The 144,179-nt window shown below is 35.1% G+C and overlaps 10 protein-coding genes, 1 long non-coding RNA gene and 1 pseudogene across 19 annotated transcripts; 9 read left to right on the forward strand and 3 right to left on the reverse strand.

Moving 5' to 3' along the window:
• The first annotated feature begins 11,389 nt into the window (after positions 1-11,389).
• On the forward strand, positions 11,390-14,900 carry LOC111915228 (DNA glycosylase/AP lyase ROS1-like; annotated as a pseudogene).
• Positions 14,901-26,770: 11,870 nt separating this feature from the next.
• On the reverse strand, positions 26,771-27,747 carry LOC111915203 (lipid phosphate phosphatase gamma). The gene has a single exon (XM_023910874.3). The coding sequence runs from the start codon at positions 27,651-27,653 to the stop codon at positions 26,952-26,954; it is 702 nt and encodes a 233-aa protein (XP_023766642.1). The 5' UTR covers positions 27,654-27,747; the 3' UTR covers positions 26,771-26,951.
• Positions 27,748-43,485: 15,738 nt separating this feature from the next.
• LOC111915202 (importin subunit alpha-9) lies at positions 43,486-46,929 on the forward strand. The gene is made up of 11 exons (XM_023910873.2): positions 43,486-43,666; positions 44,082-44,304; positions 44,379-44,532; positions 44,630-44,732; positions 44,835-45,019; positions 45,134-45,213; positions 45,302-45,452; positions 45,816-45,897; positions 46,000-46,058; positions 46,183-46,488; positions 46,580-46,929. The coding sequence occupies exons 1-11, from the start codon at positions 43,615-43,617 to the stop codon at positions 46,742-46,744; spliced, it is 1,560 nt and encodes a 519-aa protein (XP_023766641.1). The 5' UTR covers positions 43,486-43,614; the 3' UTR covers positions 46,745-46,929.
• Positions 46,930-48,416: 1,487 nt separating this feature from the next.
• On the forward strand, positions 48,417-51,299 carry LOC111915201 (DEAD-box ATP-dependent RNA helicase 57). Its single transcript, XM_023910872.2, has 12 exons — positions 48,417-48,607; positions 48,759-48,876; positions 48,991-49,106; positions 49,206-49,297; positions 49,379-49,475; positions 49,566-49,646; positions 49,738-49,970; positions 50,065-50,259; positions 50,339-50,429; positions 50,513-50,635; positions 50,702-50,852; positions 50,939-51,299. The coding sequence occupies exons 1-12, from the start codon at positions 48,524-48,526 to the stop codon at positions 51,154-51,156; spliced, it is 1,599 nt and encodes a 532-aa protein (XP_023766640.1). The 5' UTR covers positions 48,417-48,523; the 3' UTR covers positions 51,157-51,299.
• Positions 51,035-53,747, reverse strand: LOC111915200 (pentatricopeptide repeat-containing protein At3g53360, mitochondrial). Its single transcript, XM_023910871.3, has one exon. The coding sequence runs from the start codon at positions 53,568-53,570 to the stop codon at positions 51,273-51,275; it is 2,298 nt and encodes a 765-aa protein (XP_023766639.1). The 5' UTR covers positions 53,571-53,747; the 3' UTR covers positions 51,035-51,272.
• Positions 53,748-69,701: 15,954 nt separating this feature from the next.
• LOC111915199 (elongation factor 1-alpha 1) lies at positions 69,702-72,069 on the forward strand. Its single transcript, XM_023910869.3, has 2 exons — positions 69,702-69,860; positions 70,498-72,069. The coding sequence occupies exon 2, from the start codon at positions 70,508-70,510 to the stop codon at positions 71,849-71,851; it is 1,344 nt and encodes a 447-aa protein (XP_023766637.1). The 5' UTR covers positions 69,702-69,860; positions 70,498-70,507; the 3' UTR covers positions 71,852-72,069.
• Positions 72,070-74,396: 2,327 nt separating this feature from the next.
• LOC111915198 (beta-1,4-xylosyltransferase IRX9) lies at positions 74,397-76,398 on the forward strand. The gene is made up of 3 exons (XM_023910868.3): positions 74,397-75,325; positions 75,539-75,773; positions 76,120-76,398. Exons 1-3 carry the CDS (start codon positions 74,622-74,624, stop codon positions 76,237-76,239), a joined length of 1,059 nt encoding a protein of 352 aa, XP_023766636.1. The 5' UTR covers positions 74,397-74,621; the 3' UTR covers positions 76,240-76,398.
• Positions 76,399-93,272: 16,874 nt separating this feature from the next.
• LOC111915196 (uncharacterized) lies at positions 93,273-95,998 on the forward strand. 7 transcript variants are annotated; one of them, XR_006190762.2, is made up of 5 exons: positions 93,275-93,863; positions 94,024-94,195; positions 94,413-94,812; positions 94,961-95,102; positions 95,692-95,998. It is a non-coding gene; the product is annotated as an uncharacterized LOC111915196 (long non-coding RNA). The 7 variants fall into 7 exon arrangements; XR_002858090.3 differs by having other exon boundaries at positions 93,276-93,863; positions 94,402-94,812; XR_006190764.2 differs by having other exon boundaries at positions 93,277-93,863; positions 94,024-94,483; positions 94,703-94,812.
• A 4,237-nt stretch (positions 95,999-100,235) lies between these two features.
• LOC111915195 (protein IQ-DOMAIN 2) lies at positions 100,236-102,826 on the forward strand. The gene is made up of 6 exons (XM_023910866.3): positions 100,236-100,397; positions 100,886-100,962; positions 101,045-101,278; positions 101,374-101,595; positions 101,795-101,914; positions 102,015-102,826. The coding sequence occupies exons 2-6, from the start codon at positions 100,888-100,890 to the stop codon at positions 102,606-102,608; spliced, it is 1,245 nt and encodes a 414-aa protein (XP_023766634.1). The 5' UTR covers positions 100,236-100,397; positions 100,886-100,887; the 3' UTR covers positions 102,609-102,826.
• Positions 102,827-111,373: 8,547 nt separating this feature from the next.
• LOC111915194 (40S ribosomal protein S23) lies at positions 111,374-112,728 on the forward strand. The gene is made up of 4 exons (XM_023910865.3): positions 111,374-111,508; positions 111,858-112,013; positions 112,108-112,234; positions 112,419-112,728. Exons 1-4 carry the CDS (start codon positions 111,504-111,506, stop codon positions 112,557-112,559), a joined length of 429 nt encoding a protein of 142 aa, XP_023766633.1. The 5' UTR covers positions 111,374-111,503; the 3' UTR covers positions 112,560-112,728.
• Positions 112,729-116,689: 3,961 nt separating this feature from the next.
• LOC111915193 (uncharacterized) lies at positions 116,690-119,875 on the forward strand. The gene is made up of 6 exons (XM_023910864.3): positions 116,690-116,951; positions 117,580-118,035; positions 118,118-118,428; positions 118,518-118,668; positions 118,740-119,275; positions 119,370-119,875. Exons 1-6 carry the CDS (start codon positions 116,819-116,821, stop codon positions 119,745-119,747), a joined length of 1,965 nt encoding a protein of 654 aa, XP_023766632.1. The 5' UTR covers positions 116,690-116,818; the 3' UTR covers positions 119,748-119,875.
• An 8,641-nt stretch (positions 119,876-128,516) lies between these two features.
• Positions 128,517-135,099, reverse strand: LOC111915192 (E3 ubiquitin-protein ligase UPL4). 3 transcript variants are annotated; one of them, XM_023910863.3, is made up of 15 exons: positions 135,021-135,099; positions 133,689-134,334; positions 133,494-133,604; positions 133,295-133,411; positions 133,069-133,227; positions 132,667-132,981; positions 132,450-132,571; positions 131,370-132,363; positions 130,305-131,276; positions 130,007-130,222; positions 129,567-129,752; positions 129,436-129,504; positions 129,218-129,346; positions 129,058-129,141; positions 128,517-128,926 (listed from the first exon to the last, which is right to left on the reverse strand). In XM_023910863.3, exons 2-15 carry the CDS (start codon positions 134,325-134,327, stop codon positions 128,861-128,863), a joined length of 4,179 nt encoding a protein of 1,392 aa, XP_023766631.2. In that variant the 5' UTR covers positions 134,328-134,334; positions 135,021-135,099; the 3' UTR covers positions 128,517-128,860. The 3 variants fall into 3 exon arrangements, with proteins under 3 accessions (XP_023766631.2, XP_052626697.1, XP_052626698.1); XM_052770737.1 differs by having other exon boundaries at positions 134,918-135,099; XM_052770738.1 differs by lacking the exon at positions 135,021-135,099 and adding an exon at positions 134,448-134,638.
• Positions 135,100-144,179: the final 9,080 nt, after the last annotated feature.

Below are 144,179 nucleotides of genomic sequence, written 5' to 3' on the forward strand. Positions count from 1 at the left end.
CGAATATATTTGATGTTAGAGTTTAAGGCATGGTCCGATTTACTAGAGTTTTGCTTCTTGGGTGCGATCACAGAACATGAACTCTCCTTTAGGTTCTCTAGTTCAATCTACTGGCTCGTCAAAAGAAGAAACCTACTAACAAATCAAATGTATGTTTTTCTATCTATTGAGTTCTAATATGTTGCATAGATTAGTTGTGTTTAAATCAATATATTTCGAGTTTAGATCAAATTTTTTATTCTTTCCGCTGCCTTTTGTTTGATTTATTGAGGCTTGAAATCCATCAGTCGGTCATGGTGATGATTTTTGAATAAATTAAAAAGTTAGGTGACCTTTTAAAATTTAAAACTAGTTAAGCGACTAAATGAACATAAATACAAAAACTAAATGATCAAATATTATCTTGACTTGACATGATAAGTCAATAACTCTATATGAATTCATGTCCTCCTTCCTAACCGGATAATGCAAAAACAGACCCATCAAAATGGACCAAATCAAAGTCTAGCCAACTTTGATACCCCTACTTGGGTTACAAGCAAGCACTACAAAGTCCAATTTAGGGTTCAAGGTTACGAAATAGTTCCTCATTACAAAGGGGTGCACCAAGGTGAACCTTTATCCCCATTGTTATTCATAATATAAATGGAGGGTCTAAATATTGCATCACAAAACTGTGTATGAGAAATCTTTATATCATGAAATATTTATACCTCACTCAAATACATCTATATCATAGCTATTCTATGTAATGACACACTTTGTGGGGGAATGGAACATAAGCAACTTAAAAAATATGGCTAAAATACTTCGATGCTTCCATATGTCTTTTTTGTTTAAAGGTAATCTCCGCAAATAAAATTATATGGTATTGATGTGAATGATAGAGATATATCTAGAATTGCTAAACTTTTTGGGTGTGATGCATGGGATTTTCCTTTCACATATGTTGGAGTCTTAGTTAGGGCCAACATGTATCTTTGGAAAAATTGGAAACCAATAATATGTTGGATAAGGTATCTAAGTCCGTAACTATATTTGATATGTACTTGACCCGACCCGGCATGGTCCATTTGGGTTGCACTTCTCCGAAACAATGTGTATGGATAATCTTTTAAGAATAGTATATTTATGATTTATTAATATATTAATATTAAATAATATTGTTTACTTAGTATTGATCAAGAATTAATTTGGAATTAATTTTGTGATCAAAAGGAACTAATTAAATATGGACTCTTATGTATATAGAATGGGCCAAAGTTCATTTAAGATGGGCTAAGCTTGCATGGATAGTCCATGGAGTTTTTAACCCATGGATCCTGTGGAAATGAAAGGTCATGGGTATTAGGGTTTACATGGATGTAACCCTAATCCACCAAACTATATAAAGAGGTCTTTGGCACATGAAATGGCACTAGTGTGTGTGAGAACTAGGGTGGGCCGATTTCTAGAGTGCTTCATATTCTCTCAAAGTCTTCCAAGTTGTTTTGGTGATTTGTGATTCCACTTGAGGCATTCACATTATTGGTGCTAGGTTCTTGAAGCTCCAAGCAATCAACCACAAGAAATGTTAAGTCATTCTACTAGTTTTTATATTACAAGTAACCCATGATATGCTAGTTAGGATGAGAACCTTGGATAAATCAAATTTTCATGTATAATAGAGAAAACATAGATCCAAGGTTTCTAGGATTGCATGTACACCATAGGAGTGTTAGAATGCTCAAAACCCTTCAGCGGTATCAGAGTCTAGGCTTGTTTTCATTATACTTGATGCAAATTGCTAGAAAAAGTAGAAATTGTGTTCACTGTTCAGTGGACTCGCCAAGTCCATGGGGGGAATCGATGATTCCAAGTGAAACTTCATCCTACTCGTCGAGTAGGTTCTTGCACTCGGTGAGTAAGAGGCCCAGAGAACTGATTTTTGAGTTTTGTTACTGGAAATGGACTAGAATCATTACCCTAAACTGTTTTGGACTTATATATTCTGTTTTTTGATGTGGTAATGATTATGATAATCCATTTTCAAATGTTATTATCAAAGTTTCAAGTTTTATATATGTTTATGTGATTATTGAAAATTGTTGATATGAATGTTCATGGTTATGAGTTTTGGTAGATCATAGTAATTATTTGCAAATTGTTTGTTAGTGTAATTCTTGATCTAAATGTCAATTAATGGACTCCATAACTTGTCCTCAAGTTATGGAATTCCAAAAGTCTTTTCTTTAAAACCATTAAGACTCATAAGTTATAGAAATGAAAAGTTTTTGAATAGTTTCAAAACTTTCCCTCAAGTTTTGGAATTTGTAAAGTCTCACACACATTTTAATTCCAAACCCTAGAGTTTTAAAAGTTACTTTATAATATTATAAGTCAATAATATATATATATATATATATATATATATATATATATATATATATATATATAAGAGAAAGTTAGTCTTACCGTTAGTATGCCTCATTCACGAAGCCAGTCTATAAGGGGGTATAAGCTTGTTGCCTATAAAATGGCAGCTTAATGGGTGTCCACTCTCACCCACCGCTTCCTTGACTGGTGAAGGGTCGTTAGCCGAACGGGTAGGACAAGGACTATAATTCTCATTAAAATTATAATGAAGAATATAAAGTAACTAAACCTTTTATAAATTCCCAATCTTAGTTACTTTAGGAAAATGTGAATTTGGGGCTAACCCATGAAATTACACTTTATACCTTACCAAGTTGTTGGTGGAGTGTGTGTGGTTAACCGACACACTAACATGGAATAGTAAGAGTGGCAAAGGGTAACTTAATGTTTATCATAGATCGGTGGAGCGTGTGTAGTTAACCGGCACATCGATTAGGTGATAAAAATTTAGGGTACCAAGTTATTTGCATGGTTATTCACGCCTAGTTTGTGATCATCGGCATCCCAGTCACAAACTTGAGAGGGCACAATCGAGATTTAAACATGCCATTGAAAAGTTCAATGAATCTCAAAAGATCTAGGAGTTTCAATCCAATTAAAACCTAATACCTATTTCGTTTTTAATGGTGGAAATTAGTGAATCGTCATTCGCCTACCTTCAAATATTTCATAGCTTGGATTATGACATCCCTCTTCCAAGTTATGAAGAATTGTGTTGGGTCCTAGCCTTAATATTACATTTGGGTGTCTTATTAAGGATTATTTATCTAATCTAAACTTGTCTTCTTCTTTTCAGATGTCTTCCACCAACGCTTTTGGCTCAAACCCTACTGGCTCCTTCTCTCTCATGAACCTTTCTAGGAGAGTCATATTTGATGGTTCCAACTTTAATGATTGGATCAGGAACATTAGGATGGTCACTCGTTACGAGGATAAGGAATATGTCCTTGACAAGGAGTTGAAGGAAATTGATGAGTCTTCTGCTACTCCTCGGGAGATCGCTGACTTTAGGACTCATGAGAGAGATGCCACCAAGGTGGCATGTATCATGTTGGCCACAATGACAGCTGAACTCCAGAAGTCCTATGAGGACTTTTACCCTTTTGAGATGCACATGGACCTTATGGAAAGATACCATCATAGTTCTCGTCAAGAGAGGTATGAAATCATATCTTCCATGTTAACAACCCGAATGAATGATGGTGAACCCATCACGGGCCACATGCAAAAAATGCAAAGGTTTGTGGACCGTTTGCTGAAGTTGAATGTGAACTTCCCTGCGGAGTTGGCTATTGACATCATACTGCACTCCTTACCTCCATGTTATGATCAGTTCCAAATAACCTATCATATGAACAAGGAGGAGGTCACACTCCGCAAGTTTCAAGGACTTTTAAAGACGGCCAAAAATGGTCTTAAAGGTAAATCGCTTGTTACCACTCCTACTCCTAACACCGCCCCTATTCTAGCAGTCGGGCAATGTAAAGGAAAAAAAGAGGAAGGCCCCGTCGAAGGGTACCAAGGGAAAGAGTCTTGATGGCTCCTCTTCGAGTGGAACCAAAAGTGGTCCTGTCACTCCCTCTTCCAACCCAAGAGAAGCTGAATGCTTCTACTGTCATGATAAGGGGCACTTGAAACGAAACTGCCCCAAGTACCTGCAAGATGTTAAGGATGAGAAGGTTAAACCTACCCATACAGGTATTTACACTATATTGTCTAATAACTCACCGCATATTTGTGACATCCCCAAATTTCTCGACATGAAAAGACCGATTTGTTTATGCTTTGTTTTAAAATCAGAGTAATCTTTTACAGAAAACTGTGGCGGAATTTGTTCCTAGAAAACATGATAAATACTTTATCCAAGCATCTCCGAAGAGATGTATTTTATTCGTTTTAAAACATTTGGGATGTCCTCGTCAATACAGACACAAAAGCATAAACCGAACTTACATTCATCTACACTAATGATATACATCTCTTTAATCTCTCAGTGTAATGTGTCTTTGTATCGATACTTGTGATACAAAAATATTGAGTGGGTCAGGTTTGGAAAACCTAGTGAGTACATAGGGATTTCAATCCCACAATGTTATAACATATATAATTTAGAATTCACACAATATAAAAATTTTCTCTCTCTCTCTCTCTCTCTATATATATATATATATATATATATATATATATATATATATATATATATATATATATATATATATATATATAACCAAATCTTACCCCATAACCGTCAATCCTCTCAACGAGACTAAAAACTAACCTCACGACCTGATCCATACTCCCGAATCTAAAACTAACCTCTCGACCTGATCCATACTCCCGGTTCTAAAACTAACCTCTTGACCAGATCCATATTCCCGGATCTAATACCAAATAACTATGTCATGTCCATACTACCGGACTAAGGACAACTGACTATGTCTTAATCCATACTCTCGGATAAATGACAGATTATATGTCCTATCCATACTCCCAGACTAAGGACAACTGACTATGTCTTAATCCATCCTCCCGAATTAATGACAACTGACTAAGTCTTAATCCATACTCCCAGATTAATGGCAATTAACTAAGTCCAATCCATACTCTCGGACTAGGGACGAATAACCATGTCTAATCCATGCTTCCGGATCAATGACACATTTCAAAGTTCTATTCTTCCTATATATCTCACTCGTACTCATAAGGAGATACTACCTCATAACCATTATAACAAACCTTAAGTTTACTCTTTAACTTGATATTATCATAAACAATCAAGTATGTTCTTTAACACATAATTCAGACATCATCAAATAACTCACACAAAAACGTATATTTAATACATTCAAACAATAATTGTATTAAAACCATGTTCATGAAAGGGACCATGCACTCACCTGATAATACGATGATCGGCGAAACCGAGAGGCTTCCTTGAAAACCGAGACTCTCGCGGGCAGAGTTTCGGCTCAGAAACTTTACTTCTCGGGATCTTCGGGGTTTCGGGACTTGCTTCGGGTGTTGGGATTGATACCGGGGCTTCGGGGGTACAACTTGCCAAGAAAAAGGAAGAATAAGGGAGTGAAAGGAAAGAAATGAGCAACCAATTCGGCTGGACTCGCATCCTATTTATAGGATGGGTCTGGCCTCCGAACGCAGGGTGTTCCCTAAATGAACGCAGCGCGTTCCTTGGAAGAACGCAACATGTTCTGTCGTGCGTCATGGATTACGAACTTAGGACTTGACATGCGACGGGACAGGCTCTGGGCTCCGAACGCGGGGCGTTCCCCCTTTGGCAAACGTGCCTCGAACTTCAGAAATTCATATATTTTGCATATGAGCTCCGTTTTCGATGTTCTTTATATCCACGCGAAGTTGAGATTATGCTCTACAACTCTCGTTTAGACTCCGTCGGCTAATTTTGAATTTATTTTCTATTATATTATTTTTAGTAGGCCGGGATAGGAAAACTCCGTTAGAAATTCATAACTTCTTCATCTGAACTCCGTTTTCGTCTGTCTTTCTTCCGTTGCACTACTATCGACGAGATCTTCGATTATCGTCTAGATTGTTTCGGCTAGAAACCACTCGATCTCATATTCGAACTTTGGGCTGCATATCGCTAAGCTAAAACTTAGAAAAATCATAACTTCCTCATACGAAGTCAGATTTGGACGTTCTTTTTATGCACGCTCTCGGTTTAACGTATTCTACAACTTTTGTTTAGATCGCTAAGGCCAACTATCGCTCTATCGTAAATTAACTATTTACATTGCGCTGTGTTGTGCCGGTTCTGTCGCGAAATTTTGACAGGTCATAAAATTCTTCGTTATAACTCAGATTTCGGCATTCTTTATATATATTTGGAATCATTGTCACAACTACTACAACTTAGTTAAGATTACTCCTTCTTAATAATCTTCCATCAGAAAGTCATTTTCAACGCTTATCGTCTCTAAATTGACTAGACCAGATCTGTGTCTAATCTTGGGTCCTTGATACAGGTTGTGGTATTCATATATGTTCTGATTTGCAGGGCCTAAGAAGAAGTGAGGATGCGGAGCACGGAAAGATAAACTTGATCAGGGGGAATAGGAAAGCTCCACCTGTCACCAAGATTGGAGTTTATTCTTTGTTGTTGAGTAGTGGGTTAATATTAGATTTGAATAAGTGTTGTTACTTATTTGAAATGACGAGAAATATTATTTCTTTTCATGGTTTGTACAAACAAGGATTTACTTTTTCATTTGATAATGAATGTGGTGGTATTAATTCTTTTTCTGATAACATTCTTTATTTTAAAGCATTATCTTGTGATGGTGTATATGAAACTGTGTCGGTTGTAGACAACTTAGAAAATAATGCATTGCATATCGATTCTTCCACTATTTTGGATAAGGAATCCTTGTGGCATTGTCGTCTTGGACATGTCAACAAGAAGCGCACAGGCCAAATCCAAAAGGTTGGAGTCTTGGATTCATTTGACTTAAGGTCAGATGATACTTACGAATCTTGTTTACTTGGAAAAATGACTAAACCACTCTTCACTAGTACTTGTGCTAGGGGTGAAGGTTTGTTGGACCTCATACACACACATGTGTGTGGACCCTTCAGAACCGCCACAAGGGATGCTAACCGCTTCTATATGACTTTTACTGATGATTACAGTAGATATGGTTATGTCTAATTAATCAAGCATGGTCAAGAAACCTTTGAAATTTTCAAAGAGTTTAAATAGGAAGTTGAGAATCAGGTGGGCAGGAACATTAAGATGCTTTAATCCGATCGAGGTGGAGAGTATCTTAGTACAAATTTCCTTGACTATCTTAAGGAATGTGGAATTGTTTCACAATTGACACCTCCTAGGACACCACAGCTTAATGGTGTGGCGGAGAGGCGCAATCAAACCTTGTTGGACATGGTTCGTTCCATGATGAGTCGAGCTTCGTTACCAATCACATTCTGGGGGTATGCCTTAGAGACTGCCGCCCATATCCTTAATCTAGTCCCTACCAAGAAGGTTGCCAAAACACCTCATGAGATGTGGACTGGGAAAGTTCCCAATTTAGACCACATAGAGATTTGGGGTTACGAGGCTTTCGTGAGGTGCGAGACTCACGACAAGCTCGAACCTCTGAAGTGAGCAATGTATTTTCATCGGCTACCCACAGAAATCCTTTGGTTACCTCTTCTACAGACCCAGTGAAAATATGGTCTTTATGGCAAGGAGAGGGGTCTTTCGCGAGAGAAAATTTATAAGCCAAGGAAACAGTGGGAGGCAAATTGACCTTCAAGAGCTTCAGGAGTCAAGTGGTGAAGAAACCTCAAACCCTAGCAATAAACTTGAGAAGGAAACTCATGTTGAACCAACTGACGAGTCTATACCTCCGAGGCGTTCCATTAGAATTAGGAATCCACCTAAGCATTACTATGGTTTCCATATGATTGCGGAAGGTGATACATTTATCAGTAATAGTACACTGGTAAATTGGATGAACCTACAGCTATAGGGAGGCCATGGCAGGCCCTGAGTCTGCTAAATGGAAAGAGGTTATGGACGGCGAGATTCATTCCATGTATGAAAATCAACTTTGGAACTTGGCTGCAAATGTATCGGGTCGTAAGATGGTCGGGTGAAAATGGATCTTCAAGAAGAAGACTGACATGGATGGGAAAGTGCACACTTATAAGGCGCTATTGGTTGCGAAGGGCTTCACGCAAACTCAGGGAGTTGACTATGATGAAACCTTCTCACCAGTAGCGAAAATTAAGTCTATTAGAGTTATGCTAGCCATTACGGCATTTCATGATTATGAAATATGGAAAATGGATGTCAAAACCGCTTTCCTTAATGGAAAGTTGGTTGAGGATGTTTACATGAGTTAGCCAGAGGGTTTTGTTAATGCAAAGTACCCTGATAGAGTGTGTAAGCTTGAGAAATCCATTTATGCATTGAAACAAGCATCTCGCAGCTGGAATATTTGTTTTGATGAGAAAGTCAAAGAGTTTGGTTTTTCGAGAAGCGAAGATGAGTCATGTGTATATGTCAGAGCTAGTGGGAGTATAGTTAGCTTTTTGGTACTGTATGTGGATGGCATACTACTCATAGGAAATGACATTCCAACTTTTCAGGAGATTATGTCCTGGATTGGGAAGTGTTTCGCTATGAAGGACCTTAGAGAGGCTTCCTATATCCTAGGGACAAGGATATTGAGAGATACGCGTAATAGACTAATTGGACTTAGTCAGAGTACCTACTTGGACAAGGTGTTGAAAAGGTTCAACATGCAGAATTCCAAGAAAGGTGATTTACAGATCCAAAGCAATGCCAAACTGAGTAAGGCTAAGATCCCGAGTACAGAGGTTGAGATAGCTGAGATGATTCGATTACCATATGTTTCCACTGTTGGCTCGATCATGTATGTTATGACTTGTACCCGCCATGATGTGGCCTTTGCTTTGAGCATGGTCAGCAGATATTAGGGGAACCCTAGTAAGGCTCATCGGAATGCGGTGAAGAACATTCTTAAGTACCTGCCGAGGACTAAGGATTGGGTCCTTACCCTTGGTGGGAGTGATGAACTAAGAGTAGTGAGGTATAGTGACACTAGCTTTCAGACTGATATGGATAATTTACGCTCTCATCCGGGCTGGGTCTTTACCATGAATGGAGGAGCAATTATTTGGAAAAGTTCCAAGCAGGAGACAGTAGCTGATTTGACGTGTGAATCAGAGTACATAGCAGTGAGTGAAGTGGTGAAGGAGGCGATATGGCCGAAGAACTTTATCAGAGACCTTGGAGTTGTACCAACTATAAAGGAGCCTATGGAGATTTTATGTGACAGCAATAGTGCGGTTGCCTTAGCCAAGGAACCGAGGGATCATGGCAGGTCCAGATACATTGACATAAAATATCACTTCATAAGACACAAGATAGAAGAAGGACTCCTCGTGGCTAAGAGGGTATCGTTAGAAGAGAACCCAACAGATCCCCTCACGAAGGGACCGCCAAGGGTTAGGCATTTGCAGCATGCGAGGAGCATCGGGCTGAAGGACGATATTAGTTTTACAGATTAGATGGCTTTGAAAACTTGTAAAATGTAATTGACATTTGATGATTAAATAAAAGTTGTTGTTTATTGATAAGTAAGGTGTTGCTATTTTGTTTCAATCGTTTACTATTGTTTCAACTTTGCATATTTTGACTTCCAGAATAATTACTTTATTCAAACTCTCCACATTCAGTCATATGTTGGAAGTAGGTATGAATCAAGACTGTCATGAATTGGGCTTGTAGATGTCTAAGGTGTTAGACATAGCAAAAGTTGCTACAACATTCATGAGTGCTCATAATTTTTGAGTATTAGATTAAACCCACGCTCACTTGTATCACTTCATGGAATTTATCTTGAGTGATCGTGAGACGGTAATATCATATAAGTCTTCAAACCTAGAGGTATGAGTTGTTGACTATGAGTTGGTTGTGCATTGATTGTACGAAAACGCATCGGTAACTTGATGTTATAAAATGTGCCTTTATGTATGATTCAACAAGTAGTACAACAAGCATATGAGTCGAAGTTTATATGTTTCTTTTAGTCCTTGGAGGATTAAAAGCGATATCTAGGCCCCTCGATGATTTTGTTTTGACCTATGTGTCCGGCCCGGTCAGAACCAAATTGATGTGTTCAGTTTAGTTCTATGTCAAACAAATCGGAAATCGGGAAACAAACTGCTGGAAAATAAGTATGACGTTGTTCCATGTATTTATCCGACTGATATCTAGAACAGAGGATTATATGATCACTTATCTAAAATGGCACTTCATAGTTCAACAAAGTTTTAAGAGCTACGATTGTTGGTTAGTTCCTGAAGTCATACTTGCAACTATAGTTATCAAACTTATCCAAGTGGGAGACTGTTGGATAAGGTGTTTAAGTCCGTAACTATATTTGATATCACTACTAGAAAAACAGCCTTTTACGACTCGCAATGCGTGTCATAAAACGCTCAGACGAAGCATAAATGCATGTCAAGGAAGGCCCTGTCATAACGAGAGACGACACACTTTTGCGCGTCGTCTGTTTACGACGTGCATTTACGACATGCATTTACGACGCGCAATTATGACACGCAATGCGTATCAAGGAAGGCCCTGTCATAAAGGAAGATGACACACATTTGCGTGTCGTAACCTTACGACGCGCGTGTTTATGACACACAATGCATATCAAGGAAACCCCTGTCATAAATGAAGATGACTGCATTTGCGTGTCATAAACTTCTTTACAATATGCATTTACAATGCATCTTTACAATACTCATTTACACATAATACAAAAATATGTAAACAACATATACCAAAACAATCAATTTCATAAAATAACATTATGTCAAAAAAATTGTAATACATTGATATTAAGGGGATCTAATTGTACATTGTTATTAAGAGGTTTTCCCTAACTATATAACCTAATACTACATTGCTATTAAGGGAATCCTTCTACAATGTGCCAAACAAACTAAAAAGATATACACAAATATGATAAACATCAAATTCTAACTAAACAGAGTTGCATCTTGCCTTTCATAATTCTTTAAGACTAATGAACCCCTGCTCCGATAATTCTTGTGACCTGATCAAAGAAAAGTCATAAAATTAATATGCTAATATGATTACTAGAAGAATCAAACATGGAATGTTAGTTGTAAAAGACAAAATTACCCTTTTCTCCATCCAAAGAATATGGGACCGCACTTGAGATACGAAATTTGATCCATATGGTGTTCCGGGTTCCATTAAAACCTGCTCTGCATTGAAAATATTTGCATAAGTGTGTGTCGATAGCAGATAACTTTGTAATATTCAACCATTAAATGTAACAAAGTTAATGTTTTTTACTATACTATATAGCTCGTTATATAAACAAGTATAGAAAAAAGTATAGAAAACATGAGAATTTAATCATAACAGATGGCAAACGATCCCAAACAAGGCGAGCATCATTTGGTTTGAGGTGATAATAAGAGGATCCAAAAGAAACAACAACCACACCAATGTAAAATCATGTCCATCATGTCAGTCTATGGTTTAATTAGCCATCGTACATATTAACATCAGTATTTAGAAATGTCCAAAATACACATAGCCAAAAAAAGGAAAATGACAGAAATTTAATGACCTGTTCAGATAAGTTTATCCGAACAACAGAATGTCCGGAGAATTTTAAACACAATAAATTAAAATTCAAAAAGATACAATGCATAATAAGATACAGACAAGTAAGAACATTCATATTCAAACATTTTGGCATAAATGCTTTGAACTAGGTTGACACAAATGTGGGGCGTATAGCTGTAAGACTCGGATGGGTACCCCTAAAACCACTTCCCGAGTCTCTTAAGTTACATCTTTTAGAATTGTAAGCACTAACTAAACCTTTTGTAAAACTGTTAATTAAAATTCAAAAAACTTTCTCATCTTGTTTAAAAAAAACTAATATTTAAATTTCTACACAAGTATCCAGTTTTGGAGACGATTCAGCAGTACCTATGGCCACGACTTTGCAAGCTTGACCAAAGAACTTTGTATGCCAACTGTTTTCATGCATTAATATTTAATAACTAATACTATGCCTATAAACATTAAAAAATTAATTAATTAATACTCTCTATTTATTCATAGGTATGAGTTACATTACCAGATGATTACATTTGGAAAGGGCATTTATGTCTTTTCCTCCACAGCCAAAGTTTTAATTATAATATTTAACTATAGTGCAAGGCTAGGGTTACCAGAACCAGAGGGGAGTGTAGCAAGTATAACAGAAAACAAAACTGATCAAAAACTAATTGGAATGTCAGATCAACCTAATGAACAACAACAACTACCTGAAGTCCAAAATTGCAACCCTATTATTGATCAGCCTAATGAAAAATGAGTATTGTGAGAATAGTTTGTTAGAATGTAAGGGTAAAATGGTCATTTAGTCTCATTCAGATGGTTTATTCAATTTAGAAAAGAAACAGACGTCATTATTCATTCAACCACTTTACACATACATGACTTAATGGGGGGAAAAACAGGAACCACTAAGTGTCGCAAGCAAGAAGATTTAGAAAGTGGCAGAGGAATCAGATAGATACAAACACAGAGATTTATTGCATATATAACATTTTATTAAAGTTGAAAGCCAATATAGAAATAATATAACATACCCCTTGCCTAAATGCAATGCAAACTTCTCTTTCCATTTGTTTTTCATTTGGAGTAAGAAGCACCGGATACCTGACCTAACATTCCCAAAAAAAATAAAAAATAAAAACATTAAAAAGAAGCAAAGAATATGACTGTGGTCCATGTCCATCTATCACTTACTTCTTTGCCATATGCATTTCTCATAACTACACCATCAACAACAAGAGACTTCCTTGCCTCAGCATGTGCATATTCTAGACCAACAATATACACCTGTACCACAAATACAATCCATATGTCCTGAACAATTACACAGGTAAATAAAATAAAATAAATTTTCAATCAAGAATTTAATCAACCGTAACATCTGTTCCACCAGTTGGCATACATTCCTCATATATATATAAGAGCCCTCACGTCTCACTCTTCTGACCTCTGGATGAAACTCACTTGATCCGTTGCCAACCTGAAAGACACCTCTTAACAGTTTAGTTCATAGTAATTATAAATTAAATACTTAATACACATAACAATTATAAAAACTCACTTTTTCTAAACAATTCTTTCATACCACCCCCTGTTGCACTTGGGTAATATATCATTATGCTGTGATGATCACCTTTAAACAAGGAAAAACGGAAAATAAATAAATAAATTCAAATTCCAACCATACTTAGTTATGGACAATAAACGCACATTACTAGCAAACAGGGAAAGTTGGAGAAGGTGTATGAAAAGGATTGTGAGATATGCATACCATGAACAGGCTTCTCTACAAAAGGCTTCCAAAATCGCTGCCCATGAATTTCAACAAAATCTTCTTCCTCAATAAAATACTCTAAATCTTGATATGGTTTGTCCTTATTTACTAATGCATATCTTGGAACTGGAATTCCATACATTTCCAGGCACTTGATGATGTTTAAAATGAAAACAGAAAAGAGAGAGAGAATCACCATTAGTAATTGGGTGTCGTGGTAGCAGGTGAACCTGTTAAAGAAGAAAAATAATTAGAGATGGATAAATTCCAATTAACTAGATCAAAAGCACAAAGAAAAAAAACATTTTAATTTAAGCATATTGGTCTTCAACAAACTCTAACTTAAACCCTTACAGAAATAATTACTAGTTACAAAACATTTTAGCTTAAACAGAAATTAAAAATGAACCCTAGCAACAAAACATATGAAATTTAGCTCTGTATACATTGCATAATTGTAATGAAGCTTTTCAAAAACTGTGAAGCTTTAAAAAAGGAAATACCTACTTAACCTTGAATTCTTTTAGTCAAGACTTAAATCTATTTCAGAAAAACAGAGTGTTGCAAAGGTTTAACATCAATTTGTGAAAAGATTTTTCAAGCTTTTGATAATCTGGAGGTGAAGAAACTGGAGAAACAGGAGCTAAAAAAGATTGGACACCTTCACCAATATTAAATTGTTCACCATAATAAATTGACTCCATTCTTTTTTTCTTTTCTGTAAGATACATTTCAGCCATATCTCCACCATCATCCATTAATTGCTCTATTTCATCTCTTACTTTTTGGACTCTTCAAGTTAATGCAACAAGTCTGCTTTTTAATCTTCTAACACGTTCCAAGTTTACTGTGCTGATTGTTGATGTGAGTTCATCTAACAATGGGTATGCTTCAGTTTCTAATTTTGCTGCCTGATGAAGGAGTTAAATGAAATTGATAACTAAAGAAAAAAAAATGTTATTTTACAAAAGGTGTATTGAATATTGATCAAACCTGTGTTTCTAGAAATGTGCAAGCAGCTTCAAAGGCAATTTCTAGAGCTTTAAACTCAAAGGGTAAATAATCTACTTCAGAAGCTACAACAATCCCTGTACCTAAACTTAAAAATGTCAGCCAACTAAGAACAGAACACCAAGTGTAAGAAAATATGAAAAGATGATGTTATTTTTAGTAGTTGTGTGATTTGTGAATTCTAATTGCCTTTTTTATATCGATTTTGAAGATTTGAGCTTCCAGATTCACATCCTCTTTTGGTAGGGGTAAGTGTAGTAATGTAGTAGTATATTATACCTTATGAAGAATATGAAATGCTCTTGATTTGATTTCTAATTCTTAACAAATGTGTCATAAAGTACAGATGGACACGCAAGAGCCTGATGATCCTTGCTCATACCTTCTTGCAATTTGGACACTTGGTGAGTGGATGAAATGAAAAATGAGGGAATTAAATAAATGCTTTTGTGAAAGTAAAATGCTGATGAAATGAAGATGGATTGTACATCTGCAGGAGATTTATCAATGTCCTAAAAAACAACCCAAAGTCCATTAATGATAGCCTATAATTAGCCACAAAAACATCCATATTAGAGTTACACTACAGATAACTAATTAAGTATAAAAAACATGGTGGATCAGTCAACACTAAAGACACAGCATTAATTGTGAATATTATTGACTAGAACGGATATCATTCTCTCAACTGTAAAACTAATGCTTCCTGTTTTCTGACTTGATGTTTGTGGAAATCAGTGAACCACTTTCGTTGAAGGTGAGCAAACTCTACATATTCTTTTCCTTCTTCAATCTAATGAAGTTGTAGAACAAGAGGACGCCGAGTGACAATTCCTGCAAATAGATGTTAATCATATTTTATATCCAAAAAATTGAATCAGAAAACTTTGAAGATATAACAATTACCAGAACCACGAGGCAAAAAATCCTTTCCAACTACACTCTCCAACACAGATGATTTTCCAGAGCTCTAAAACCAATTTATGGAAAGTGATTAGAGTGAACTGTGAAGTACATTTGCATGAATAAAAACTACTTACACAAATAGTTTTACACTTTCATCTAAATCAAAAAGTTAAATTTAGTTGTGTCAATAGATATGAACAGCCATTATCAGGGGTTAGAATTACTGATCACCGTGTTGAAATATGAAATAAAGATCAAATACACACAAACACCATAAACTAAAATTAAGAACCTAAATGCTTTCATGAAGATTAAGTGAATTAAGTCATTGATCGGATGAAAGAACGCTGAAAATAAAAGAAATTACGATTGCCGATTAATATCGGCATATTTATACCTGACCACCGATGACTACAATTGTAGGCAAGGCATCCTAGAGAGTAGGAAGAGAGGATGCTTCACTGAAGTCGCCTAGGGTTGTGTATGCTTTCTGTAGTTTGTTGACGGGATTAATTAGAGTGTCTATTAACAATTACAATCAATAAGATATGAGAGATTAATCAAATACGATTAGGTGATTAGGGATTTCAGAAATTGCAGATGTAGAGAAAGGCGAGTCTCTTTCTGAATTTGGTTTGTAAGGTGTACCTTTCTTCTTTAGTAGTCTTTTGGGTAAGTTACTCAACATAGCTTTGGCTTCATTCGCATCACCATTTGAAGCCCAATCGGTTTCCGTTACTATAACCTCCATTTTCTCAAATCCATCTTTTTCCAAAGTAGCGTAAGTGGCATCGATTTGTGCTTCGAACATGTTATCATAATGTAATTTCATTTTCGCATATTCTATTCCTGCATTATTTTTGAATTTTGCGTAATTGATGTGTTCGGGATCACTGATGTATGTGAGAAATGGATACGTGTTTATGTAGAAATGGCACTTGATTTGGGAGAAAAACTCGAGGAGAGGTTTCATGTAAGGAGCTAGGGTTTCCTTAAACGCGCCGGCTGACGGAGGGAACGAACGAGCGAACGCACGGGCGGAATGTGGGCTTGAAACCTCAACATCGTCGGCTAGGTGGAAGGGGTTGAGAGCGGTGTGGATGTTTTTCACCGATGGTAACAGGACCTCCCAGAGTTCATGATTGCCACCGCCTAGAACCTCGTTTCTAACTACAATTCCACGAATACGGGTCCCTGTGCTTATATCTCTCAGGAATTTGTTTCCTAGCCCGATAATGATCTCGATTCCTAATCCTTTGAATGCTTTGAGAACTTCATGATCGGCATCGTAGATTCTTGTTGTGCGAGAAAAGAGGAGCGGTGATGATGTTTGGGTGTTTTGGTATTGATCAGAGAGAAGAAGGATGGAAATCAAATGGCGGCCTTTCAAATTTTGGGATTTTCATTTCCCCCAAGCTGATTGGTGTCGTACATCCCTACAGGACACTCATTTTAACATAGGCGCCCTCCGCGTTTTTAGTTTTTTTTATTGGACACTAATTTTAGGGCACGCAAAAACGCGTGTCTTCTATCCTTCATTTTTTTTAAACGGACATTATTTTTAGGACACACAAAAAATGCGTATCGTAAATCACTGCATGTTATTGTTTGCGCGTCGTAAAAGGCTATTTTTCTAGTAGTGGTACTTGATCCGACCTGACATGGTCCATTTGGGTTGCACTTCACCGAAACAATTTGTATGGATAATCTTTTGTTTATGATTTATTAATATATTATAAGTTATAATATATTAATATGAAATTATATTATTTAATTAGTATTGATCAAGAATTAATTTGGAATTAATTTAGTGATCAAAAGAAACTAATTAAATATAGACTCTTATGTATATAGAATGAGCCAAAGTTTATTTAGGATGGGCTAAACTTGAATGGATAGTCCATGGAGTTTTTAACCCATGGTTCCTATGGAAATGAAAGGTCATGGGTATTAGGATTTACATGGATGTAACCCTGATCCACCATACTATATAAAGAGGTCCTTGGCACATGAAATGGCACTAGTGTGTGTGAGAACAAGGGTGGGCGATTTCTAGTGTGTTTCATATTCTCTCAAAGTCTTCCAAGTTGTTTTGGTGATTTGTGATTCCACTTGAGGCATTCACATTATTGGTGCTAAGCTCTTGAAGCTCCAAGCAATCAACCACAAGCAAAGGTAAGTCATTCTTCTAGTTTTTATATTATGAGTACCCTATGATATGCTAGTTAGGATGAGAACCTTGGAAAAATCAAATTTGATATAATAGATAAAACATAGATCCAGGGTTTCTAGGGTTGCATGTATACCATAGGATTGTTAGAATGCTCAAAACCCTTCATAATATACAAAGTTCAAGTAAAACTATCCACTTGGCAAGCAAACATGGTCGAAGGCACCAATGCTGGCCCTTTTGGATTGTTATCCTGGTTATCACATGATGATATGCTTAGTGACCTATTAGATCTGTATCCTGGTATATAGAATGATGTTATGTTTAGAGACCAGTTAGGTTGGTATCTTTGTATATATGATGATGCTATGATTAGTGATCTGTTAGATCGGTCTGACTGTTTGTACATGTTAGCATTTGTTATCTATGTGTTGATTGTATGCTTAGGGGTGGGTTGAGGCGGTCCTGCTTTTTGTTGTAGGACAACATACCCAGGGCGGATCGGATAGACTGAAGGCCCACGGGGGCGTACCAGTCAGGTTGAAGGCCTGGAGAACGGTCCAGACAGGCTGAAGGCCCGATAGGGCAGACGAGACATGCTGAAGGTTCTGAGAGTGGGCCAGAAAAACTGAAGGTTCGGTGAGGGCGGTCCAGTCATACTGCAGACACTATATTCATGATGTTTGTTATGATATGGTTATGGCTTGTATGACGTTGGTATTTTGGAGGAACTCACTAAGCTTCAGGCTTACAGTTTTGGATTTTGTTTCAGGTACTTCGGATGATCGCGAGAAGGCGAAGGCTTGATCGTGCACCTCCTCACATTTTATGATTTTGATTTCCGGGATACTCTTATATGAAAATATTTTGAAAACATTTTGTGATAAATAATGGTTTTTGGATGCATGAAAAAGTTTTAAATTTTCATGAATTTTATGGATGTTACAATCTATCTCTTTTGGTGGTAGGCTTACATTGGCTAGATTGATTCTAGGAAGCCTTCCACTCCTTTATTTTTTGATCTTTAAAGCTCCTATTTGCGTAGTTGATTTGCTTGAAAAAGACTTGCATAAGATTTTTGTGGGGTTCCAGTGAAGAGAAGAATAAAATCCACTGGGTGACTTAGGATAAATTGATTGCCTTTAAGGAAGATAGTGGATTGGGTGTCGATTCACTTAGGGAACTTAATATGGCTTTATTACCGAAATTGATATGGAGGTTTAAAATGAAACAAAAACAACAACTTATGATGATGTGTTATTAGAGGTATTCACAACCTATATAGGAGACCCACCTCCAACCTAGCTAAAAAAATCTCTGGGTGGGGCCTAGAGAGATTATCAAATCCAAAAGCGATATCACTAACCGTGGTGTGGATGTTGGCTCCTTTTTTCTTGCAGGATCGGTAAAGAGGAAGATACTCTATTTTGGGAAGAAGACTAGACAAGTAATGGATCTCTGGAAGGGAAATTTATGTCCCTATATACGCTAGATAAACATAAGAGATGTTGGGTTTCAGATAGAATCAAAGCCAATGGATCATTGTGGGATTGGAAAAGACAGCTGCACATCACAATGGAAAATTCAGAATTCCTTTAATTGCAACACATTTTTTGTTTTGTCCAAGTGAAAGATTGTGTTGATCGTTAGTGTCTTAAGATCTCTTCTAATGGCTCTTATCACGAGAATATCCTAAGACAAGTTTTAGACATGAATCATTCCAACCCCTCATCTGTAATTTGATATGGTTCAGTATCCATCTCATAAAGATCATTTGTTTCATGTGGAGATCACTTAGTGTTGAATTGCAAGTTCGCTTTGGATGTTTGGGTATGTATCTTGAACCGGTGCATATTTAATTCTTGGAATTTCACAAGGATTCAGGAGTAAACTGATTTTGTTGCAGAATGGGGTAATCGCCTGGAAAATATATATATATTCCTTAACCATTGTTTACAGGGCAATCTGGTGCATTTGGAAATCACAAAACGAAAAGGTGTTCAACACGATTCCGTCTACTCCCTCAAAGACGATGGATAATGTTATTACATAATTTTTGATTGGATAAGATATAAGAGTAGTTTTAGAAAGTGTAATTGGGCAAGCTGGAATTATTGCCCTTTTAATATTTTGTAATTCTTTTTTTCCTGTTGTTTCCCTGAGCCTTGCTTGGTTTGGGCTTATTTCTCTGCACCAATTTTTTGTCACCTCATATGTTATGTCACTCTCCATATACACCATTTTAGCCAAGAAATTGTCACCATATCAAAATAATTTTCATGTCCTTTTTTTCAAGTTATGATTTTCTATTTCGTTTTTTATTTGTTTTTGTTAATTTTAAAAATAAATTACATAATTTATAAAAAAAATTATAAAACATAATATGAAAATAAATTACATAATCTTTTTTTTTTCTAAATACACTGCTCGTCATCATCGTTAGCATCATAGATATGATCCGTCAAGTATTGTCGAAGTTGCTCGGGCTTTTGTGCGTCTTGAATATCAACGACTCTATACAAAGATTTTGCTGAACATGGTACAAACTGCATGTATCGGGGATCCGTTGACATATATTGCGCAATATTTCGTCATTTGTCTTCCACTACCATATTATGCATTATGATACATGTATACATAATATATCGTAGAGTTTTCATCTCATATGGACTTGTTGTATGTTCTACGATGTGCCACTTCGAACTCAAAAAGCATGTTCTACATCCTTACATGTTGCTTCATGTCTTCTCCTGAATTGTTTTTCTCTTCATTTCAGTGGCGGAGCCAGGGTCAAACTTAAGGGGTATCCCAATTTTTTTTTTGTGTAATATACAATAAGGAAAAAAACCGCAATTTCATTAGATATAAAGTTCAATTTCCATAACAAAATTACATTTTAAAGTTCACCTCTTCGATCTTTCATTTTACGAAAGCGAGTAATTACATTTTCAGTCTTAACATTCTCTAGTGCTTCTTTTTCTACACTACAAATCAAAGCACCGTTCATAAAATCGTCATCTATTCTATTACGCAAATCGGTCTTCAAGAACTTCATTGCAAAAAAACACCGTTCAACGGTTGCGGTTGCGACGGGCAAACCCAAAGCTAGTTTTAATAATCTATAAACCAAAGGAAAAGAGAGGTGCTTCCCGGTTTCCACCAACAAACGAGAGAGGTCTGCAACTCCCTTCAAGTTGAAAAATCTCTCATCATGGAGCAAAAAGTGATAATAGATATCAAGTTATCCATTAAGTTGCGCCCTTTCTGAATCGTAAAAATCGTTTTTGTATATCTCGCTTAGCTTTAACAAATTTGTTTGATCAAAACTAGAAATGAGTCACAAGGACTCAATGCTGCCATGTTATCCATCAACTCTGTGCCAACTTCACTAAATCTATCCCCAAATTCTTGAATTTGCATATCTAAAATTGTGTTAAAAATCACAACTTCAAAATGATGTTGATTAGTCTTATTGGTCCTGTGCTTGCATGGGGTAACATAATATCCCGACATGTCCACAATTCCAATACTATGTTTTTCACAAAAAGCACATACCTTCTTCCAAATTTGTGGAAACCCATTATTTCTAAAAACTAGCAATGCTTTCTTTGTCCCTTTTACTAACGAATCTGCTTCCAAAATATTTTGATCTTTTTTTTAAGATGCTTTGACAAGGTATCCGTGAGACATAGAATTTCCAACATCAAGTGTAAAAGAAACACGAAATCAAGTGTCTTGAAATATGACAAAATACTCTTTGCTTGATTACGGTTAGATAAAGTAGACCCCTCCTCTTTTACATATTTAAGTATCGCAACAACTTCTGCAAACAAATTCATCAAACTTACAATTGTTCTAAAATGTGAACCCCATCTAGTATCTCCAGCTCGAACAAGATAAATCTCTTGATTCAACCCTTTTCCTGTTTCTATTTCACCAATACCAATTTCAACTGCCACTCTTTCTTTTTGCATCTCTCGTATCATATTTTTTTCTCTTACAAGAACCACAAACGACAGTAACCACCAAAGCTAGTTGTTTAAAGAATTCATCAACATCATCATGTTTCTTTGCAACCGCCACAACCACTAATTGAAGTTGGTGTGCAAAACAATGTATATAATGTGTGGAACTGTTTTCATTTAAAATCAAAGATTTCAAACCGTTGAATGCACCACTCATATTACTTTCTCCATCATAACTTTGTCCCCTCACCTATATATTTAAAAAAATTAATAAAAAAACTATAAGAAATAAAAATAAACTAATATCGTATTAAAATTTAAAGGAATAAATATTTTATGATTTCTCACGTGAGTCATACTCAAGTTATTGTTGGAAAATACGGTATCAATGGCGGTTTTAAGAGTCAAAGAAGATGTATCCAACACGTGAACAATTCCAATCAATCTTTCCTTTACAATCCCTAGTCTATCAACATATCTCAAAACTATAGCCATTTGTTCTTTTTTGGAAACATCATTAGACTTATCAACTAAAATAGAAAACACATCTTTACCAATTTCATCACAAATAGACTTGATTATCTCTTTTGAAAAACAATCGACAATATCTTTTTGAATCGTGAGAGAAGTCAATTTTTCATTTTTTGGAGCATTTTCTAGTGTAACTTTAAAAATCTTCTCATTATCTTCTCTAATCAAAGATAATACTTCAATGAAAAGTCCTTTATTATTAGGCTTTTCCGTCTCATCATGTCCACGAAATGGTAATGCATTTTTCAATAAAAATCTCCAACTACGGATTGTAGCACGTAATCGAATTTCATAATTACTTTTCTCAAGTTCTGTTTGCTTATGCAAGACTTCACCAATAGATTGGTTTTTTTCTCAATAGCAAATCACACTTTTCTTGGGCCTTATGATGATAACTTTGAATATTACCCATATGTTTCCGAAATGAGCCTTTTTTACTCCAATTGTCAAAGCCTTCGGTTATAAATGCATCACTTCCACCTTGTTCCCCTACCATATCTCCAAACAAATAGCAACAAAAACAATATGCCTTCTTATTTTTTATGCTATACTCTAACCATGGAAAATCAGTAAACCATTGCGCAATAAAACATCTTGGCTTATTACTAAATAATGTATATTCAAAACAATGTCCCTTTGGTTGACAAGGTCCTTTAATCAAATATGTCCTCCTTATTTCATCCCTTTGATTAGGATTATAAGATGTAATCTTTGGCCTGTCCCCCGGGTTCGAAGGAAGATCATTCAACTCAAAAGATTGTGTCGCTTTTGGTTTGGGCATTGGTTGATTAGTTTGTGGAACTTGAGTAGGTTCATTAGATTGTGTTTCTTGTGGTTTTGGTATTGGTTGATTAGTTTGTGGAACTTGATTTTTTTCATTAGCCTTATTTTTTTGGAAGTTCCTTCACCATTGTTGTCTCCAACATCTAAATGTTTTTTGAAAAAACTTTTAATAGCAACCTACAATAAAAATATATCAACTATAACTTGATTTCAAGTTTCAACAACAAATAAGCATTAAGTATTAACCCTAGTCCCTAATTTAACAAAGTTATTGTTAATTTCTAATTTTTCAAACATAATAACAAAAAATTTTAATTTTATTAACCTAAAAACATAATAGGGATGAGTATTTTGGTTATACTAACTTGTTTCATTGTGATGGAATATCCGAGGAGCGGAAGAGGTGCCCGGAATTTTGCAATTGAGATTTGAGAATTGAGAATGCTCGTTGCCTCGTTCACGTCTCCACCACTATCGCATCAAGACAGAAAACAATTGATGAAGTCGGCAATTGAGAATTCACGATCGGAATATCTGATTAATCGAGATTACGTATACTTTTTTTTAATTGGACTATTGGGCTTAAATCTTAATACCTCTTTGTTTCAATAAATCAATTGGTGTGGGCTTAAAATTTTTGGACAATTTGGGCTAGTTTGTATTTTGGTCCATTTAGAAATAACCTTAAATTTTTTAGGGTAGCCCAACTTTTTTTCCGATATAAAACCGCAATATAAGACGAATTTTTCCGAAAAAATTCACTATTAAATTTTTTTTGAGGGGTATCCCGGGATACAATGTGAATCCGCCTGTGCTTCGTTTCACTTGGTTTCAGAATACCTTCATGAATGTGTAATACAGAGGATATATATTTCATTCATAAGGTAATACCCAAACTTATAGTAGTTTCCATTCATTGTGAAAGGAAAATCTAAGACCTTTCCTGACAAAATATGGTTGAATATTGATGATTGATCAAGAACGTTGATGTCATTGTTGGAACCCGCAACCCAAAAAATAAGCATGTAAAACCCATAAATCTTGGGAAACAATAGCCTCGAATGTTTCACATGATGACTACTTGCAAACTCCCCTCTCTACCCCTCGGGACAATTTATCCAATCCCAATGTGTGCAATCAATGCTTCCATTCATATCGGAAAAACTATGTCTCTCTTTATGTGCCAAATACAGGTGTTGCATATCATTCATACTCAAATGAAACCTTCAATTGAAATCCTTTGAATTTTATATACCATCATCTGCAAAGCAAGCTAGTAAAAAACACTCAACGTTAGCTAGTACGTGAACTGAGGTAAAGAGATTAATCAGCTATGTGGGGATTTAATCGGATACCATTAACTATTAAGAAAAATATTCAAAAATAATAAATCTAACTTTAATCCTAAGAGTATAAGTAAATAAATCATTAATAAAATAATACTTCATTCCTATGTACACTCTGATAAATAAACTAGTTAGTATATCAGATTACTTGAGAACTCATTTGTTGAACGATTAATATACTTATAATAAACTCACCAATAACGCATAACAAAATAATCATATAAACCTACCTTAATATCTTCAATTTGTTCTAACGGTAAGAATAAGCTAATAACTTCAAACTTGGTTTTATTTCCTTGATTCGAACAATATGTATTATACATATTCGTAACTTTGAACAACTATAGCCCAATAAAAGCCTACTATGCATTGTAAAGTACATAATCAACAAGGTGTTCATACTTTAGAGCGACAAATAAGCCAACTCCTCATCTAACACAAGATTGAAGGTAGTATATTTCTTCATTCTATCCCCAAATACAGAATATCTCTTCTTCTGTCTAAACTCCAACTATCAAGCCAACTGCATATGTTGCACTAAGTGTTGTCTGTTGGTCTCATCATCAGGCTACCCAATAAATCCACCTGCAATTTCGCTTCAGTACACTATCTAACACCAATTCCTAACAACATTAGTAAATCAAGAACATGTGAACATAAACGAACATGAATTTGCATAAGAATATTATTGACAATAGCCCCTCCATCTACCCTAAGCAACAAACCTGAATCGTTTCACATTGTTCACCGGTTAATAAACAACTTAACACTTAATCAACATATCCAAAGAATAACCAGTAATCATGTTAATCATGGAACTCAAATTCTTCTCCCGAAGACAGTAGGTCGCAAGCGGTGGTCGTTGTGAAGGCCACAAGCATTAAAGGAATCGACGAACGTTGTTGTGGCGGTGGTCGATGTCAAGCAAGGATTGTTTGATCGAGAAAGAAAGGGTTGAATTGTTCGATAATATAATTACAAGCAAGAAAGCATTTTGGTTGGAGTTGGTGACCTAAAAGTTGCGATCGATCAAAGAAAGAAAAGTAGGGAAGATTGAGATGCAAAGAAGATATATGAAACTATTAAAAGTTCATCTCACATCGCTAGTGAGAGTATTCTTTAAAGGCAAATGCATTTTATAAAATGGAACTTGTATCTCTTGGAAAACCAAACCCAACTACGTTTTGGGCAAGCCGACTTCTTTGAGCTGGCAGGTCCCATAGAGTTAGATGGACCAACTTGGTCCGATTTGGAGTCCGACTTTGTCTGATTTAGTATGGTTTTGATTGATTTTGACCGATATTGACCAGGGCCGACTAGCCAACCATCTAACCCCTATTCGTAGGTGGTTGGAGACTGCCTAACGTCTAGGCGCCGATTAATCAGGCACCTAGACCGATTTTTACAACAATGCTGCAAAGTAATCGTTATATAGACTTTCGTTTGCTTCCGTACGATTTCTATTTAACCTCACTTTTCTTGTTTGTAAAGTGGCTTCATTTTCTTTTTCTAACTCGTTAATGTAATACTCGTACATCATAGTGAAGAACATATCATCAATCATCATCATCAAAGGACGAATCAAACGAATTCATAAAAAAATTTGTTGGAAATTTGTATAAAAAGATAAAAAAAAAAAAAACGAGAATTGTGTGTAAAAAAATCAAATGGGTATTATATTTAAATGATTTTTTTAACAAAATTGACCGTTGGAGTGTTTTTCTTCGCATTGAGCAACGTCGCATTCTCCACGAGATGTAATTGGGCATATAGTCGGGACGATGTTAGTATTGCCTAAACGAGGTTGAGGCTGTCCACATCATGGCCCATCCAAAACAACTCAATCATAAAATGCCCAAAAACTTTAACGGGGAACAAATTAAGGTGAAATGGAAACAAATGGACATTCCGACAACTTATAGTTGAAGCATCAAATTCCAATTTCCCACACCTCAAGAAATTGTTCAAATGTCAACTCTTGAAACAACAAGATTTACTATTTTATTAAGTTGTAGAGATATTTATATGTTGGTTGTATATATTTTTTCTGAATATTGATAAACAATGTGTGTACTTTGTATATCAACTTCAAAATATTATTTTCTTCGATCTATGTGGTTTCAAATAAGCATATGTAGATTTTATATATTATTAATTCAGTTTAAAACTATTTGATTACACATCCATTTTGTTGCCTCTAGAGTAAAGTATTATATATATCCTAAAACAAAGTCTATAGTTCACCTTTTAGTGTCAAATGAGTTATTTTCCATATCAACATAGAATAGATTTGTATTATTTGTTATTTTGAAACTACTTCCGCCATTCAATAAAAAAATTGCAATGTTTTGACCATTTTGGTTGATTGGAACTCACTATTCTAGAGGTTGATTGGAACTCACACCATTTTGGTGTTTGTGGTTGGAGAAGCTCTAAGTTTGTATAGAGTTTATAAATGAAGCATTAGTCAAATTTCCAAGATATTCTTTCAACAACACAGAATGGAAATAATCTTGTTAGCAATAAGTAAGAATTTTCATAATTTGTAGTCAACATACTGTAGATGCTTGTAAATGTTAGTATAATTCATATTTTATGACTTGTGTCAACAAAAAGGTTAAAAACCAATCAACAAGAATTATGGCTGTATACTTTTGTAGATGATTTGTTATAAACATCAATCAAAAGAAAAACATAAGATCAAATATGCAATTGAAGTACCAAAAATATTACATTGTATCCTCAAGATTTAAAGAAAAAGGAGTTAAAGTTTAGGCCAAATTTCTCTTCAAAAATTCCCCCAAAATAACTTTGGAGAGAAAGGTAGAAACAAAAGCATACCTGTGAACTACTATTAGATCAGTCATCAGTCTGAGCGTTTGTACGATGGATGCCTTCTTGCACCTCTTGCATTTTCATACTCAAACTCCAAAATATTGGGAATATGTGAAGTATCTTTGAGATAAAGCAACCTCCCAATCGAACTTTCTTCAATCGCCGGAAAACACCGTCTAATCTTACAATAAACCACCCAAAACCACACCCCACCAAGAAAAAGCCCAAGAGAAGCACCGGCAAACACCTGACCGACGGTATGGTACCCCAAATATACCCTAGAATACATCGTAAGCACTGCCAATGGCCAAACGACAAAACCCACGATCCACATTTGCTTTCTAAACAAAATCTCCAGTTTGTAATAAGTCAATAGAGTGAAATAGGTGGCGAAGAAGAACATGTAATTAGAATGGCTGGATGGCCAGCCATGTGAATCGCACATTTCGAGCAGGACGCAGGTTTCAGGTCGGGCTTGTTTGACGACTAGTTTGATCGAATCGCTGATGAATTGGGCAATTAATAAGCCTATAGCGAAGAACATACCTTGGAGCTCACGACGAAACATGAAATGGGAGATGAAACCACCGAGGCTAATGAAGACGGGAACTAATGAAATCCATGCTAAGAAATGGCCTAATTGATCTCCTCTTCGGTAACGGACATGGGTTAGGGTTACAGCTCTTAGTTGATTCGACATTGATGGAGTGAATTGATCAGAATTGGGTGTCATGTTTTAGGAGGTGATTGATTGATCAAATCTGGATTTAGGTTTTGATTAGTAGTCGCCTTGGCTGCCCAACCACCTTTCATCCACACAATAACTAACTACTCATGAGTGGCCCTTTTTTTCCTGAAATTTTTTGTATATTTGTTTAAAATATAATCATAATCAACTTCAAAACAAAAATTATAAATTTTGATAAAATTGACATCCAAGCATTTTACCATTCACTTTTAACTATAACAGCACGTTTCTTATTAGAAAACCCTTGAATAAATTTACAGGAAATAATATACAAATTTATAGTTGTTTTGTTAACATTTAACAACTCATCATAAAATAATAATAATAATAATAATAATAATTAACCACTTGAAAATATTAAAAATACTTATAACAATGTTGGGCATTGAAGCTAGGTGATTTGATCATGACTATAAAGCTAAAAGGAATAGGTGGAGGATTTTTACACATAAAAAGATGATCATATGAGTCAATATCAACTTATGTTTCACTAGTATGTTGCTAGTAATGGGGTGAAGGATATATATATATATATATATATATATATATATATATATATATATATATATATATATATATATATATATATATAGAGAGAGAGAGAGAGAGAGAGAGAGAGAGAGAGAGATGAATGAGAGAGATTGTGAGCAAGCATAGACTCACTCACGGATGGTCACAAGTCAGGGTGTAGCACCTGGTTCCTGGTATGTATTCTTGGTTATTAACCCTCCTTATATATTGCATTTTAACCTTGGACTCGGCGAGTTGAAGGACTAACTCGCCGAGTAGAAGCGAGACTAGACGCGGGATCTACTCTGTCTACTCGGCGAGTAGGCTCGTGGGACTCGGCGAGTAGACCCTGTCTCGACTTAAACCCTAACCCGGGTGTTTGCACCCTATTTAAACGATCTAACCCCGCCTCCATTTCCCCTAGCACTCCCAGAGATCTGTAGAACGAAACCCTAGCCCCCTTTGTGTCCTTGTGGGTGATTTTTAGCATTGTGAAGGTGGTTTGGAGCTTGGGAGAAGAAGGAGAAGGTTGAAGAGTGCAAGAAGGGAAGAAGATCCGGAATCTACTCTATGAAGGGCTTCTATTCAGGTAGTAAAGTTCTTACCTTGACCTTTAGTTCATTGAATCCCCCTTTTGTCCCTAAAAAGTGGTTTTAAGCCCTAAGAACCTAATCTCTATGTGTTTATGGTTAATGTTCCGCAAGGACTTCGGATTTGGACCTTTAGGACATCCTTGTAGCTTAAAGTCTCTGTGGTTGCGGTGATTGAGGTCCCTATTGAGTGTAGAACCTCTTAAGAGCTTGGAATTGCATGTTTGAGCTCATAGGGCCATTCATGCACGTAAAGTTTGCAACTTTATGTGGTAAACGTGCCCTAGGACCATAGATCTGTGGTTTTGAAGCGTTGCATGTCTCAGATCTGGCCTACTCGGGAAATGGGTCGAGGGACTCGGCGAGTCCCAAAGTGGAACTCGGCGAGTTCTATGAAGATGGTCCTAGACTCAACGAGTTGGATGAACAAACTCGGCGAGTCCTATGAAGATTGCCTGGAGCTCGCCGAGTTGTTCTTCAAACTCGGCGAGTCATATGAACTTTCACAGAGCAAGAGGGGTTTTAGCGTTGAAGGTCCAACCCTTCGTACCTGCACGCGGAATTGACCGTGTATCGTAGTCCCAAAACCCCAAACCCTCGTATGGGGTGTTCTGGTGTGGATTGGAATCGAGTAGGGGATCCGCTCGAGGAACTCGGCGAGTTGCTCGCAGACTCGGCGAGTCGGGACTCGAGTCGGCCCCATAGTCCCAAGTGGTGAGTCAAGGGTGACTTAGTGAGTGGGGAAAGGGACTTGGAGAATAGGACCAGATTAGTAAGGGAAGGACTCGGCGAGTTGCTCGCGGACTCGGCGAGTCCAGTCAACTGGAAGTTGACTTTGACTTGGATTTCGAATTTGTCAAGGGTAAAAGGGTCATTTTACCCTAAGTACATCTAGCAGAGTTTGACTGATCGTTTTGTGGGAATTATAGTCGGAGGACGTCCGGAGCAGCAGCAGCAGCAGTAGACAGTCAGTTCCCGATCAGATCAGCAGCTACTTTGAGGTGAGTTACCTTCCAGTAGCGGTGGGTCTACGGCCACAATGTCGGCCCACCAATAGGAGTTGTACGTTAGATGAATGTCTTTGTGATATCATCTAGGTTTGCTGCTATACTATATGTTATATGCTAGCATGATGTGTTATATGTGATAGGAGTAGAGTTCGGTTGTTAGGACCGAAGGGTAGTTCAGACACCCCAGATATGTCTGATAATTTGTTATGTTATGATATATGTGTAAGTAGCAGTAGGGGGTGAAATAGTCTCCGAGGATCGGTTGTCAGGACCGACGGGTAGTCGGCACCCCAGAATAGCTTCACACGGGTAGATGGCACCCCAGAATGGCCGCACGGGTAGTCGGCACCCCATAATGGCCGTACCGGGTAGTCATGCACCCCAGAATAGCCTGGCAGTATGTACGATATGTGTTGGTATGGTATGTGGTACGATGTGGGAACTCACTAAGCTTTGTGCTTACGTTTTTCAGTTGTTGTTTCAGGTACCTCTTCAGCTAGGGAGAAGGAGCCGGCGCGGTAGCGGCATATCACACACACTCTTGTTTCCGCAGTTATGAGTTTATTCTGGGATTGATACTCTGATATTTTGGTTGTTTAAATGTTGTGGATTTCAATTTGGTTTTCGATGTGAAATGGTTGAATTAAACAATGTTTTAATTATTAATGTTTTTTAAGTTATGTTTTATAAACAAAATTTTTGGACGTGAAAAAAATTGGGTCGTTACAAATTGGTATCAGAGCCCTGGTTTGAGGGATTCGGACACACCTTCGGGGGTGTCTGAACTCAAATCGAGGGATTAAAAGATTTTCTAAAAGAAAATGTTTTCTAAAAACTGAGAAAAGAGTTTTGAGAAAGAACGAAGTGTGTGATGTGCGCGACTGGCCGAGCTCAAGTAAGTATTCCTCAAAGTACCCATACAAGTTTATATTATGTTTATCAGCTTTTGTAGAACAGCATGCTAGAATAGGACTAAGGATCTAGGATTGATGTCTTATGTGCCTGCTTTATGTATTTCAGCTGTATGAGAATTGCATGCTAGTATTGAGTAAACAACAAGTAGGATAGCCTGATTAGGTTATGCCTGATGGTATGAGCTTAGCATTGTATGCTAGTACATTTCCTGTAAGCAGATAGAGTTGACTGAGATTGTTACCCTTGTTTGAATGTTGCTTGCTTCGTGCTTGTGGGACTCTGAATAATGGGAGTTAGCCATTAGGTGAATACGTCACGTCCCATGTGATCAGGTTTGAATAATCTTAGAGTGCTGGATTTGATCGTACTGCGTAGCTCTTGTTTGAGTCCAACCGTTGTAGGGACGAGTCTGTTACTCGAAGGATTATCTGAGCCTCATCACATGTGATGGTATTCGGGTAATGGCTAATTGGCAGTACAAGGAGGCCTGCAGCAGCTGAGGACTGGGTAGAGTAGAGTCAGAGATTTCCCTAGGGCAAGCCTAGGATGAGTATAGCAGTGAACAACAATAGTGAAAGGGGTCCGGTGGAGTCAAGGCAGTCCTTGAAGAAGGTACGGATAGATGTGGAAGGTAGTATGGGCCCGTACTACTGAAAGAAGAGGATCCGTACCCGAACTAAGGAAGGCTGAGATGAGACCGGGGAACTTGTAGTAGTTGTGATCCCTCAAGAAGTAGCAGTATCACTAATAATTGTTATTTATGTATTACAGAATGGTGGTACTTCGATCGAGGCTGATAGATGGCGGTTCAGGAGAGGGGTCAGGTTCGGGATCAGGTTCCGAGTCGGTAGATGAGGGACTACGCGAGTTCATCGCGTCAGAGATCACCAGGGGTATCCTTGAGTCGACCCCCATCATCTTCGGGTCAATCAAGGAAGGGATAGTTGAGCTGATGGAGGATCGCCTCAGGGCGTTCAGGAGTGACATGGCATCTGGCCAGTCGGGATCTCGCACGTTGTCCTTTAAGGACTTTAGGGGCAATGGTGCGCCGGATTTCCACGGGGTGAAAGACCCCATTGCCGCCAGGCGATGGATTGCAGACATCGAGTCTGCACAGTTGACTAGCTTCTACCCCGAGGGGTCGAAGGTGAGGTATGCAGCAGGGTGTTTACGAGACCGAGATCGAGATTGGTGGGAGTCAGTGGGTGACTCGTTGGGAGCCTCATCTATCGAGGCTATGACCTGGTCGGACTTTGTGACCAGGTTCAGGGCGAAGTTTGCGCCGGCTATCGAGCTTCAGCAGCTGGCCAAGGAGTTTTTGGATATGAGACAGACGACGGAGACTGTGGCGGAGATCACCGCCAAGTTCCGGGAGAGGGCACTGCAGGTGCCCCAGTATGCGGGCGATGAGGACATGAGGAGGACCCGCTATCATGACATGCTCCGGGCTGATATCCGGGAGCACATTAGTTTTTCAGCTTGCCCCACCTTGGACTCCATGATTTCCAGGGCAAGGGAGAGGGAGATAGATTTGGAGCACATCCGGAAACGGAAGGCAGAAGAGGGTCAGTCGGGAGGGGCTTCGGGGAAGAAGCCCAAGGGATCAGATGTGGGGCCGAAAGGCCAACAGGGACGGGGACGCTGCAGGAAATGCGGCAGGCCTCATGAGGGGGCATGTAGACTGGGATCGTCAGGCTGCTATAAGTGCGGCAAGACGGGGCATTTTAGCAGGGATTGTACCGCCCCTGTACCTGTGTAACAGATATCAGAGTTGCTGTGTTTCCACTGCAACCAGAGAGGCCACAAGAAGGCCAATTGTCCCCAGTTGACAGCTATAGCGTCAGTGAAGGTTCCAGCATCAGCGACCCTGCGGATTACTGATGGCCGACAGGGCAAGGCAGAGGCTCCAGTGGTGAGGAGTCGAACATTTCAGCTGACTACCGAGGAGGCACGCGCCGCACCCGATGTGGTGACGGGTATGATTTTTTCCTTCTATTTTATTTTTATGATGTTATGATATTGATATGTGCTATGTGTGTATATGTATGCATTAGGATCGTTCCATGTGAACGGCATCCCAGTTCAGGTGTTGTTCGACTCGGGTGCCTCCCGATCATTTGTTTCCCTTGCGCTTAGCAAGAAGTTTCCTGAGTCTTCGGGCGTGTTAAATTGCCCTTTAGAGGTAGAAATTGCTGATGATCGATCAATGCGAGCATCGACGGTGTTTCGGGATTACGTAGTGCATTTGTTTGAGGAACGCTACCTGGTAGACTTGATTCCCATTTCGTTACTTGGGAACAAGGTGATTATAGGCATGGATTGGTTGAGCCCTAATGGGGCGGTGATAGATTGCGCGCAGCAGCTAGTGCGAGTCGGGACCCCAGGTGGGGGAGAGTTAGTGATTCATGGCGAGAGGCCACAGTGCGGACCCACAGTCTGTTCGGCAGCGAGGGCTAGACGATACCTTCAGCAGGGATGCGCAGGATATGTCGCGTACGTGATGGATACCCGGGAGGCGGGTAAGGCGACGGTGAGCAAGGTTCCGGTGGTGCGAGATTTCACAGATGTTTTTCCATATGAGCTTCCTGGGATACCTCCGGAGCGACAGGTGGAGTTCAGGATTGACCTCGTTCCTGGTGCGGCTCCGATACCCAAGGCCCCGTATCGGTTGGCTCCTCCTGAGATGCAGGAGTTGTCTACACAGCTGCAGGAGCTGTTAGACAAGGGATTCATTCGACCGAGCAGTTCACCCTGGGGAGCCCCGACTCTGTTCGTGAAAAAGAAGGACGGGTCGCATCGGATGTGTATAGATTACCGGGAGCTGAACAAGGTAACGGTGAAGAACCGTTACCCACTCCCGAGGATTGATGATCTCTTTGACCAGCTTCAAGGAGCGTCTTGGTTTTCCAAGATCGATTTGCGTTCGGGTTATCATCAGATGAGGGTAGAGAGGAGGATGCGCAGAAGAACACGTTTCGGACGCGCTATGGCCACTACGAGTTCGTGGTGATGCCGTCTGGGCTCACCAATGCTCCTGCCGCATTCATGGACCTCATGAACTGCGTATGCAGACCAATGCTGGATCGGTCTATGATAGTTTTCATTGACGACATCTTGGTTTATTCCAAGACACAGGAGGAGCATGAGGAACATTTGAGAGAGGTATTAGAGACCCTGAGGAGGGAGAGCTTGTATGCCAAGTTCTCCAAGTGTGAGTTTTGGTTGCGCGAGGTGCAATTTCTCGGACACCTTGTCAACTAGAACGTGATTCTGGTCGATCCGGCCAAGGTCGAGGCCGTGATGAGGTGTGAGGTTCCGAAGTCTCCATCTGAGATTCGGAGTTTCCTAGGATTGGCAGGCTACTATCGGAGATTCATTCAGGATTTCTCCAAGATAGTCGTACCCCTGACGCGACTGACGAAGAAAGTCGTGGTCTTTCGGTGGGGACCCGAGCAGCAGGCTGCGTTTGAGACACTGAGACAGAGATTGTGCGAGGCGCCAATCTTAGCCCTGCCAGAAGGCGTAGAGGATTTTGTGGTTTATTGTGACGCGTCCATTTCAGGGTTGGGCGCGGTACTGATGCAGAGGGGGCATGTCATTGCCTACGCTTCGAGGCAGCTCAAGCCTCACGAGGCGAACTACCCGACGCATGATTTGGAGTTGGGGGCGGTGGTTTTTGCCCTCAAGATTTGGCAGCATTACCTCTACGGGGTTCGATGTACCATCTACACGGATCACAAGAGTTTGAGGTACCTCATGGATCAGCCGAATCTGAACATGAGGCAGCGTCGGTGGTTGGACGTGGTGAAGGATTATGATTGCGAGATCCTCTACCACCCGGGGAAGGCCAACGTGGTGGCCGATGCGCTTAGCCGGAAGGCGACGCCGATCAAGGATATTTGCATGAGAATGACTGTAGTGACTCCCCTGATGGAGCAAATTCGGGAGGCTCAACAGGAGGCTATCAAGGAGGAGCATCGGAAGAGCGAGCGTGTGGTGGGTCAGGTTTTCTCCTTCGATTATGATAGCCGAAGACTATTGACACTACACCGTAGGGTATGGGTGCCGTATCACGGAGGCGTGCGCCAGATCTTGATGGAGGAGGCGCATAAATCTCGATTCTCTATTCATCCAGGGGCGACGAAGATGTATAAGGATCTTCGTCTAGATTATTGGTGGCCCTACATGAAGCGGGACGTGGCTTGGTACGTCGAGCAGTGCTTGACCTGCAGGAAGGTCAAGGCCGAACATCAGAGACCGCATGGCAAGATGCAGCTGTTGGACATCCCATTGTGGAAATGGGAAGATATCACGATGGATTTTATCACGAAGCTTCCCAGGACCGCGCGTGGAGTAGATTCGATTTGGGTCATCGTGGATCGATTGACCAAGAGTACTGTAATGCCCGGGTTTCAGGGCTAAGCATTTTTGTCAATTTAATAGTCTAGGTCAACTCTTGTAACTCTTTTTGAAGTAATAAAGATGAAATATTTGAGTATTATGTGAATTATATGTGTTTATTATTTAATTATAAATGTATAATTAATAAAGAATAAAAATGAGCGTCAAAATTAAAGTGTGAGATAATCCCGATATCTCTACATAAAGTTGTAGAATATGTCTCAAGGTTTCCGTGCATATAAGGAACGCCGAAATCCGAGTTATAGCGAAGAAGTTATGACCCGTCGAAGTTTCACGACAGAACCGGCACGATACCGGGAAGCGTGAATAGTGAATTTACGATAGAGCGAGATTTAGCCTTAGTGATCTAAACGAAAGTCGTAGAATATGTTAAACTAAGAACATCGATAAAAAGAACGCCCAAATCTGACTTCGTATGAAGAAGTTATGAGATTTTAAACAGACCAATCCTGTCCCGGCTTGTTAAAAATATAACTTTAAAAATAAAGTCAAAATTTGCCGACGGAGTCTAAACGAAAATTGTAGAGTACGTCTTCACCTACGCGTGGATATAAAGAACGTCAAAAACAGAGTTCGTATGAACGAGTTACAAATTATAATAGCATATTTACGTATTAAAATAAAGTATAAATCATGTATACGTACACATCTATACATATGTATATATCATTAGAAAGGTATCGACGATGCGGTCATTATAAGACCAATGTTGAGTTCTTTCAACATTAGTTTAGTACAAATATCATTAAATCCATTTATAATAGTATTATAGAGGGGTGTTTAGTTGTTTATATAACTAAAAGGTCATTAAGTAATTATGGAGGGTAGTTTTTGAAAATTCAATTAGTATAAATAAGAGCCTTGGGCTCTCATATTTCTTGCACCATTCTCTTGATTCAAGAGTCTTTCTCTCCTTATCCCCCAAGCATTTCGGTCCCTCGTGATTCGACTTCTCTTTCTGTAGCTTAGTATAGTAAGGTGAGCGCTGAAGCGCTGCACGAATCTTTCTTAGAAAGATTCAGCGACGAAGTTCTGCCCCTACAGAGCCCGACTCCTAGTTAAAACCCCCTTGTAAGTAAGTTATGTTTACCTTATTTTAATATAGCTTATATTTAAAATTAGTATTTTTATTATGAACTTATAATAAATATTTGAGCTATTATTATAACTTATATAAGTGCCGTTATAATATTTTTTTTTACTACTCGCGGTACGGGGAATCTGGTTTAAAGGGCCGCATAGGGTTGTTGGATTTCAGAAGTGCTATATGCCAAAATGGTCCTGCCCTCCGGTGTTTTATGTCTGGCCCCTGTCTGTACATAGTGGTTGGAAAATATTGTTTAACGCTTATATAATAATAATAATAATAAGACTAATAGTTGGTCACGGTAAATATTAGACTAAAATTTAGCGATAATAATGCTAGGTTTCGTCAAAGGAAAATAGAATCGTTAGAAGCAAGCGCTGCCCGATTTTGGAATCATCACCTTAACAAGTGAGTGCATAGTTACTTTCAACTTACAGATAGATATGAAGTATTTTATATAAATTACGTGCTATGTGTGCATATTATCTGAATACTTGCTATCTATGCTAGATGAACGTTGTTATACATGTTTTCAATGATTTAAACTGTATATGTATTTTATATCTACGAAAATGTTGGGGTAAAACATGGGTAGATGCAATAGGTGATGTGTGATAAAATGATGAGAGGCCTTGATGTTGATGTTGTTGATTCTGTCATCTAGCGGAGTATGGATGACGACCACGGACTCTTCTAGACAGTCCAGTGGAACACTAGCAGGCTCGCAACCTGTAGGTGTTTGTAAACGATATGTTCACCGGTGTACTCCATCCCCCACATGGTTGTCTTTAAGACATTTATTGCTGAGGAATCCCCTTAGCAGTAGTGTCCGTCCCGATGATGATCCTTAGGCTAGGTCCCTTATGATAGGTGTTTAGGGACGTAAAGTGAGGATAACGGGAACGGGTAATCGGGTTATTGTTGATCGATGAAATTAATAAACTTATTTATTGTGGGTTGAAAACCCTATGTGCTCACCAGGCTCCCAAGCCTGACCCACTCAGTTTTATGTATTACAGGTAGTGGCGCATGAGCATAGGTGTGATGTTTTGGACGAGGGATTACGAATATAGGCCTGTAGATATGAAATAATGTAGTAAGGCTTATATTGTACTGTTTATGCTTTTGATCTGTACGAACATGACATCCCGAGTCTTTTAATGAAATACATTTCTATGGAAATGCTTTTGATAAATCTTTATCATATTTTTGTTTTGGGACAAATTCCGCAACACTTTCATTTAAAATGTAACTCTGATTTTTAAACAAAGCATAAACAAACCGGTCTTTTCTGGCCGTGATTTTGGGGATGTCACAAGTACTCATTTTATTCCGATTCAGGAGAGCATATCGGCCGAGAAATTGGCCGACATCTATATTAGGGAAATTGTGGCGAGGCACGGGGTGCCGGTATCGGTTATCTCGGACAGGGATGTGTGTTTTACTTCCAGTTTTTGGAAAAGGTTTCATGACGAGTTGGGCACGCATTTGCATTTTAGCACCGCCTTTCACCCGCAGACAGATGGTCAGAGCGAGCGGACCATCCAGACTCTGGAGGATATGTTGCGGGCGTGGGTGCTAGACTTCGGTAGTAGTTGGGATACTTATCTTCCCTTGGTTGAGTTCTCGTACAATAACAGCTACCACGCGAGTATCGACCACCTTCCTTTCGAGATGTTGTACGGACGGAGGTGCAGGACGCCGATATGCTGGGGAGAGGTTGGTCAGAGGGTCATGGGGAGCACCGAAGTGGTGCTCAAGACTACTGAGAGGATTCAGCAGGTTCGGAGGAGCCTTCAGACCGTGCAGACTCGGCAGAAAAGTTACGCCGACAAGCGTCAATCTGACCTGGAGTTCCAGGTTGGGGATATGGTTCTCCTGAAGGTGTCGCCTTGGAAGGGCGTCATTCGATTCAGGAAGCGGGGCAAGTTGGGGCCGAGGTATATTGGGCCGTTCAGGGTTGTAGCCCGGGTGGGCAAGGTGGCGTATAGGCTGGAATTGCCAGCCGAACTCAGTCAGATACACAACACTTTCCATGTTTATCAGCTGCAGAAGTGCCTGGTAGACGACTCCGCAGTGGTTCCGTTAGAGGACATTCAGGTCGATGGCGGCCTGAATTATGTTGAGAGACCGGTAGCAATCATCGACCGGAAGTCGAAGGATTTGAGGAACAAGCGAGTGGAACTCGTGAAGGTGCAATGGTGTAACACCCAGATTTCCAAAAATAAAATTTTCATTTAATTAATCAATTTAATATTAAAAACACTTGTTTAAAATCTTATTCACATTCAAATTACAAAACGTAGTTTCATTTTCGTTATAAAAGAAGACCAGGATCCTCCAAAACTCAACTCTTTCTTCGGTGTGTACAATCGAACCGTTGCCATCCCGCGTTACTGTAAGAACCTGTAACAACGTAACATAAACAACGTAAGCACGAAGCTTAGTGAGTTCCCCAATATACCTTACGCACATACGCCATCCGGCCCGGACCGTTCGGTCCACATAACATTGCCTTCCGGCCCGGATCTTTCGATCCACATGATATCGCCTTCCGGCCCGGATCTTTCGATCCACATAATATCGCCTTCCGGCCCGGATCTTTCGATCCACATGATAATCGCCTTCCGGCCCGTACACATATATAACACATAATACAAATACTCTAACACATAAAGCACATATATCACATATCATACCTGACCTTTCTGTCACATAATACCTTGCCTTCCGGCCCATATATAAGCATGTATATCACACGTAGCAGCTAACTTTCCATTCATAGCATATAAACATAACACACAACATACTTGACCTTCCGGTCACACAATCAAACCCTTCCGGGTGAAGTATAGTGAGAAGACTCACCTCGCGGACACTGGAAGATAGCAACTCCTAAAATCCCTTGCACTTGATCCTCCGAGCTACAAGCTCCCTGAATAACACCATATATCCCTTATTTAATACTTCTATCTTCCACGCTAACTGACCCTAAGAATCACACCAGTCAACTCTGGTCAACAGTCCAATGTCAGCTCAACTGGACTCGGCGAGTTCCCTGGCGACTCGGCGAGTCTGGTCGTCCTTTAGTCCTCTAAGAGTCCCCTTCTACTCGTCGAGTATCCTCTTTGACTCGACGAGTCACCCCTGAAAGAATCGCGGGGCCACCCCGACTCCACTCGCCGAGTCTGAAGAACAACTCGGCGAGTCCCAGTGAATCTTCAAGCTACTCGCCGAGTCTGATCATCCGACTCGGCGAGTCCATGCCATGCAGTCGATCCAACTGCTTCCTGAGATACGTTTTTCCCGAGATACACACTCATGGGACTTCTGGACCTCTAATCATCCTATTACTAGGGTATAAACTTTTGTATAACAACATAATAATCCATCAATCACCAAATGGGTTTCATAAACCCTAATTCCATAACACATCAACATAGCAGAGGATAATTCGAAATATTACCTGAATAACACCCTCTCTTTGTCTCCAAACCTCAGAACTCGATCCTCTTGATATTCCTTTGGCCAAAACTCTTCTTCTTCTTGCTTAACAAATTCTTCAAGGTTCTAAAAGCTCCCTCTCCTGCCCTAGACGTCCACAACGATTAAGGGTCCTTCTCAGTCGGCCAAAAGGCGAACAATGGAGGCATAAGATCCCTTAAATACTTCCCAAACCGAACGGCTAGGGTTTTCCACTGAACAGCGTCGACTCGCCGAGTCCATACCTGGACTCGTCGAGTCCAGTCGCGAACCCGCGACCAACTCTGCGACCCTACTCGGCGAGTCTGGCTCCAACTCGCCGAGTCTCCCCTTTAAAACACCCCAAAATGCAATTTAACAATACTTGAGATTTTGGGCTGTTACAAATGGCAGCACCGGAAGGGATCAGAGTGGACTTGGGAGTCGGTGGAAGAGATGATGGAGCATTACCCCCGAGCTATTTTTGGAGCAAGCAACAGACTTCGAGGACGAAGTCTAAAATAAGTGGGGGAGATTTGTAGCACCTGGTTCCTGGTATGTATTCTTGGTTATTAACCCTCCTTATATATTGCATTTTAACATTGGACTCGGCGAGTTGAAGGACTAACTCGCCGAGTAGAAGGGGGACTAGACGCGGGATCTACTCTGTCTACTCGGCGAGTAGGCTCGTGGGAATCGGCGAGTAGACCCTATCTGGACTTAAACCCTAACCCGGGTGTTTGCACCCTATTTAAACGATCTAACCCAACCTCCATTTCCCCTAGCACTCCCAGAGATCTGTAGAACGAAACTCTAGCCCCCTTTGTGTCCTTGTGGGTGATTTTTAGCATTGTGAAGGTGATTTGGAGCTTGGGAGAAGAAGGCGAAGGTTGAAGAGTGCAAGAAGGGAAGAAGATCCGGAATCTACTCTGTGAAGGGCTTCTATTCAGGTAGTAAAGTTTTTACCTTGACCTTTAGTTCATTGAATCCCCCTTTTGTCCCTAAAAAGTGGTTTTAAGCCCTAAGAACCTAATCTCTATGTGTTTATGGTTAATGTTCCGCAAGGACTTCGGATTTGGACCTTTAGGACATCCTTGTAGCTTAAAGTCTCTGTGGTTGCGGTGATTGAGGTCCCTATTGAGTGTAGAACCTCTTAAGAGCTTGGAATTGCATGTTTGAGCTCATAGGGCCATGCATGCACGTAAAGTTTGCAACTTTACGTGGTAAACGTGCCCTAGGACCATAGATCTGTGGTTTTGAAGCGTTGCATGTCTCAGATCTGGCCTACTCGGGAAATGGGTCGAGGGACTCGGCGAGTCCCAAAGTGGAACTCGGCGAGTTCTATGAAGATGGTCCTAGACTCAGCGAGTTGGATGAACAAACTCGGCGAGTCCTATGAAGATTGCCTGGAGCTCGCCGAGTTGTTCTTCAAACTCGGCGAGTCATATGAACTTTCACAGAGCAAGAGGGGTTTTAGCGTTGAAGGTCCAACCCTTCGTACCTGCACGCGGAATTGACCGTGTATCGTAGTCCCAAAACCCCAAACCCTCGTATGGGGTGTTCTGGTGTGGATTGGAATCGAGTAGGGGATCCGCTCGAGGAACTCGGCGAGTTGCTCGCAGACTCGGCGAGTCGGGACTCGAGTCGGCCCCATAGTCCCAAGTGGTGAGTCAAGGGTGACTTAGTGAGTGGGGAAAGGGACTTGGAGAATAGGAACAGATTAGTAAGGGAAGGACTCGGCGAGTTGCTCGCGGACTCGGCGAGTCCAGTCAACTGGAAGTTGACTTTGACTTGGATTTCGAATTTGTCAAGGGTAAAAGGGTCATTTTACCCTAAGTACATCTAGCAGAGTTTGACTGATCGTTTTGTGGGAATTATAGTCGGAGGACGTCCGGAGCAGCAGCAGCAGCAGTAGACAGTCAGTTCCCGATCAGATCAGCAGCTACTTTGAGGTGAGTTACCTTCCAGTAGCGGTGGGTCTACGGCCACAATGCCGGCCCACCAGTAGGAGTTGTACGTTAGATGAATGTCTTTGTGATATCATCTAGGTTTGCTGCTACGCTATATGTTATATGCTAGCATGATGTGTTATATGTGATAGAAGTAGAGTTCGTTTGTTAGGACCGAAGGGTAGTTCAAACACCCCAGATATGTCTGATTATTTGTTATGTTATGATATATGTGTAAGCAGCAGTAGGGGGTGAAATAGTCTCCGAGGATCGGTTGTTAGGACCGACGGGTAGTCGGCACCCCAGAATAGCTTGACACGGGTAGACGGCACCCCAGAATGGCCGCACGGGTAGTCGGCACCCCAGAATGGCCGTACCAGGTAGTCAGGCACCCCAGAATAGCCTGGCAGTATGTACGATATGTGTTGGTATGGTATGTGGTACGATGGGGGAACTCACTAAGCTTCGTGCTTACGTTTTTCAGTTGTTGTTTTAGGTACCTCTTCAGCTAGGGGGAAGGAGCCGGCGCGGTAGCGGCATATCACACACACTTTTGTTTCCGCAGTTATGAGTTTATTCTGGGATTGATACTCTGATATTTTGGTTGTTTAAATTTTGTGGATTTCAATTTGGTTTTCGATGTGAAATGGTTGAATTAAACAATGTTTTAATTATCAATGTTTTTTAAGTAATGTTTTAAAAACGAAATTTTTGGACGTGAAAAAAATTGGGTCGTTACATAGGGATGGTGTCCCCCCCCCCCCCCCCCCCCCCAACTCACGCGTCAATTTAAGTTCCATGTCATCTTACGCATAACAAAATGCTACCATAGAGTTTAGCCTAAGGCTACGTGGTGTGCATCTAACCTTCATACATTATGTTTAGGTGACATATATTATAACATGTGTCATATGGGTTATACTGACATGAAGTGATAAGTATATATGATAAGTGGTAAGAAAGTGGTGTCATGTGTAAGTGAATTTTTTTTTTTGTGATATACCCTTTAGCCTAACTAGTCCTAAAAAATATTAGACACTGAGATACACATACAAGAAACATTTTTTAAGGTCTATAATTAAACATATTTTAGTAAAAAAATTTTTTTTTTCTTTTGTTGTTGTTCGATGTTTCATATACAAAAGATCTTAATAATAAGTTTGTATGTTTTATCTTTTTCTTATGACGGGTAATTGATAGTCTCTATCCTCGGGAAAAAGATGCATACATCTTATTTCTTGTTTACCTCATTCAGATATGCATTTGATATTGTATTTATTATAGTTATTATTTTCACTATGAAGATTAGTAAGACAATATAAAAAGTCATAACCCTTAAAATTTAGATGACTCATATTGAACTCTTCCACACGTTCATCATGTTGAGATAAATCGTGTAATACTATCAATATTTTAGATCCGTCATGTTTGTAACATTAAATATTTTATGAGATTGTATACAACAAGTATTAGATTATACACATTTTTTATGAGTTTGTAAAATTCTTCCTATCAATATTTTGGATCCGTCATGTTCAATATACATTAGTATTTGAGAACATTTTAGAAAAGAAAACCAACGTCGAAACTAACATCATTATATTTGTAATATATACAAAAACAGATTTTATATGTATCTTATGTATTTCAAATACCAGCAAAGTAATTAAATAAAAACTTACATTTATATCCATAATGATTAAAAAACTATATAATTCTTAATAATGAAAAAACAAAAGTCTTTGTGTTATTTTCAGTTTAATATTTTACCGTTATTATGATAGTTTATGTTAATTATGACCCAATCATTAAAAAATATTTCAAGATTTCACCCCACTAGCAACACTTGACATTAGGTATACGGTTACCCCTAATTGCTGATTTGAAAGAACAAACCCCACATTGGATCCATCTGTGTCTGATATTCAACATTACTGCAGAGGGTTTTGCTTGAGAACACGTTGAAAAACCTGAACTTGCTCCGTTTTTGGTGTCAAAACAATGGCCGATGAAAACGCAGCGACACCCAAAAGAGACCCCATCAAGAATCCTGGTTTGCTTTCTCTTTCCCTGAACAGTTCACAAGTCAAATTCACGTCTTTCTTCATATTTTTGTTCGAGTTATCTTTAGTCGATTTTCGTTGAGTTATCGCTGTTGAGTATGTTAACTGAACAAATTAAGTAGACTATAGCTTCATGCGCTCTTTTTTCGAATGATAAAACAACTCTATATTGCTGTTTCACATTCGACCCCTTATATTTCCTCGATTGACATCTACTCTGCACTGATATCGATTTCATTTGGGTTTTAGGGGAAGTGAATTTGGATGATAACCCTAAAATTAATAGCTTGATTTGAACAATCAACTGACCAATCCACCAATTCTAGACTCCTATATGTAGATTAACTATTCGTTTTAATTACCCGATAGCTTATTCTAGACAGAAATGTTATTTCATCATTGTAGTTGGGAACACTGCTGCACAAAAGAGAAAACAAAATGCAGTTTCAGTTGGTAAAGAAAGAAGAGAAGCTTTATTCAGAACCAAACGACTATGTAGAGCAGGAGTTAGCACCGATACAGATGTCCCCATTGATGATAATGAGATGATGATAGAAGAAGAACAATCAATTCTAGAGTCTCAAACAACTTCAGCTGTCCAAGAATTAAACCTTGCAGTCACCTTCCAGTAAGTTATCCCCTTTCCACAATCCTCAATTTCACCACATCAAATACCCCTTCATTCTCTTTGATAATCCTTAGGGGAAAAGGTGCAGTTCAAAAGAAAGTAAATGCTCTTCGCGAGTTAAGACGTTTATTGTCTAAATCCGAATTTCCTCCTGTTGAAACTGCTATAAAATCTGGAGCTATACCTTTACTTGCACAATGTCTTTCGTTTGGATCCCATGATGAACAGGTAATAAACAATAATAATAATAATAGTAATGACTTTCTTTCTTTTTAGCATACCCTTTTTAATATGTTTTAATTTTCATTCTGGATCCATAATACAGTTGCTTGAAGCAGCTTGGTGTCTTACAAACATAGCTGCTGGAAAACCTGAAGAAACAAGAGCTTTATTGCCTGCATTACCTTTACTCATTGCTCATATTGGAGGTTAGTGGTAACTGATAAGTACTTAGTTTCTATTCTTTCTTGTTTTTTTTTTTTCTCATATCACTCCAATGGCATAATTGTAATTTTGTAATTGTTATCCAGAAAAGAGTTCAGTCCCTGTTGCAGAGCAGTGTGCATGGGCATTAGGAAATGTTGCAGGAGAAGGTGAAGAACTGAGACAAATTCTGATTTCTCAAGGGGCATTACTTCCTCTTGCAAAAATGATGTTGCCAAATAAAGGTTCAACAGTTAGAACTGCTGCTTGGGCATTATCAAATCTTATCAAGGTATGTGTACTTCCACGTCAGCAATATATATTACACGTGTATGTCCTACATGGACAATGACATTTGCTATTTTTTTCCAATTTCTCCTTTGATGAGTTATGTTTGTGGATGTAGGGACCAGACCCAAAGGCTGCAACAGAACTCATAAAAGTTGATGGTGTAGTTGAAGCTATACTAAGACACTTGAGGAAATCGTAAGTTTTTTACACCATATCTCATATATTTTGCAATATGAAGCTGTTTTAACTTTTAATTTATTCCCTTATTATTTATTATCTTTAGTGACGATGAATTAGCGACAGAAATAGCATGGGTTGTGGTGTATCTTTCGGCTCTTTCAACCGTTGCTACTTCCATACTTGTGAAGACTGATCTTCTTCAATTACTTGTTGAAAGATTGGCCTCTTCAAATAGCTTGCAATTGCTCATTCCGGTAACAACTTAGATATGATTTGCTATTTAAATTTAGAGTAAATTACATTTTTGGTCCCCGAGTAAAACTGATTTTTTCAATTTTGGTCACAAAAAGTTTTCCCTTGCTATTTTGGTCCTTATTTGAGGTTTTCGTAATGTTTTTTTGTCGTTGTTCCAAGTAAAATGACTATATTTTTGGGGCCAAAATTGCAAAAATTCACTATACATTCATAGTAGGTACCAAAAATAGTTATTTTACTTGGAACATGGACCCAAAACGCTACAAGAACCTCAAAAGAGACTAAAATTGCAAAAATCGGCTATAGTCAGGGACCAAAAGTGTAAATTACTCTCGAATTTATAAAGTGATATACACATGTAGGTGCTACGGAGTTTAGGTAATCTCATAGCAGGCGATGCTTACACAACTAATGCCATTCTTGTTCCTGGACATCAAATCACAGGCTAGTTTTATTTATTTATTTATTTATTTTTCTTTTATTTTCTCAATTTAGTCCTTCTTTCTGTATTAAGTTGAATGAAACAACATTTTATAAAATTTGCAGATAATATCATACAGGCATTAAGCAAGTGTCTAAATAGTGAGCACCGTGTCTTAAAGAAGGTATACTCTCTCTCTCTCTCTCTCTCTCAATATATATATATATATATATATATATATATATATATATATATATATATATATATATATATATATATATATGTATATATAAGTTTAACATTTGTAGGAAGCTGCATGGGTGTTATCAAATATAGCAGCGGGTTCAGTGGGTCACAAGCAATTGATATATAAAAGTGAAGCAGTGGCATTATTAGTACAGCTTTTGTTAACAGCGCCATTTGATATTAAAAAGGAAGTGGCGTATGTTGTGGGTAACCTTTGTGTTGCACCAGCGGAAGGTTCCGGAAGGTCAACTTTGATATTTGACCACTTGGTTTCATTTGTTAGAAGTGGATGTGTTCGTGGTTTTATTGATTTGGTTAGATCTGCTGATATTGAAGCTGCAAGACTCGGTCTTCAATTCCTAGAGCTGGTAACTTTTGATATTTGTGTGTTTTTATATCTTTTTTACTTTAACCTTTTTAAACTGTCATAAAATTATAGTGGTTTAACTTTTTTTTTAGGTGTTAAGAGGGATGCCAAATGGTGAGGGACAAAAGTTGGTGGAAAGAGAGGATGGGATTGATGCCATGGAAAGGTTTCAGTTTCATGAAAATGAAGATCTTCGAAATATGGCTAACCAGTTAGTTGACAAGTATTTTGGGGAGGATTATGGGGTTGATGAATAATAGGAAATTTGTTTGTGATGCTCCTTAAATTGATCATGTAACATTAAGGTTTGATATGGGTTAAGTGTTGAATGTTGAATATATGTATGTTGTCAATGGCAGTGATGATTTTGTGTTGATGTCATGTAGGCTGATGAATATTAGAAATTGGAAGGAGGAACTTGCTAAAAAGGGTTTTGACATTATAGTCCTTTGTTCCTTATTTATGTTTAATTATTGTATAAAAAACTAGCAAAGTATTGCGAGATAGCTTTATAAAGAAGAAAATGTACTAAATAGTAATCATAGTTGTTAATATCCCGATTTTGATCTTAAGATCTTACGATTTTAGGATCTTACAAAGGAAAAATGATCTCGATCATATATAATGACTGATCCTTAGAATCTATACTAGGATCTTAGGATCTCGATTAGGATTTTAAGATCGTAGTTCGATCTCACATCTCTAGTCACTATTTTATTGTCAAGTCTTTATTGTTATACACCCTATAATTTGTCATTTCTACTAAATAAATCTCATGCTTAATTAAAAATTGGCTATTCACCTTAAAATCAAGCCTTTAAAATTCGTCAATTCAACTCAATATCAAGCATAATATATCACAATGTTTATAGATCATCACAACTTCATTCATTATTTTCAATTTGAGTAAATTATTGAAATCGTCCCTATGGTTGGTCAAAATTACACATTTGGTTCCTAACTTTTTTTTTTGCACTCGGATCGTCCCTATGGTTTGATTTTGTTGCGTTTTTTGTCCCTTACATACATAAAGTTAGGGACCAAACGTGCAATTTTGACCAAACCATATGGACGAAAAATGCAAAAAAATCAAACCATATGGACGATCTGAATGCAAAAAAAAAAAAAGTTAGAGACCAAACATGTAATTTTGACCAAACCATAGGGACGATTTCAATAATTTAGTTGTATAGATGATCATGATTTTTTTTTAGTTGTTGTGATTCGGAATTATGGTTGCTGCATTACAAATTAAAGTTTATACCATCATTAAAGTATTAATTGACATCAAGTTGTAATAGATATTTCACAAACAAGACATTGTGAGCACATTTCAGGACTAATTTATTTTGATAGAAACTTTTGTTTTCAATTCAATCTTATGATCATGATCTTATAAAACATGAAACAATCATAGATATCCCAATTTTGACTTTACCAATTTACTATATATGTTATACAATTTGAAAGAAATTACAAAAAAATTAATAAAAGTATTTTGGTCATTTAACTTAGTTTGTATTCAAATTCTTTTGAAGGTTAAAAAAAATGTGCATTTTGTTTCGCTAAATTTCTTGTCGGAAAATTCTAATTTTTTTTAATAGATTTTAATTTACTCTTATAAAACAATTAATCAATTATAAAGCAATGACATGTGGAATCACATATTTTTTCTCTTAATTTTTTTTCTTGATTTTGACATTTATCTTGATCTAATTAATAGGAAAATTAGCAAGAACAAAAAAACAAGAGAATATTTGATTTCTCGATCTTAAAACATCATAAGGACCAAAAAGATGAGAATAAAATAACAAAGAACATTAATTGGAATAATCTACTTATAAGGGTATATATTGCTAATAGCATATAGTTTAGGGCTATAGATGCAATAAAAAAAGTTAAAACCTATTTTCTGGTTTCTCAAACAGAGGTTTATGGTTTGTTGTCCTATAAACCCTAATTTTGTGCCGGTTCAAGGGAAATTGTTGATCGTGGCGTGGGGAAATTGATTAAGTGAAATTTCTTAGGGTTTACGAATGACGGATAAGGATTCTTCTTTTCTTTTCTCCGGAATCACATTCAACCGGAAGAGATTCTCCAGTGATTTTGCTCGGTTCAAGGTAAAATAGTTCATACCTAAGTTCTAGAGCTACTTTATCGTCATAAGAAATGCTCAAGTTGTCGATATCAAATTCAAGTTCCTAGTTAGTTTGATTAATTGAATTGCTTTTGGCACATATCTGATTGTTGTTTCATCATGTTCCTGTTCAGGAAAAGAAGGAAATCAATGATTCCGAAGAGACGTTGCCTGAAAACAAAAGTCCCGAGGTGGAGGTGGAGGTGGCAGCAAAGCCTGCTAAAAAGAGGAAGAGGAAGTCAACCGTTTCAGGTAATTCTAGAATATGGGTTTAGTTATATACAAGTACACCTGAATGCATATAGAGATTTTCCAAGCTTCTTTATGTTCTTACTTTGATAGTTTGATTTGGTGCATTGATTTTAGACCCTGTAGAAGGATTTAATGTCTTCAAGAGCTCAAAAACAGAGCCAGTACTCGAAGAGAATGAAGAATCTGAAAATGCATCTGAAGGAAAGAAGGAACTATATAGACAAATGGAGGTTCTTTCCTTCTCTGATCATCTTATTCTATATGATCTGAGACAATTATATAAACATCTGATACAAACTTATTCCTTTTGTAAACTCTTTAAAACTCAGAGGGATGCAATTTTCCGTAAGCAGCATAACATTCATACATCTGGAAGTAACATCCCATCACCTCTTCATGATTTTTCAGAGTTGAGATCAAGGTACTTTCATATCCAATTATCCATTTCTACTATTTACTTATTTATAGAACGAAAATTTCACTTTAATTATGTTGTTCACAGGTATAAATGCAAACCATATATCTTGCGAAATTTAGCAGAACTTGGAATCAAAGAACCAACACCAATTCAAATGCAAGCCATTCCATTACTCCTATCTGTATGATCTTTTTTTTTATAACACTAAGTTATTATAATAACTTTTTATATTTTAACATTTATTCTGAAGCTTCTTTTAACTTTTTATCAGGGTAGGGAATGTTTTGCATGTGCTCCAACTGGTTCAGGAAAAACATTAGCATTTGTTTGCCCTATGCTTATGAAACTAAAGGTACTTAAGTATTTCAATTCATTTGATATTTATTGTAAACACTAAACATTTGAAACAATTGTTTCACTGACATTTTTTTTTATTTTGCTAGCATGCATCAAAAGATGGTGTTCGTGCTGTTATACTTTTGCCTACAAGAGAACTAGCCTCTCAAACAGCAAGAGAATGTAAAAAATTAGCAAAAGGAAAGAAATTTTACATAAGGTTAATGACAAAACAGCTTGCTAACACTGGTGAATTCTCAAAACTTCCTTGTGACATACTCATATCTACACCACTTCGCTTAAAATCCGCAGTCAACAAAAGGAAGCTTGACTTATCCAGGTTAGTTTTGTCACTTTTAGTTTTACAGAAGGGTAATCTTGTCATTTTTCATAAGATAAAGAGAATGTTGAATATTGTTTTTTGGTTTTTTCAGGGTTGAGTACCTTGTTTTGGATGAATCTGATAAGCTATTTGACCTTGGTTTACTTAAACCAGTTGATGCAATTGTGAAAGCATGTTCAAATCCTTCAATTATTCGTTCATTATTTAGTGCTACTTTACCAGATACAGTTGAAGAACTTGCACGTACAATAATGCATGATGCTGTTCGTGTAATTATTGGAAGAAAGTAATATTTTATTTTTTACTTCCATTTATTTACCAATATAGGCAATGTATGTATACTTACATTTATTTACCCATAATAGGAACTCTGCTTCTGAATCAATTAAGCAAAAATTGGTATTTGTTGGGAGTGAAGAAGGAAAACTTATGGCTCTTCGTCAAACCTTTGAAGAGGTACAAATAATTAAATAATCATTTGATTTATGATTAATGAAATATTGATTTTGATTTTTTGAAATATTACTGTTTCTTTACAGAGCTTGAATCCACCGGTATTGGTTTTTGTGCAAAACAAGGAACGGGCGAAGGATCTTTATAAAGAATTGAGATTTGATGATGTTAGAGTGGATGTTATACATTCTGATCTGTCTCAAGAACAGGTAAATTTTTAATTCCAAAAATGCAAAACATTAGAAATTGTCCCTGATTTTTATTTTTTGATTCAGAGAGAGAATGCGATTGATAATTTCAGAGCTGGGAAGACATGGGTGTTGATTGCGACTGATGTGATTGCACGTGGGATGGATTTCAAAGGGGTCAACTGTGTGGTCAACTATGATTTTCCGGATTCCTCTTCAGCCTACATTCATAGGATTGGTATGTGATTTTATTATTTTTCTAAATGTTTTTTTTTTGAAATTTAGATTTTGTTATTATTATTTTTAATTTTGTTATTTTATTAGGTCGGTCTGGGAGAGCGGGTAGGAGTGGGGAAGCGGTTACATTTTATACGGAAGCAGACATACGATACTTGAAAAACATCGCGAACGTGATGAAAGCAAGTGGTTGTGAAGTCCCGGAATGGATATTGTCTTTACCCAAGCTTAAGTGGAAGAAACATAGACCAAAAAGAGAGTTTTTGTCCACAAAACCACATGATGAAGAAGAAGAAGAAGAATAAGTTATAATTAAGCATATGTGTTACTTTTATGCATCCCCCACCCCCTCTAAGAATTTGTTTGTAATATTTCAAACACAAAACCCAATTTTGGTTGTAATAGGACACATGATTGGATTTTATGCATTCATTAGTTTCTCCCTCAAGTCTATTCCAACTTGCTCAATTTCATTCCCCCCTACCTTATCAAATGAACTCATATGTAACCACAATTCCTCTAAAACTCCGTATATTTTATCCCTTTCGTTATGCAAAACATCTTCTGCACAAAACACATGCACTAGTCCCTCAATTTCAATCCAACTTTGCCCCGGAACTTTACCTACACTCCTCTCTTTCATCAACCTTCTCAACTCACCAACCTCTTTCCACTTCCCTACACCCGCATATATCCCACAAAGCAACACATAACCCGTATAATTCCCCGGATCAATCTTCAATATCTTCTCCACAACCCTTTCACCAATCTCAACATTATTACGCGTCTTACACGCAGCCAACACAGTCTTCCACATCACAACATCCGGATCATATGACATTTGGTCGATAAACGCTTCCGCTTCTTTTATCAATCCACCTCGAGCAAGCAAATCAACCACACACGCGTAATGTTCTCGAGTTGGCATGATCCCGTGTTTTGTTTCCATGGAATTGAATAACTCCAATCCTTCTTTTATCAATCCCACATGGCTACAAGCGGTTAAAACACCAATAAAAGTTACACCATTCGGGTCGACCCGTGAATCTCTCATTCGTTTAAAGAGATCAAGAGCTTCTTTCCCATATCCGAATTGAGCATACCCAAGAATCAAACTACTCCATGAGAAAACATCAGGATTACACATGTAATCAAAGAGTTTTCGACCGTTTAAAAGGGACCCACATTTCATGTACATGTCGATTAATCCATTTGTCATGCATATATCGACCTCAAAACCAGTTTTGATTATAAAGCAATGAACTTGTTCCCCTGTTTTTAAAGATGTGAGTTCCCGACAACCCACGAGTAATGAAGCAAAAGTAACATGATCGGGCTTATTGTTAGACAAAACCAATAATCGAAAAAGTTTGAAAACTTTTTCTGATTGTTTATTCTGAATGCAAATGGTAAGTATAGTGTTCCAAGATACCAAATCTTTGTTGTTTTCAAGATCATTAAAGATTTGAAAAGCATTATCAAGATCTGAACACTTTGCATACATTAAAAGTAAAGTATTACATACAGAAATGTGTATGTCTAAACCTGTTTTAGTCGCGTAGGAGTGCAATTGTTTACCTTGATGTAGAGTTGATGGGGTTGTGAAAGCACAAAGTAGAGACCTAAGAGTAATGTCATCAGGTTTGAATCCTGTGTTTCTCATCTTTGAGAAATAGAATACGGCTTCATTTACATATCCAGAATAAGCAAATCCAGCTATAATTGTGTTCCATGAAACAACATCGGGATTCTCAATCTGACAAAATGCAGTTTCTGCAGAATTCAAGAATCCAAATCTTGCATACATGTCACTAAGTGAACACCCAACAAAAGTGTCTTTTTGGAGCATGTGTTTTATACTCATTGCGTGTATTTGCTTTCCGTATTCTGGGCGTAGAAGGTTGCCACATGCACTGAGAATACTACCAAAAATGAACTCGTTTGGGTTGTATGTTCCATAGCTGAACATTTTCTTGAAACAGGCTAAAGATTCTTGTTCAGAACCAAGCTGAGAAAAGCCAGAAATCATAGAGCTCCATGATATTAAATCTTTTGTCCTTATACTGGAAAACACAAGTGAAGCCTCGGAAATTTTGCCAAAGTTTGAATACATTGTGATTAAAGCGTTTTGGGCTATGAGGTGAGAGCCTGATGATAACTTAATGACATTTGCATGCAGTTGTCTTCCTAACTCGATGCTATTCATACCTGATGAAGCTCTTATTATGCTTCCAAATGTAAACTGATCAGGCATAATGCCTGACAACCGCATTTCACAATACATCTTAATTGCTTTGTTTCCTTGTCCGGTTTGTGAGTACCCAGCAATCATTGAAGTCCAAGAGACTACATTTCTCTCAGGCATTTTGTCGAACACCTTGCGAGCATCCTCTAATGATCCGCATTTTCCATACATGTTGAGAATGTGATTGCAGAGAATCATATCTGGATGATAATTCGATGCTAGAATATGTTCATGAACTCTTCTACCTTCTTCAAGCGATCTCAAAGACGAGCATGCAGAAAAAAGATGGGCGTAGGTGCTGGGCTTTACTTGAAAGTTGGTTCTTTCACGTAAAAAATCAAACCCCTCCAATGCAGCTTTGAAAAGCTTTTGTTTGCACAACGAACTAATGTAGTCATTGCTTGACTGATCTGTTCTGAAGTTGGCAAGAACAGTTGGTCTGCAAGCACGATTAGCGAGCGTTGCCATGGACATGATATGCTATGATCCAATTTGAAAGCGAAGAGTCGATAGCAAAGCTTGAACTGATAAATTGTTGAGCGATGTGGAATCAAAATCAATATATGGCGTTCTCAATTGCAATGGCGGGGTCAATCGACTCCACGGCCATGTCAACATCTTTCGCATATCAACATCTTGGGGACAAATCAAGTAACATTCAAAAACTATTACTATATTTATGTCATTAAAATATTTTTTTTAACGATCTATAAACTTTCCAAGATATTCACTGTTTTTTATTTATCTTATTTTTTATCTATAAATCTGTAATTTTTATCTATAAATTATGATTATTTTTGCTATTCATTTAGCTTCCTCACATGTCCTTTAAATCCTAAATTACATTTTACTCCACTAAAAAAAATTAAACTACCCTTAGAGGAACACATTTTTATGGAAGGTCAAACATTCTTGAGAACACTATCATTATTAATCATCTTCCTATACTTTAAGTCTGGAACAAGGATAAGGAGGTAAACTTATCACTTTTTATTGGTACATCATTTTTTTTTCTTACTTTTCTTTTCATCAACTAAAACCCAAGAAATTGATGGGAAACTTCCATCATTATTTTGTTTTTTTAAATAAATTTATTTATTTTTTATGATTTAATTTTTAAATTAAAAACAACCAAAAATTTTAATTAAAAAGAAAATGCAATTCATTAGTTAAAATAAAAATTACAATAAACCTAAAATTTAAAAATGTTGAAAATTAAAAAAAAAAAAAAAAAAAAAAAAAAAAAACACACAAAAAAAAATATCAAACAACCCAACAACAACCTACGGAAAATATGTTTTCATAATTTTTTTCCCTCTTCTTCATCACGAGCTCGAGAGTCGGTCCCAAGAGATGGTCGGTGTTTTCTATCAACAACTTCATATCCTCCATTTTTTGTTTCTCCATCCGTTCCTTCTTCCTTGCTTCTTCTTTTTCTTTGTCAAACGCCAAACGTTCATAGAAATTAAGATTATATCGATCAAACGATGCTGTTATTTTCCGCATTTCATTAAGGTCCATGTTGAAATCTGATGCACCCGAAGAAGTCCCTTTTCCCTTCCTCTTTGCTTTGTCCTTACCCATCGGTCGGAAAAAAATTTCTAGCTCGAGTTTGTCGTCCTGATTTAAATCTAGACCGACCCGAGCATCAGAGGAAGTTGTGTAACCACTAGAGCCCGTTTTCGTTCGCTTTGATTGTTGGACTCCAAAAATAAAATCTTGCTCGTATTTTTTCCACCTAGGACATCGAACCAACAATTGTGTCACTTGAATGGTTTTCCGACTTCCTCAAGGTAAAATTGTAAAACTTCTTGAAGTATTTGTCCGTCGCCTTGGCCGCTTTTTCGTTGGGTTTTTAGGTTGTTGTACAACCGTTTTATTTTTGAAACCCCCTTTGCTATTTCTCGAAACTTCGAAATCAGTTGGTGTTTCGTATGGTAGTTGTCACCTTTTTCTAACTCCTTCCAAAACCGTTCTAAAATGCGTAACCAAAAATGCTCTTCTGGTTGTGCATGTCCATGAATCGAATCCTCATAAATGTCGGCCTAAGCTTTTACCAAAACTAGCTCTTCTTTTTGAAGTCATGTTGTCGGCTTTTGTCTTCCCGGTTGTGCGACACTCTCGAGCGCTTGTTTTTTCCCTTTACGTCGTTGTGAGGGTGGTATGGGTTGAGTTTCGGGAACCATCTCTTCTTCTTCCGAATCATCCAACTCATCGGCAAGTTGGAATTGTTGTTGGGTTTGGGTTTGGGTTTTGAGGTTGATTTGGCGAATGTTGATCGGGAAAAACAACAAAGTTTGAAAACATTTGCGGAGTAACATTTGGAACTTGGACCAGGTAATATTGTCTAACATTTTGGTATTAAAATTGTAGTGGATATTGAATGGGAGCATTGAGTTGGGGACGATAAACTCCTTGTAATGATGAATCGATAGCAAAAATGTTTCCAGTAGGGGTGTTTAAACTCGAAACATGAGTTTTTTTTTCCTTCGATCGAAATTCGGGGTTTGATTGTCGGGATTCTTTTTTTTTAAGAAAATAGAGGTTGTAGAAGGTTTGTTTGAATGTTGATTGAAGGTAAATAGTTATGAGTATTTATAGATGTTTTAAAGGGTAAAAAAAATGATTTTTAGTGCATATAGCTGTTGGTAAAAAATTACCGTTAAAAAAGGGATAGTTCAAAAAAAAACAAATTTCCACCAATTGACGAGGGAGAGAGAACGCGGCAAGGGGTTCCCGCGCCACCCATTCCCGCATCGACGGTGCGGTGTTCCGTCGAGCGGGAAGTTTCTCGCTGCCCTTTCCCGCTTCCATTCCATACAGCCAAATAAAAGAGTATTTGTAGACCACATGGCATTTCCTCGTTGCATCCTCAATTCATTTTTCCAAATAAAATTCTCAAAATACCCCCTAAACTCTATCTTCTCATATGTTTATTCCCAAAATCATGCCTTTATGAGACTATGACCTTTGATTTCGCATTTTAGTTTTGGAAACCAATTTAAAATATTCCCAAGTCCTTCATATGATGAAAACTTCGATTTCTCTCTACCTTTCTTCTGAAATCAATGATAGCTTTACAATGAGAACGAGGAATTTAATTTCATTTTGAAATCATGTTTTTTCTACAAGGCTGAAGCTTTATAACCTTAATAGCAGGTTTTCTAGATTTTTTTTTTAACAAAGATGGAGGTTTTCTATATTTTTTCTTAACAAAGATGGTGATGTCTAGGATTATTATGCTCTTCCTATGGATTTAAATTTCTTCTTCTTCTATTGTTTAGTTCTTGACGAGTCTAACTTGGAATATTTGTTCAAACCCTCAAATACAAAGAACTTATCACCAATCTATTTCAAAAATATCCTAAGTTTGATTATTTGGTTTGTCAATCACCATCGATTACGGATTAAATTGAGATTTTGGTGCGGTCTCTGGGTTGTCAATCGCCACCACCACTAGTTTACCGTCACCGTCTATTTCCCTTTATCTTTATGGACTAATGTTATTAACTAAATGCATAGAAGAACCAAATTTTGAATACCCCAAACAAACCAAATTGGTACTCTCCCAATTTTATGATGCATAAAAGGAAGGAGCACTCTCATTTGTAAAGTTTTCTTATTTTTTTTCCTTGAGTCATCTCCATTTATTATCTTAAGAATAAGATTGTGAAGTTTTGATGCATTAAAGGTTGAGATATACTGATTTCAACGTTTTTTCCTTTTCATTTATTTAAGATGATAAAAAGACTGGTTTTAGGATATTCACAACGCAACTAAGAAGAAATAAGTAGATCTTATGTGTTTTGATGTTTGAAGAACGTCTATTGTATCTAATTTAGGTGACTGTAATATCATTCTTTTATGTTTATAATTCTGATTTATATTTGATGTAAAAGACATTGTAGCTCTACATTTCATTGTCTAACTTAGGTGAATGTTAACCAAATTCTCCAAGTGTGACTTCTGGTTGCATGATGTTCAGTTTTTGGAACACCTCGTCAATCAGAATGGTATCTTGGTCGACCCAGCCAAGGTAGAGGCGGTGATGTAGTGGGAAGTGTCGAGATCTCCATCTGAGATTCGAAGCTTCCTTGGATTGGCAGGTTATTATCGGAGATTCATCAGAGACTTTTCCAAGATTGTTGTTCCTCTCGACAGGTTGACAAGGAAGGATGTTGCTTTTAGTTGGGGGCCTGAGCAGCATGCATCATTTGAGACTCTTCGCCAAAGATTGTGTGAGGTGCCAGCACTTGCCCTCCTAAGGGAGTAAAGGACTTTGTGGTTTACCGTGATGCATCCATTGTATTATGATGGGGGTGTTGTGTTGATGCAGAGATAGCATGTGATAGCATACGCTTCGAGGTAGCTAAAGCCTCATGAAGTGAAGTATCTCAAGCATGATTTAGAGCTGGCGTCCGTGGTTTTCGCCATCAAGATTTGGCGCCGCTATCTCTATGGTGTTCGGTGTACCATCTATACAAACCATAAGAGCCTAAGATATCTTATGGATCAGCCTAACTTCGATATGAGGCAAAGGAGGTGGTTGGATGTAGTGAAAGACTATTACTGTGAGATGTTTGTATCATTTGGGCAAGGCCAATATGGTGGTCGATGCCTTGAGCTAGAGGGCGGCAAGTGCCCCGATTCAGGATATGTGCATGAGGATGACCGTGATGACTCCAGTCTTAGAGATCATCAAGGAAGCGTAATCGAAGACCATAAAAAAGGAAAATCGGAAAAGTGAGCGGGTGACCGGTCAGATTTCAGCCTTTGACATTGACAACCGAGGACTTTTTGACTCTTCATGTGCGGGTATGGGTACTGTATGCAGGTGGACCGACGGAGTTTGATGGAGGAGGCCCACAAATCAAGATTTTTCATCCACCCGGGGCCACCAATATGTATCTCGACTTGAAGAATAATTATTGGTGGTCATGTATGAAGAGAGATGCGGCATGGTTTGTATAACGATGTTTGACCTGCCGGAAGGTCAAGACTGAGCACCAACGCCCTCATGGCAAGTTGCATCCTCTGGAGGTTCCCCTATGGAAATGGGAGCAGATTACTATGGATTTCATTATAAAGTTACGGAGGACTGTGAGGGGTGTTGATAAGTGGATCGTTTAATGAAGAGTTCTCACTGCTTAGCCATCAGTGAGAACTGTTCTGCAGAGAAGTTAGCCAAGATTTACGTTCGAGAGGTGGTAGCTCGACATGGGGTGCCGACGTCTATTATGTCTGACCGGGATGTGCGCTTTACTTCCCGGTTCTAGAAGAGATTTCATAAGGAGTTAGGTACCCGACTACACTTCAGTACCGCATACCATCTGCATACAGACGGGTAAAGCGAGCAGACGATTCAGATGCTCGAGGATATGTTGTGTGCCTGTGTTATTGATTTTGGTGGGAGTTGGACTCCTATCTTCCGTTGGTTGAGTTTTCTATAACAACAACCATCATGCTAGTATTGATATGCCCCCATTCGATCTCCTTTATGGTCAGAGATGTCAGACTCCTATTTGTTGAGACAAGGTGGGACAGAGGGTCATATGGAGCAAGGAGGTTGTGCTTAAGGCGACTGAGCTTATACAACAGGTTCGCCAAAGATTACCGACAGCGTAGAGCCGCCAGAAGAGTTATGCGGATCAACGATGCTCTGAGCTAGAGTTTTAGGTGGAAGATCTAGTGCTCCTGAAGGTGTCACCCTGGAAGGGTGTTATCTGCTTTAGGAAGTAGGGCAAGTTGGGCCTTAGGTTCATTGGCCCTTTATGAGTTTTGGCCCGTGTGGGCAAGGTGGCCTACCGGTTGGAGCTACCAGAGGAGCTGAGAAAGATTCACGATACCTTCCATGTTTCCTAGCTAAGGAAGTGTATAGTTGACGAGACAGTTGTGGTCCCTTTGGAGGACATTCAAGTCGACAATCGCCTAAATTATATGGAAAAGCTTGCGTCTATTTTGGATCAGAAATTGAAAACCTTGAGGAACAAGGTTGTGAACCTGGTCAAAGTTCAGTGGCAGCACCAGAGAGGTTTGGGATAGACGTGGGAACTCGAGTCCAAGATATGTGAGCAATATCTTTTGGTGAGGATGACTTCAAGGGCAAAGTTTGATTCTAGTGGGGGAGAATAGTAACATCCTGAAATCTGGTATATTTTTTTTTATCTCTTGAAGCTTTATCAAAAGTGGCACATTTAGTCCCTTAAAGAAAAAGGCACGCGGAATTGTTCATATGCATTACGCACAGTGTTCTAAAAGGTGCGTCATGGCGTGAGGCGTGGCTTCGCCGTTACGAAAAGCCTCATAACGTTGCTATTAGGCGTGGCGCGTGGAAAGGTGTGATATGGCGCGCCATGGCGTGTTATGACGCGTGTTTTTTCGTTTGAGACACGGTTTTTTGCTCTTTATTATGTCTTTTCTAATCGGAGATACAAGTATTGTGGTTTTTGTTAACTTTTTGTTATTAGTTATTGATCTAACACTTCTAAAAAGTAGTCATATTTAATATAAATTTATATTTATGTGGTAATATAATTTTAAATTAATACAAAATCGCCGCCTTACATCACGCCTTGAAAAACGTCATGGTTTGCCATGGCTCATTAAGCTTGAGGCTTGGCCTTGCCACCACGCCACGCCTCATGCCATTTAGAACCTTGATTACGCACATATGAGTACGCGCAATGTACTCATGCAATGTGTATGATCGCGGAAGGCCAGCTAGTACGTTGGGCGTACGTGTGGTATGTCGGGCGTACTAGCCCAGACTTCAACCCCTAATTTTAAGGGTTGCCCTTATTTAAAGAACATTATGTCTTCATTTTGAGCACACTTATATGGGTGATAGTTCTTGGTAATTGTGTTGGGTTGAGGTCGCACTACTTCGTGCGGTAGCCAACAAACCCTGGAGCATTCCTGATATGAGTCGAGGGTCCCGTAGGGCATGCCATACTCATACTGAATGCTCAGGGCTCAAGAGCATTCCAGATATGAGCTGAGGACCGGGTGGCATGTCAGACTTGTAATGAGGGCTTAAGGGTATTTCAGTATGATGACTGATTTAGTCAGGGAGCAAGTCAGACATAAGTTGTGGGCCCAAAGGGCAAGCTAAACTTATGTTGTGGGCTCAGGGGTAATCCGGTCTTTTAGTTGTGGACCCAGTACATGTTGTTATTGTATATGTTATATGCTTATGTGTTGTTACTTTGGAGGAACTCACTAAGTTTTGACTTACGATTTTTAGTTGTGGTTCTAGGTACTTCAGATGATCGATGGAAGACGAAGGCGTAACCATACACATCCTTATGTCTATGACTTATGGTTTTGGGAGACTCTAATGTTGGAAAAATGTTTTGAAAACTGTGACTTGTCAACAATTTATGAAATGAGTTGATTTTAAAAGTTTAAATTTCTTGTGATTTTTATGGTTGTTACATAAAGACTTTTATGTCAATCTATACTAATAAATAAAACTCATTTTTCTGCCACATGTCATTACCTCATTTATTTGGACACATGGCATTTTAATAGATTTTTAGAATTTATTTATTTCCACATGTAATTTTCTAATTTGTTCACATATCATAAGTTATTTCAGTTACAATATTGAGAGAAATAAATGCTTCCTTGAAAAAGAATGATATATTATAATGTAATAAATGTCATAATTAATGAGAGCTCTAAAATTAATATTGATATTAAATTTAATGTTTGAATATTGATATTAAATTTTTATTTTTAATAAAACCCGTGTAATATACGGGTCTTACACCTAGTAACCATATAAACAATAATATATTTTGATTTAAAAAAACAAATCTAAATATAGACTATTGAAATTTCACCATGTTTGTATTCGCCTTTTAAATTTTACAAAAAAATGGTTATAACTATATATACATGTAAGCCCATTTTTTAATGAATAATTTATAGTTCATAAAAACTAGAGAAATATTCTAATTTAGTCATTCCATCTGTTATTTAACGATTCCTATAAAATGGGTAATTTTTTGTATTTCTCTCCACCAAATCAAAGAACTAGAGAAATATTCTAATTTAGTCATTCCATATGCTATTTAACGATTCCTATAAAATGGGTAATTTTTTGTATTTCTCTCCAGCAAATCAAAAAACTAGAGAAATATTCTAATTTAGTAATTTCATCTATGATTTGCTCTCTTTCCATATGCTGTTTGACGTGTTTTATTTTAAAAAAAACCTTACGTTTGACTATAAAATCGATAAGGTTGACTATGAATTTGTAACATATGGGTATATTTTATATAAAAAGAAGCAAAAAATGTTTAGCATATTAGTTATTTCTTTAGTAATTTTGTTTTGGTTCTCTTTAGAATTTTTGTTTGTGTAAAACCCCGTTTATCCTCTCTAATAAATGAAGATAAATTTTGTCACTTGTCAATCTCTTATTAATTTTGACACTTGTTATTTTGTAGTATTTTTAGAATAAATAATATCCACATGTCAATTTATGGATTTTTTCAAATTTTAAAATTAAAAAATCATATAATACTTATACTTATATATGTAAAGTATTTATTGTAATAAATGTGACAATAAATTGCAATGAATATGTTTTTCCTTCTTTATTATTTCGAAATTTTATTTTCAAAAATATTTAATGTTACACTTTAATATTTAATATTTTTTATAATCAACCCGTGTAATACACGGGGTTAACACCTAGTTTATTAAATAAATAAATAAATAAATGAAGGACTCATAGCCCTAGAATAAATAATTATTTATGAAGGGTGTTGGGTTCGAGGAGTTAATTGCCACATTCTTAGAAGTCGAGGGTTAAAAGCATGAGTTTGGGACTCGTTTTATAAATATTTATGAAGACAGGGGCTCTGTGGTAATTACCAAGATTTTTTTAAAAGAAATGAGGTGGAGGGGCTGAATATGTTATAATTAAGACATTGGGGAACTGTTTGGTAAATTGCGTACCTAATTTGTAAAGGGTTTTAGATGGTGGGGTTCAAATGGTAACTTATGGACTAACTGTGAAAGGAATTATGGAAGCAAGGGTTAAAATGTAAATTCTGGATTTATATTGTAAAAGATTTATGGAAGCTGGGGGCTGAATGGTAAATATTGGATCAATGTTGAAAAGAGTTTTTGGGGTCAGGGGCCAAACTCGTCATAATGCTTCAATGTTTTCATTTAGAACACGGGATTAAACCGTGTCTTCCTCCCCCCTTGTCGCATCTTAAAACCTAAGCATAAAAGACCTATTTCAGCTGCCATCACCTCTCGTGAACCTCACAGCCGCTACCACTCGTCTCCGTCCGATTTTCCGATCAATAAAGGCCGCCAATCGGCTGTTCCGCCATCGAACCACAACCCTTGCCGTCGGACGTCGTGGGTCACCGGAAGGGCCACTGAGACTGCTGACTAAAGCCGTAATCGCCGCTGAGGAGGTCATGTGCGACCTGAGGGTTCTCGGTAGGGGTAGTCGCCTGCCACCTCTTCTTTCCTCTCACCTTCTCGACATCGTTCAGCTACTGGGATGTTCTATTGTCGTTATTTCATCTCCGATTGCCTGATGCTGCCACCCAAAGTGACCACGGTGGATGTGTGACTTATGATCGGGCTTGCGTTCATGTGTTCTACTCGCGTGGGCTGAAGTGCTGATGGGTGGTGGAACGTGAGGAAACGCCGCCACCACCGCAAGGTGGTGGCTGTCAAAGCAAAATTGCTGCTGATACCTCCATCTTGTGCCATCGCCACCATGTACGCCGCTAGGTGGGTGGCTGTGTTGCTGTTCCGGGCAAGAGTGCTTGTGTTCGTTTATTTCAGTGATGTGGAGTTGAGTTTGCGTGGCCGGAAAACCAAGAACCGCCACTGCCACCACCGTGAGGTGGTGGCTGCCACCATACACCACCGTGTTTATGTTTGTGTGTTAGTAGGTGTGTGTGTTTATTTGAGATATATTATGTGACAACCCGAAATTTCCATTCTGAACAAACCATATCAAGACAATAGAGCTTAGAACAGTTTCAGTGAAATTACAGACTTCGGGTATAAGTTTGGCAGTTTTTCAGGATTTACACTTAAGGAGATATTAGGAGAGTGGTTGCACTAGGGTTTTGTGCAACACTATTATTCCAACACTCTGTAATATTAGAAATCATTTCAGGAATAAAAATATTTTCTGCCAAAAATATCTCAGGACTATAAATAGAATTATGAACCAAATTCATTCTTTATTCGCATTTCCAACTAGAGAAAAGTCATTTTCTCTCTCATGGATCTTCGGGTTTTTTATCCCAAAACGTGAGTACCCCTCTCTAGTAGTGTTATATAGCTTTAAATGTGTTCATAACATAGATTACATAGCTAAATCACTAGATTTAGGAGTTTAATCCCCAAGGTGTTCTTGGGCGGTAAACTCCCGAAACAAAGTCTAGACCGACCCTTGTGTTATGATACTGCCTTAGACTCATTTGTAAGTGTATTAGAGACAAGAAGACATCAAAGAACCACCCAAGTTTGGGAGTTCACGGCCCAAGATGATCTTGGACTGTGAACTCCAAAATCATGCACAAAAGGGTGCTTTTAAGGCACCTAAAGCATTGGACATTTACTAGGAATTGTTCCCACTTAAATCAAGGACCAAAAACACATCAAAATCACCTTTCCAAGGGAGTTTACGGCCAAGACATGGTTCTTGGGCCGTAAACATGAAAGAAGGGCACCAAAGTGTGCCTAATGCCTTCATATACTTGGAATAAAAGTCTAGAACCTATACCACATGTGCAAGAGACTTGAAAGCATCAAAAACACCCATACTTAAGAGTTTACGGCCGCAAACTCTAAGGGAAATGGCCTTAGGGCCGTAAACTCCTAAATGGAGTGTTTCTATGCCTTAAACCCTTCCAAGAATTTAACCACCAAGTTGGAATAATTCTAGGAATCATTTGGAACTTCAAAACACACAATACACCCATGGTTGGGAGTTTACGGCCGTAAACTCAAGAGTTTACAACCGTAAACTCCATGTGTGTTGGTATATGAGGAGTAAACTCATATATGGGGTCCTTTGGAACCCTAAACATAAGTGTCTTGTCCCACAATAGCTTAGATGCAACCCTTAGGGCTTATAACACTTATATAAGGTGTTTAATATGTTCTAGGATGTCTTAGCTTTATCAATTAGTAACTTAAGACTAATTGAGTGCATATATGTGTGATTATATGTTCATTAGGATCGTAGTGTGTGTACAAGTCCTCACTTGACGCCTAACAATCCTACACCGTCCAATTCATCTAAACTACCAACTACAAGTGAGTTCATACCCCTAAATCAATGTTTTAAGTGATTTTAAACGTTTTAATGGGTGGGGGGGGGGAATACAAGTAGAAAACAGTATGTTATTAAATCAATCTTATGTATTTTATAACTGTGTTTTCACTCAGTAGATTTCACATATTTCAAAAGGTGACACAGAAAGTGGTTTTCTATCTTAAAATACCTTGATAACAAAAGTATTAGTTTTGAAATGTTTATTAAAATGACATCAAGTCATTCTTAATTATTGTTCAAAACTCCTAGATATCTTGCAAAACCATTATTTTACCTTCTTGAATCAAACTATACTTATGCGCATATGTTCATTTATATGTTAGAGATTATAGTTTTCACCCTTCATTTAGTTTCCAATACTCTTGGGTAGCAAGAGTGCATAAACCTACGTAAACAACCAATTACCTTCCAGTTAACTATCATAGGGATAGTTAAAAGATATCAAACATTATTACTACTACAAGGAATCACACCAGAGTCAGTTCATTCATGAGTCTATACCAATACCTTACATGATACATGAGTACACTTACTTAGGATTACATGATACATGAGTATGTTTACATATACTTACCTGTTACATGAACACACTTACATGAATACCATACAGGAACACTTTTAAATAGGTGCATTATCCTGTATTCACTTACCTGGACACTTGTACTTAGAACTACGAGGATGATTTATTAGTACTTTCTGTGTAAATTATCTTTCCTATCCCGGTTCAATGGGATATCTTGGCGGGACTTACCATTCCGAACCCCACTGATTAGCACCAGTGGTCGATGACCATCGACGGAGGTCTAAGGTTACTACTTATACTAGGTAGATCGATAACCGGGGCTAACCCCTCCATCCACCTACTGCTGCTACAGAGGACAAGTGGACAATCTTCGATTGTTCATAAGGTTATACCTTTCGCTTATTGCGATGTTGTGTTACTCCTAGTACCATGCGATGACACTTACATTAATACTTGTTCTGGACAATCTTCGGATGTTCATTAGGTTACATATTTCGCTTAATGCGATGTTGTGTTAGTCCTAGTACCTAGTGACAACACTTACAGTAGTACAACTTACATTAATACTTGTTCTGGACAATCTTCGGATGTTCATTAGGTTACATATTTTGCTTAATGTGATGTTGTGTTAGTCCTAGTACCCAGTGGCAACACTTACAGTAGTACATTTTCCTGTTTACTTTATTTTGTGATACTTTCACATAAATGATGAGTTAGACTAAGTACTTTAGTACTAAACAATTGAAGCAAAAACTATCATTTTACTTACAAAACATTCGGGTCTTGGTAGAAGACTACATTGTCATAACAAAACATTCGGGTCTTGGTAGAAGACTACATTTCATACTTATAGAAAGCAAGGGATTTTCTAGGGTTTTTCATACTTACATCAACATTTTCATTAAAGGTTTAAATGGCCTTCATAATAGATTTTCATAAGCCAGACAATGACACCTTAATTACTTATGAATTCACCAACTTTAAAGCTGATACTCTCTTTCAAAATAACTTGTATTCTCAGGTCAACAGTAGACAGGTACGATGGCCAGGTTTGGAGAAGACGGAGCAAACAAGTCTCATCTTTTATTTTGATTGTATATTTTTGGTGTCTTACTACAATGAAAGAACACACATGTATTAAAACTCTACTTATAATGCAATGGATGATGTTGTTGCTTGTTTATTATATTGCACTGTTGTGATACTGTACATGATGTCCTCCACCCCTGAACGTTTCCGCCGTTCGTGGTTTTGGGGTGCGACATATTATTGTAAAATGTAATTAGAAATGTGAATAAGGGAAAGAAACCCTAACCACCACCATGAGGTGGTGGCTGCCGCCACCGGCCGCTGTGTCGGGTGGCAGTGTGCTTAGTTGTGTTGGGATTGCTAGTTTCTGGATGTTTGGACAAGGGACTAAAACCCTAATGGGCCTTGTTAGCCTAATGGGCCCAATGAAGCCCTAATGGGCTTAGTGAAACCCTAATGGGCTTAATAATATTTTAGTGGGCTTAATAGGCCCAATAAAGCCATAATTAACGTAAAAGGCCAACAAATTGATAAATGGGCTAATATTTGGATTGGAAAACCCTAATGCCAATGAAACCCCAACTTTAAGAATTAATCGAGACACACGGGACTTATTAATAACTTGGAGTATTAAATAATAATCATTGGCGGAAATTAATCTAAGCAATATTGGACTTAATGGATTAAGTCCTTAATGGGTTAAGTAGGAAACTTAACCCTAATCATCATTTTATGTGAAACCCTAATTTCACTTGGGTTTATTGTTGGGCCTTTCTATCGGGCCTTGATGATTGGGTTATTAAATGGGCTATCCAAGATCAAGCAAATGGTCTAGAGTAATTTAATGGGCCTAGGGTAAGGCCCATGTAAGGGAATTGGGCCCAATTTGGAAAATTGGGCCATAGTTTGGGCCTTAATGATTATATGATGTTGGGCCTTAGAATGAGACCATGTATAGGCCTAGGCCCTATTTGGAAAATTGGGCCATGTGTTGGGATTTGGTTCCTAGTTGACTTTGGGCCTACAGATTAGGCCTTGGGCTTGAATAAGCCAAGCTAGGGGTAATGTAGTAATTACCCAAAGAACGTACTTATGGTTATGTATTGGGACCCAATTATTAATTGGGTGTTATTTTGGTGTTGACAGTTCAGGAATCTGCCAGCCAACAGTTGGGGTCGAGTCTGCGGGGCTTCAGCAAGTGTGGGATTGTGTCTTCGGGACTTCAACAGTGTGAGGTGAGTTACCTTCTAGTAGCGGTGGGTCTACGGCCACAATGTCGACCCACCGGTAGGAGTTGTATATTAGATGATTGTCTTTGTGATATCATCTAGGTTTTCTACTACCTGATATGTTATATGTTGGCATGATATGTTATATGTGATAGTAGTAGAGTTCGGTTGTTAGGGCCGAAGGGTAGGTCAGACACCCATATATGTCTGACAGTATATGATGATATGTTTATATGTTGGCATGATATGTTATATGTGATAGTGGTAGTAGGAGGGGAATAGTCCCCAAGTTCGGTTGTTAGGACCGAAGGGTAGTTCGGACACCCCAGGTATGTCTGATAGTATGTTTGTGTTATGATATATGTGATAGTAGCTGAGTGTGGGCGAGGCCCGTATCTCAGAGATAGTGGAGTGTGAGCGAGGCCCGTATCTCCCAGCTAGCGGAGTGTGGCGAGGCTCGTATCTCCATGAGTGTGGGTGAGGCCTGTATCTCCTAGCTGTTTGTTATATGATTGTATATACTTGTATGTTATGGTTTAGCAGCTGAGTGTGGGCGAGGCCCGTATCTCAGAGATAGTGGAGTGTGGGCGAGGCCCGTATCTCCCAGCTAGCGGAGTGTGGGCGAGGCCCGTATCTCCATGAGTGTGGGCGAGGCCCGTATCTCCTAGCTGTTCATTATATGATTGTATGATATGTGGTATGATGGGGGAACCCACTAAGCTTTGTGCTTACGGTTTTCAGTTTTGGTTTCAGGTACTTCGTTTTTAAAGGAAAGGAGTCGGCTCGATTGCAGCGCATCATACTATGTTTTCCGCACATGAGATCCTTGGGGATTACGCTCTGATATGGTTTTATGATACTATGTTTTGGATTACTGCCACTTGGTTTTTGACATGAGACGTTATTATCAATGTTTTTATACTGATGGTTTTATGTAATAACATAATTAAAACGAATTTTTTGGCCTGTATTTTTGGGATGTTACAGTTTGGTTCTTGGAACTTGGAACCTGAGAGCGTTTTCGAACTTGGGAGATGGAAAAATGAGGGTTTCCCCCCCAAAAAAGGTATCAATACTAGCATTGGTCAAAATCGCAAATGAACTTGGTCAAAATCGCAGTGAAAGTCTATCTATAAATATACAAGTCTTTTATGCATAGTTCGTGCATTAATGACGTGTACATTGCAGATGGACTTCCATCTGTGATTTGGCCTCATATCCGTCTACAATTTGGTTAGCTATTTTGCTTAATTGCCTAATTTTTGGCAATTTTTCTAAAATGTCATTAACAAAAATGGCTATATTTGCAAATTTCTTAATTTTTTTTGGAACCGACAAATGGTTAATTAAAAAACAGAGGACCTAGACAAGCAAGGAACTAGAGATAGTCGAACCAACCAATACAAGAGGGTAAAAATACAGAGGTGAAACAACAATACAGACACAAAAGCGGACATGAACACCAATCATTCCAACAAACATTACCATTTTTACCCTTATGTTTGAACCAGACGTACACCATAGATTGAATCAAGTCGATTACCTTTGGGGGAGAGGTTTTATTTTTGTTAAAAACTCCCGTTACGAGCCCTCCAAATGCCCCAAATCGAGTCGTAGCACATGCCCAGGAGAATTTTCACCTTCTTCTTACATGTACCCTCTTTGAGATTTCATTCATCAACTCCTTGCAATTTGTACATTGAATCGCTGGTATTCCACACCATTTAAACACCTAGTTCCAAATCTCTATAGCAAATTGATAATCCCATAACACATGGTTAGTGTCTCCTCTTCCGTGTTGCAAAATCCACACATCGTGGAATCGATATTTACACCTCGTTTAGATAGGCACACAACAGTGGGGATACAATATGTTAAAGCCCTCTAGATAAAACATTCAACATTCAGCGAGACCTCCTTTATCCAATAAATCAATTCCATGTGTGAAGTTGAGATTTTTATCAATATGATGCCTCAGAACCTCCGCTGTGTAACGACCATCTGACGCCAACTCACACATCCATGATTCTTGGTTGTATGTTAGTTGGATGGGACCTATAATGGTATGAGTTGGTTCATGAGGTTACTGTTCGGACTGCAGATCCAAAACCATAGAAATCCTGCATCATAAATCCTATCTGCAACCATACACTTCTTATGGGAATCCATATGGTATAAATTAGGGAACAAGTGTTTAAGTGGACCTAATAGAAAGGTAATTTCGTTATTTAGTGTGGTATACTAAAAGGTTTCTTCAATCGAGATTGTAACATTTGGACGAAATTCGTAACTCTGAGTATAAAGAAGGGACCGAATTTATAATTTACTTTAGAAAATGTCGAGACTTTTAGAGCCAAGTATGCATTAAATGAGCGGTCAATTCCTAATTTTGATACCAGGTGTCGGAAAAGGTTGGAAATATTTGACGTGGCACTTTGAGAACGAACAGAACCTACATTCACCTTTGGATCATATTAACATCGGACGGTCACGGAAAAACCCTAAATGGGAGAGAATTTAGGGTGCGTATGGCTGTCTTAACCTTCGGTATATAAACCCCTGTATGCTCTCTCTGTTCTATATTCTCTATTTAGTCTTCCTCTTTTCGCCGTTCTTCAAATTTCTTTGATCGAAGAGGAATTCTCTGTTTCTCAAAGGTTAGATCTCTTCCTTTTGATCTTTAAAAGTCGCTGAATTCTAAGTTTGAATGTTTGTAACTGTTTATTATCGTTTGATTGTCGATTTTTGAGTTGCTTCGAGATATGTACGATTTTTCTTTCGATTTTGTTTATCGTTATGATAGAAGTAGTGTTGTTGAAATTGAACACTGCTTTGTTCGTAATGACGTGATTATCTTATGTGTTTATGACAATGTTCTTGATTATGATCTACATTGTCTGTTTTGGATATTTCAATCGGCTAATGCTTTATACAAGCTCTGTTTAGTCATAGTCCTTTTTATCTTAGAAGTTTACTGTTATAATACATTTTCTGTAGTTGTTCGTGTTCACAAATTTCTGTTCAACGGAACGTTTCTCGTCAAATTTATTAAAATCTGTTCATCTGCTACTCGAATCTACACAATGTGCTGAGCTTCTAGCTTTTTAAGCCCTAATTATTGCGAAATTCTTCATAGTTTTTGTTTCGTGGAAATTAGCAGCTATTATACATGCAGATCGTGTTTGCTAATGTTTTGTTTAATTTGTTGATATCTTCATCGACGTGTTATTGACTGTGATTTATCTTCATAGACGTGTTATTGACTTTGAGTTGTATTCGTTTGATCAATTGCAGCTGTTAAACCATGGGTAAGGAAAAGGTTCACATCAACATCGTCGTCATCGGCCATGTTGACTCTGGAAAATCAACCACTACCGGTCACCTGATCTACAAGCTTGGTGGAATCGACAAGCGTGTGATCGAGAGGTTCGAGAAAGAAGCCGCTGAGATGAACAAACGTTCATTCAAATACGCCTGGGTGCTCGACAAACTGAAAGCCGAGCGTGAACGTGGTATCACCATTGATATCGCTCTCTGGAAATTCGAAACCAACAAGTACTACTGCACAGTCATCGACGCTCCCGGCCATCGTGATTTCATCAAGAACATGATTACCGGAACTTCCCAAGCCGACTGCGCCGTCCTCATCATCGACTCCACCACCGGTGGCTTCGAAGCTGGTATCTCCAAAGATGGTCAAACCCGTGAACACGCTCTCCTCGCTTTCACTCTCGGTGTCAAACAAATGATCTGTTGCTGCAACAAAATGGACGCCACCACCCCCAAATACTCAAAAGCCAGATACGATGAAATCATGAAGGAAGTCTCAACCTACCTCAAGAAAGTCGGTTACAACCCTGACAAAATCCCATTCGTCCCAATCTCTGGATTCGAAGGTGACAACATGATTGAAAGGTCAACAAATCTCGATTGGTACAAAGGCCCTACTCTCCTTGAAGCTCTTGACCAAATCAACGAGCCAAAACGTCCCACAGACAAACCACTTCGTCTCCCACTTCAAGACGTTTACAAAATCGGTGGAATTGGAACTGTTCCAGTCGGGCGGGTTGAAACCGGTATCATCAAACCCGGAATGGTCGTCACTTTTGGCCCAACCGGTTTAACAACTGAAGTGAAGTCCGTTGAAATGCATCATGAAGCTTTGTTGGAGGCTCTACCAGGTGACAATGTTGGATTCAATGTGAAGAATGTTGCTGTGAAGGATATCAAGCGTGGGTATGTTGCTTCGAATTCTAAAGATGATCCTGCTAAAGGTGCTGCGAGTTTTACTTCTCAGGTGATTATCATGAACCACCCGGGTCAGATTGGAAACGGGTATGCTCCGGTGTTGGATTGCCACACGTCTCATATTGCTGTGAAGTTTGCTGAGATTTTGACAAAGATTGATAGAAGGTCTGGGAAGGAGATTGAGAAGGAGCCGAAGTTTTTGAAGAATGGTGATGCTGGAATGGTGAAGATGATGCCGACTAAGCCTATGGTTGTGGAGACGTTTTCTGAGTATCCACCGTTGGGGAGGTTTGCTGTGAGGGATATGAGGCAGACGGTGGCTGTTGGTGTTATCAAGAGTGTGGATAAGAAGGATCCGACTGGTGCTAAGATCACCAAGGCTGCTGCGAAGAAGAAATGAATTTTGGTGGGGAAGGGGAAGGTTTGTTTTTCGTATTTTAATTTTCGTTTGGTGTCGTGTGTCGGTTTGTGTGTTTGGTTAGCGGTGGTGATGGTGGTGTTATTGCGGTTTCGTGTTCGTACTTGGGTGCTTGATAGGCGGTGGCGTCTTTATTTTGTTTGTTTTTGTTGAAGACAATTTTGATTTTGGATTGGAATATGAATGGCTTTTTGGTGGTTTATGCTTTTATTATTATCTTTTGCAGTTATATATAAAACACATTTAAAATGGATAACTAAAAACTTTATACTGAATATTTTGTTTTTTAGTTGCTTCTTCACCAATTGATTTTGCATAAAGTTGCAGAGCACTTTTAACTTTTCGTCCATTTTTTTAATAATGTTTTTTTTTAATAAAATATTATATTTTTACCTTGGTTCTTTTTCGGTTGGATATAAAGATGTAAAATCTCTTTGTTCTTTTTGGGTTGGATGCCCGATCGAATATGGTTGTTGGAATATGTGAGAATCTTAATATTAAAAGGTGCAGAAAATCAACATAAACAAAACAAAATTTATATTTTGATGGTACACATTTTGAAAAACAAATTCTTATGTTTTATAACCCGTGAAACCATAGTTATAAAATTAATTAAATAAATTCAAAATTATTGATCAATTATTTTATATAAAAGTTTAAATACATTATTAATTAAGAGATTTTTTTATTAGTTATGTAAAATTATAATTATTGATTCAAATAAATATGTGGAATTATATATTAGACTCTTTTTATTTTGAATTAATGAAAACAATAATATAAAATTTAAAATTTAAAATAAAGAATAAATATATTGACAAATAACTTAAAATGAAGAATTAATAGAATGACAAGTGGCATCATATTAATTAGGAGTTCTAATATTATGACACTTGCCAAAATGACTATTCTTTTATTATTAGTATAGATTGAAATGAAATTTTGAGATATCAAAAAACTATATTATAAGGTTTATATCGATAAAAAAAATAATCAAATCATAAGGTTTATTTAAGATACCAAGGCTGTCAAGATTATATAGGATCGTTTTAAGATCTCACAAAATAAATTATAATTTTGTTCAAAAGGTCTAAAAACTTTTAAATATTACGGGTCACAGTACAAAATGATAAACCGTACTAAAAAAAATTTCAATCAGATCCTAAGAACATTGGTTTGGGTTTATAAGGGATGAAATAGCTCGCCAAAAAGAGTGTGTGATATGGCACCAAAAGTTCCCTCCATCTTTTATCGTACAGCTCTTCTTCCAGTTGGGATGCAACAAGTAGGATGGGGTGGGGGGAAGTGGGTGTACCTTTTTTCTGATGTGTGTGTCAACTGTCAAGAGAGAGAAAAACAAATATTAAAATTATTTAATAAGAAAAACAAATGAAAATGATATAACATATTTTTAATTTAATAAAGATCAAATCCATAATGAAAATGATTGATAAAGGTGAAATTTATAATTTTGAAACTTGAGGGACCAAAACCAATGAAAATAACAAACCATAGGGATTAATTTTGCAATATTTTCTTGTTTTTATTTAAAATTGTTGAGAAACTTCAATAGAGCAACATTGTCGTTTTATTGAAACAGGGACAAAGTTGCCAGACAAATTTAATATTTATAACAAACATATGGTTCATATATAATATGTTTTATGCATTTGTAGCTGGTTGACTTACAAATTTAATATTTATAACTAATGAGCAACCTGATTATAGATACGTAATATAACACGATTATTAAAGAATTCGTTTATCTGTTCTTCAATAGCGGGTCATGTATTTTTTTTCAATAGTGACCAATACCTTCAAAAGTTACTTTTTATGTAATAAAAAGAATATAAGCACGACATTACATTACAATATACAAATAAACAAAATGAATACATTGTTAATTTGTAATTAGCCCTTCAATTAAATAAAAATACGTGATATTAAAATTTGGGTATTACTTAAATTTCACACCAACTTTAGGTGATGATTTGTAAACCTCAACAACCATTTGGTAGCAAATCTTTCTTCTACTTCAAGGGATGACTTTGTGAAGCAATGCTCTCATATTCCACTTAACATAAAAATGAGTAACATTATATATCTTCTTCTAGTACTTCGGTTAAAGATCATGTAACTATATGGTAAAAACTTCGAACATTACATTATTATATCATATTTATTTAAAATGACTTTTAAGAGAAAGTAGGATTTAACATTGGTTATCCACTAATTATTTTATTTGTGTAGCTTTTAACATTTTATTTTTTGTTAAACAAATGTATACATAAATTCTATAATCATATCAGTTATATGAAGACAAATGGCCGATAAATCGAGGCTAAATTTTACTATGAATAATGTTAATAGACAGCTCAAAAAGTTTAACATAATAATAAGAAATCTAAACGAATATTTCAAACTTCAAAACATCTCTTTCTCTCTCTCTCTCTCTCTTTATATGCAGTGCGCATATACATACATACATACATACATACATACATACAAATTTACACAATTTTTTAGTCGAATGAATGGACATTCAAACAACCAGAAATGGAGTTCACCTGTAGCAATCATAAATCAACTGCTGCATCTAATTCTTTGAAAGAAAGCTACTATTTCATCCCTGTCAACTCCAGAAACATATAAATCCACCCTACATATTTCCATTTTTATCATCATCCAACCTTTACCCCTTTCTATCCCACTAAAACTCTCAATTCTTCCTTTTGTTTTTTCCTATATTTACATGGGATCATCAGAAAGACCAAAGAAGAAAGTCCACTTATGGAAGAAAGCCACAGTCCATTTCTTGTTATGTTTCATCGTGGGATTCTTCACTGGCTTTGCCCCTACAAACAAGTCTTCTTTCTCTCCTACTAATAATCTTATTCCATCCAACAGTTCACATGAGATTTCTCCACCACCAGAAAAAATCCATGTCCGAGTTCCCGAACAAGAAAGTGGGAATTTTGATAGGAGCATGTTGGATGAATCTTTATCAATGAAAGTGCACGAAAGGCCTAATATGGGTTCAATTGAAGAGGAGGGTAAAAAGGTAATTTTGACTAAAGAGAAGGGTGAAACGGTAACTTTGACTCCCCGAAGGCTTGTGATTATTGTTACTCCAACGAGCGATAAAGATGAGCTTCGAGGCGTGTTTTTGAGGAAAATGGCGAACACGTTGGCGTTGGTCCCACCACCACTGTTGTGGGTAGTTGTGGAATCACAGTCTGAATCCGATGAAGTATCGGATATTTTGAGAAAAACTAATGTGATGTATAGACATTTGGTGTTTAAGGAGAATTTTACGGATGTGGAAGTGGAAATGGATCATCAAAGAAACGTTGCGCTTAAACACATTGAATATCATAGGTTAAGTGGAATTGTTCATTTTGCTTCACTCTACAATGTTTATGATCTAAGCTTCTTCGAGGAGATTCGGGCCATTGAGTAAGTTAATTATTTCCCCTCTCTTGATATCATGGTCTTATACATGTTATTCAAAACAATATTGTCCTAGTCCATGTCTTGTTACATTGATCCCGTTTTATTCATATTTTTTTCTATTAGGGCACTCTTTTTGTTTCTTTAGTAAATTAATTGTGGTTGTTTGTGATTTGGCATATGTTGAATTAATTGATGATTGAATGTTGGATGTAATAGAGTTTTTGGGACATGGCCAATGGCGTTTTTGTCGGCAAATAGGCAAAGGGTGAGAATTGAGGGACCAGTTTGTGATTCTTCAGAAGTTATAGGGTGGCATTTGAAAAGTTTGAACAATTCGGCAGATGATGCGACCAGATCACCTGTTCACATCTCAACCGTTGGATTTAACAGTTCGATTCTATGGGACCCGGAAAGATGGGGCCGGCTTTCATCTGCCCAACACACATCTCAGGTACTCGACTACTGGTACTCTTTCAGGTCCCACTAATTTACATTTTACCCCCTACTAAAAAGAGAAAGTACACAAAGTTACATTTTGTATCAACATGTACCTTATGCTGTTACAATTGCAAATAATATATGTGGCAATGGTCCCAATATCTTTTAGCAAAGAGGGTGGGAGTAGTTGTGGAGTGACCATTGTAACAATTTGTATGTTCATATTTATCTCGCCAACATATATTAGTAACCTTTTAATAAAGATAATAAAGGTTTTCTATACAAAATAGGTTACATGATTATTTTATGGATTCCTCTCCATTAACTCTTACTAGTTTACTTTGTTTTTCAATTTGCAGAATTCTATAAAGTTTGTTAAAGAAGAGGTCCTTGAAGAGGAAACAAAGTTAAAGGGGGTCCCACATGATGGGTGCTCCAAAGTCATGCTATGGAATCTTCATATTCCAAAGAGTAATTAGCGCAGTAACCAAATGTTTTATATCATTCATCAATTTTGTTTTTGTTAAAGTACAATTTTTAGTCGGTTTGGCATGTATGGTTGTCACGTATCTACTATTAAGTATAGAATCATCAAAATTAACTTCATTTTAATTAAAAAAAAACACAATTTGCTTTCATTTTAGCTTCTTCTTAATGTTTTTTTAACTTATATTAGTTTATATTTCACGATTCATCCCCAACATCTATGTATTTCATATATGTATTTTATTAGACCTCTAATAAGTTTTATAACTTTATTTGATACCTACCTTATGTATCATTGCATAGTTTTTTTGTGGGTTATGAAATGAAATTTATTAGGTTTTTTAATGAGCATTTTTAATCTTTAACTATAATTTTCTGTATTAAATTTAAATATGGAGACTATAAGTAGTTGGTAAAATAACCTTATATACGATTTGTGGTACAAAATTAAACTTATAAAACTCCATAAAAATATACATACAAAGCCTAGCATAAGGTCTAATAGAAGATGCAAGAAATATGGTAAAGAGATTTGATTGCATTTTGTTAAAACAATATAGTTTTTGATGATTCTATACCTAATATTAGGTACATAACATTCAAATATTTCCTAATCCATATATATATATATATATATATATATATATATATATATATATATATATATATATATATATATATATATATATAGGTAAAAGTTCAAATGAGAACCCTTAAATATTAAGAACCTTGAGAACCTACTTAAAATAAATGAAACGGTGGCATTATTGTAAATAAAATGAAATTACTAGCCAATTTCCATAAGTCATTCCCTGATCCTACGTCTTTTCTTCTTCTCCAGCATTTCAGAAAATCCCAAAACCTCCCTTCCCCTTTGCTGCCTCTACCACCGATCAAAACCACTTATAGATCTGGAAAAATCGATGCCACCTACCGCCGATGTCGATCTTCTACACCTCCAAATCTATGATGTGTGCTTCATCTCCGGTTTGACCTCGCTAGAACACCAAAAAGCATTGCCTTCCTCCTTCCTCTTTGATCTCCGATGCTCTAACACCAACAACCACCTTTCTTCAGATCTACAGCTCCGGTGAGTGCCAAATCGTTGATGCCTTTCCTTCGCTGCATCGATGAACATCTATTGTCGACAACATCAAACCATCTCCAGATCTGTAACAACGGATGCCAGCTACCGCCAATGTCGGCTTTCTACACCTCTAAATCTGTAATGTGTGCTTCGTCTCTGACCACTAACCTCGCTAGAGCACCATAAAACGTTGCCTTCTTCCATGATCTTTGATTTACTACTTCGATGCTCTAACTCAAATCAGGTAAGATGACTTCAAATTTGATTTTATGCTTTAAGTTTTTATGATCTAATACAAATTTAATACAAAACATTTAGATTAGTTATCATTTTATTTATATATATGTAGATGTTATTTATTTGATGTTTGGAAAAGAAGCATTATGTATAAATATGATTTTCTATCATTTTGAATAAATTATTTTTGGTGCACACAAAGTGTTTGATGAAATGTCTCAACGAAATTCGCAAAGTTATTAAGATGTGAATATGTGTTTTATGTATTAATTTGTGAATTTTTCTGTTATTAAGTTGTGAATTAATGTCTGAAATATTAAATTAAGTTGTGGAAACAATGCACACACAAGGTGTTTGATGAAATGTCTCAACAAGATCTGAAAGCTTTTAAGTTATGTATAAGTGTTTAAAGTTTTGTATTAAGTTGTGAACTAGTGTTTGAAATGCATATTATTCTATGAATTCTGATTTTTTTATGCATTATTTTGTGAATTAGTGTTTTGAATATTGAATCAAACTTTGAATTAGTGTCTAAAATGTTGTATTAAATTGTGAATTCTGACTTTTTTTTATCCAGATTTGAATTTTATACATGTAAATGAGTTGTGAATATAGTGTATTAAAATATGAATATGTGTTTTTATGTATTAATTTGTAAATATGTAAGTTATTAAGCTGTAAATGTGTATTTTTTGATGCACTAAGTTGTAAATTAGTGTCTGAAATGTTGAATTAAGTTGTAAATTAGTGTCTAAAATGATGAATTAAATTGTGAATTCTAATTTTTTTTTTTTATATCAAATCTGATTTTTTAGGGAAAGATGTTGGTGGTTTTGGCATAGATGGTTGGTGGTTGTGGTGGTTGATGACAATATATGGTAGTTGGCGGTGTTGATGCTAATGGTGGTGGTAGAGTAAAGATATGTTATATTTCTCATTCATCTTCATCTTCTTCGTTGATTTAAGATAAGTTATCCTCTTTTATGAGTCATGCATATGTTTTTATTTTGATGTTTGCCTCTGAAATAAGTGATAATTTATCTACGTGTTAAACTGTGAACGAGCTATTTATACACTGAAATATGAGATTATACTTGCCAATGAGTTGTAAAGGTATTGTATTAAATTGTGAATTTTGTGTATTAAGTTGTAAATTTTATTCACAACTTAATATAATAAATTTACAATTTAATACACAAACATTCCTCCAAATATGAACGTATAAATGTAAGTTTTAAGTTGAGAATATGGCTGTGAATATATAATTTTTATGTATTAAACTGTGAATTTATTGTATTAAGCTGTGAATTTTGTGTATTAAACTGTGAATTGAATGTATTAAGCTTTTGAATTGATTGTATTAAATTGTGATTTTTTTTTATGAATTAGTTTTGTGTTTGCTTATGAAATATGTGAAGAAAGAAACATTATACACATATATGATTTTCTCTAATTTTAAATAAAATATATAAAATTTAAATTGTGAATATTATGTAAATTAAACTTTGAACGAAACACTAGCCACCACATCTAAATGTATAAATGTTCAAGTTAAGAATATGACATATATGTCTATTAAATTGTTAATTTAGTGTATTATGATGTACCTTTTATGTATTAAACGGTAATTGACTGTATTAAACTGTGAATTAACTACATTTTACTGTGATTTTTTTAAATAATTTTTGTGTTAAAATATTAACGGTTTATGTATGAATTTTTGTATAAATGTTGTTGTGAATATTTTTATTTTTTGTGTTGTATACTTATATAAGAATGCATTAGTTTTTTGTAACTGTTTTGTATTAAATTCAAAATGAGTAAATTAACAGGTTTATTAAACTATGAATGTTGTATTTAACTTCTCATTGCATTATTTTATACACAGATTTGATTTGTAAGGAATGATGGTTTCAATGTTGGCGCATGTAGTTGGTGGCGGTGTGTGGTGGTGTTAATGGTGGTCGAGTTTGATAATTCTTAGAATTTGTGAATTAGTATAAAATTTATTGTATTAAGTTTTGAATTTTACGTATTAAATTATAAATGGACTGTATAAATTTATATTTTATATGAATTATGTTAGAATATGAATGAATGTAAGAATGAATGAAAATATTAGACAAAAAAATTATGATTTTGCCATTTTCTTTCCAAAAAGAAAAAAATCAGGATTTTAACATATGTAGTAATATTTACAATACATATTTACTTAAGAAATGAAGGTTCTTAGGGTTCTTAATCTTTTGTGGTTCTCATTTGAACCACTCCCTATATATATATATATATATATATATATATATATATATATATATATATATATATATATATATATATATATATATATATATATATATATATATTGGTGAGTATATGACAAGTGGTAAATAATTTGATATTTGAATCAAATTTAAAACATGAATATGCATACGTATTAGAGATATTTACAAAAATGATCATCAATTTATTGAGTATTAATTTTTTTTTCTTTTAAATACTTTATCCAAATAATCGTGATTCCAAAACACACATGTGACGGAGTAGACCGAGTCATTTTGGAAAGTTGGTAAGTTGATACAATATCACATAAAATGGTTGAAATCTAACATTTCGGACCTATTTAAAAAAACACATTCTAAGTATAAATTAACTTAAATTCTATAATAAAAGAATATAAAAAGAACTTAAAAGAGTTGTGTATTTGTGTGTTATACGTATGGCCTTTAAATTCTAAGATAAAGAACATGTATAAAAGAACTTAAAATAAACATACAATATATATTTGATTAAGTTTGACTTTATTAGAATACAAAGAAAAATCAAGCAATAATTTAACAACCTTACTAAAATATGTGATCAAACAATAAACTATCATTTCAATTTACAAGGTTTTTACAAATTTGTCTAAATCTTTTTGTTATAATAACTTTAAAATTTATATTGTTTGATAAATATAACCAAACTCTAAGGATAATATATGAGAATGTTTTGAAACAACTATCACATTAAAATATAACAAAATGATTAATAAACTCACAATATATAAACACAAAATTAAACAAGTTAAATAACTTGAAATATACAAAATCAAACTTGAAGGATCAAATATAACAAGGAAACTGAAACCCTATTTATAGAGTTATGACTAATGTTACTTTAAATTTGAAGTAAAACTATTTATAAATATAGATTATATTTAAAAATATAGTTGGATTTGAGAGTTTTATTCTATTTTAAACTCCATAAATAGAGCATACGGGGTTGGAGAGACATATTGGCTCCCTGTTGAAGTGGTTGAGGGATTCTTTAAATCGCGTATGTTGTTTTCTTCATCACCTCAACCCAAAATGACATGGTATGTTTTTGTCGTGAATCATGCTTCTAGCACGCTTCTAAATATTTCAGCTAAGTGGTGATTCTTCCTCTCTGAAACCTAGTTATGCTTTGGAGTAATTGGACAGGATAGTTAACGACCAATTTTGTTCTTCTTCAAAATATTCAACAAAGTTAAAAGTCCAATATTCTCAACCGTTATCTGATCGAAACCTCTGAACACTATGTTTAGTTTATCCCTCAACATCAACTTTAAACTCCTTTAAACATTATTAGAACCACAAACTTCTCCTTTATAAAATACACCCACACAGAGCGAGAGAAATCATTAATGAAAGTCACCATATGTACAAGTTCTAGAGGATACTTAGCTTGATAACTTGACTTTTCGAACAGTTTGTTGATGAGATTTGTCAGTTGAGAGTCGACACACACTAAGGTGTTGTTTTTTTTTCTAAGGCAAAATGTTTATAGTCTGCAGATCACATCTATCCTCTGCAGTAAAAGAGGTGGACAAAACGTCTGTAATCTGAAATAAAAAGATTGTTTGTTTTATAATGTCTGCAAACTGTTAACATAAACTAAAAATCTAAATAAACTATTTTTTAAAAAAACTTAAAAGAGTTTTTTTAATACTTTTTTGACTTTATTATAGATAATTTACAAATCTAGATAAAAATTTATGTATTATTGTATAAAAAGTGAAAAGCGGTACGAATTAACGTATATATTTGATAAAAGCCAACAAGCTTTAGTCACAAAGTTATATCTAAATATTGTAATTATTGATCAAAAAATTTAACACATAAAATAGATGGAATAAACTTGGAATTTAAAATGAAAATTTTCAGTTTACCTTTTTCATTTAAATCAATTAAAAACTAACCATAAATATTTTTCTTAAGAAATGAATAATACTACATTGAATAATGTTTTATAAAATTTGACACAAAAAGTATAAAACAATATTAGCAGTTTTCATATCTATATAAACAACTTCAACAACCATTATTGTAATTAAATATTTATTTATAAATTTCTCACAAACGTAATGTTTATGTCGTCGAACCTTTTTTTTTCTTGAAGTATTGTTTGTGTCGTCGAACTTTTTTTTCTTGAAGTATTGTAACTTTATTTTTTTTTTCAAATTGTTTATCACGGATAAAGTTTGAATAAATCAAAATGTTAATAAAAAACAAAGGTATATGTGTTTTTTTTAGGCTAGAAGATGTCTGAAGAAGTTAAATTAAAAGACTCTGATCCACATCTGCGCTAAGAAGAGGACGCACATACCTTTTTAGGTCTGTGGTCTTCAAAAAAACGAACAGTTTGCGAATAATAATATATGTGTGTGGTCTGTGTGGCGCATAAAGAAGAGGACAAGAAGATCTATAGACAAAAAACAAACAACACCTAAGTCTCACTTTACTTCCAATTATGGTAGGCAAGTAACCAGTTTTTTTTTTTCATCACCATTTCAAGTTTTTCAAAACTTACATGGCTAAGCTATATGTTCCACAAATAAACATTTTTTTATTTTTCTTTATCTTGTATACATATGCTTCTTCTATTGACATGGCATAAATAGACTCAGGTCGTCAACCTTGCAATATCGGTGTTGATGATGTTTTAAACTCCTTAAAGATCTTCATATCATTTGGTCCAAACAATACAAAATACCTAACAGATGCTAGTTGAGCAACCGATATCATGTTCTTTTTCATTACAGGTACGTGATAAACCTTGGAAAAAATGTGTAAAAAACTCAAATATAAGCTAAAATTGAAAAAAAGAGTGTATGGATGAAAAACAAGTTGAACTTAACATTTGGTTAAAAAGTGAAAAAACTTAAAAGTTTTGGACTGACTTTGGAATATAAACAAAAATGAAAGAGAGGGAGTTGGAGGGTTTTGAACCCCCCACCTTCATTATTGGAACCAAAAGACTTACGAATAATGTAACATCTTAATTTTCAAATCAAAATTTTCATTTAAAATCAGCTTAAACATTCAAAAGTCGTCCCTTAAAAACATATCATAACATTCGTATGTTTAAAATTTATGGAGTGAAACTATAGTTTAATTATAAACCCAGTGAAAGTTTAAATAACAATATGGCACCGATACGATGTATAGTCATGTCGCGACATTCCCTCTTACACCCGATCAACCTGAAAAACATTTAACATAATAATTTAAGCATAAATCTTAGTGGTTTCCCCAATATACCGTATACTTCACCATACATACAAATAAAGGCTCACAACTTTAGTGTTGTTCCACCTCATCAACGGTGACTGACGGCTCCTATGTAGTCTAGTCATAAATGTTGACTAACGTCACTTATGCCGTATAGTCGTCAAAAACTATAGGCCCTCAACGATCATCCAGCTACAATAGGATCTCAACCATCATACAACCAAGCCATCATATTGCTACAGGCTCTCACCACCATACAACCATACATAAGTTATTATTAATATTGACGATCGCCTTATGAATACATAGTTATGCATAGTTAGGAAATAAGATAGACAATCAGATAGTTGATCCTACCGTAAAGTGACAAATCAAACAAGAACCATGCAATAAGGCCATATTAGTGTTCTAAGGCTATTTGATTTAAACTATGTACAACCCCTGCAACATTCACTTAACGATCTACAAATATTAGCAATACCACATCCAAACAAGATACTTAAAAGTACCATGCAATCAACCAATCACATACATAAAAAAAACTATTCTAGTCTACCAACATAATATTACCCCAACAATACATATATCCTATCATACAAATGATATACAATGTCACACGTAACATAGTGAAAAAACTCATCTAAGACTAGAAGCAGAAGGTCAACAACAGTCTTCAAAACGGCTAGCACAAACCACCTAATACCAAATTGAGACAATTCCTTAGTCAAATACTAAATTTTATCAAAGTTTGACCAAAAGTCAAACTTGTCAAAAGTCAACAGCTAACGGGTCAAAGTCAACGGTCAACGGTCAGGTGCATGACAACCTTCACGTGACGCACGGTGCCGACAAAATGACAAAAAAATAAGTCAAAAAATACATCTAGAGGCGTGTTGCGACCCTCTAAGAAGTGAGTCGCACCTCACGACTTAGCAATGTTCCTTTTAAAGTCTTTAATCTTTTCAGCCAAAGGCTATAACTCTCATATCTAAATATTCTAAGGGCATCCATAATGGTGGTTGTATGAGAGTTCAATGGAATAAAATTGAATATACTGTAGGGGAGAGAGAGAGAGAGAGAGAGAGAGAGAGAGAGAGAGAGAATGAAGTTCAATCTTCATTGTACGCATCATATATATTTTAGTGAAAAAATATGGGTCTTTTTATGAATCGAATGATCTCTCTCTTAAATTTCATTTCATTCAACTCTTGAGTGTGGATTGTTGTGGACTGAGTTTCTGGAAAATTCCACGTTATTCTTGAGAAGTCTTCAGAGAGATCAAGAATCGTCTACGAGACCCCTGAAGACGCTAGAAAATTACAGGTGTCTGCGGAACATGATGGAACGATTCAGAATAATCAAGAGAGCACTAAAAGAAGCTAGAACGATACGGAAGATCCTAGACCATCATAGAATCCTCTATGACACAAAAGAGTAACATAGAACCTTATAGAATGTTGTATGCATAATAAGATCTTGTAAGAATGATCTAGAATACTCGGGAATGTCCGGAACCTAGAAACTTCCCTTGAGGAGGTGTAAGGTTCCTATAAATAGGGAGAAGGGCTCATTTCCCAAACCATTGAGAAGTTGCCTTGTAAAGAAGTTGAGTTATATGATAGAAGCTTTCCTTTGTACTTGAAGTGCTCCTTGTGACTCTTGTTTCCTAAGTTCGTTAGTACATCTAGACCGTTGAAGTTAGCCTGAATTAGTTAGAGAAGCACTAAGTGGCACACAGTATTGACTAGTCTAAAAGAGTTATCCGATGAGAAGTGGTATCAGAGCCAGGTTCATACAAGCAAGAGATCATAGTCATGGAAGGAGGAAGTAGTGAAATAACCAACATTCTCCCTGTCGCCGAAGAGAAAGGAAGGAAGTCTAGGAGGACGGACCAATTCGTTGACCCTTTGGCAAGTTTAGAAAACAAGCTTACAAAGGTGGATATTAGCGTTGGTGAGATCCTTGAGTTGAAGGATACCGTCGATCAGTTCGTTGCAGAGATTAGTGGCACGAGCATTGGATTGAAGGAGACCATCGGTGTCATCAAGGAAGAAGTCCTTGGAATTATCAACACCTTACGTAATGAGTTTTGTGAGAAGGTTGCTACGCTTGAAGCCGAAGTAAACTTGTGCAAGGAAGCAATCGTTGGAGGAGCCGTTGCGAGTAAGTTGTTGCAAACAGAAGCACCTAAACCATTGAAGTATGGAGGAAAATGTGACCCTAAAGAACTTGAAGAATTATTTTTGTCGATGGAACGTTACTTCAATGCTAGTCAAGTAAAGGAAGACAAGACGAAGGTCGATACGACAGTCCTTTACCTATGTGAAAGTGCAGCTCTATGGTGGAGAAAGAAGCACAAAGACATTGAAAAAGGCTTATACACCATAGACACATGGGAAGAGTTCAAGAGGAAAATTAAGAGACAATTCTACCCACATAATGTCGTAGACATAGAAATGAAGAAACTACGTGGGCTAAAGCATTATGGATCCATTCGAGACTATATAGTCGAGTTCACGAGATTGATGCTAGAGTTACTCGACATGCAGAATAATGACAAACTTTTCTATTTCATGGAGGGACTACAATCTTGGGCCTACAACGTGCTCAATAGGAGAAATGTCAGAGACATCAACGAAGCTATTGCCATAGCAGAAGATCAAATGGAGTTTCGGAGAGAAACCACAACTAAGAGAAATAGTAGAGGAGAACAATCTACATTTGAACCACAACCAAAAGAAGACATACCCCAAGCTTTGAATACGAAAGGAAAGGAAATCGAAGGAAGATATCGAAAAGAAGAATGGAAGGGGACATGTGTTACCTTTGTGATGGTCCTCACTATATCCTAGATTGTTTGAAAAAGAAGACCTTTTATGCAATGGAGTTGCAAGAAGAAGAAGAAGAAGAAGAAGAAGAAGAAGAAGAAAAATAAGCTCACATGAGTTCCATGAGACTTATAAACTCTATGGCGAAAGACGAGATGAAGGAATTGAAAAAAGGAGTGGTTCTAAGATAGGAAGTCTCATGCTAGTCGAAGCCAAGTAAATTGAAGAAATATTAAGGCGCTAATAGATTCAAGTATGACTCATAATTTCCTTTCTGAAAACAAAGCAAAGAGATTGGGGATTTGCTACACGAAAGAAGAAGGGCGATTGAAGGTTGTCAATTCTCCATTCAATCCTAAAGGTACAATCATTCACATCGTATCAATAAAAAGGAGTAGAACAAGGTCTCGAATGCTGACATCGATGAAGTTTAACAAAGACCTTAGGGAAGTTGGGAAGATACAGGAAAATACCCTAAGTTGGAAGAAGGAAGATAATTCACAAGCGACTAGTGATGGAACTAGGAAGTATGTGAAACCAAACAACATAGTTCAAGGTTTCGACACATATCGGTGCAAGATGGATTCACGATCAACCTTAAGGATTGCTCCGATATGTCATGATGCTACGAGAAGACCCACAACACGAGAGGAAGTAAGAACACAAGTGACACATACTATAAGACTTGACGAGGACGTCAAGGGTTTAAGTGGGGGAGGGTGTCACAGACCGAGTTTCTGGAAAATTCCACGTTCATCTAGAGGAGTCTCCGGAGAGATCAAGAATACTCTACGAGACCCCGGAAGACGCTAGAAAATTATAGGTGTCCACGAAACATGATGGAACGATCCGGAATAATCAAGAGATCACTAGAATAAGCTAGAACGATACGGAAGATCCTAGACCATCATAGAATCCTTTAGGACACAAAAGAGTAATATAGAACCTTATAGAATTTTGTATGTAGAATAAGATCTTGTAAGAATGATCTAGAATACTCAGGAATGTCTGGAACCAAGAAACTTCCCTTGAGGAGGTGTAAGGTTCCTATAAATACGGAGAAGGGCTCATTTGCCCAAACCATCGAGAAGTTGCCTTGTAAAGAAGTTGAGTTATATGATAGAAGCTTTCCTTCGTACTTGAAGTGTTCCTTGTCGTGACACTTGCTTCCTAAGCTTGTTAGTACATATAGATCGTCGAAGTTAGCATGACTTAGTTGGAGAAGCACTAAGTGACACGCTGTATCGACTAGTCTAAAAGAGTCATCTCGTGATAGGATGCTCTAACTGAGAGTGTTGAGTTTTTATCAGCTCCCAATTACTTCAAAACAGGTGATTCTATTTAATTTATTCATGCCATTAGTTTTTGTGTTTTAATGGCAACTTGGTTCAATCTAATACATCTTACTCAAATCGTATTATTCAAAAAACATAAGGACTGTGGGCGGGTTGATTTAATGGATAAGAGTGTGAGTTCGATTATTCAAAATAATGCTTTATATGAAGCGAATTTTAAATCCAATTCTAAATGGTAAAAGAATTTGGATCAAGGTCTCGCTCCAAACGTGCTCCAGGTATATGAGAAACTTCTTGATTCATATCCACGTTCCTGACCCATGGACATAAAAAATGGATGACGTGGCATAACTGATTTGTAAGCATTCAAAACTCTTTTATTCATAGAGAAAAGGCGAGACTCTTACCGATCACCATAAAATGAAAATGTTCGCATCGATTTTGAAGCATTCTCGTTTTATCGCATCACCTTCTTCCCGAAGGTACTCCCATGGCAAATCCCCTATGCATCATGATGTATTCAGTCCTAATTTTTATGTGTTTTAATTTCGTGAAACTGTGTTAACTTGTTAATTTCATCGTAATGTAGTTGATGAAGAAATTACTTGAATCATTGGAAAAAAAAAGACGAGGTAAATTCTCTGCAAATTCAATAGTTAATTAGTTTTTTATTTCTTAAACAGCAGGCAAAAGCTAAAATTGAAATCATAAAGGCTAAGCTACGCTCTATAAAAGCTAATTAGGTTTTCTTTCATAAACAGAAGCCAAAATCTGAAAGCCTTAGGGGTGAGCATAATAACCGGAAAACCAAACCAGAACCAAATTAACCGATATAACCGAACCATAATAACTGAACCATTTTAAAAACCGTTAGTTCGGTTTCTAATTTTTGTTAACCGATAACTAACGGTTCGGTTATGGTTTTATAGGTTAACCGAACCGCTAACTTTATATTTTAATATAAAAAATTATAGATTATATATAAATTATAAAATAATATAGTAAAACTTATTTTAGGCCCATTAAAATTCCAAAATATAATTCATTAATCCTCATTTATCAGGAAAGGAACGAACAATCAAACCATCAAATGTTGATCACGCAGACACACACAATCTTCCAATCATGTCAATAGTTAGATTATTCATTAATGTTGTAATTCTCAATCGGCTAATTCTACACTCTGCAAACATTATTCACAATTCGTTTAATCTTCACACTCATAATCCTAAATAGATGTTTCTCACACCATTAATCCTAATCAAAGATCGTTTTGACTTTATAGACCTATTCTAAGGATTTTTTGACTTAATCGCATTGAATGTATATGAGTGATTGAAACTTTTTTTTATCCAGATAACACATAATATAAATGTTTGACTATTTTATTTTATAGTTTTTTATTTAATCGCATTAAACGTGTCTGAATGTTTGGCTTTATTTTAATGTTAATATTAATTATAAATATTTGAAATTATTAATGTCAATTTTTTAAAAGTTTTAAATTTTTATTGAATGTTTTTGACTTTTAATGTGACTATGTGTTATCTCACTCTGAGTATCAAATGTACATTTTTTTATTACTATAAGCTAGATTACAAACATTAGCGTCGATGACTTTTTTGTATTCTTTTTTCATTTTTTATGTCAATATATTTTCGCAATTTATATTATTTTGAACGTTATGGTTAACCAATATTAACCATTAACCAAAACCATTAACCATAACCAATATTAACCATACCCAATGACTACCAAAATGCATTAACCAATCATAATGGTTATGGTTCGGTTTTGACCAATAACCGAACCAAACCGCCCCACACACACCCCTAGCGAATTGATAAAAGCTAGAGAAGAATCATTAAGTGATGCTCTTATCTAAGATTTGCTTAGATTTTAATTTGGTTGTATTAATTGTAATATCAACATGATTTTCATTGTAGATTTCTCGTTCTGAAATGATCTTGGCAATAGGTATGAGAAAAAGTTATAATTTAGGGTTTTTGAAAATTTGCTTTAAAACTAACATGGGTTTGCTGTGAATCAAAAGTATGTTAATGAATATTGACTATAGTTTTGTTTTCAGAAAAAGTTGATGAGATTAAAAGAGAAAAATTTTATGCAACTGGATCAGGTCCACTCTTTATAGAGTAATTTAAGATAGGTAATTTTGAATTATTTGATAATATAAAGATTTTAACAAACAAATCCTAATGATTTAATCCGTTGTGTTCATAACTTTTTCCCATGGGATGAGACTAGGGTTGATAAAGTCACATCATAGTGTCATTAAATACCTGGTAGCCTTAAAGAGAAGCCCTTTTTCATATGGAATCAAAGAGAGAAATATGTTGCATACGTTCTCCGTGATCGTAAGTGTCGTATAATAATTATTATTATTTTTTCTATAAATTGATACTAATAATAACATGTATATACAGGTGTTCTTTAGAAGCTTGAGAAATGGCAATATATGAAAGAGCTTGGCAAGGATTCGTGGCCCAAATGGATTGGGCAGTGCATTGAACCAAATCTGTGATAAGTTAGTTTTAGGAAATAGTCTAATTGGGTAAATAATAGTAACTCGTAAAAAGATGGTTGAATTGTGATGTGATATGCATTGAGTTACTCATTTTGATAATGTACCTTATTTGTTACCTATACTAGCAACATACTTGTACTTCTTTACCATAATTTTTTTTTGAAATAGAATAGTAATTAAATATTATATTAAATAAAGAAGAAAGTTTTACATAGACATAGCGGGTAAACGAGCAACAAACTGTGCCGCAACCCTTTTTGGATGACAAAACTAATTCTTTTAAAAACATCTATAGATATTGGAGTCATAACATTACTATGCATGACCCATTGGACTCTATTGAGCAGCTCCACAGCTTCTAGCACAAGGAAACCGAAAGTATCAAATGCAAAGGGTATAAACTTCTAAGAACTAATTCGATGTGAAATTAGGGTTGATTTGTTAATTTTTAAAGTTTACAATTAAAATAAAAAACATAGGGTTTGTTCTTGTTCTCTTGGTTCACCCATTTGTAAAGAGTGGTGGAAAAAGACGAGTAAAAAAAGTTGTGACCAAGTTATCTTTTGTGCATACTTGTTAGGGGCCAAAAAGCTGATATACCCTCGACTAATTCATATGTATTTTCACTACTAATACTTAATGTTTTTCATACCCACTAAACTTAGAAATCTTGATTTTTATTTCATATCTTTGTACAAGGGAGTAAATCATCTTTTAAGTTTTCAACCAAATGAATTGTGATTGTTTCTTGAAATACTAAAAATAATCCAGTGTTTAATGGTTAAGTAAAATATTTGATTATGGACCAACAAAACAACATTATGAAATATGAACTGAAGTGCAAAAACCAACCCTGGAATTGGGTAGGCCCAATAGAAAAGGTCTCCCAAAGCATTCAAATAACCTATTACGGTAACTAAATCACATATCTCTAGGTGACTGACGTGTCTCCACTGGTACATCCGATGCAAGCATTTCCATGAGCATGCACACATAAACTCCACAATCTCCTCTTTCTCCTCTTTCTACTTTTTCCTACCACGACACATGTTTAGCTTTAATGAATTCCACCTTACTAGGTTTCTGTCTTTTGGGAAAATGGGCCCAATATGATATGTGGTCTAGTTCACTTAATATACTATCTTCCAACGATTTGAAACTACCATCACCCGCATATCTTTTAAAGACACCACACCATTCGGCTGAATCATACATGCTTACTTTCCATGTAAGGAGATCCAAATCAGCCAAATATCAATGCAGGTGCGGTATGTCTCCACTAGTACACCCGATACAAGCATTTCCATGAACATGCACACATAAACTCCACAATCTCCTCTTTCTCCTTCTTCTACTTTTTCCTGTTGCGGCACATCTTTAGCTTTAACGAATTCTACCTTACTAGGTTTCTGTTTATTGGGAAAATGGGTCCAATATGATGTGTTCTAGTTCACTAATTAATATACTATCTTCCAACAATTTGAAACTACCTCGTCGAAATCCGAGTTATAACGAAGAAGTTATGACCAATCGAAGATTCGCGACAAAACCGACACGACGCCGTATGACGTAAAAAGTGAGCTTTTGATAAACTACTTTTTAGCCTTATTTATCTAAATGAAAATTGTAGTATTCGTTAAACCGAGAAGTTCGATAAAAAGAATGTCAAAATTTGACTTCGTATGAGGAAGTTATGATTTTTCTAAGTTTCGGAATAACAGTAGACAACTAAAAACTCGAAATAAAGATCGAGCGATATTTAGCCGAAACGACCTAAACGAAAATTGAAGGTCTCGTCAATAGTAGTACAACAGTAAAAAGTCTGACGAAAACGGACGTCGGAAGAAGAAGTTATGAATTTTTAACGGATTTACCTGTCACGGTCTGTTAAAAATAATAATTTAAAAATTAAAGTCAAAATTAGCCGACGAAGTCTAAACGAAAGATGTAGAGCGTAATTTTACCTACACGTGCATATAAAGAACATAAAAAAAGGAGTTCGTATGCGAAAGTTATGGATTTTAGAAGATCGGGGTTCAATTTCCGAGAAATTATTGATAAGACCCGGGGAATCTCGCATGAACAGTAGCCGCTCTACCCGGATCCGACGCGTGTTGCCTTCCGATTCATCCGAAGCCGCGGCCTAACCAGCTTCCGACGCGCCTCGCACCGCTGGAGCCGTCCGAGCCGAGCCGTCTGGCGTCCGACCCTCGCATCCGAGCCGACTGCTGCGTCAGAGCCTCGCTGCTGCGCCATCTGCCTTCGCCTCCTGATGCCGTATGTTCCTTCTGCCAGCGCACCCTCCGAACCTCGGCCCTATAAAAGGAGGGCTGCGAGCCTTCCCGGGTAATCTTTAAAAATTGCCATATTTTACCCCTTTTTCCATATTTTCTTTATATTAAAATTCCCCGAAGCCCCGGTATCGATTAAAATCCCTGAAATACGCCACGAAGTGCCCGAGAAGCCCGAAAAATTTATCTTTTCGGTTTTGAAGCCCTATCTTCGCAGAGCCCGGTTTTCAATTAAGCTCCCGGTTTTCAACATAGAAAGTCATATTTAAAGCCAAAGCGCTGCCCAAATTACTATTTTGACCCCCGGTTAATTCAAGGCGAGTTCAATATATAGGAACAATTGTATGTTATGTTTTATATATGCTATGTGCTTTTCAGTGTTATTATTCCGAGTTATTTTCCCGTGTTATTTTATTCGCTATTTCTATAGCAAAAGTAATACCTTTGACTATGTGATCAGTGAAAGGACTTAGATTCACATTGGTACTAGTACGTAGCCTCTGGCGCCATGTAGAGCATGTCTCCGTAAGAGAATGACTTCTATTCTATGGCATTGGCAAATGGTTTGACAGAGCTATAAACTTGAAATCTACCAAGATGTTAATCAGAAATCTTATGTCTTCTATGCCATTTGGGCCGAAGCTTTATTGATGTATATCAAGTATGAAAATTGTTATGTCTCATTGATTGTATACCTTTGAATCAAGTCATTGTTTGATATGGAAATCTTAACACGTGATTTACATATGCCTTTGTTGCTCCTTGATTCTCTTTGCTTCTGCCATATTGAAGTATATATATGACATAACATTATATTGTATCTATTATTGAACTCACTAAGCGTCACCGCTTACCCTATCAATATTTTACAATTGCAGGTGATAAGTAACCAGTATAATCATATATTGTTGAAAGAATTAGAATAGTTTGTAATAATACTTTTCTACTTCAATTTATGTTTGTATAAATTACAATATCCTGGGTAGTTATGTAATATATAACACTTTGTAATAGTCGGTTTGTATCCAGTAGTTTGTAACCTCTTTATCAATGTAAAATATTGTTTTTATGAATATGCAAGTAGCATGTTTTGGAGTAATAGTATTGTGAAGTATGAAAGTGTGGGTCTTTCACAAATACGAAAGTTGGGGTTTTTCATACAAGCCCTTATACATTGTTTACAATCATTTTATGCATTGGCAAATCATGAATATTGGTTTGGTCAATATTTGAAAAAGTCAAAATAATAATCACGATGATTTATTGACCAAGTTGCATATATATATACTTACCTTTCCTATATGTTTGGTGATCTTCCCGTCGTTTGACCCAGTTCCTTGAAAACCCCAGTATTTCGGTGATTTTCTTTTCAGTTCAATATTGATTTTTGAATTGGTAACCATCTCTCCCATCTCGCCTCCTTCCCTTATATGTAGCATCTCACCGCCATTTTTCTTCCCATTCTCCATAAACCCTAGCCACACTCCACCACCGCCACAACTCAATTATGTGCCTTAACATCTAAAGAGCCGCCAAGGTCAGCTCTCTCTGTGTGTGTGTGTGTGTGCATCCTCTATTTCCATCATAATACAATGGTTAAAAACAAAAAACAAAAACCCAGAATGATACACATATTTTAAATTAATTGAAGAATGAGAATGTCAAGGTGTTTTGTGTTACGTGTTTGTGTGCGAGGTTATCCATGTAAGCCGAGAATCTGCTTTTTCGTCCTTCTCCATCCTGCTCTGCAACAGCTCTCTACCTTTTCTTCTTTGTGCATTCTGTTTACTCGGATTCACCAAGGTACCTTCTGAATCTTCATATTTGGGAACACTTTTCTTTTCACATACCCTTTGTCAGCATCGCTACTAAAACCCTATATCTCCATGTTTTGAAATCATTTTCACAATAAAAATGCTTCAGGTTATGAAATCGTTTTTTCTCTGATTTTTTCGTGTTTCAGGAAGATGAGTGGGGATGTTTTTTATGATTTTGATTAAACTAAAGTAGAGTTATATTACTTTGGAGCCCCTTTATCACTCAGGTAATATAACAAAAGAATGGGTTTGCTACATACAAACGACATTCTAACATACTATCACATTCAAGTGGATAATATGATCCATTATCTTAAGGTATGTTCCATTTTATTACTAATGTGATATGTGATATTTAGTCGAAATTACATAAATAATTTGATGGTTTCTTAAAAAACTAAATGTTGGAAATTCTATGATTTTTTGAAAATTTTAGATTTTTTCTACTGTTCTAACACTTTTAGCGATTCTTTATTTTCTATTAAATTGATTCATCATCCATAACCTGTCATTTGTCTATGGAGATACAAATCAGCTATGGGTTTTTTTGTTGATTCAAGCTGAGATAATAATGGGCAATTGCAAATCTTTTGTACCTTCAACAAAGTAAGAGATTGGTTCATGATTTGATTAAATTTATTTTCAATCATTTGAATATTGATTTATTTAAATCCCTGGTTCATGATTTTTTTTTTCAGTTTGCTTAATTTCATTTTAAGATATAGATTATGTAATTTTTAGGTTTCCAATTATAAAAAGTCTTTTGAAAACTGGGTAATAACCAAAGAAATTCTTTTGTATCAATTTGGTTATGTGTCTTCCAAGCTAGATGAGTGCATCAAAGGTTTTAATGACATAAATTTGGAATAAGTTTTCCCCACGAAGACCGAGAAGTATAAGAGGACTTGAATTGAGGTTTTAATGGGCTCAAACTGGTAGTACATCTTATCTCGACTTATTTCATTTTTCTAACTTTCCATCGATCCTAATTTTTTACTGGTGTAAATAATTTCCATGTTTTAGTCATAGTTCAAATTCTTTTATCCATTTATATTTTATTGTGGTTTATAATGGTTTTTGAAGGTAAAGACTTGAACAAAGATTTATACTTGAAGATGAAGTTATGAATGGAGTATCAAGCAACAATAGGTCCCGAAATGGACTAAAATTCTAGAAGGGAAAAAATGAAGTTATGTATACAAAGCATGTCAAGATATTTCTATCGGTGATTTTTCTTTTCCTTATTTTGTAAAAGCCTATTAATTTACATGGGAAGATTATAAATGTGATTTTACATGAAAAACAACCAAATACCATTTTATTTTACTGAACTGACTGATTTTTATATTGTACATAATTGGGATTATTACTCTATTTTTAGGTATTATCTAGCAATCTTCGTATGTTTGCATGGAAACATGATTTAATCCTGCAGTTGTATAAACATTAAACAGTCTTTAGCATGTTGCAATTGATAGATTGGTTCTGGTTTGTTCTTAGCTTCTTTCAAGTGTCTTGCATTCATTTTCTTAATATTTACTTCAATTTACTTAAGGACCAAAAGGGTTACGAGAATATTAGTTGAAGCATTTAACCCTAGATAATAAGGAAAAATGAAAGAAATAACAACCTACTTCGATTTATACAATATATAAAACTTTTAACTTAGGAGTATAAAGACAGGATGTATGTAAGTTTATGCGTGATTGTATTTCCAATATTTTAATTATTAAGACATTTTACATTGAATAAATTTATCCAATTATAGCAATGAATATTATTTGTATCTTGATGACATTAATACAGTTGTATAGGTGTTAAATGTCATAGGAAAGGAAATGGTCTTGGTGGAAGATGAGAAGGTGTTAAAGAGAAGACACATTCATCGCAAACACAAAAGGAAATGGTCTTGGATATTTGGAATTGATCAAATTGTTGGTATAAAGGACAGGAAAGCAACAAACTTCGAACATGATCTGTGATAATTGGAATTAAGATACTTTCAACAAAATAAAATTCTCTTTTGTTGACTTTAATTGTATTAAAGTTCATAATTGAATAAAGTTTTAAATATGTTGGTTGTATTGATTTAATGGTTAAAATTTTCAATTTTTTAGGAAATTGTGTGGAGTAAAACCAATAATTTATTGTTTGATGAACTTATCGTAAATAGGTTGCCATAACATTAGGATTTCATTATCACATTCATAGTAGAAAATCACGTAAAGAAAATCATATTTTAATATATTCACTGTTGATACAGGATCTATTTATTATGTTGCATCATATAGTTATATTTTTATTTGGTTTAGTTTAATTTTGTTCTTTTATTCAAAGGCACTTAATTGTACTTAATTGTAGTGTGCCTTATAACATATAGTATAGTTTTTATTATAAACAAATAGTATTTAAATAAAATATAACTTATTGAAAACAATCATCCCAAACACTTCACTACAATTAATATTTACCTTCCAACATAAAGAAACAAATCGTCACTATAAAACTATTTGCCGAAGCATGTTTTTTGAAATGTCATGTTATAAAAAGGAAACCATTTAAAAAAAACTACTATCTACCCACATAAAAAGACTTATAGATGAAAGAAAACCATTTACCCAAAAGAAAATAACACCTCTAGAACCTAATTATCGAAACTAATCATCTATATAAACTAATTGCCAAAATAAAAGAAAATACTCGTTGCTTGGCGCGGGTAAATGACTAGTGTATATATATATATATATATATATATATATATATATATATATATATATATATATATATATATATATATATATATATGACATATAAGTAAATATACTAACCCGATCAATATTATTCAAATGTGGTCCATCAACCATCCTGGCTGCTACACACCTCAAATAATGTTGTTTTTCCGGTTCCAAAGTCATGCCATCAGGATTAATAATCGTCCACTTACCAGCTGACAAATTTATTTCCTTGAGCAGGGACGTCCAGATAACCAAATGTTACGTGTTAGAAAAAAAATTCATTTTGTACAATTAATTATCCAACACTTTTTATAATATAAAATAAGGGATGTGTGTTACCTCAGAGAGCAACCATCTAGAGCCAATACCAAGTAAACTTGACCAAAATTCTCAATTCATCTCAATACCTTTTAAAAGTCTATGCTCCAAAAATACCGCTCCCATGTTCTTTCCCCACAATTTCCAAAATTCATTATCACTATCCAGATAACCGTTCAATAGTAATGGTCGTTTTCCTATGTTATTGGACTTCTACGATTTTTTCACTTTTCTGTTCTTCAATGCTTCTATCGATGGAATCTACAAAATCAATATGTTAATTAATTTGGAACAGTTATATACTATATAAATAGAAATTACTTAATTTTATACTTGTGTGTAAGGCTCCCTACAAAATTTCGATTTCATTTTTAACTGCCCTTTTAACGGTGTAACTGTGTTATCCTCAACTTCAACACCAGATGGTGGCGTCTGCACATACATATGGCCTGACTCGGGATCTAAACCACAAAAAAAATGCTTCCCACGCATCCACATTTTCCATATTGTTCACACCAAATTGTTTATCTTTTCCCATTTATCCATTCTCTTCCCAAAGTGCTCGATTGTGGTTTTCAATTGAGTAACATCGCCAAATAACATGTCTATTTTACTGTCTTCTGTAGGTTTGTGGTATGTTTCCTGAAAATGAGAAGCTAAGGTGTAATCTGCTCCCCGAAAATGAGAGCCTGAGGTGTAGTTTGCTTCCTGAAACTGAGACGGGTGAGGTGATGCAGACCGCTGCTTAGGAGGACTCTGTTGTTGTGGTGATGGAGACTGTTGCTTAAGAGAACTCTGTTGTTGCGGTGATGGAGACCGCTCCTTAGGAGGACTCTGTTGTTGCGGTGGCGACTGCACTTTGTCTAGAGTCCAATTTATATAACGCACAAAGAATGACAAATGGATCTCAACAGGCGTTGGTTCAAAAATACGTGGGATTTTATTTTCCTGTAAAATTTAAATTTTAAATTTAAGTATATAAAATTGTTGTAATTTTTAACTATATATAATCAATATAAGGAATGTATAATTATACCATTGAAACGTCTAATATACGTAAACATTGCTCGAGAGATAATTGTGTTTTTATTCTCCATGCCCTCATTCTTGGAATTTCATTTTCTGTGTGATGAGCAAACCTCAAAGCTTCTGGAAATGTCTCCAAAATCCATACGTAGTATTACGAGAAAAAATTATGCTTTCTCCAAACCTATAAGCACTTAAAAAATATAAGTAATTGCACCTAAAACTAACCTTAAACGGAAGCTGAAAACCGGTCACCGTATACTTTATCATCTTCGTGTAACCCACACTCTCATTATCTCGTAAATATCTATTGATTTTACCAAACCATAATCGTAATTGTGTTTCACTATACCTCCACAAATACGTACCCCACGCAAACATGTCGTACTCATTATAATTAATATAAATCATCAAGTATTCATAAATAAATAATAAATTTAATACATGTTCCAATTATATTGACTATTGGCTAGCTCATACACTGCCGGCGGAATGCACATATTGTCGTCTCGTCCTATGAGACCCCTCAAAAAAAACATCATTTGCATAACCATTACCGCATCCTCATCGCTACACGTCGAGAATGATGGCCCATTTATGTAGTCTTCTAAATCTTTCAGCCGTAAATCTTCATCTCTTACATTAGGGAACAACTGATTCCTTAATGTTGAACTTATGCTGACTTTTGTATTTGTTATATCAACATACGGTCCAAATCTCAAACCGCTAATCAAACAAAATTCCGTTTCACCATATGCCTTGTAACTCGAACCAAACTTCCCAACCCTGGCTACCTCTACATCACGAACCTCATGCAACATCATCAAATAACAGAGCATCAGGTCACCATTCGGGGTGGGCATACCAATGAAGATCACATAAGTTGTCTCTCGAAATAATTCAACTCTCCTACTATTTAGTTTTGTAATATACTTTTTCAACACAGTCCCCAACGCCCCTTTAAAAGTACATTCTACAGCCCATCCACGCAAACTATGCTGCAAAAGATTAAACATATATGTCAAACTTTAAAAAATAATACTGAAAAGTAACTTTAAATAGCATTGTACTTTATTTTTATAGCATTGTACTTATATATTGTTTTTTTAACAATTTTAAGCAACAAAAATAATGTTTTTATTCTATAACTTTTTATACAATGGTCTACGATGAATAATTATCTTTCAAAATAAATTGTCCCTTTTTTATAACAAATTTAGAGAATTTTAAAAGAATGGTCCCATATATATATTATAAATTTTACATAAATGGTCCATTTTAATAATCATTATAGAAATTTTCAATGTTTTTCTTTAAATTACAGAAATAATTGGAAATCGATTTTAATATTAATTTACATATAATCAACATAAAATTATCGCAATATTCAATGTTCCATTTTAAGAGACAATAATCCATTTTAAGAGATAATAATTATAGAAAATCGAAAAAAAATTATATTGTTCCGCAGAGGCGTTTCTCGTTCCGCAGAGGGCTCCTTTGCGGATATGTTCTTGAGTTGAGGGCCTCTGCGGATCTGTTCATGACGAAAAACAGTGCAAAATTGATTTCATATTTCTTCGATTCCAGTCCTTACACCCTAACAAACATACATGTTTATATATAACATTTAACCTATCAATTTCCAATTCATATAATCAATTTCTACTTCCGAGTTTATACAAAGATTAGGAAAAAAAAATTGAAATATTACTTGAGTTCCATATCCATCGGATAACACATCGGAGTGCAGTTGCTCCACGAATCGAGCTCGCCTCGACATTGTTGTGTCCGTTACGATCAAGAATCAACGTTGTAGCTTCCTTCCGTAGCTTCCTTCTGCGAATCGACTGCCTAAACCCTAAACCAAAGCCTACTGCGTTCGAGTAAGGTGGAATCGCAGATCCGCAAAGAAATTAAGAATCCGCAGAGCATTTAGAAGATCCGTAGAGACGCCTCTACGGATCCTTAAAACCCCGGAAAAAAAAAATTGTCGTTTAGCGATGCCACCTCAGATCCGCAGAGCTGTTCCGGTTCCTCAAAGGATTTAGTCGATCCGCGGAGCACCTTCTGCGGATCCTATGGTTATTCTACAAAACTTCGATTTTCATAGTTAAATTATTCAAACAACCACTAAAAATGTAAAAATGGTTATTTTACTAATTTTCTCTTAAATATAACAATGGGATTAATATGCATATATTACCCGAAAAAAAACAAAAAAGTAAAAATAAATTAGAGGACCCACTTGCTTCAAGCCTTCAATAGTCAATCGTAGCAAAATCAGCTGTCGTTCCTCCCAAATCTCATATTTGAAGTTTTCTGCTTGCCAAGATCTGGTTTCCCCCCAGGGTTCAAACTTCTACATCACCATGTGATCCAACACTGCAGATTACAAGAACAAAGAAGCCCACAAAGATCTAAATCGGTTACATTTACAGGCAAGTTCCCATTTTTTTAATTTCTTGAGGTTTGATTCTTAGCTGCAGCTGTGTGAATTTCACTTTCTGTATGTAATGTGATTGAAATTGTTATTGTTGATGTTCATATGCTTGTGGGTGTCGCATAATTGCTTGGATCTTGGTGATTCTCTTGAACTATCTTATTCATTACATTTCTTCAAGTTCTTGATGAATTGGGATTCGGATTTGGTATAATGTCCTCGATCCAGATAATTCTTTTGAAGTTTAACCAATCTTTTATTATTTTCTGAAAGTAATGCTAGAATTTAATTGTAACCGAAGGTGGTTAGTTAGGGGGTGGAAGTGTTAGATCAAGATCCATACAAATTAAGTTGGAAAGTCTGGAAAAAATGGTGTTAAATTCATAATTCATGTCAAAATTTGATTTTGAGAAGTAATTTATGTCAAAATTTCTATCTTTTTATGGAATGATATCATAACAAATTTCTTTGAAACTATATTTACAGCGATGGGGAAGAAAGGAAGCTGGTTATCTTCCATTAAAAAGGCTCTAAGTCCTAACACGAAGGAAAAGAAAAACCAGGTTTGATACAAACATGATCCATCACAACATTATCGAGCTAAATTTCTAATTAATTAACAATAAATTCATTGATTATTTCCAGAAATCAAAGAAGAAAGCGCTTAGGGACGAAACACCTTCAGTACCTAATGTAGGACCCGCCAGTGTATCTCGTCATCCTCCGAAACCAGAAGTAAACCCGATTGAAGTGGCGGATGAGCAACCAAAAGTACTGGCAGCTCAGCCTTCTCGACTCACTGAGTTGACTCGGGATTCAGGAAAATCAATGGATGAAATAGCAACTATCAGGATTCAAACAGCTTTTCGAGGGTACTTGGTATGCTCTTATTGTATCAAATCACTCTTGTAAAGATTTTCAGAAAGCTTATTATTATTAGTTATGTGATGAATTTACTCTTTTCATATTTTCAGGCGAGGAGAGCGTTTAGGGCCCTGAGAGGACTCGTTAGATTGAAAACATTAGTTGATGGGCCAACTGCCAATCGACAAATTGCTAACACGCTCAAATCTATGCAAAATCTATCTCGTGTGCAGTGTCAAATAAATTCTAGGAGGATCAGAATGTCCGAAGAGAATCAAACTCTCCAGAGACAACTCCTACAAAAACAAGCAAAAGAACTCGAAAGTTTACAGGTCAGTAAGTAATAGTACCGGATACCAGTACAAAACCGGTATCTGGTACTAGTACCGGGTACCAGAATTGGTACCCGGTACCAATATTGGTTACCTTGTACTAGTACCAGGTACCAATATTGGTTACCTAGTACGGGTATGCGTACTAGTTTTTAATCTTTATAATCATATTAATGGATATAATCAAATGTTATCACAGATGGGAGAAGATTGGAATGATAGCTTGCAGTCGAAGGAACAAATTGAAGCAAAATTGTTAAGCAAGTATGAAGCAACTATGAGACGGGAACGGGCCATGGCTTATTCCTTTTCTCATCAGGTATATAATCGTCTTGCTTAAAATGCGTATAAATCCTAGAAATAGCAATGTATTTTATTTATTTGTTTAATATAGCATCCTACTTTGTTTTTTGAAACAGCAACCATGGAAGAAGTCATCAAGAACAACAAACTTGCTCTTCATGGACCCCACAAATCCCCAATGGGGTTGGAGTTGGTTAGAGCGATACATGGCGGGCAGGGCCTGGGACCCACGGGGCGAGAAAGATCATTCGTCTGTTAAAAACGGTATCAACATGACCGGGGTTGAAATCGCAAAATCTTATGCTCGTCGCCAGCTCATCACCATTCCTTCAACTCCAAAGTCAAGAAGCGTTCCAGTTGCATCACGGAAATCGAAGCGTGGGCCTGGCCCGCGGGCCTTCGGGTCGGGCCTGGATGAGGACTCGAGAAGTGTTGGAACTGTAAAATCTGAGATGAATAGAAGGCATAGCATCGCGGGGTCTTCTGTGAGAGATGATGAAAGCATTGATAGCTCTGTATCTGTTCCTAGTTACATGGCACAAACGAAATCAGCAAAGGCGCGAACGAGGGGACAAAGCTTGTTGGGCCCGATTAGCCCGGAAAAGGAGTTGGGCCCAAAGAAGCGGCTTTCATTTGCCGAACCCACGGGTAGGCAGAGGCGCCATTCAGGCCCACCAAGGATGCAAAACAGCACTTCCATGGTCATTTGAGAAAGTTGTAAGTCGTTAGTTTGGTGAAACAAGAAGAAAGTATTGTGTTATGTTATGTCACAAGGGTTCATACTTTATAGAGGTGCAAAATAAGAAAAGTTTGCAAAGAGAGATATATAGGTGTCAAAGTAGATTGTTGTTCATTTAATTAATTTGTTTGAGAATTGTGGGGTGTGGTTTATAGTTGTGTTTTAATAAGAACAAATTTTAAGGTGATACTTAATTTCTCTTCCTGCAATCCTTCTAACAGACGAGAGATTTCAAAACTTAACTGATTCCTTGTTTATATTCTGATCAATGACATACATAAACAAATGATTTAGCCTTGCATACAATACCCGAGTGACACAATAATCGAATGATTGCCATGTAAGTTTCAACATCATGTTTAAAACCAGACTCTTTCAATTGACGAGAGAATAACAATGCACTCATCCGTTCTCTCTTCCAATGATCCAAGGTTTTATTAATAACCTTAAACTTACCGAGTTTTTCATTAGGATGACATAACACATTGGTGTCCGAAGATGAGTCTGACACGTCGGAGCATGTTGTATAGGCAAGCAATCTAACAGATTTCCGACGGAGATTCCTGGAACTTTTTACCAAATTACAGCAACAACCCAACCGGATAAAAGGAGGGCACATGTATTAGGTTAGTCTTTGAAAAGAAAATGGAAAAAGTTATTTTGAATATGATCGTTGTCGAAGGAGTTTGGAGAATGGAAACAGAACTAAACCAAGGTAGCCTTTGGCAGGGAAAAGGTGGGAGTGGAGCAAGTCGAGTCTTTTTGGGTGAAGGAGAGAAGAAATGGCGATTCAGAATCAAGAACAAAGCCGACGCGGCTGATCGCGATTCGATTGATTTTCCATATGAGTAATGCAATAATTATGGAAAGGATAACTAATCTAATATATTAAAAGTGCTAACCAAAAATATAACTATTTATGATATGAATAATGCTATAATTATGGTAAAGATAATGATTCTATTATATTATACATGAATAGAATCCATAATATACATGAGCGAAAATTTTGAGATAGACAAACTTGAACTAAGCTTCTCCAAGAGGTTGTTCCAAATATATTTTGGGGTTACTAACCAGGGAGAGAAAACAAAAAGCCACACAAGACACAAATATAGACAAACAATTTAAAAAAATCTATTATTATTTTTTTAAATAATTATTGTAGCTTTTTTTTTAGAAATAATTTTATTAGTGATAATATCAAGATAAAGAAACATTTGTTCGTAGTTGTGTTGCGTGCCTTCTATCCGGTGGTTTGCTAGGAGTTCGAATCCAAGTAAGACGATTTTCTTTGTCGTTCTAAAAAATTAGTATCAAGATCAATTTTGTCTAGCATATCTTTATCCATACATAAAGTAGTCAAACCGTTTGACATTTCTTTTGATATCGACAAACTTAAGTGATTCTATAATAACTTAAGCTTTTGAAATTCTTCTTTTTACGGATGTTGCCAAGAATGGTTAATAAGATTCTATATGTAATGGAATTCTAACGATGAATATTTAGAAATTGAGATGTCTAATCCACTGATCCATTCTATTGTTGTTTGATTGGTTCATAGATTGTTAATTTACATTTGTCGATTTGATGTCCCCCATTTTGGTTGTAACTACCCATTTTTTTTATGAACAATAATAATTATATGTGTGTTATTGCATCTTCTTCAAATTTGGGTCTTTAAATTTGGCTCCTTCCCGTGTCGGAGTAATTACATATTAATATTATATAGCCTACATAATTTTTGGGCCATTGGGAACAATGAGCCTTGGACGGTCTTCCATATCGCACACCGTTTAGACCGGGTCTATCAAAAAGATATCATGGTAAACCTTTAATTGTAAATATAATTTTGTATTAGGAACAATGGGTTAGAACATGTATTTTGTTTCTTAGAAATATACATGTAAAACTTCTTGATATCATGTTGATTTATTGGCTAAATGCGATTAAGATCAAAACAATGTAGATTGTGGTAGGTTTAATCACTTGACTAGAGTGTTTGAGATTTCTTATTTAAAGCAACTTACATTTATTTCTAAAAGTGTTTATTAGTTTATCCGGTATCAAAACTAAATAAGTTGATAAATTATTGTTAGTGTTTGACAAACTTTATTTTATGTCTAATAATAAAACAACTTATAAAAGACTCATTAAATAAGTCAATAAGTAAGTAATACGCGACTTAATAAAAAAAACTTCGTATTTAAGTCAATAAGTGCTCATGAAATATATTTATAAAAACAATAAAAAATCTTTATTACTAGTGTCAAACCAAAAAAATAAGTCAATAAATACTTCAAATAAACAATACTAAACATCCCATAATCAGGAATCACATGAAATCCTGAGTTATTGGCATTTTGACCAATTATGCTTTGTACATTTAAGGTACTTGTCAATAGGGTCGGTTTGTGAGAAAGGGCAACTTGGGCAACTGCTTAGGGCCAACCGGTTTGGGGTCCCAAATTAATGTCGATCATTTAGAAGGACTTCAACAACATTACAAAAGTATTGGAACGTCAAAACGAATGCATTAGTGACATCAATTTCCCAAACGATAGAGCAAAACGACCAAGATGAAGTGAAGCCCCTAATGAGACTGCGATTCTATCTCTCATAATCTTTAAGTTTTTTCGAATTTTAATTGTTTGTTTTTTCAACTGATTTGCTAATCCATTTCCAACATGATATCTAAATTTATGAAGTTCTAGGAGTTCTAAATATTGATTTCTAAAATTTGAAGTTCTAAAATTCAATTTGCAACTAAACCGATTTCTCAATCTCTATGATTATATTTGTTCCTCTTTGAGTTTGAAATTTGATGGTAAATGAAATACGTAAATCATTTAATTTTTATTTTATCCTCTCATAAGTTTTTAGGAGTTTCAAGTTAGGGTTAAATTTGAAAAATAATGAAAAAGGTACAAAAAAGTAGAAAAAAATAGTATGGGAGAGACAACATGAGCATGTGTATTACCCCTCATTAGGTTCTATTTGAAAACATGTTTAACAAAACATACATATTTTTCAAAAATTTCATCAACTGTAGTTGCGTAAAATATATGGTCTTTGGTCCCAATACACTTACAACACATTAATAAGTTCAAAATAGTAAGGTCGTTGACAATAAACATATCATAACACTTGTTCAAGATCACCACACAAATCATGATCTTCTCAAAGTCCAATCAAGGGTCTTCAACTCTTTAACTCTATCTTCAATCGGAACATATGTCAAAATAAGTTAGGCAATGAATTCTTCTATTTTGAATCAGTTAGAGCGGTGATGATGACAATCATCAAACTCGAGACCAACCCTCAAAAGTAGTTTAAAACATCATCAAAACATATTACGATTTAATAACCCAAAACCAACTTAAAAGGCCACGAAAAAAATTTAGGCCAAGAGCGAGTAGTCAAATCAAATCAATAATCAACATCAAGGAAAGCACCAACATAGTAGCAGTAATATGCAACTATCCCAATTTCATCTCAATAAATCTAACCTCACTGTTAATGGTTAAAAGCTTGTGCATGAAAGAGAGTATTCCAAACATACATCATGCGGTTATGAAGGAGTGTATTCCATACATAACCAATGGGATGATGTAAGAAGAAATGTATTCCAACTAAACATATCCCAATGCCTTTCAATCGAAACTCGGTGTTTGTGAAGCAACACACAAACACCACACAATGGGTAGTAGTCCCACTTGTTCATAATGAAGATTATCTAAAAATCAACTCACTTTCAATATACATGATAATTGTCAATCCCATATGGATATAATGAATGACTCGCATGGGCACGCGTCCTAAAATGTATGCACACATATGATGCTAAATCATTTTCAACATTAATCAACTTTATCAATATTTTGTCATTTTTGTAATTAAAATGCACAAAATCATAGTCATAATATCATATTTTCGTTGGAAAAAAAAACACACTATCATAGATGATTCTATGCCAGTTGTGATTTCAACTTTTAAGGAAAACCCTTTCAAAACAACTTTGTATACAATGCACAAATATTACAATATAATAGAGCACATTGTGCGTAGAAACATTATAAGGATCAACAAATATCTTGTAGCATATTAGAACATAATCATAGTAACTAGAATAAATTATATCTACCCTCTAATGGCTCAAGAAGACTTTCCTTTTGATAATTTTGAAAGTTATCTACTATTTTCTTGTTGTATTAGATTTCATATTTTTAGGAAAACATTTTATTAGTTTTGCTTAAAAAAACCATACATTTAGGAAATTTTAGACAGGAAAATCGCATGTGAGGAGTGCCACCTGCGATTTCATGCGTTAGTTACTTGTATTTAGTGCATAAAATATGATTTGCTCTTAAATAGTACAAGTCACTAATGCACACTCATGCATTAATAATTTGTACAATCGTAGGTGACATGCTATATTCAGTAAATTGTTACAAGTTTTAGAAAGCATGGTAGTTAATATTAGATAATAAAAGAATTAGTATTCAAACAAAAACGTTAGCATAGATGTAAACATTAAAGTTCGGGAAATAAACTTTGGTAAAATTTAACCAGAGTAGAAGGTGCACGTCATGATTTATTTCGAATGAGTGCATTTGAACACTTCTTGAACGTAATCGTACCGACAAGGGACATCTTACTTGTTCACAGAATGTTCCTCAACGAGATCCGCCCCACTAAAACCTTAGAACTAGAATGGCCACAAAAAATTTAAATTAAATTTTGAGTACATTACATGAATGGTCCCTATTGTTTAAGGTAATTTGCATGTTTGGTTCCTAACTTATCTTTTTTACTCGGAAGGTCCCTACTGTTTGTTTTTGTTACGCGCTTGATCCCTGTCTTATCTAAAAAGACTATTTTGCCATTGATTTTTTAATTTATTTAAATAAAAACACCCCAACTTCACTCCTTCACTTTACCTTACATACCATATCATTTTTTTCTATTTAAATAATAGTCTTTTTAGATAAGACAATGACCAAACGTGTAACAAAAACAAACAGTAGGGACCAAACGCGTAACAAAAACAAACAATAGCGACTTTCCGAGTTAAAAAAATAAGTTAGGGACTAAACACGCAAATTACCCCAAAGCATAAGGACCATTTGTGCAATTTACTCTTAAATTTTCAAGTAGATGCATATAGCATGTCATATGGAGCATATGGTATTTTTTTTATTACAAGGTTTTATTTCGGTTGGTATCCAAAAACACTAAAAAATAAATTACAAAAGCCTTTAAAATTAACTAACAAATCATTGACATTAGGACTCATATTTTTAGTTCAAATTTAACTGAAAAAACACTTAAATTAAGAACAATAGAACTCATACTTTACATTTCATATAATCTATAACTAAAATGTATGCAATGGTAGTTAAAATATTAGAATTCGTCATCAAACGCGCAAAATCATAGTCAAAATATCATGACTTTTATTGGAAACAAGTAGCTTCATGTCATTTGTGATTTCAGCAAAGACAAATTTATAAAATTGGCTTTTATATCTATAAACTATTGGACCAGAAAAGGCTGAAAATGAGTTGAAATTGCAACCCAACTTGCTAAAATCACATATAAGCGAAATCATGTGTAATTTTGATAGCTATGTTTAGGCATGCAAAAACCGGTTTTTTTTCTGAACCGGACCGGTTCAGAAAACCGTTTCGGTTCCGGTCAACGTAGTCAAAACCGGTTCGGTTCCAAACCGGTTCAACCCCAAAAATATCCGAACATATGTAAACCAGTTCGGTTAATAGAAACCGGTTCAAGAACCGGTTCGACGCAAATAAGCTTTTCTATATATATATATATATATATATATATATATATATATATATATATATATATATATATATATATATATATATATATATATATATATTTTTTTTTTTTTTGGCTAATAAGTGTAAAATAGGAATGAGTTTTTTTTTGTTTAGATTATATTGCACTAGAGTGTTATAAACCAAAAAAAAAATTGTCTTCACAGCAGGTGGATTGGGGAATTGGGGGATTGGGAAGGCTTATAAGCCTTACATATATACACACACATACTACACGTCCATATGGACCATTTTGCCATAAGTTTTTTTTTTTTTTTTTTTTTCTTTTCTTGTTTAATAATATACATATGTTTTTTTGTATTAACTTTTTTTTTTTGGTTTTAAATTTTATGTTTGTGTATATGTAGAAAAACATAATGGATGTAAAAAATTGTTCAACTTGAATCAACACATTTTTTGGAGCAATTTTCAACCATTTTTTCATTTTTTTTGTTTTTTTATATTGGAAATACATAATACAACTTCAAACATAAAAACACAAAACATCCAAATTGTCAAAAGCCGATTCCGAAGCTACCGTAGAAGCTTGGGAGCTTAGTAGATCACGGGCCATAGCGGCTAAAATCGGAAATTGGGTTTCCTTTCTTTTCCACCAAGTCAAGATATCAAAATTTTCAAACTCTTGAATACTCATTTGAGACAAGAAATCGGAACCAATGTACCTCCCGAGCTCGCTACTTGGGGTGTTAGACCGAGCTCGTTTGGAATTTTCATTCCTCAAAGTATTATAAAGCCTAATTGTTTCGTTATTTTGGTGAGAAGTGGATCCGGATGCCCCCGTGTTTTGCATCATGTCATGAATGTTTGTTGAACCATATTTTGTTAAATAAACTTCAAACAAATTTTGAAAAACTTTGTTTAATTTTGGAACTTCCTTTGATGCATAATCCATGTCATCATCCATTAAACCCAAATCGTAACAAATATTTTCAATTAAAGTCTCAACCCCCCAACATTTAGAGCCGGATTCAAAGCGGCGAAACAAGTAATAATGGGAGACGTTTCTTGAAATATTTTTTTAACTTTGCTTTCATCGGTTTCATCATATTAGCAAACATTGTGCTCCTCATTTCAAACTCATTTATTTTCGCACACATTAAAAAAATTTGGTTTAAAACTAAACAACTTATAGGATAATAAACACCCGATAAAAAAGTAGTTGTTTTTTTAAAAACATCAAGCATGTCCGTAACAAGTTTGATAGTATCCCAACTTGATTCCGGATAAGCAGTAACCTTATTACGGTCCGCAAGGTTGTCATGGAACATTTTTAAAGTATCTTTTTGACGTAAGGCACATTCAAACATTTTACAAGTGGAGTTCCATCGGGTATTATTTTCCCAATTCGGACCTAAAAAGAGGGCATTCACATCGACACAAAATTGCATATAATTATGATATCGAGCGTTACTAGAACTAAAAATATCTTTTAGCATGTCTTTGAAACCATCTTTTATAGTTTCAATGCTAGTTAGTCCATCTTGCACAACCAAATTAATGATATGTGCAACACATCGACTATGAAAAAAAAACATCATCGCAAATTGGTTTATATTTTAGTTTTAGTTGTCCAACCGCGACGGTGTTGTTTGAAGCATTATCAAAAGATATAGAAAAAATATTTCCTTCAAGTTTATAAGTTTTGATCACACAATCTAAACTTTTTTTAAATAAATTTCTATCGGTGTGCGGGTACTAAAACAATTCAAACGTAATCGTACGCTTCATCATTACCCAATTAGTTGGATTAATCCAATGAGCGGTAACACAAAGGTACGCATCCGGTGAACCGTGAGGAGCCGTCCAAACATCACAAGTTAAATTCACACCGGTTTCTAAAGATTGAAATCCTAAAATCATTTCATTTTTTGCAAGTTTCCACATTTCAATACCATCACGTCTAATAGAAGTACGACTCATGTGACAATATCGTGGTTGGAGAGTATCTTGGATGAGTGAAGTCAATCGTTTGTTGTCGAAGTGGTCAAAAGGCAAACATTCTTGAATCACGAACTTCGCCATCATATCCCGAACTTTACTCAAATCATAACTCCACAATGTTGCATCATTCGCCATTGTTGTTTGATTATGTCCCGGCCCAAATTTCACCGCGGGACATCTTTTGGTTATATGAGTTTTCAATGTCGAATTCCCTTCTTCATTAAAAAAAGCACCACATTTCTTGCATCGCGCTCTTTTTGTACCGTTCGACATTACACACAAATCATAGTTGCACCAAATAGCCGGATTTCTATTTGTTTCTTTGATGCTAACAACGGTAGGATTGTTTGATGAATCTCCAATACCAATGGAAGCCAAATCCATTGTCTGAATTAAGAGCGTTTTTTGAATTAAGAGAGGTTTTTTGAGGTTTGGTTAACCCAAAACATCTAATAGCTATTTATACTATCAAATATTGGGGAATATGACCAAATGGGACCAAAAATCGGGTGTCTAACAGCCATAAACAACTATATAGCCGTTAGAATAAGACAAGAAAACAGGCATATGCAAATCCGGATCAAAAAACCAATTCTTATTAAACCGGTTCGAAACCGGTCCTAACGGTCAAAATAGCGAATTGGTTCGGTTCATCGGGGGTTCGGTTCATCGGGGGTTCGGTTCAAGGCTGAACCGGTTTCCGGTTCACCGACCGGTTCGGTTTGTGAACTGGTTTTTTTGGTCACGTCTAGCTATGTTAGACTAAATTTTAGTAAAACTTGCAAAGTCATTAAAAATGAATTTGTAATTTAGTCTTTAGGGAGAAGTAGAAGTAGTTGCCAAGTTTTTCATTTACAGAATTACAGTGGACTTCCAATAAGGCTCAAAATTAAAGGAAGCCCACTAATAAGAGTCCAATGCAGCCCTTTTACCATAACATAAGATGCATTTTCATATATAACTCAGCGTCATTGGCCTTCCATATCATCCACGATTAGGGTTTTAAGCAGCCGAACGTTGCTCGCCAAAAACTAGATTCGGATCGCTTCCGTCTCGCAAACATGGGGTACGCATAATGTCCATTGATGCAATTCATCTTCTTATTAACCTATATGATTGTATATGTCTATGTATATCTTATGACAGTAAATGAAAATCATATGATTGATATTTTCCACTTAGCCTTGTTTAATCGATCGAACGAACTTGATATACACACCTATAAACCGATTTTTGGCGGATTCGTATGCTTTGTTATGAAATTGATGAAAAACAGAAATAGTTCGATTGACATTGCCAGTAGGATTGGTATATAGATTTTGGCGTTTCGTAGTTGCTCTTGAATTCAATGGAAAACATTTTGATTCATATCAACCTTTTTAATTACAATAATCTTAATGATTCCAATTTTACAGTAAAACACATGGAATGGGAGCTGGACGCAAGCTAAAGTCCCATCGCAGGCGACAAAGATGGGCAGACAAGTCATACAAGAAATCTCATCTTGGAAATGAATGGAAGAAGCCATTTGCTGGTTCTTCTCATGCGAAAGGCATTGTTCTTGAAAAGATGTAATTATTCTTTTCCTATTTAAGTTTTCAACTTTACATCTAGTTTTTGGTTTGAAGTATAACGAATTAACAAGTTTCCATACATTTTTTACAGTGGTATTGAGGCTAAGCAGCCTAACTCTGCTATCAGAAAGTGTGCTAGAGTTCAACTCATCAAGAATGGAAAGAAGATTGCTGCTTTTGTTCCCAACGATGGTTGCTTGAACTACATTGAAGAGAATGTATGTTTCTTTTTCTTTGACATTTTATATAAACACAATAACATCAGTACTCATATAAAAAAGGAAACAACCATGATAAAGAAGCAGTCATGGAGTCGATATTTTTCAGCAAATTTGATGCATCTTCTCTAATATTTAGTTTAACATTTATTTATATTGACTTGTAAATCTTGTAATATGATAGGATGAAGTCTTGATTGCTGGATTTGGGAGAAAGGGGCATGCTGTGGGAGATATTCCTGGAGTTAGGTTTAAGGTTGTGAAGGTTTCTGGTGTATCTCTTTTGGCTCTTTTCAAGGAGAAGAAGGAGAAGCCAAGATCTTAAGTTTTGAAGAGGTGGTTTACATTGTTATTAAATTTCATACTTTTTTCAAAGAGCCTAAATGGTATTGTTGTCTTTATGACTTGTTTTGCAGACAATGCATCATTAATTTCGGTAGTGTGTACTTATTTTTGAAGTATTTTACATAAATTGTTCATGTGGTTTTGTCCAATCACCATCTTTATCTACCTAAAAATTTGGTAAATCCTTTTTTTTTTTTTGGTTTTGGATGTCTAACTTCCCTATAATTTTAATTGGGCGAAAGAAACAGCTAAAAGTTCTAAATATACTTTGAATAGTTTCCCTCACTGTTTCGGATTTCATTTTAATTTCCTTTTCGAATTAATTAATTATTCGAGGTTAGCATATACTTTTTATTATCTTAATTACTCGATTATTTGTTTTTATTTTATATCATAGGTAATTTTTAGCTTACTTCTTACCGATTTAGGTTTGCATTGATTTTATTATTTTATTGTAGGGTTTTAATATATTATTTTATTACTTGTTGCTATGAATTAATTATTTCTATTATCATATTACATATAAGTTTGTTTTGTACAAAAATTTAAGAGTATGCTTTTAATTGCATTTTTTGTGATTACTTAATTTTGTTGGGCAATACGAAAGATTTCATTAAGCTTTTCAGTTCAGATTTAATTTTAGATAAATTTAATGATGTAAGATAGCGTCGTGTGTAATTTAAATGGACAATTTATTTTAGAATACATACATTGTTTATATTTTTTTTAATCATTTGATGTATTTTGCTACTCATTTATATCTGTAGATTATTTGTTCTATCCTAAAACAAAATTATTTCTATGGTCAGTTTTTTAGTTCCCACCGTGACGAAAATGCATACAAATATCATTTTTCTAGATTTCTATAACTTTGGGCCCAAGTAGCTTTAACCTAACAATCATCTATTTATAGCATCTTATGATAGTAAAATGGTTCAAGTATTCTATTTATGAAGCATCCAACTTCCATCTAAGAACAATATAACTTAAATTTAACTCCGTTATTTATAAAATCATCTAAATACTACCTACCAATCTACCACCAATGTAACCCGATTCTTTATGAAGTGGAACCAAAAAAAGCAAAATCGCACTGGAAAAGTTGAAACCCGAATCTGAAATAAAAAAAGAAGAAGCAAAGACCGCAAGACCGAACGGGTCAAGATTGGATCAAGACCAAAGAAGACCGGACTGGAAAAAAAAACAGCCCACCACCAGGGTCTCAAACAACTCACACCAAATACCGTTTCGACAAAGATCGAACCGTTCTGAAATCGATTTTGTTCACCTCTTGGGTCAAACCCTAATAAGATTTTTAACATGACAAGATAATGTCTTGCATGTTAAGCTGAAATTGATTTTGTTCACCTCTTGGGTCAAAACCTAATAATAAGATTTTTAACTCTTCTTCATTGGTTGCTAGCGTGCAACTCTTCTTCGTTTAGAAGGTGTAATTGTATAAAGTTGATATGTTATATACGTATTTCTCATGTGTTTGTTGATTCATGTATAACTAGGTTAGTCGACTAACTGAATTATTTGTTATTCATTAGTTTTCAACATCTATCTAAGATTTGATGTCTTTGCCACCAAATAATATTTGGATATAAAAATGCATTTATATATAATGGTTAAATAAAAAAACTAGCCCAAATGTAGTAAGACCCCAAACTTTTATTTATTTGTCTTTTTTTTTTTCCAACTTCTAGACGTTATAATTGATGAATATTATAAAATTAGTTTTTTGGACTATAAGGTTAATTACTTAATTTTCATTTAGCCGCATTCACATAGTTTGTTAGTTTGTTCAATAAAGACCTTATACATATAACATTTTATTCCGAATAATATCATTACTTTTTACTTATAAAAAACTTAAAAAAACCGATACGTGTTCTTTTTAACATATATATCCACACTACTCAACACCAAAGTTAAGGTGGTGTTTTTTTAGAGAAGCTTTTTTTGAACACTTATGTCTGCGAATAGAAAGACATTTACGTCTTTACGTTTCTACAGAATGTTTGTGTTTTAGAAGACCACACATGTCAAAACAATTGTACGTCCACTTTTACAAATATACATGGACCAAAGTCTGCGAACAGAAAGACATTTCTTACATACATCTTCTAAACATAATCATATATTATACATAAAAAAACATTGTTTTAGAATAAGAAGGTGATTATATGTGTAATATATAACTTATTTATAGGTCTTTATAATATTTTGAAGTTATTTGCATCAATATTAGCTTCATTTATACGACGGTTTCCTTGTATTGAGAAGTAAAAAAAATGAAAAATAATAGGGTAACTAGATTATAGCCCGCGTTAAACGCGGGAAATGCATAAAAAATATATAATCGTTTATAGATATTGTATAATGATTATAAAAAAATATGGTTATTGGTATTATTGAAATGTGTAGAAAATACATTGAAAACGATAAATATATATAATCATTGAAAGATCTTTTTGTAGACATCATTTTTTGTTTTATTAGTTGAACGGCTTTCCTCGTCTCATATAGTTATGATATTTATATATTTATAAACATTTTAATTAGACGTTCCTTGCATAATAATGTTACCTAATTTACATATATATTGACAACCAATATACCGTTTTTTCTATTGCATTAATAATTGACAACTATTTTATTTATTCAAATAAAGTTATGTAATATAATTTATAAAATGTTAAATGTTATATAGATTTAATTTTAGTATATTATCAACGGAGATTCTTTTCTAAATCATGATTGGTTTATTTATAATTGATTATAAATATAAATGCTAGCTTTTATGTTTGTTCTTATTTATTTGGTGTTCGCAAGAACTTTGCATTAGTTTTGGCGCAACTATGAATAATTTTAGTATATCGTCAATTAAATGAAATATCAAATAATGACATTTCATTAATATTGTGATAATTTAGTCTATATATTGTATTTTCACTAATCTTAACAGTCTTATTTTTTTTAATAACCATAACGCTTTTACTAAATGTACTTTTTACAAATCTCCTAATATCTTATAATTTTTATCTTACTTTATAATTTTGTCATAACTATGTTATTTTCAAGATTGACTGCTTTAATAGTGTGTTTTTTTTTTCAGTCTATTCAATTGTATATTTCATTGTACAACATCATCGTTTGTATGTATTCTGAAATTTCACTTTAAAAATGCTTAATGTTTACACCTTGATATTAATTTTTTTAATATACTTATGTAATAATTATGGAATATATATCTAATTTTAACTAACATTCACTTCCTTTATTATATCAACTTCCTCATTAAACGGATATACTTTTGGAAAATAATAATTATAATAGGGCAATATTATCTAAGACGTAAATGTTTGATATACTTTTGGAGAAAAAAAAATCAGGATCATTAAAAATAATTTATATAAAGAAAATACAAATTTCAATTTGTTGAAATTATGGATGAAATTACTGGCGAAAATTTATTTGGAGGGAGTTGTATTATGTAAGGTATAATAATATTATAAAATTTGAAATATCTATATTTGTTGTGTAAATTAATAAATTTTATTGTTACTATACAAAGATAAAAAAAAGTACGTTGATATGATATACAAAAACATAATAATTTCAATAATTTTAAAATCATACCAAAATTAACCGGATTCTTATGACATAAAAATTAAAAAAAAAAATCATAATCATCTCTTATATATAAAAGTAACATTTTCGTAATTAATGTCAGTTCCAAAGATAGTTAATTTTTGTTTTGTTAAAGGTACCTAATATCTTTTCATGTTTATTTGAAAAGTTTCAGAAAAGTAGTTAACTGATTTCATGTAATTTGTGACAAAAAAAATCGAAATATATGAATACATACATTTGATATAGGAACAAAAAATAATCGAAAAAAAATATAAAAAGCGAAAGAAGGTACTGACCTTCTAGCGTACAAGAGCGAATGTTTATAGCAGAGAATGATATTGAAAAAGGAGAATTAAGAGGGTGATATTGAAAAAGGAAAATTAAGAGGGTGACAATATAGCTTAATACATAGCTGAGGGACAATATTTGCAATTTACTTTCTTTTTAACGTCACAGCGTTCAACTTTTCAGCCGACCGCCTTCCCTTGTAAATTCAAAAATTCATTCCACTCCTTCGCAATTCTCATACACACATTTAAACAGTGGTTTTCTTCACAGATTCAAATCAAAATTAGGGTTTTTCATTTTGCAATCCGTGAAATGGGAGAGAATGCTGAGAAAGATCTTGATGTGAAAGCATCAGGTGCTGTCAACGACGGCTGTCTATCTCAGGGCGATGAACTCGTGATCGATGTTACGTCTTCTTCCACACTTACTGAGGACCGATCTTCAGGTTATTTTCTCATGGTTACATAGGATTTAACTCTGATTTCTTCTGTAGGCAAGATATCTACTAGTTTTTAATCAGGCATTATCTCGATTTTATTTTTTTGACGGAAAAGATAACTTGAATTCTGATGATGTCTAATCCTTTTTTCAATTTAATCAAATTCTTTTCAATTTTAAGATTTTTCCCCTTGAAATCAACATAAAAGATATGACATTTTTTTTAGGAATAAGGGAGGGTATGATTATGTGCGTCTATGCTTATAGTTCACTGCTTCTAACTAGTAAGATGGGGCACTTCTGAACTTCAGAGCATTCTAAAGAAGGAAGATCTATTAATGTCATATCATTTGTTCTAACTAATTTGATCTTATCACATCTCCTATCAGTCTAATTTTTATCTTTTTGCATGTGGTATTTATCCAAATTGAGGGATTATCTGAATAGGTGCATTGCATAAGAAATGTACAGATTTTTTCAGCAGTATTCTCTCAAGTGGTCTGTGGCTTTTTTGTTACATAAGAATTGTACCAATATCCATGTGTGGACTGTGGACATGGCCATTAGTATCACTGTAACCTTATGTATACTTTTAAATCATGTTATTAGTTTAACTTAATCTGTATGACATCCAGGATCTGTGAATGAGACAAGTCTTGAGCAATTAAGAACAACTGAGATTGATGCTGATAAGACAATTGAAATAGCACAACCAAGTGAACAGATTGAAGAAATGGCTAATCTGAAATCAGGAACAATTGAGCTTGATGCTGATAAGACATTTGAAATAGCGCAACCAAGTGAACAGATTGAAGAAATGGCTAATCTGAAATCAGGAACAACTGAGCTTGAAGCTGATAAGACAATTGAAATAGCACAACCAAGTGAACAGATTGAAGAAATGGCTAATCTGAAGTTAGGAACAACTGAGCTTGATGCTGATAAGACAGCAGACATGGCCCACACAAGTGAACAAATTGAAGAAATTCCCAAACTTATTGAAACACAAGAACCTAAAAGGATAGGAAAGAATACCAAATTCAACTTACGCAAAAGTTTAGCTTGGGATAGTGCCTTTTTCACTAGTGATGGTATGCAACAGTTGTAGAACACTTCTTTCTTTTTACTCTTGCAAATTCAACTCCATTTTCAGAATCACTTTCTTGTACACAGGTGTTCTTGATGCTGATGAGCTGTCAACCATGATTGAAAGAGGCGAGAAGGGAATGAAAAATCAGTTACCTGGAATTGAAGAGGAAGTATACAGATCAATGGAATCAATCTCAACATTAGAAAGTGATAGCTTGACACTTGAATGTCTTGAAGCTGAACTATTTGAAGACATTAGAGCTTCAATCCAGAAATCCAATACAAAATCCAACCTCAATAATGACTCAACTATCAAAGTTCAATCAGGCAAGAAAGATTCTCAAGCAAAAATTAGCATCTCAAAAAAGGTGTTGGATCTTGATTCTGGGAAACGGGTATATGCTACTTTTTTCATTCTCTTTCTGATTATATAAATTTATAATAACAATTGATCTTATTTTCCACTTTTGATCTGTTTCTAAAGCCTGCTGCAAGAATCAAAGATAATAGCACTTCATCAATTCCAAAACCAAAGATAATCAGCAAAGTAAGCTCCACATCAGCATTGACAAAAAGAGCTTCTTTAAGCACCAATCAAGCAAAGAAAGATCAAGATTTTTTAAAACAAGCTCATGGTAAAAAAAACTCTATTCTTTTTATTTAACAAAAACAGTTTCTTTAAAAATCTGATTTGTGTTTTTAACAGCTACACATAAAGGGATTCAATCAGCAAAGACAACAACAAATGGAGTGATTAATCCTCGAAGAGGTGTTCCAAAGCCTTCATTAACTTCCAAATCATCATCATCATCATCATCAACAACATGTAGCAATTCGAGTAGTTTTTCAGGAAATGATTCAACTTTTTTGAGAAAAAAAGTTGATTCCAAAAATGGTAATAAGTTTACAGCTGGACCAATTCCCAAAACACCCTCAAGGGTTAACACAAAGAACAAAGTGCCACCTGTCAATTCTCGTCTCTCGTTTCATACGACACTATCCAACCTTTCTTCAAGTGTATCACCTGCAAGTTCCATAGATTTATCTTCAGAATCATCATCATCAACCTCCATTACTCGAAGGTCTATAGAATCCATTGATTCAGCTTTGAGTGTGCATAATCATGCAACTGGTTGGAACAAAAATGAAAATGGAAATCAAATTTCTTCACTTTCTCGACCTCCTTCTGTTCAACCTACAGGACTCAGAATGCCTTCACCCAAGATTGGATTCTTTGATGGGGTCAGTTTTCTGAATAATTTTCTAATTGTTATTTCATAAACAGTTTTAATTGAAATGAATCAATGATGATTGTGATTTGTGAATTGTGATGCAGGGAAAATCAGGTGTTAGAACTCCAAATGGAGGTGGGAATGCCATACGATCTCAAACTAGGGTTCCGACAAGCTCAAATGGTGTTAATAAAATTCCACCACCAAAAACAGGTTTTATGAAACCAAATCCTCAGAAAACTGGCTCTAAACAACCCTCTCAAGAACAACCTAAAACAAGTTTGAATCTTTGCTTAAATCCAACTGATAGTGATTCAAACAAAAGCAAAATGGAGACATTTGATAGCTCAAGGACTCCATTTGCTGTGAAGAACTCTGTTTGTGAGGTTAGTGAGAGTGGTTTGACTATGGAGGTACTTGAAAAGGGTGTTGACTTTTCTTTTGTGGAAAGTCAACATAAGGAGAATAGTGAGTTTATTTGAAGCTTTTTAGGGGTTATTTTGCATAGGTGATTTGTTATTTTGTGTATTTTGGTATAACTTGAATTCTTGTATGGTGTTTTCTGTTTTGATGATGGTGATTTAATTACAATATTATACTTTTAATTTCACCCAAGTAGATATATTTCGTTAATTTTTTTCAATAAGTCTCTATACCTATTTCATCGGTGTTGATGTTGATACTTGATAGTGGTCTAAATACCTTTTTGCAAAATGATTTTGAGTGATATAAAGTTTAGATATATCTTGAAGATTAATATTATGGATATTTTGCAATTCTTTTTAATATACCCTCAAATAATAGTTGTTAGTGTTATAAGATATTATTTATCCCCAAAACTAATACACTTTTTTTTTTTTCAAAATTATTTATATTTTATGAAATGTTTATTTGTTTTGTGAAAATAACGTCTCTGTTTTTCAAGTGTGTATGTTCTAACTTTTTTTTCTTTAAGAGAATGTCAACAATCGACTTAAAAATACCACTAAAAAAGGAAATCGAGGAATTGATAGTTTATTAATCTTTGACGGCTAACAAACAACTTATAAGGAATAACTCATCCTTAGTATTCAAAACACGATTGAGCAATTATAAATTGCATGACGCTTGTATTGATGAGTTTAGAGGATCAATGACCATGATATTTCTACAATGAGATCATCTACATAAATAACACCATATTCATGCGACTTCAAAGTCAAAAGAGAATTATAAAACGCCCTAATGTTTTGAAATTTTTTCAAATCATAATATACATGTAATGAATATTAATATTAAATTTTACTTTTAGATTGCAGCATTTTTTTTTCCCAGAAGGTGCATATATTACTATATTAAAGAGGCTTACGTGTCCAAATCACAATGCACCGTCTAAAACCACCCACATCGCCACCTTTCAATTCATTTTGCAATGCAAGATATTCAATTTTGTATGCCACATAAGTTAACTTATTGCAAATATAGAAAGTCTTGCAAAGTAATATTTAATATTAAAACTTCTTTTCATTTTAATATTTTATTTATTTAAAATATATATATATATATATATATATATATATATATATATATATAGAGAGAGAGAGAGAGAGAGAGAGAGTTAGGTTCAAATGTTTTTAACAACTATTGTGTGCCTAAATGCACCAATGAGAATTCAAGAAATAATAAAGAATTAAATAAATCATTAAAGGGTATTTTGGACTTTTGGTACTTTTAATTAAGGAAATGATTTAATTGAATTCATTCAATTAAGGAAATAAAGTTAATATATTTGACCTAGTTATTTGGGGCCGAACACATTCATCATCGGCTCACCATCGCCGATTCTGCTTCTTCTACAATTGATGTATCCTCTCGTCTTGCACCCTCCTTCTTCCATGTACCTATTTGCACCACCACCTGCAAGGACCTTCAACAAGATTCAGGCTTTATTCGATCTTATTTTACAGCCGTTATCTTTATCTCTCTCGTTCCAAATCCATGGACCGATCCTAGAATGCAGTGATTTATACTCACCAGTCATAGGTATGTAATTATATTTCTCAAATATTATCAGTTCAATCAAAACCGAAGCCACATAACCATTTATGCTTCTTTTTGTTCGATCGTATGGAAACCGAACACAGGAGGTATACCCTCCTGTGTAACTCATTTGATGTTGATGGTTCTGATATGCTTAATCTAATCACATGTAATTTCTTGAAACAACATTCTGTCATGGCCTCCATGTGTTCGATAAAATGCCTCAATGAAAAAATAGTTAAAAATCATTAATGTTTTTACTTCACTTTGTTCCTTACTCTTTTCAGAACTATATAACTCAATTTTGATTGGGTTGGATGCCATTTTCATAACAATAGGTTGATGCTAGTTCCTTATTCTGTCAGAATTTGCATTTAAATACATTGAACATATCGAGAAGAAACACATGGAACCCGAAGAATGTTAGTTCCTTATTTTGTTAGAATAGGTTGATGCTAGTTCCTTATTTTGTTTGTTGGATATATTCTTGATAATACAAATTCTTAAATAATATTCTTGCAGAATAGTTATTTTTGTAAGAATATTATTTGTTGTATTATGATAGAATTGTAGTTAATTATTTGTATGTTTAATGTGCAGGTTTTACAAGTGTATCACTACAAATTACTTGGCAATGAATTCTGGTAGAAAAGGCTTCAAGAATGGCTTGAAGACATGATGGGAAAGGGTTGAAGAATGAATTAAAGAATGATCACACTCATTTTTTAAGAATGTTGTTATTTTTTAAGAATTATACTTGTTTATTCTTTCAGAATGTTTGTTATTATTCAATGAATCACAATCATACAATGTAATTTTTTGATATATTATTAGTTCAATAATCGATTTTGTGTATTCTTTTAGATAGTATTTACTAGTTTATGTTTGACATTCTGCCATTCTGACAGAATAAAATCGAAAAATACATTTACTAGTTTATGGTTGATATTCTATCATTCTGACAGAATAAAATCGGATTTTTAAATTTGAATTAATTTAAAATATTCGGATTTTTAAAAAATAAAGGAATTAATCATCCCTAAAAATCCGAAAATTTCCTTTTTTAATATAGGTTAATTGACTAAAATGCCCTTATGCTGAAATTTGTGTGATTATATGGTACATGCTATCCTATTCTACTACCATAGACCCTCAAATCATGACATTTGATTATATTCACAATAGTTAGTAAAAACAAAATAACCTAACCTTATATATATATATATATATATATATATATATATATATATATATATATATATATATATATATATATATATATATATATATATATATATATGGAAAAGTTCAACAGAGAACCATAATTATGGGTTCTTTAAAGAACCAATTTTTTTTTCCAATTTCTAGAGCTTATTCTTTATCGAAAAAATAATCTAAAAATATCTAAATTCATATATTAACATTGTGAATGTGAAAAATATTTTTCGGATTCACCGTGTGAATCCGGATTCACGTTGTGAATTTTCGAAGATTCACATTGTGAATTTGACGTAAAAAAATTCGAATTTTATATCATTGGAAAAAGGATAAAAAAGTTATGAATTTCTGTATTTTTAGTTTTTTTTGATAAAAAATAAGTTCTAAAAGTTGAAAAAATATTGGTTCATTGGTTTCTTGGTTAATTATGGTTCTCTATTGAACCTCACGTCGAACCATAAAGACACGAGACAAAAGTCTATACCTCTTTGCGCAAGGTATTTTGGTCACAAAGGGGGGTTTGTTTGCAAAAGTAAATAACTAAATAACAATCTACTTTAAAAGCATGCACAAAATGAAATAGATTTGTAAACAATTTGTAAAAGTGTTTCCAGTTCTAGTTCTCAATGTTGTTGTTTAACTTGATTATGACTTGATGTAATTTGTGATTGCTATTCTAAGTTGGTACTGGAAGATATTAACACACTCTAACACCTATTGCTTGCCAAATTATCTAACCAAAACACGCTCTTTGACTAGACCTAGCTTTACTAATTCAACCTAAACACGCTCTTAGATTGTATTGAAAAACTGCATTAAGTTTTTGTACAAGCTTCCCAACAATGTTCATTTCCTCTCATACGCTTGGAAGTGTGAAAACATGTGATATATGTTTTACAATAAGAAAACTTATTGCTTGTTACCAATTATTAACTTAATAGAACGATTAGGTGCCCTAAAAGTTAATTAACTGCACAAAAATTCAATTCATGAAAGTGGCTAATCAAACATAAATCAAATTTAAGGGTTCTAGTTTAAACAAAAACATAATCACTAGAATAGAATCAAAAATAAAACATCAAATCATATGCTTCAAGTCAAGCAATCAACATGTTTTGAACAAGAACTAGAAACTAGGGTTTCTTAGCCACACATGGCTAAGAACAAATCAAACAAGAATAAAGATGGAATTGAAATGTTTAATGTTTACTAAAATGAAATCAAAAATGTTTGCAATGATTAGGTCTTCTCGAAAGCTTTGAGAAGTCTCCCAAAATTGCCCTAGATCGCCCAAACTGCTCCCAAAAACCGTTCTCCCTTCAAATGACGTCTTCTCCTGTCTTTTATTAAAGTTCACGTGCATGCCATGAGGCCATGCGTTTTTGGCATGGCCATGCCTTTTGCCCATGTGTTTTTGGGATGACCATTTGTCTTGACCATGTGTTTTTGGCATGGCCCATGCTTTTTGCTAAAATTCCAAAAAGTCTTCACTGTTGACTCCATCTTCAATCTAGCTTCACCACGAGTCATGTTGCTCAAATATGAGATGATAAAGGACAAACACGACCAGTGTCAGTGTGACAAGAACCACATTTCAAACGTAGTCCTTTGCTATGATGATAATGCAACAATGACTCGGGTTATGTCTTCATGTTTTCCTCAATGGAATGACCGGTTCATCTTCTCTGCATGCTCCAAAGCTCCAAGAATCCAAGCTCCATGCATCCATACATCCAAGCTCCACGTTCCATGCTCCATAATGCCTGCAAAATAAATCAAAAATAGTGAAGTACCAGGCATTCTTAATGAAATATGCAATTGACCTAATAATCAACTAAATGCAAGAATTATGAAGTAGAATGCTATAAAAAGACGAAAATAAACATGCAAAATAGGTGCATAAAATGAACCTATCAATCTTCGAAAATTCACAACATGAATCCGGATTCACACGGTGAATCCGAAAAATATTTTTCACATTCACAATGTTAATATATAAATTTAGATATTTTTAGATTTTTTTTTTCGATAAAGAATAAGCTCTAGAAATTGAAAAAAAGATTTGGTTCTTTGAAGAACCCATAATTATGGTTCTCTATTGAACTTTTCCCTATATATATATATATATATATATATATATATATATATATATATATATATATATATATATATATATATATATATATATATATATATATATATAATAGATGCTTTATGAAATTATTATCCTTTAACATATTAACTTTAATTTTAATTTTAATTATTATTTAATTAACAAATATTAATAATTATTGTTTATTTAAAATATATAGGATTATAAACATATTAAATTAAGGGATATATACAGTAAAGTCCCAATATTTTCATCGATTTGACAAGAAAGTCCTAAACTTTATTTTTTTGACAGTAAAGTCCAAATTACCGGCAGTTTTTGACACTTTTACTATTTTTTCCCGGTTAGCCGGTAATTATCACTTTTTTGTCAACAAAATAAAAAGTTTAGGACTTTCTTGTCAAATCGTCAATTAGGACTTTACTGTCAAAAAAATAAAGTTTAGGACTTTTTTGTCAAATCGTTGAAAATATTGGGACTTTAGTGTATATATAATTTTTTTGGTTAGAAATTTAATGGTATGATACTCTTTAAGCATAAGAGTTATTGAAACCTTCTCTAATCAGCTAGATCCTATTGAAATCCTTTACGTTTGCTTCTTGATAAATCGTTTTTTTAATCTCAAGAAACCGACATTGAAAAAAATTGAGATAATCAAGAAAGAAAGAAAGAACCAAGGTTGTGTTGGCTTTTTGCAGTCTCAAAAATGGAGAAATTAGAAACCTAAAAAAACGAAATTGCCCTGGCTTTATACAAACACAAACAACACATGTCTAGTCAAAAGGGTGTGAATGTAGAGAAAGGAAAGAATGGCAATTTCGTTTTTTTTTGGTTTCTTATTTCTCCATTTTTGGAGTTGCAAAAAGTCAACACTCCCCTGGTTCTTTCTTTCTTTCTTTCTTGATTATCTCAATTTTTTTCAATGTCGGTTTCTTGAGATTAAAACAACGATTTAACAAGAAGCAAAACGTTAAGGATTTCAATACGATCTAGCAGATTAGTGAAGGTTTCAATAACTCTTATGCTTAAAGAGTATCATACCATTAAATTTCTAACCAAAAAAAGTTATATATACACTAAAGTCCCAATATTTTCAACGATTTGACAAAAAAGTCCTAAACTTTATTTTTTTGACAGTAAAGTCCTAATTGACGATTTGACAAGAAAGTCCTAAACTTTATTTTTTTGACAAAAAAAATCCTAATTACCGGATAACCGAGAAAAAAGGGTAAAAGTGTCAAAAACTGTCGGTAATTTGGACTTTACTGTCAAAAAAATAAAGTTTAGGACTTTCTTGTCAAATCGATGAAAATATTGGGACTTTACTGTATATATCCCTTAAATTAAAAAGAAATAAAATTATTTAAACATAATCAATAGAGTACATAAAACATACATTATTTTCCGTTTAATAACATATGGAGTTGCATTTCATACAACTTACTTTGTCATTCTGACAATGTTGTATCAATTTCTAAAAATTTCATCGCTGGTTTACTTTTTTGTCATCCATCTTTTTTTCATATCGTGGTTTTTCAAAGTTCTTGTGTATTCTTTCATTATGTTCATTTTTCCATTTCGTTTGCATCCCTTTGTCTTTCTTGTATACAAGTACACCATTTCTATTCATCATGTAATGTCATCCAAATGTGCAAAAAAATAAATTCAAAACTCTCTGATGAAATATATAATGTTAGACCCCTTTTTTGTCTTCTTCATTTAACCCACTTTCATGCCTATATTTGATTTGTTCATAACACCCAACAAACTTAGAAACAACGTGATTCAGTCCAATAATAATGTTAAAAGTTGTTGTGTCACAAAATTTGTGGATATGACATGTTTTTTTTGGTCTTCCAAGTACATTAAACGACATCAACATGTTAGACCGTTCTCCTATTTTTTTACAAGGTGTTAGAGGGGAGAGCACCAAAGGTTAACTTCCAAGTGAATGGTAACAATTGCAATTTAGGTTACTACCTCACAGATGGAATTAATCCTAATTGGGCTACTTTTGTAAAATCAATACCATTACCTCAAGGACCGAAACATGCACTATTTGTAAAGAAACAAGAGGCAGCTAGGAAAGATGTTAGAAAGAGCATTTGGCGTATTACAATCCATGTTTGCAATTATTAGTGAACAATCATGTATCTGATGCAAAGAAATAATCGGAGAAAGAATGAGAGCATGTATCATTGTGCACAATATGATTGTGGAAGATGAACGTGATTTATATATTCATCAATTTGATTATATAAATAATGATATTAATTTTAATATATCTAGGCTTTCAATTTCCCGAAGTCGTCTTCCCTTATATGACACGTATCTTCAGAGTCATGCAAAAATTTGTAACAAATCCATAAATCATCAATTACAAGCAAATTTGATAGAAGAGATCCAGAATCGATTTGGAGACTATGAAAATGAGGATTAATTTTGTAATATTCATTTTGTGATTCATGTTTTTGTAACGTTTTAATATTTAAATAATTAATAAAGTAAAATAAATTTAATATTTATTATTATTTTGTTATTTTATATTTAAAAATATTATTTTATTATAATAATTAAATTTTTGTTTATTTATTATTGAGTAAATATTAATATATAATATTTAGTATATATGTTAAAAACTTAAAATGGATAAAGTAATTGTTGATAAGGCAGTACGGACCACTTTTGAAAAAATGAGTGATATTGTATTGATGTAGAAATAATTATTAGACCATCTGATATGCTTGTCACGAAAGGATTCGTAGTCTACATGGTCACTAACCACGAATGTGAACATCATCCCAGGTGTTTGTGGTGGTTAGTGGTGAGATATTTTTGTGATCAATTGTGGTGGGGAACACTAACGACCACACCTAATCATTATCAAAAAATAATAATGATATAATGGTTAATGGTATGTATAGCAGATGACCTTATAAAACATGTTTGAAAGATGAGTGATATTTCATTGATGTGGATGATGTAAGTAGTTCGCTTGTAGATTAGTTGTTCATCCTTTAGCTTGTGGTATATTCCAATTACTTTTTAGGTTAATATTGTAAATAAACAATAAATAATATTTAAGATATATTGGACATATTTGATAGAGTCATCCGAAGTAACAACATAATTTAACATATTTGATTTGACTTATAGAAAAAAAAGCTCCAATACTCAAAAATTCAAAAACCAATTCGATATATTTGATATATGTCAAGAATTGTGACATTGGTTAGCCCCAAACACCTTCCTCTTCCTGTCATGTGTTGCATGAAAATAAGTTCAGTATGGAATAATGTATAATTTGCTCAATAACATCTATTTTGCTCAACAAACAAATAAGTCTATGTGTCATCCCTAGTAACAAATGAGTATCATGTCTCTCACGATGTTCATAATGTATATATACAACATAAAATATTATTTATCAAATCTACGATTAAATAGCCATGCCAGTTTCACGAAAATCACGAGCTGATTTTTGTGTGTAACTGGAATTGTGAAACTTGAAATCCTTAATATTACTAGAGGTTTATTTTTCAAAAAAAAAAAAAAAAGGTTAAAGTCCATTAAAGTGACTTGAATTGAATATTACCACCTTAATTAAAACTTGCTTAAAGAATGAATTTAATATTACCACCTTAATAAGATTTTATAAAGAACTCAATCATAAGTTGGTAATGTGGATCTCCTGAAACACATTAGATGCACGTGGAACAGTAAAACATGTTTCAAAAGATTAATTGATTGCTGATTCAATTCTTTTATATGATTTAAAATTTCATTCGTTGAAAACTATAATAATAAAAAAGGATACCATACATATATGACTACCAAAACTAACGTAATAACATAACGACATCGATGCATATATTAATCCAGCAAGCAATAGAAATGGAAATAAAACACGAAATAAGTTTATGTTGATAATTAAAATTTAAAAGTAGAAAGTAGAAACATATAAATAAATTACGATAAAAGCAAAAGCAACCACTGTACAAAATGAGCTATTGGAGGGGTGATGCTCGTCAGTCGTCAAACATGAAACCAAACATCTTCTTTCTGTACACTTTCTCCTCCATAACCTTTCACCAATCTACCACCTACCTCTCTCTTCTCTTCTCTTGTCTTCTCTTACCAGGTATCTACACCACCACCACCACCACCACCACCACCACCACCACCAACCACCGCCACCTAAACTGATTGATAATTACATATAATATTCACAGCATATACCATCACCTAAGAGAGATGAAACGATCCTTGCCCTTCTGTTATTGCATATAACAGCTTCTCCTTCATCATTTCCTGTAAAAAAACCCACCATTTTTACAACTTGTTAGCCTTGGAGGCTGGACCAAACAAAAGTTTTGGGACCAAAATTGCAAAAATCATCTATACTAAGGGACCAAAAATGTAATTGATGTGTTTTATATAACCTTAGAAGAATACGGAGGCAATTTCAGATAATTAGCACATGTCATCACACTTGGAAGATCCGCATCCACCACTTTATCACAAAGCTGTCAAATAAAAATAAAAAATTAAAACAAGTCCCAAAACATTATTAATTCTAAAAAAGAAAATTACGAAACTGACCTTGCGTACGATTGTGAGTTTTGGGTTGAGTGATGCCAACCCACCAATAGGAAGCCGTGGTGCACCAGTCACAAATTTCACAAAAGCTTTTTGCTGTTCATAGTCAAATTCTTGTATGACTTCCAGAAACTGCATTTTTCTTAAATTTAATTATTAAACCAAGAAATTAAAAAAAGTAAAAAGGAATAATAAAAATAAGAAGAATTAATAGTACTAACGTGTATAATGGGAGGACTACTAGCAGTATATCCATGATCAAACTTTATAAGATCTGAAAGCTGGTTTGACTGTTGAAAACAAAAAATAATTAGTATCTAAAAGTTATAATTTTAAATTAAATAAAACTCACATTCCAAGTTTCACTTTCGCCACATAAAAGACGCTCTAATTCCTCATCGGTGAATATCTTGAGATTTTTAATCGGGAAAACCTGATTAAATCCAGATTTAAAAGCTTCCATTTGTTTCATAATCCCAGAATTTATCGTTGCATCAGCCACAAGTTCAATATAATTCTCCAAATTCATCATGTTCACCTGAAAAATTAAACATTTTTTTTTCATTTTCTCCATATAACGGATCATGAACAAAAAGATGGTTATAAAAGAAAAAGAAAGGGTAAATTGGGAAAATAGCAACTTACTTTTCTCTTTCTACCAATATTGGCAATGTAAGTATGTTGCTATTATAGGTGAAAAATAAAGTACATTGCTAATATTGGTAAAACGAGTAAATTATTGTTTGCTATTTCCTGTGATTTACCCAAAAAAATTTTAAAAAAAAGCCTAACCATTTCTTTATCAGGACCAGAAGCAAGAATATAATCAGGATATCCAGGAAGAGTAAAATCCAGATGTAAATCTTGAATTTTTGAACCCCGAAATTCAAATTCTGAATTTTTTCCAAATTTTTCTAAATTCTTTTTTCTTTCAACAAGAGCTTGAAACTCAATCAAGGTTTTACCCAAACCAGCATCAAACGACTGGATGTCATACACAGTAAGTTCCTGGAATCATAAATTCCAAAGTTAATCAAAACCAGATTGCATAAAATATCAACATTAAATTATATAAGAAACAAAACCAAACCTTTCCAAGAATTAGTTTATAAAAAGCTTTTGAAAACGGAATATCCAAAACCCTTCCATCATGAAGAGCCTTCGCAACCACCTGCCCTAAAAGCACAAATTTTTTATTCACATCCGTGATGGAATTACGCAACGGCGAAGGAAAGAGTCCGAACGGAACGGAATTAACAATTCCGATTCCGGAGTTGTCACCTCGCCACATTCCCATTCCGGGCTTCTGAAACTCATTACTAACAAGTGTAAAAAACTCCAATGTGGGACCCAGACCCGTACCAACTTCTTCATCATATTTCACTTCAAGAACAACTTTTTGATTCGCATGTAAATCCATCATTTTGGAAGCCGATTCAAGAATCTGATTTCTATAAACCAAAAACTTTTTTCGTGGCATAGGGGAATCATTTTGACCGTTTTGCCCCTGGTGCTTACCCAACGCTACTAACTTGAAGTACTTCCATCTTGCCTCGAAACTAAACAAGAAAGGGCATGATGTCATCAACTGTGTACACCATGATGGCATGCCACCTGTACATATTGCCAACGGGTCCCGCATCTGTTGCTCGAGTTTTTCTGTTAACCTAGTGTTCACAAACTCGTTGACCAAAATACCCTCGTTTGTTGCTTTTACATCATCCAAGTTTCCAATTTTGCCCTCGGAAAACGCTTCAATTCTTTCGCGAGTCATGAGATGGAATCTACATTCGTTCACGGATTCCAAGATTCTCAGCAAAAACAATAAGTTGTGACATGGAGTTGACTTTTCAACAGAAGAACCAATTTCAGAAGGGGAACTACTTTTTTCTAAGGTTAATGATTTTTTGAATGTTATTTTGTGTAATTGATTCCACAATAATCCATTCACAGTGTCAAATTCTGATATGTGTTGACTAAGAACAGCTTGATAAATAGTCAACCCTCGGTCAATTTCCTTTCCTTCAAGGTAAAATGATAGTTTCTGTGAAGAACTGGCATCCTGAAACAATAACACCAACTTTATATAGAAATGTAATTTTCAACTTTGAAGAAATGTGGTAAAAAAATAAAAAGGTAAACTGTTGTATTGTACCTCTGTTGGTTTTTGAGGAGAAGTTTGACTTTGACCGACATCGTGTTGACTTTTATCAGAGGGTGATTGAGCATTGTTTAAGCAAACTTTAGGCCATAAGAAAGTTTCAATTGCTTCAAAATCTGAAAATGGATCAACAGTTTGAACGTCTCCTGTGTATTCAGTCAAAGTTGACTCTCCCTCTTCTTTCACAAATAGAACTCTGAGACATGGGTAAGTGGTGGAATGCCTACGTGGCACAGTGGCATATGAATTCCTGTGTTTGAATGAATTGTTTAACACAACAGGAAAATCTTCAACAGAAGATAAAGCACTTTGTAGTTTTGAGATAAATCCAGATAAAGAGAAGTAATCAAGCGGTTGATTTGTGCATGATAAAAACAGCCTCCCAAATGCCTCCACTCTAGAACAATCCCCATTAGAAAGGTAACTAACTAAGGAATCAGTGATTCCGCTCTCGACAAATTCAAAAGTGGAAATCACATCTCTGCCATTGAGAATTGACATGATTTGATGCAAGACATGATCATATCCCTCTTGTGTCATCATGGAAGATAATTCAGAAGATAAAGATTTCAGCTTTTCAAGAATTGGAGTCATTCCAGTCTCTGAGGTGGAGGAATTTGTGTCAAAGTACTTTGTTCTTATGTGTTTTGCAAGAGTTCGAACACATTCCAATTCCAACTTACATTTCCTTGATTCTGAAGATGATGAAGTTTTGTTGACATCAAAAGAAAAACATAAGCAGCGAATCACATCTTTTCCAGCATATTTTTTGCTTGAAGTATTCGATAATTGGATGTCGTTGAACATTGAAAACATAAACTGTGAACACTTTTCAGGGTCTATAAGTGCATCAATGGCAAAAAGAACACCTTCTTTAACAAAAGGTCCCATGAAAACATCAGTATTCTTTTGTAGGATAGTGTCAGAGATATTAAGAGCTAGCATTAGTACATGTATATCCTTCCTAGTGAACACTCCAGCCAAAAACCTGAGAAATTACCAACATGAAACCATTAAAACTGAAGAGAAATTTGATTAAAAAAAAAGTATAGTTGAGTATCAAGATTATGTCACCTTGAAATGTTGGTGCTTTTAAGCAAATCAAGAAGCATATCAGAGTTGCTGTAATAAAGTAACTTGTCCACAACAGATAGACACCCATAACAGATATATAAATCCACTCCAGAATCAACAACCTGTTCAGAAACGAGAAGAAAAGAAAGGGTATATCAGGGAAATTGTAAAAGTTAGCAAGAAATCAGTACAACATGATTGACAAATGATAACCAACCTGGATCAAAACAGGTAATAAATCATTCCCAAATTTCTCTACAAGATCAGGATGAGTCACCAAGAAAGCTTCTTTTTCTGCAGCTAATGGAACTTCTTGATTTCTGGATACAACGGGTAGAAGCTGAATCAACAACTTCAAAACTTCATGCATTTGATTATAATGTCCATCAATTGTTCGAGGGGAAGGGACTCCATGTGAAAGGTCATATATTGACAAGATCTCTTTCAAAATGCTACTTATATTAAGATCAAAAAGTGTCTTCACAGCTACCATAGAACCAGAAGCAAGTTTAACAAGTAGTCCAATTAAACCCTGCATAGAAATACACAAGAGTTCTTCAAAAAAAGATTGAAAAGAAAAAGAAATTGCTAAAAGAAAAGAAGATATACATATACATACAGTATGAACAGAATGAGATAGAGTGGTATGGCTGTTCAAGTCTATAAGATGTGCCACTTGATGAATCAATCCATGTTTAGAAAGTTCATCAAGCATTTCACTGGATTCTTGTACTCTTTCTGCTATTTTAATTAAGCATGTAGCAACATGTTCAACAAGCTGCAATCACAAGAATATGTCAGTAAAGTACAAAAGATTATAAGAAAGACCATAATTATATTTATACCTGATTGTCCTCATACTGTAAAAGTTTGCAAAGTACTGGAACTGCATCCATAAAAGGTGAAGAACCTTCAGATGGAAGCTTCACACATATATTTACCACAGTGGAAAGAGCAACCCTCTTGAAAAAGAAAAAGAAAAAATATTAGCTAAATAAATATGATTTCTGATACAAAGTTATTTTGACCCTACAGTCTTTATACCTGGAGACTTGTGGAGAAGAAATCAATGAAAGTAAGAACAGCCATGATTGCACCAGATTGTAAACAAGCAAGTGGTTGCTCACGTGATATCTTCTCTAATGCTTGCAAACACTATGAGAGAAGAGAAATGTGTGAATTAAAAACAATAGAATCAGAAGATGTTGAAATCAATGAGGTTTTTGAAATTTCACAAACCTGTTCAGCTACATCTTCGTACTCAAAAGCCAGTAATCTCTTACAAAGTGCTGTAACTCCATCATGTCGTATAATTAAAGCAGAGGATTGAGGATGAATGTCACAGAGATAAGTTAGAGCCCTAATAGATAGAAGCATGATCTCAGGATTGCTTTCATGGCTAGCCAGCTTTATAAGAATGGGAGACAAGGAATCCGCAATTAAACTGGATAAAGAACTGTCTGTACAGAACGAGAGTATTTCACAAAGCTCCCTGAGCGCTTCCTGTTGAGCAGATTCCTCGGTTTCTTCACTCAGATTTGATAAAACCCTTTTGAATTTCGCTTGATCAGCAGATAGCCTTTGCCTTTGGTAATCAAGTATAGCATGCCTTTGTCGTCTTTGATCTGCATCACCGGTTTCCTCTGAATCACAGGAGCCATATGCTGAATCCTTATCTTCGTCTGTACGCCCTGAACCAGAAGCAGATGAAGATGTTTCCATTTCGTGGTCATGATCGTGGGTTTGATTCGTCGAGGTGCTTGGGGTTTCAACCGGCGACATTGATGAACTTGGTCTGAACTCCAATGAACTACACGTTCTCTTATCTGCTGGCAATTCATCAACTGTTTCACTTCTTTTATGCCCTCGATTACCCATCAACACACTGCAAAACTCATTAACAGAACGAACTACCATTAATACGTTACCAAATCAAACATCATAACAATATTAACAACACAGCGGATAACCAGTTTACCAAACAGACATTTTTCTCACCCTCAACAAATCATTACACACAACAGTTGACTAAAAAAAGTGCTTTTACAAATCTCCTGATCCTTAATCACACATCAAAAGTATGAAAAGCATCAGACGAAAATTAAATAAAGCACACTTGCGTGCCAGAAACTGAAAAATATCTATATCGATCACTATAACGATTAAGAAAAATAAATGAATCACCATACTATAACCACAAAATTAAACTCTTTTGTATGAGAAAGAGATAACTTAAAACTACCCCCCCCCCCCCCCCCCCCAATTAAATTTGTTTTTTATTTTTTTCATCGTCCCTGTTAAGCTTAAAACCGACACAAAATACATAAAGGAATACATGGACATGATTGATGATGCGTATACTTGACGAATGATCAGCTTTCGAATTTTTCGACGAAACAACTTACTAATTCGATGAAACAACTTACTAACACGAACATGAAGTGGAGAAGAATCAAGCGTTTGACTACCTTAAATCCGTTAAGTCGTAATAGTGATTACAAGAGTTGCAGAAATTGATTTAGCGTGATATTGAAATCCTAATTTGTAGTTGAAATTTATAGAGGGTTTTACCCTAATTTACAGTTCAGAAAAGGGAGGAAGAGAGATGATGATGATGGTGAAACAGAGATGGTATTCGAGTGTTTATATTTTAGATGAATTCTCATCTCCAAATAACAATTAATAATAATATAAGAATTTTAAGAGTAAATTACATTTTAGGTCCCTTTGGTTTACATCTTTCTACATATTTAGTTTTGTTTTTGAAAGTTAGTGCCAAAGGTCCTTATGGTTGTAAAATCTATAAACTTTGGTCCCTTAGCCCGTTACTATCCACATGTCTACGTTACATTCATGTTAAATTCATGAAAATCAACGAAATTACCCTTCTTTTTGTTTATATTATTTTAACATTCCTTGAAAAAAGACAATTCATGTAAAAATTTAAAATCAAGTCCCCAAAAGCCTAACAACTATAATCTACCATAAAAATTCCTAACGAACATCATCTCCTCTTCATTTATATACTCATCGTCGTCGCTCGCTTTCTCTCCCACCATTTAAAGTTCAAATCGACTGCATATATTAACATAGTGAGGTAATGGGTTGTTTTTTCTGGACTATAGCGATGGTGATAACTCGTCAGAGATGAAGAGGATAAGGACGAGGGGTTAGTTTTTATGGACTTCAGTAGTGGTGGTAGCTCGTCGTAGACGAAGAGGATGGGGAATGGTTGATTTTTTCTAGACTGTGACAATGATGCAGCCTCTGACTTTTCTGGACGCAATGCAAAAAATTTAGAATTTTTTTCTAATATCCTGTAACTCCTGACTTTCTCGTGACACCTCTACTATGAAATCTTGAACCACAAAGCATCAAAGCTGATTTTTGTGAACATAAGGACCATTGCATTAATGCTTTAAAACCATGACCAAAACTGCTAAAAGATGCATAACACAGGGAGAAGAAATGTAATTTACTCTAATTTTAATGTATTTTATTAAAAGATTTACTTGATTAAGATTATATGGTGTATCTATTCCGCTATTCGTAACTAACTATAACCTCTTTGAGAGATTTATGATGTTTGATATCCAAAGCTTTTTCGAATTTCATTTGTTGAAATTATATTTGTTAAAATTTATAATATTAAATCTTTTGAGTTCCTTTCTTTGAAAATAGTTTACAGTTTTTTGAAAATCTATATCGGTTTAATATATATATATATATATATATATATATATATATATATATATATATATATATATATATATATATATATATATATATATATATATATATATATATAATTGAGAAAAAAAATTGAAAATAAGAGAATTATTTTCAATCATACATTTATTTTGCCACAAATCACTTAGCCTACCGGCGGAAATAGATAACGGATACACGTGTTTTTTTCAACCAAACATGTTTCATTAAACTATGTTAATCTTTATCTTAATATAACTAAAAACATATTTTTTTTTGTTTTTTTTTTATTTTTAGAAAACTATTTTTATCGAAAAATTATATTAAATATATAAAAATTCATAATTTTTTATTCTCTATAAATACACATTCATATTGATATAGTTTTAAAATAAGATAAAAAAAAATATTTTTTTTAGAGTTTCAACTCTCGTTATTCATAAGGCCGGAGGGTATGGAGCGGGAAGGCTTCCCTCTCACTGGAACATCGTATCGTGGGTGAGGGGAGCTTCCTGCGGGAAAGAGGTGCGGAGAGGGGGTGTCGCATTCTCTCTCCTCATTATATTGGCCAATTTTTTTTTTTAATCTTTTTTAATATTTATAAAATTATATACATACTAAAAAAAATATAAAAATATATAACAAAATTCATGGTTTTTAATTCCCTACAAAATGAGTATAATATATGTATAAAATATATTTATAAAAAAAATAATAATGTATAAAATATATTTATAAAAATTCATGGTTTATAATCTTTTTTAATATTTATAAAATTATATACATACTAAAAAAATATAAAAATATATAACAAAATTCATGGTTTTTAATTCCCTACAAAATGAGTATAATATATGTATAAAATATATTTATAAAAAAATAATAATGAATGGAGCTTCCCACTTATTCCTTGGGTTTTAGGCAATGGAAAGGAAAGTGATGGAAAGGATGGTGTGACCCACAAAAAGTGAGGAAAACTCCCCACCCATACCCTACGGTCTAAGTGAATAAAAATCAATTAGATTTTTATTACAATATATTTGTTATTCACTTATGAATAAAACGTATGGTTAACTTTTCTTTTATAGTTTGAGTATCGTTCATATATGAATATAACACGTAATAAAGTTTTCTTACTTCAAATATATTTTTTGCATCATCTTTCGTCATATATTATATTTATATATGAATAAAACGTGTATTAGTTGTCGTCATATTTTATATTTATATATAAATAAAACATTTGTCAGATTTTTGTCACAGTTAATTTGTAATTCATATATGAATAAATAGTATAAATGATACTTAAACTGTAAAAAAAAATTTAAAATATTTTTTTATTCATAAATGAATAACGAATATACTGTAGTAAAAATCTAATGTATTTCTATTCACTTATGAATAACGATAGCTGAAACTATACAAAAATAAAAATTTTAATTTATCTTAAAATTATATCAATATTGATGTCTATTTGTAGAGAATAAAAAATTATGAATTTTGATATATTTAAAATCGTTTTTCATAAAAAAAAGCTCCTTAAAAATTAAAAAAAAAACTATGTTTTGTATATATTAAGGTAATGATTAACATTGTTTAAGGAAACATGTTTTCTTGGAAGACACATGTGTATTCCTTCCCCATTTCTGCCGGTATGATAGAGGTTTTTGCGGCAAAAATAAATTAGTGGCTGAGAATGATTCCTCCATTGTCAACCTATTTTATTTTCTCGATTGAACTTCTCTCTCTCTCTCTCTCTCTCTCTCTCTTTCTCTCTCTCTCTCTCTCTCTATATATATATATATATATATATATATATATATATATATATATATATATGTATGCTTAGGTTATTTTGTTTTTACTAAATATTATGTGCTAGAATGCAAAGATCTGGACCACCGGATGAAATATTATCAAATGTTATGATTTGAGAGTCTATGATATTACAATAGGGTAACATGCACCATATAATCACACAATTTTCAGCATAAGAGTATTTTGGTCAATTTACCTATATTAAATAAGGAAATTTCCAGATTTTAAGGGATAATTAAATCCTTTATTTTTAAAAATCTGAATATTTTAAATTAATTCAAATTTAAAAATGAATAAAATTCTTAAAAAATAGCATTTTTAAATATACAATTATTGAACAAATACATTTGATCCTCTTTAATGGTCCATATAATCAACTTAATCTTCACATATATACTTGTTGTTGAACTCGATTCCGAATATTTCTTTTGTATGTTTAATATTGAATTTCTTCTACATGTAATTTCGAAAGAATAAGATACATTACTCGTTAGTATTACCAATTAAACAAATATACTTTTTGTTACCAAACATTCTCAAAGACATTCTAACAGAATGCATACATATAAATAAATTCTAACAGAATGCATTTAAATCATAGTATTTTCTTCTATATGCATAAACATTCTAAAGCATGTATAAATGTATTATGTCAGAATTACTAGCAACACATGTTTTATGTAATATTTATATTCTTATAAAATGAACATGTGTTTGCATTTTGATATGAAAAAAATTAAAGAATAAAATTCGAGTTTATTCTTAGAGAACAATCATTCTAAAAGAATAAGATTAAAGTTTCCCTTCCTTTTTTTTGGTTGTCTAGGTCTAATCAATGTAACATCCCGTTTATTAAATAAATAAGTAGATAAAGACTTATAAATGAACATAAGTCCTAAGTCAATAATATTTAGCAAAGTGTTGGTTTTGGAGAGCCGATTGTTACAATTATAGAAGTCGGGGGTTTAAAGTGTAAGTTTCGGATTGGTTTTGTAAATATTTATGAAGGTAGGGACTACTTGGTAAATTATTGAGACTTAATTTGAAGATATTTTGGAGGCTAAGGGCATCGTAACATGTGGACTTCATTTGAGAATAAATTGTAAAGGAGGGGTTGTTTGGCAACTGTTGGGGCTTATTATGAAAAGAATTATAGGAGCAGGGGTATAATGGATAAATATGGGGGTTGTTTCGAAATTATTTCATGATGGGGGGGACTATTGTTGACATTATGGGATAAATTCATATGGGGCTCGGGGTATATAAACTCGTCACCCTGGTAAACCCTAACCCTAGACGACGCGTCTTAGCCGCCAACCTCAATTTCAAACGCCGCCGTCATGGTCGGAGCCGGAAACCACCAGCCGAGTATTACCACCGTCTTTCATTCTTCTTCTTTTGTTCATCGGTAACACGTAATGACCACCAAGAGGCCACCGTCGTAGCTCTTGCCGTCTAGTACGCTCCGGTGTTGCCAATAGTGGTCGTTATCGTCCGTCGTCGGTCGTAGCGTCGTTGTTGCTGCCGTTGCTGGTTTGTTCCAACGAGTTGGTGGCAGCGTTCGTGATTTGTGATGCAGATGCCCGTGTGTGTGGGTTTTTCTGTCGAGTGAAAGTCGTGAAGAACCACAATGGCAGCCGACCTTGGTGACTGTTGCCATCAACACCGCTGTTCGTCGCCGCCGCCTGTGTTATTTCCTTACTATTGCGATCACCGTTACCGCCCCAAAGAGCTTACGTGTTCGTGTCTCACGTGAGTACAAGGCTGCTTCAAGTTCGTGTGGTGTGTGTGTTATTTCGGGTGTGTGTTTGTTTGGCCGGAAAACTAAGAAAAGGCCACCACCACCACCGTGAGGTGGTGGCTGCCACCTTGTACCACCGTTGGCCACCACAAGGGTGGCTGTGTGTATGTTTTTATTTGAGATGTTGCGTTGTATGTTGTAATTCGATCAGAATAATTAAGAAAACCCATCACCACCACTGTGAGCCGCCATTGACCACCACTACATGAGGTGGAGTGGGTGGTGCCCGACTTAATTATCAGTTAATTAACCTAAAAGTTTACCAAATGGACTAATGGGCTTGTGATTGGGTTGGAAACCCTATTTAGGGTTTAGAAAACCCTAATTCTAGGAGTGTTAGTTTGGGAATTGTCGGGACCCGCGTTTGGACTGTTAGACTAGAATTTTGGTTTATGTCCAACTACATTATATGAATGGCCTAGTAGAGTGATGGACTTAATGGATTAAATCCTTAATGGGTTAAGTAAGAAACACTTAGCCCTAATTTTCATTTTATGTGAAACCCTAATTTTACTTGGGCCTTCAGTTGGGCCATTCCATTGGGCTTTGGTGATTAGGCTATTGATGGGCTATCCAAGAACAATCATGTGGACTAGAATATTTAGATGGACTGTATGGTAAGGCCCATATGAGGATTTGAGGCCAATTTGGAAAATTGGGCCATAGTTGGGTCATTAGTGGACTCATTTGGTATTGGGCCTCGATGGGCCCAATAGGCTTTGGTTATTTATGGGTCGGGTTGGTGGACCATATTTAGACCTAATATGTGAAGGTTTGGTCTTAGATCCTAATATGGTTAATTGTGGGTTTGGCTGAGTGTTAGAGGCCCGAGTACAACAACAACATTTATAAGATTTTTTCGCCATCCGAGGTGAGTCTTCACACTATACTTACGCGTGTGGTAATTTATGTGTCATCGGAGGGTCTTATTCGTGTTATTGACCGGAGGGTCTTATTTATATTATTGACCGGAGGGTCTTAGTACATTATTGACCGGAGGGTCTTAGTACATTATAGACCGGAGGGTCTTAGTACAGTATTGACCAGAGGGTCTTATTTGTTTATAATGTGATATGTGTTATCGTGCATACTGTCTATGTGACTTATCATGTTATAGTATTCTGTGTATATGTTGATCTTATGTGCTTATACTGAGATATGTGATATCATGCATTTTCTCTTGTGATTTATGTTGTATATTATTCTATGCATTATTGAGATAGGACCAGAGGTTCCACCCGAGTTGTGGGACCGAAGGGTTCCACTGAGACACATCGACCGGAGGGTCTTATTCGAGATATAGCCATGAGAGACTAATGAGACGTGTGTGGTATTTTGGGTACTCACTAAGCTTCGTGCTTACCATGTTATGTGTTATGTGTTTCAGGTACTTCTGTAGATTTTGGGAAGGCGAAGGCTTGATTGTACACATCTGTCGGCGTATAGGGATTTGAGGATTGTGGGATACGTTGATGTTGTTTTGAAACAAAGGATAACTAGTATGATTCAAGTTCAAAATTCAATTATAACCTATCCAAACGGAATAACGAATGATAATCGATTACCTGATAAAACTATAAACCGATAATGATTCCTGATTCAAATGAGTAATTGAACCTACCCTAAACCCTTCAACATTGCAGTCGATAAATCCTGAATGACAAGATGATCAACTATCGCTTGTCTTCTATTGCCTTTTGCTAATCTGCAATGACGTTGAATTCTTCTCGCGTGTGGACTACAAGAACGATGAAAATCCAAGATATAATTACAATCAAAAGATTTTGAAATTGAAAAATAAACCCTAAATCCCAGGGCCCCAAGTAGAAATTATCAATGATTTTGGATTGCTCATGGTCCTGAGCAATGAAAAGGGAATGGTGGTGGGGTTTGAACTCAATTACCTGGTAATGAGTTTTGAATCTTGATGTTCGATTGTAAAAGAAGAAGTAGAAGCGGTGAATAAGAAACGATGTTAAGTTCGATTTAGGGCTAATGTTCTAAATTTATCTTTGCTTCTTGCGTAATATCAGGAATTGTTGTTGATCTACCATAATTAAATGCAAAGATTATTATAATACCATTAAATGATTTATTTTTTCCGAAATACCTATTGGTGCATTCATGCACACAATAGTTGCTAGAAACATTTGAATCCATATATATATATATATATATATATATATATATATATATATATATATATATATATATAAAAGGTTGGATTCAACAAAGAAATCATTTTAACTTTAGAACCAATGAACCAATGTTTTCTCAACTTTTAGAGCAAATTTTTCATCAAAAAATAAAACAAAAGATATAGATATTCATAACTTTTTATCCTCCATCCATTGATATCAAATTTGATAAAAAAAAATTAATCTTTTCAGATTCACACTGTGAATATGTTTAGATTCATATTGTGAATCTGTACAGATTCACCCTATGAAATCTATGACTGTGAATTTGTGCAGATTCATACAGTAAATTTATACAAAATTAATGATTTATAGTGTAGATTTACAATGTGAATCTGAACAGATAAAAAAGCTAGCTTTTAAAAACTTCCATATTTTTATCTGCCGCTAACACTTAGAACATATATATGTGTTTCTTAACAAAAAAAATTTAATTACAAATCGAATATGTTTCTAAATGTTGTTTTTATCTATGTCTCAAACCAGACTTGAACCTTTGACCTTAAGGAAGATAAGCGACATCTGATATCGTTGGGTTAGAAACCCTTTGATATATATTGTAACGCCTTAAAAACCTGGAATAATAAATTGCAAAATCTCAAAAACTTTGATGATGGGCAAATTATAAGATATATCTTGCTTTTTAGGAGGGTGGGTGAAAGAGGAGCAGGAGAGAAGGATCAAGGTGGTGGAGAGATAGAGGGAAATAAGAGCTTTTAGGGGTACCTTTCTCGATTCAAGATGGACACAAAAAAGAAAAAAGGTCGTTGGTGGGGAAACGCGGAGTGGCTGGAGACAAGAATACATGATGTATCGCCCTTGATACCATTGATATTGATAATGACGGAAGGCAGGGTGACCATATCGTCCATCCTTAGAACTTTAACATGAAAACTCATTATTAATATTTTGAGATGTTTACAATAATTTTTTTGAGTTTATATGGTTATATACTTTCGATTTTTTTTCCCTATTTTACCCCTTAATTTTCATTTAACTTGTTAGTTTTATCATTTATCATTTTTAATTATATATGTATATAATTAGAGAAATCAAGTATCATCCTATTTTTTATCACACCATTTTTGTACACACTTAATATTGGGACACTTGTCATATTTAATATAATTAATAAATGGAAAATTGAGTACTCTAACCCATATAGACGGGTATTTTAGTAATAATAACCAACTTAAATTTGGTTTTGTAAAATGACCATTTTCTTCGGAATAGAGCATTCTGGAGTCAGGGTATTCATTCCAGAGCTTTGATCCAAAACAAGATTATCCGTCCATTTCGAACTTACATTCCGAAGTACCACTGTCTGTAATAAGAATCTATGTACGATTGTCAAGCTAGTACTATGAAGTGACAATATGGAGTCACATACACACATTACAGATAGTTATTCTATATTATAAACATCAATTTTCATCCCTTGTATATAAATGTTACCACATGTAGTTAGACACTTACTTGTGATCATTCACAATTATCTCCTATAACTCCTTCAAGACGTGTTTCTCATAGAGTGAGCACGAAGAAAGATTTACTAACCCGCCTTTTACATACATAACCTTAAGTGGACTAACCCTCATAGTTACACGAACATCAAAACCGATGTGATGAATCGTTTCCAAGTCTTTTTGTGGATATTGGATGCGTGGTAAATTTTTTATTCCATATTTGTTTATTGTTTCTTTAAAATTGAATGTTTGTGTACCTAAAGCATTTTGGTTTGTTTTTCCAAAAAACTACAGCTACATGTATTCATAGGTTGCTACCGATCTGTTATCTTTACAGGTAGTGTGTGTCTAAGAGGGGACTACCTAAACATAGTGTTCATAGTGGTTGTTATGGACGGAAACAACCAGGCTCTGCCTATAGAATTTGGTATTGGCGCGACAAATAATGTCGACCCTTGTACCTGGTTCCTGATGAGTTTGCATGAAGCTCTCAGAAAGGGTAGGGAAGTACCATTCATAACCAATATGGACGATGCTATTAGTTCTTGTAACATCATGTCTCGAGTCGTTTCATAATTTGGAGCCGTAACCCGAGGATCAAGTATAATAAGTCTTTGGGCCTTGGGAATGAGAGGTTTAGACTCATTTGGTGGTGAATAATGCATGTTGTGGGTAACGAGTGTTCGATTTGTGTTTTGGAACCCAAGGGTATAACGGTAAAGTGATGGTATGGGCTTTT

The sequence above is a fragment of the Lactuca sativa genome, chromosome 1 (assembly GCF_002870075.4).
Source record: "Lactuca sativa cultivar Salinas chromosome 1, Lsat_Salinas_v11, whole genome shotgun sequence".
Classification (NCBI taxonomy): Eukaryota; Viridiplantae; Streptophyta; class Magnoliopsida; order Asterales; family Asteraceae; genus Lactuca; species Lactuca sativa.

What these genes read in the sequence shown, in the direction of transcription:
- LOC111915195 (XM_023910866.3), top strand. Translation starts at nt 100,888, where the DNA reads ATGGGGAAGAAAGGAAGCTGGTTATCTTCCATTAAAAAGGCTCTAAGT. An exon ending in CGAAGGAAAAGAAAAACCAG is followed by an intron (nt 100,963 to 101,044) that starts GTTTGATACAAA and finishes GATTATTTCCAG; the next exon opens with AAATCAAAGAAGAAAGCGCT. An exon ending in CTTATTCCTTTTCTCATCAG is followed by an intron (nt 101,915 to 102,014) that starts GTATATAATCGT and finishes TTTTTGAAACAG; the next exon opens with CAACCATGGAAGAAGTCATC.
- LOC111915202 (XM_023910873.2), top strand. Translation starts at nt 43,615, where the DNA reads ATGGCCGATGAAAACGCAGCGACACCCAAAAGAGACCCCATCAAGAAT. An exon ending in AGACCCCATCAAGAATCCTG is followed by an intron (nt 43,667 to 44,081) that starts GTTTGCTTTCTC and finishes TCATCATTGTAG; the next exon opens with TTGGGAACACTGCTGCACAA. An exon ending in TCCTGGACATCAAATCACAG is followed by an intron (nt 45,898 to 45,999) that starts GCTAGTTTTATT and finishes TAAAATTTGCAG; the next exon opens with ATAATATCATACAGGCATTA.
- LOC111915200 (XM_023910871.3), bottom strand. Translation starts at nt 53,570, where the DNA reads ATGTCCATGGCAACGCTCGCTAATCGTGCTTGCAGACCAACTGTTCTT.
- LOC111915194 (XM_023910865.3), top strand. An exon ending in GGCATTGTTCTTGAAAAGAT is followed by an intron (nt 112,014 to 112,107) that starts GTAATTATTCTT and finishes CATTTTTTACAG; the next exon opens with TGGTATTGAGGCTAAGCAGC. An exon ending in TGAACTACATTGAAGAGAAT is followed by an intron (nt 112,235 to 112,418) that starts GTATGTTTCTTT and finishes GTAATATGATAG; the next exon opens with GATGAAGTCTTGATTGCTGG.
- LOC111915193 (XM_023910864.3), top strand. Translation starts at nt 116,819, where the DNA reads ATGGGAGAGAATGCTGAGAAAGATCTTGATGTGAAAGCATCAGGTGCT. An exon ending in TGCCTTTTTCACTAGTGATG is followed by an intron (nt 118,036 to 118,117) that starts GTATGCAACAGT and finishes TCTTGTACACAG; the next exon opens with GTGTTCTTGATGCTGATGAG. An exon ending in AGATTGGATTCTTTGATGGG is followed by an intron (nt 119,276 to 119,369) that starts GTCAGTTTTCTG and finishes ATTGTGATGCAG; the next exon opens with GGAAAATCAGGTGTTAGAAC.
- LOC111915199 (XM_023910869.3), top strand. Translation starts at nt 70,508, where the DNA reads ATGGGTAAGGAAAAGGTTCACATCAACATCGTCGTCATCGGCCATGTT.
- LOC111915192 (XM_023910863.3), bottom strand. Translation starts at nt 134,327, where the DNA reads ATGGGTAATCGAGGGCATAAAAGAAGTGAAACAGTTGATGAATTGCCA. An exon ending in TATCTCATTCTGTTCATACT is followed by an intron (nt 132,982 to 133,068) that starts GTATGTATATGT and finishes ATTTCTATGCAG; the next exon opens with GGTTTAATTGGACTACTTGT. An exon ending in ATAAACTAATTCTTGGAAAG is followed by an intron (nt 130,223 to 130,304) that starts GTTTGGTTTTGT and finishes TTATGATTCCAG; the next exon opens with GAACTTACTGTGTATGACAT.
- LOC111915203 (XM_023910874.3), bottom strand. Translation starts at nt 27,653, where the DNA reads ATGACACCCAATTCTGATCAATTCACTCCATCAATGTCGAATCAACTA.
- LOC111915201 (XM_023910872.2), top strand. Translation starts at nt 48,524, where the DNA reads ATGACGGATAAGGATTCTTCTTTTCTTTTCTCCGGAATCACATTCAAC. An exon ending in TTTTCAGAGTTGAGATCAAG is followed by an intron (nt 49,298 to 49,378) that starts GTACTTTCATAT and finishes TGTTGTTCACAG; the next exon opens with GTATAAATGCAAACCATATA. An exon ending in CGTGTAATTATTGGAAGAAA is followed by an intron (nt 50,260 to 50,338) that starts GTAATATTTTAT and finishes TACCCATAATAG; the next exon opens with GAACTCTGCTTCTGAATCAA.
- LOC111915198 (XM_023910868.3), top strand. Translation starts at nt 74,622, where the DNA reads ATGGGATCATCAGAAAGACCAAAGAAGAAAGTCCACTTATGGAAGAAA. An exon ending in GAGGAGATTCGGGCCATTGA is followed by an intron (nt 75,326 to 75,538) that starts GTAAGTTAATTA and finishes TGGATGTAATAG; the next exon opens with AGTTTTTGGGACATGGCCAA. An exon ending in CTGCCCAACACACATCTCAG is followed by an intron (nt 75,774 to 76,119) that starts GTACTCGACTAC and finishes TTCAATTTGCAG; the next exon opens with AATTCTATAAAGTTTGTTAA.